Source organism: Zalophus californianus, chromosome X (assembly GCF_009762305.2).
Source record: "Zalophus californianus isolate mZalCal1 chromosome X, mZalCal1.pri.v2, whole genome shotgun sequence".
NCBI lineage: Eukaryota > Metazoa > Chordata > Mammalia > Carnivora > Otariidae > Zalophus > Zalophus californianus.
The window spans coordinates 6,350,118-6,494,296 of NC_045612.1; the positions used below are offsets into that span (position 1 = coordinate 6,350,118).

The following is a 144,179-nucleotide window of genomic DNA, read 5'->3' on the forward strand; positions in this document are numbered from 1 at the left end:
TTAACAGTTCACAATTGGTTACTACTTAGTCTTCACTGGAGACTAAGGTTTTGAAGAGTGAAAATTCTGCTAAATGAAATTAAGACTGAAGGAAATAAGCAACGCTACATGTAAGGAAGATCTAAGGAATGGGAATGCCTTTTTGTTAAATGTAAAAGAAAGTAATTTTGTCCTAAAGACTGGTTGTTTGGAAAAGAAATGGCTTGGGACAAAATCTTAATGTAAAGGAAAGTTGTAGAAGGTTTGTTGTAGGGAAATCAAGGAATTTTACATGCAGTCAGGACAAACTAAGATTAAAATGTAGGGATTTTAAAAGTATACGGGTATAAGATTGAACTTTCAGTCAAAAAGACAAAGTTTTCTTAAATTGTTGGTCTGTTTGGTCTGCTCTTGATAAGAAAATGTAAACACTTGTTTTCTCTTTGTCTGCCCAGAAAACCCAGTTTCTGTGTTTTGCCTTTATCAGGTCTTTAATGATCCCAATCCTATTTAGGCATGTACTTTAAAACTTTCTAAGGTTTTGAACAAACTTCCCAAGATTTAAATTGTAAATGAAGTCTCTTTGACTCATTAGGCCTTTTATTTGGTATGGTTATTTAAACAACTAGAAAAATGGGATTGATTCCCCAACAATTGTATAACTCAAGGAGCACCTTGACCAATTCTATGTGGCTGGAATGACAAAATCGTCCCTTTAAAGCCAGAGCATACCCCACTGCATGGGGTTGACTACAGACTTACGGAGATAATGGATGATCCCACTTCCTTTATGATTAGATTGGATGGTGCACTTGGGGATGCCCTTATCTCTTGAGACAAGTTTTCTCCCACTTGCCAGTGATTCCTTGTAATTAGGATATTGTTAAGGCTAGACCTCAAACAGAGAAGGCTTCTGGATGGTTTTATCCCTTAGTCATATTTATCCTAGAAGCCATTTCTACTGAGGTACAATTATAAACAAAGGCTTTAGCCAAGCATACAACAGCCCTCCTGGATAAAAAATAAAAAGGAGCCTCAAAACTCACTATGGGACTTCCAGGACCTACGATAGGACTGCAACATAAAATAAGCAAAACAGTATGCTTGCTCAGCAGGACTCTAAATGATACTTCCCAGGCACTAGATACACTCAGCCAAGAATTAAGTGAAGTCAAGGAACTTCTCAAGAACTGTGCCACTATTGACTATCTACTATTGCTACACCATTTGGGGTGTGAGGAGTTTCCTCACATGTGTTGTTTTAACATTACAGTTAACTCCTGCAAGGTGTCCCCATTAATATGGGACATTTGTGATTAATTACATAAGATCAAGATATCCACCAGTCTATTGGTAATTGGGGATGTTATCTGAGGGATATCATAATTTTGGGCCTAATACTTGTTTTATGTTTATCCCTTTGCATGTGCTGATGCATGCACCATTTGTTGTCCATCATGACCCCCTGAAGCCATACCACAGGCCCTTGGACTGACCCCTGGATAGATTCTAACTGCCACACAGCCCGCCACCCCATTTCAGCAGGAAGCAGCCAGAGCAGTCATCGTTCCATTCCCTAACAGCAGTTAGGGTTACTATTCCAGGGGGGAGGAATGAGTAAGGGACAGGTGGGGCTAGGTAGGGAGAGATGATAGGGCACTATGTGATCAGGCTCACAGAAATCCTTAAAATGCAGAAGTATAAGGAAACCAGAGACAAGGAAACACACCAGACCACCCTGCCCTAGGTGTCCGAGGTGGGGGGTCTTATTTATGACAGTATCCTGTGGTCAACAGAAAACAACCAGACCCTAAAAAAGAAGTAAGCCATTAAAAATGTTATCACTAGTCCTTAATCAATGGTGCTGCCAGTGGAGGAGTTAAAAAGATTTGGGTTCTCTGGTTAGCTTTCAATAAAAGACCAACCCTCAGTGGCAACCCTGTCAGGACCGCTCTCACTCCTGAGAGCTTTTTCTGTATCCTTGCTTAATAAAACTCTATTGCTTTACTCACTCCCTTTGGTCCGCGAGATTCATTCAACTCCATGGGACAAGAACCTAGCTCTCCCGCTTCAGCAGGGGCGAAGGTGGAGGAGGGATCCATATATGATAACTCAGTTTGCCATATATGACAACTATCCCTCAAGGCTGGTTTCATGGGCATGCAACTTATGCACTCATAAGCAGGCCCAGCTCTTAGAAGGGCCCTGTGCTTGGTTTAATGTTCTGCTGTCACCATCGTGAAATTCTTAGTAATTGTAAAAGTGGAAACCTGTATTTTCATTTTATATTAGGCCCCACACATTATATAGCTACTCTTGCTATTCCTAAATAATTTTCTATTTGAATTTCACCTCCTTCTGCTTTTTCTACCCTGAAGTTATAACCCACGTACAGCTACATTTTTTTGCCTGAGTTCTGGGACAGGGAGCAGCTAACCCACATATTACAGCTTGGTCTGAGGCTTTAAATACAGCCTGGCAATCCTATAGTAGGTATTATCAGTTTTCCTAGTCCTCCCAAGGGAAAGTTCTACATCACTTAGACCATAAATAGACAAGAAATATTTACAAAATGCCATAATGAATAAAATGTGTCTTCTTATACTAAAGAGAAGCCCTTATTTTATGGAACATTTCCATTGTCCATGATGCTGATCTCTAAGACAGATCTTGTCCTCATTTTCTAAACAACTGAAATTTACATCTATCCAGATTCTCTACCAATGTCTGGTTGGCCATGGCTTTGTTTTTGACCATTTGGTCATTCTTGGTTTATTTTTCTTTAAAGATTTTTATTTATTTGAGAGAGAGAGAGCACAGGTGGGGAGAAGAGGCAGAGGGAGAGGGAGAAGCAGACTCCTTGCTGAGCAGGGAGCCTGAAGTATGTGGGACTCAATCCCAGGACCCCGGGATCATGATCTTAGCCAAAGGCAGATGTTTAACTGACTGAGCCACCCAGGTGCCCTAGTCATTCTTGGTTTAAAGTCTCAATGTCTATGTAGTTGGGGAGAATGTTCATCACCTCTAGTTTTAAAGCAGTCACCCTAATCAGTTTAAGTTCAGGCTCTGTATCAGAGGTACTTCTTGTTTAGTGTATTTTTATTTGGAACAGATATAGTAATGGCTTGAGGGAAATGACTCTGACTGTTAAAGTTTGCATGTTTAGTGACCCATTCATGATCCACCAATTTATCTCTTGCAGGACTCGGTCAGCCATGTCAGACATGATTTGGTAGTGTATTAGGCACTGGTGTTGGGGACAGCTCTCTGAAAAACTTATTTCCTTCCCACTCTTGTGAGGGTCCCTTTGGCCTTTAATCTTTAATAATAACAACCCTCAATTGCTTCAACTTTTCATCTCTGGCCCAACATTTATTCTGCATCTCTAGTTGTTCAACTGCCACTCTAAACTCACATTCTTTCCCCTCACATTACCACTTAATGGTAATCTCTGTCAGTGTCCTCTGCAACTTAGTTTCTAATCTGTTAGAGAACCGATTGCAGATGTCCCTATGTATTGCTTTCAAAGTACTGCATCAGACTATGGTTATATCTGTAGATTGCCACTGCTTTTGCTAAAATTTCAATTTTATACTCTAAAGTATCTGTTTCCTTATGTAGTTGTTTTATTACTTATTTCTACCCAGAGAACTTTTTTGTTTGCTCTTTTTCATTTAGTTTTCCCTGAATGCAGCTCTTAAAATTTAGAGCAGCAGTATCAGATTCTTGGGGGATTAGCTTTGAAAGCAACCATTTGTTTACTAAACTCTGGTGATCATTTGTTGTACAGTTTGGCTTTTTTCTAAGAATTCAGTTTGCCTTGGCAGCACCCATTAATCATAGCAAAAGTGAAGAATACTACAAAATGTCTTTGTTTCCAATCCAATCATCCAATAGGTATTTTATTTGTTGAGCACCTACTGTGTGCCAGGCACTGTCCTAGGCACTTGGGATGTATCCCTGAACTGAACACATAAAACTCCCTCTGCCCTAGGAGAGCTTATATTCTGGCAGGAGAAGGCAAATAATAAACAATAAGCATAATATATAACTAAATTATATGGTATGTTCACAGGTGATAAATGCTATGGAATAAACAGAACAGGTTAAGTTGGGGATCAGTAGGGCAAGTTGAAACTTTCCCACACCTCCAGCCTTTACACTCAATGCTCCTTCTACTCCCTATCTTGAAAAAATTCTCCCCATCCTAAACTACCAATCAATAACCATACCACGGTTTCTCTGATTCCCTTCACAGCCAAACTTCTTCAATAAGCTGTCCACACTGCTTTCACTTTCTCACTTCCAAGTCACTCTGCAACTCAAGTTATCTAGTTTCTGCTCCCACCTCATCACTGAAACTGCTATTGCCAAAGTCACCAATGACTTCCATGTTTCCAAATCCAGTGGAAATGAATCAGAATTTTGATGCTGTTAATCATTCCCTCCTCTTTGAAACATGCCATCCTCTTGGATTTCGTTATACACTCTGTAGGGGAGCAAAATTTGCCACCTCAAAATGTGTCTCTTTGGCATGTGGATTATTTTAGGCTGATTCTTTTTAAGAAACAGAAAGCTCAAGAAGATTTGTTTTGTTTTGTTTTGTTTTTGCCTTCCTGCTAACTGCATAAAGAATTTAGATAGAGGACCTACTCCAGGAAGGGAGCTATTAGCATAGATAACTACAGTATAATATGGACTAGGTGTGGCAGACAGGGAGGAACCTAGCAAAGTTTGTTTGTTAAAATTTCTGTCTGTATCCCATTGTTTCTGTATGGCCCAGCAAACATTTGTTTACCAAAAATTTACTTTTTCATCTACCTGTGAATTTTCATCCTTTGAAGTCCCAGACCCCTATCCCCTTTCTCCTTAGCTCTGAATGGCATATAAGCCTCAATTGCCTGACTGCCTATAGGCCTTAAATTCTTTACGGAGCCTCTGTATGTACATAATTAAATTTGATTTTCTCCTGTTAGTTTGTCTTATGTCAATTTAATTCTTAGACCAGCCAAAAGAATCTTGAAAGGTATAGAAAAAATTTTCCTCCCCAACAACTCTCTCCTGCTTATCCTTATGCTTCTCAGTCTCCACTGACAGCTACACCATTTCCGACCATCCCTTAAATGCTTGTGTTCTTCTGGATTCTATTCCAGTCTCTTCTTCTTTTCTTATTCTTCCTGGTTGATATCAATCATTCACTAGGACTTCAATTATCATCTATATATTGATGATTCCTAAACTTTTATACCCAGCCAGACCTTTCTCCTGAGCTCCAAACCCATATATCTAACTGCCTACTAGTCATTTCTCCCTGGATGTTCCACAGGCACTTCAAACAGCCTATCCAAAAATGACTCCTCTTCACCTGCCACACCTGTCCTCCTTCTCATTGCCCCATCTCATTGAATAGGAATAGGACCACTATCTTTCCAGTTGGTTCATCATTTAGAAACCTGAAATTTATACTCTCCTTTCAACCTCCTCATTCCTTCCCCACACAAACTAATAACCAAGTCCTATTAATGCTACATGTCAAACAGCTCTTAGATCTATTTACTTTTATTAACAGCGCCACTACCCTTGCCCAGGACACCATGTTTTCACATCTATATTAATACAACAACCACATAACTGATTCTCTTGATCCCAGTGCTGCTCACTTCCAATTCTCCACACAATAGTTAGAGTGACCTCTAAGGATATAGATCTAACCATACCATTCTTGTGTTTAAAACCCTTCATTGGTTCCCTTCTGTCTACAAGATAAAACCCATTTTTAAAATGTGGGTCATAACCAAAAAAGGAAACCAACCAAAAACCAGACTCTTAATTATAGAGAACAAACTAGTGGTTATCAGAAGGGATGGGTGAAACAGGTGAAGGGGATTAAGTGTACACTTACCTTGTGGAGCACAGAGTAATATATAGAAATGTTGAATCACTATATTGTACACCTGAAACTAATTTAACACTGTATATTAACTATACTGGAATTAAAAATTTTTTAATGGCCTAAAAAATAAACAAATGTGGGTAATAAAGTTCTAATCAGGGGCACCTGTGTGGCTCAGTTGGTTAAGCGTCCTACTCTTGATTTTGGCTCAGGTCATGATCTCTGGCTCTGCACTCAGCACAGAGTCTGCTTGTCCCTCTCCCTCTGTTCCTCCCCCCACTTGTGTGTGCTCTCTCTCTCTCTCAAATAAAATAAATCTTAAAACAATTAAGTTCTTTTAATCTAACATCTAAGTTGAAGTTGCTGCCATCCTGAACTATTTGCCGTATTCCAAATATTCCATGTATTGGGCCTTCATATCTGAAACACTCCTCCCACCACACAGTGACTGCATGGGAAACACCTGTTGGTCCTACTTACCTTCAATTTTATGCCTCCTCCTGAAATCTGGGCTAAGTGCCCCTGCTAAATGCTCCCATAGAACTTGGTACTCCTTCTATCATAGCCTTGTCATTACTTCTTTACCTGACTTCCTCTCCAGCTGGACTGTGAGCTCCATGAGGGAAAGGCCAACTACATCTTGCTTGTGACTACATCCCCAGCACACAGAAACTGCATTGCCCATAACAGGGGCTTATTCAATGCTTGTTGAATGGATGAGCAAGAAGCCCAGGTAAGCTTGAGCCCCATACATTTCAAAAGAGGAAAGTGAATAATAAAGAAAAGACAACTTTTTAAAAATCAATTAATGTATGTTACAGAACACAATTGTTTTAAAAAAAGACATAAGCTAACAACAGTGTTCAGCTCTTGGTAGTAGGATTATGGATGATTTTTTTCTTTCTTCTACAGAACTTTACCAAATTTTCTATACTGAGTGTGCTTTTTATGGTAGAAAAAATAATGTTACAAATTATAAAATAAAAAGAAGAACCCTACTACAAAATATTGTTACCTCTTTTCTTCAAAATAAACACAGTATCATATATAGTGAAATATGATCACTGGGTTTCCCCCAACCAACCCCTTTGCTGGAAGGTGAGTAACAACATGAAATCTCTGCCTTATTTAAACCCAACAGAAGTATATGTTGGTAACATAACCGCAGTTGCAAAAGTCACATTACTACCTAGGACCTGAAATGCCACCAGTGCTTTTCATGTTTTTTTTTTTTAATTCTGTAGAAACTATTTTTAATAAGAAGAATTCAGATCCTGGTTTGATGCACAGAAACAGAACTATCAACTTTATTTTATATTTGGAAGTAAACATGACAAAAATGACAACTAATTTTTGTCCTAAAATGCTCCATCAGGCTTAGATGACTGGGACAGTCACCTCTGCTCTGAATGGTTTGTGTTCTTCTCAGTGGGAAAATAATGCTATAGGAGAAAAGTAAAGTCGAATTAAACAACTTGAAAGGACTAGTATACATACATTACACTTTGTTAGAAAAGAAAATGACTGCAACGAAGTTCTCAAACTCTGTATGTTCAATGCCATGTTTAACTTTATTTTCAGTTTGCCAGTGTACCATCTTATGTTACTGTGAGGCATAAAGACAAAATACACTGTGGCAAATACAATGACAATTTCTGAATAACAAGGTGAACATCCATGCCCCAGTAAATGGCCCACAGAAACTGTACTGTTAGTCTATTTATAATGTCACATATGTGTGTCTGTGTGTGCATACATATGCACATGTATGTATTGCATTAAACTTATACAAAGCAATAATATATAGGTATGTATATACATGTATGATTATATATATATATATACTTATGTATTACCTTATATAGACAGTTATATACATACATATATATATAATACCTTATATAAAGATTTTGTTTCTTCTGAAATAAGTCACATTTCCTGTTCATCTAGTCCAAACTTCTCATTTTGCAGCTTAGTGAACTGAAGCCCAGGAAAGTTAAGGGAATTGCCCAAGCTCCCACTGTACATAATGGCAGAACTGAGACTAAGGCCAGAGTCTCCTGACACCAAGATCAGTGGTCTGTTATTCCACTCCTCTGCTTCTCTGTAACTGGGGCTAGAAATTAACAATTTAAATTTGAGTATTACATTGCAATTTTCAAAGCATTTTCATATACATATTGTTTAAGCTACACAAAAAATTTCAGCTGATGGTATCAAGTTGCTGAAAGATTAACTTAACTTGTCCATGAAAATGCCACAAGTTAATGGCCTGAGTCTCCTGACTGCCCCCCAGTCCAATACTCTATTCCCTGATACCTCTTTTCTCACCAACCATTTTATTCTTAGTTGGCTCTTTGTAATTATTATGGGAGGAGGAAACTCAGGCCAAGGCTAGGAGATCTGTAAGCCTGAGGGCCAGGTAGTCCCTGCTGTATGATTCTGGGATCCCTCAACCACTTATCATACTGAATTATTTAAGTTTGGGGAACAGGTAGCTGAAACTAACAGCTAGGATCCAGGATTTGATTGCAGGTCTGTCAGATTCCTGAAGCTACTCTCCTTCCCCTGGATATTTGGCATGGTCGATACATATGGGGAACTATAGCCATTATTATTTAGCAAGGGTGTCTTTCATGGAGCTGCAGAGTCAGAGCAGGCAGATTCCACTCATTTCTTCTAAAGGGCTGAACTATGTATACCAAACAATGTGGTATCCAAACAACTTGGCACACTTCTTGTCCACCTTCCTAGATTCCAAATATCCCTAGTGATAATACTGTTTCAGAAGCTGAACTCCTGTGGTCCAAGCATTTGTGGGGTTAAAAAAAAAAATGAATTGAACCAAGATGGTGGTAACAAGAATCAAATATTAAATACTTCAATTTTATATCCTACTGCTAATTACCTTTGGTCTCTTGCTCTTTTTCATCACCTAAACCTTCCTCCTCTTCTACTGCTGTCCTTAACATTTCAGCATCCCTCTTTATTTTCTTTCTTTGTTTCTTCAAACCCTTTAAAATTCTGTTGAGTCTCCTTCGTAAAGGATTGGCCCATTTACTGTAATATTAAAAGTTCAAAGTGAAACCTTATTTCTCAACAGTGATACAACAATAACAATTATGGATTATAAAAAATGATGGGTTATAAGGAAAAGGCTATTTACCTACGTAACTCTTTACACATTCCCACCTGATTGTTTAACTCACCATATTTAACAAATCTGATAGAAAATATTGCACTTGGCTCATTCATATTTATCATTGTAACCATTACTATTACTCTACATATTGTCATTTTGATCACTTGATCCTCTTCTATGATAGGAATGCTGTCGTACTCCCCTCTGCTGACATCAATGTTACTCACACTTCAAAACCCAGCTTATATATTATTTGCCTAGGAAACCTTCCCTTTTACTCCTAGCCTATAGCGATTCTTCTCTCCTATTAATTTCAAAACTAAATGGTAATAGTTCACATTACATTATCAACTATAATTTTACAAGCTTGCACTTTCACTGTCTATTGCTATCATTTGGTATTCAATCTTGTACTTCCTGGCATTCATGTGGATAGTCAGGGTTAGGGGTGCCTGAGAGCCCATCACAGGCTAAGAACTTAGCCAGGTGCTTTACATACTTTATCTCACTTAATCCTCACAACAACCCTATATGGTGGATATTGTGTTTCCTGTTCTGCAAATAATTAAGCTGGGGTTTAGAGAAGTTAACTCACCCAAGGTCATACATAGATAGTAAATGGAGATGCTAGCATTTGAACCAAGGTCTGTTTGACTCTAAAATACAGCATCTTTCCCTTAGACCACACTGCAGCATTAGCAAATAATGACTAATAACAAGTATGACAGACTTCCCATGTGCCAAGGCCTGTACATAAGCACTTCATGTGCATGATCTTATTTAATTTTCATGATGACTTGATGAGGCAGGTTCTTTTCCTATCATTTCCATTTTTCAGATGGGGAAACTGAGGCACCGAGGAGGAAAGTAATTTGTCTGATGTCACCACACTACTCAGTAATGGTGCCAGGTTTCAAATCCAGACCTGCCTAAATCTAAAGAGCAATGTCTCACTCACTATGCAAACTTGTCCCCTTTTCCTCTCAGAGCTTGGAAATAACTTCAGGCTAGAGCCTTACCTTGTAACTTCATATATCCCACAGAGCCTTGTACCCAATGAGGGTTCAGGAAATGTTAGTTGGTATTTATTTTTATAAGAGCTTTCGCTTTCTTTTTTTTAAAGATTTTATTTTTAAGTAATCTCTACACCCACTATGGGGCTCGAACTTACAATCCCAAGATCAAGAGTTGAATGCTCCAACACCTGAGCCAGCCAGGTGCCCCAAGATCTTTCACTTTCTAAAGATCTAAGCACAAGCCAAGGAGAAAAACTAGAAATGCTCAAAGCAAAGGTAAGGACGGAAACCCAAAAGAGAAAGGAAGATTTCCATATGATATTATGAAGACATAATGACAGATAACATAGTCCTATCCTTAGCTCAAAGCTAGGTAGTATACAGAAGAGGACACCTGGCTCCTGACAGTGCTACTTAGCTATACCGAGCAACCAGGTTCTTAGCATGTGAGGCCCAGAGATTGATAAGCCTGCCTTTGAAATGATGACTTTGAAGGTAATACTCACTTTTCTCCCCTCTAACTGCATTACTGGGTTGTCACTGAGCTCCACTAGGTAAGACATATATGGAGCAAATAAATACTTTTTCCTCAATTAATCATAAAAAAAGTCTCCAGGCATAAATGAAATAGTGGGTGAAGGCCAAAAATATATTTATGATTTACCTATGGCCTCTTTATGTTTTAGTGTTATTAACTTCAGTCTCAAAAAAATAATAACTGAAATAACTACATAGTTCTCAGTCTCTTGGGGCCAGATGTGATTCAGAATGCAGAATGTTTTGGGTTTTAGAAAGGCAATATGACATGATATACTGAATATTACATGACACTCCCATAAGGTCTGGAGCAACATCTCATGATCAAATGCAATAATACTTCTACAACAAAATATATGATTATCCGTTCTAAGCATTAAATAATAACTAGAAAATGTCTCAGGTCAGGTCAGCTCAGGTTTTGCTGCCAAATGAGTTAGGAAAAAAGCTTTAGGTTTGTAGAACTTTTTGAACTTCAGAATTTTAGATAAGAAATTGGGGACTTATATTTTTTTCTGATGTTGTGACTTCAATATATTTTATTTCACATAACTAAAATAACTATGTTTTCTTTATCCATAGCTTCTACTCTAAATTTAATGGAGTACATTTCACCTTAATTGACAAAGAAGAATGTAACACGGCCTTATTTTGAAATGCACTGCACTAGTCTAGGTTGCAGAGAACTAGGTTTTAGGTTCAGACTTAACATTCATTACTGAGATCCAAAGTTAGATAATTCTACCCAATATCTAATGAGAATGCCCAAGAGGGAAAGTAGGGGTGAAATGATTTGTCCAGAGTCCCAGAGGTGATTTTCTTCTTTTTTCTTCTTTTTATGTAAAATCTCATATCGTGACCAGCATCCTCACACTTGAAATGTACAGATCAACATATCTCATATTCATTCACTCACTGACACATTTGCTCATTTATGAAATAAACACCATTCTAAATACTAGAGACATAAAGATGAATAATATACGTGTCCTATCCTCAAGAAGCTTAAAATTTAGAAGGGAAGACAGATCTATAAGCTGATAATTATATCACATTGAGATAATCCAAACAGAGGTAAGCAGAAATTGGTAGGAGACAAAAAGGAAGAAGCCTGACCCAGTCTGGGCCAGAGGTTTGGGGTAAGCTTCCTAGAGGAGGTAACATCTAAGCTGAGGCCTGCATCCAGAATGGGGTGAGCCAGATAAAGAAGAGTACATATGGGAGGATGTATAAGAGCATTTCAATCAGTGGGTGGTACATTGTGTGAAAAGATCAGAGTGGCAAAGAAGTATGTTGTTTGTAAACATCAAGTAGAGTGGTGTGGCTGGAAACACTAATTGGCTCACTAGGAATTTCTTGTGATACAGATCTATACAGTTGTGAGATTTTTTTTCTCTAAGAATTCCCAGGAACCTATAGATCTAGGAGCAGAGAAGTAGTGTGGATTCAATTTCAATGAAACAAAGGAGCTGGAAAGAATGGATTCATGTATCAGACAATAGGATCCAGGCTGGATAAAGAAATCAGATAATATTAAAAGACAGAAAACAGAAGATAGGGGAAAACAGAGTTAAAGAGCCTAGAGGTCCTAATAAGGACAGGTGCAGCAAGAGTAAAAGAAAGGAAAAACCTAGAGGACAAAGCACCTATGGTCAAAGAGTAGTCTGAGATTTGAAGTTTAAGATTTCAGAGATTCAGAGGTTCAATTTTTGATGAATGACAAGATTCAGGATATGGGCATGAAAGTGGGTGGCCAATACAGAATGCAGGAGAGATTCCTCAGAATTGAGTGCATCAGGGAACTCTGAAGCTATGGGCTTAGATGGCTCATAACACAGACAATGAGGCTGCCCAGGGAGATGACCAGATGGAGAAGAACACAACACCTAGCAAGTGCCCAGACCAAAGTAGGAGCTCAATAAATATTTGCAGAAAGAAGAAGAATGTATAAAGGATTGAACTGGAGAGTCTAGTCCAAATGTACTATGTACCAGATTCATTTGGGGTGCTTTAGAAAATACACATTTCAGGTCCAAATCCCAGACTTACTAAATCAGAATCTCTTGGGTACAGTCTGGGAATCTATATTATTAAATATTCCCAAGGTTACTTCCATAAAAGTCATCTACAGACTAGAGCATGATAATTACTGGTCTAGTAGGTTGATTTTTCCATGTTTCTTAACAAACTCTAATTCATTAATATAAATATAAATCCTTTATGATAGCTAAAGAATATAACATCAGTCTTAAAGATAAAAAACTTATTAATTCAACTTACCATTTGCAACATCAAAAAGATAGAGAATCCACCAAAATGACTGACTAGATTATTTCAATCATTATTTACTGAGTTGCCTACCACATGGTCTAGAGACCTGTGGTTCTCAAACCTGAGTATACATGAGAATGACTTGTTGGGCTTGTTAAAACACAAATTGTTGGGCTTTAACCCCAGAGTTCTGATTCAGTAGGTCTGGGGTAGGGCCTGAGAACATGTATTTCTGACGTGCTCCCAGGGATTGATGATGATACGAGTGCAGGGACCCCATTTGGGGAACCACAGCTCTACATTCAGAGAAGTACAAAGCTTGGCCCCTTGTCCTCACAGAAGTTACAATTTAGCCAGAGAAAGAAAACTAATAACAGGATAAAAAGGATAATTTGTGTTATACTATCTGGTTAAAAACACAAGAGCAGAGAGAGGCTCCAAGAAAAGAGAAAACACTGGGATCTAGAGCAGTTGCAGAACACTTTGTGGACGAATTGGGGCAGTTACAATATGAAGGTAAGAGAGAATTCAAATTTGTGAAGAGGATGAAGAAGAAAAATCCCAGAATTTGGGAGCAAAATGGGCAAAAGAACAGAGGCAAGAATAAAGCCTGGGGTATGCCAAGAAAAGTAAAGATAGTTCCCTGGATGGAACACAAGATACATGGAGAGTTATAAGAACTGTTATTGGAGCAACAGAATGAATCTAATATAGATAACTTTGAAAGCCACAGCCTTTTGAGTGGACTTGAAGTAACAAGATGCCATTGTGTTTTTGTCTACATTTCTTTTCTTCCTACTTTCTATAGTAGAAAAAGCAAGGAACTGAGAAAACAGATTGTAATCCTTGCTCTATTACTATGTAATCTTGAGCAAGAGACCAAACCCACCTCTGTTTTGAAGGGCCTATAAGACAATGTATGTGAAAACTTTACATAAATTGAAAAGGCCAAACATGCTAATTGTTTTTACCTGTACCTTCTTTGTGGAGTGTGACTTTTTACTTTGAGTATTTGTGTGTGTGTGTATATATAAATATATATCCCTTATTAGACTATTTATTTTGGGTATTTGTGTATATATATATATATATCCCTTATTAGACTATGGTGTCCCTTGAGAGCAGAGCATGATCTGAATCATGTTTTTGTCCTTCACACTACCTAACACACAGTCTGGAATTCAGATATTCTTGAATGCATTAGAAGTTCTTGAATAATATAATGAAATGAAATAATACTATCTTTGGAAGATTAATCTGGCAGGACACTACAGGAAGGATTATTAGGAGCATAGATTAGGAATCCAGGTATATGTCCAAACTGGCTTGGTAATGCATCCTTACTACTTCTTAAGGGCACAGGCATATATTCCTATCAAAGTGCCAGGAACCTTTTCCAGGACTCAACTCCTAGCCATCTTCCAAACCCCACTTGCCATCCCAACCTAGTTACAGTCTCTCTTGTATAAACTCTTTGGATTAAACACCTCATTCCAATGCCCTCTACAGTTCTCAATTCTTTCTTTGCCTTTGGATGCCAGCTAGCCTTGTGTTGTTACAGGACTGAATGCTTGTGACCTTAAAACTCATATATTTAAGCCCTAACTTCCAGTGTATTTATTTGCAGATTGGGGGCTCTAAGGAAATAGTTAAGTTTAAATGAGGTCATAAGGGTCGGGCCCCAATCAGTAAAATGAATGTCATTATAAAAACTAATTTTTCAGTTTTTTTTTAAGATTTTATTTTATTTATTTGAGAGAGTGAGAGAGAGAGAGAGAGCACAAGAGGGGGTAGGGTCAGAGGGAGAAGCAGACTCCCCACTGAGCAGGGAGCCTGATGCAGGACTCAATCCCAGGACTCTGGGATCATGACCTGAGCCAAAGGTAGTCGCTTAACCAACTGAGCCACCCAGGCGCCCTAATTTTTCAGTTATTTACTTATTTATTTATTTATTTTTAAAGAATTTTATTTATTTGAGAGAGAGAAAGAGAGAGCATACAAGCAGGGGGAGGGGCGGACAGTGAGGGAGAAGCAGGCTGCCCCCTGAGCAGGGAGCCTGACCAGGGCTTGATCCCAGGACCCTGAGATCATGACCTGAGCCACAGGCAGACGCTTAACCGACTGAGCCACCCAGGTGCCCCAATTTTTCAGTTTTTTAACTAAAACCCAGAGATTTTGCTCTTTCTCTCTCCCCCTTCTCTCATGCATCAAGGAAAGGCCAAGTGAATATGCAGTGAGAAGATGGCCATCTGCAGGAAGAGAGCCCTCACCAGAAACCAAATTAGCTGGCATCATCACAATGGACTACTAGCCTGCAGAAGTGAGAGAAAATAATGTCTGTTGTTTAAATCCCCTGGTCTCTGGTGTTTTGTTATGGCAGCCCTAGAAGACTAATACACCTTGGCTCCTTTTTGCTCCTCTCCTGAAATCACTTACCCAGGACAGAAGTTGACAGCATACAAGACTTGGACCAAGCGGTAACAATAAATAAATTGGAGAAGAGGCAAACCTCAGACTCATTCCAAAGGAAAGCAAAAAATGACAGTGGACTAAGAGAATAGATTACATACTGAAAATAAAGGAAAATAAATACTCACAGATGACTCCAAGGTTTCTAGTCTGGGAGACTAAAGAAATCACTGATAGAAATGGACAAGTGTCAAGGGGAGATGATTTGAGAGAAAAAAAGTTAAGTTCCGTTCTTCCACATGTTGCATTTAAGGTGCTAACAGAACGTCTAATTCATGAGGGCAATTGGTAATATGGAAGAGGTAGAGATAAGGATTTCAGGGTTCAGATTTAAAAAAAAAGATTTATTTATTTATTTATTTGAGAGAGAGAGAGAGAGAGAGCACACAAGCAGGGGGAGGGGTAGAGGGAGAGGGGGAAGCAGACTCCCTGCTGAGCAGGGAGCCGGATGCAGGGGGTGGGGCTATATCCCAGGACCCTGGGTTTAGGACCTGAGCCAAAGGTAGATGCTTAATTGACTGAACCACTCAGGCGCCCCCCAGGATTCAAATTTAAAAGAGAAACCCAGAATATTATGATCAGAAAGGACCTTAGAAATTATCTAACTCAATTCTCCACTCTAATTTTAAGAGAAAACCAGTACCAAAAGAAGTTAAGCTCACTATAAAACTGGTAGAAAGGCAGAACTAGAACACAGATCTTTTCAAATGTTCTTTCTGATACATACTTGTAATATTCTCTGGTAGATGAGAATAAGACTTTGGGAAACAACCACAGTTGGGAGAACAAAGAAAAGCAAACAGATGGATCAGAATGGTAAGGGGAACAATGAAATCCAAGGAAGGAAAGTTTTAAGAAAGGAGCAGTCAACAGTGTACTACTATGGAACTAAAAGGTCAAGTTGAATGGGAATTGAGAAAAGGCCACTGCATTTTGCAATGAGGTAATTAGTTACTTGGCAACAAAATGTTCTTTTTAATAGTACCTACTATTCCAGAATTCTCTAAAATGCTGCCCTTGGAGTCCTTGCAATGGGAACACCTCAGACATATAATCTGCATATAATGAGATTCTCTTATTATTTCAGTAACTAAATTACCTTGAACAGGGTCCAAGAAGAACTGGTTTTATGTGAGTTTCAAATCTACAGTGACTCATGTTAGAGCAGGGTTCCAGTTTGCTCATATTCTCATCTGATCATATTTTATCAAAGTTCTTAGAGACTAGCCACACTTTTAAAATTTATAGATTTTATTTCCTTTCTCTGAATTCGTATGTATATAATCCAGGAACTTCAAACCTTTCAGCAGTTGGCTAATTGCAGCATAAAGCTTTTCAAAATAACATTACTAATTATATTGTACAGTATAATGGAAACACAAACATGGGGATTTGAAAATGTAAATGCCTATTTTTAAAATTCAATGGGTGGTGATTTTTAGGCAATTTTTGACACATTTATTCCCAATTCTTTACCTCCCATTCTAAGAAACTAAGTGGTATTAAGACTATCTGCATAATGAAAACCACATTATAATACAGAGAATCACGCAGCAGGATTTGTCTAAATGTAGGAATTTTCAGTAACAGCCATCTGGCAAGTAGCTACATTGAAATTGTATGGGGGATGTGCTATTTACATCATCTGTGTATCAGATGATCTACAATCTTAAAAAAAATGCCTTTTTATTAGTTGAAAGAAAACATAGTTTTGTCATTTGCAGACTGAGTTCTGAATTTTTTCTTAATTCAAAGTTGCAAATTCAATCTGACAGGAGAAAAAAAAAACAAGAAAATGCACTCCATCTGAGTTTAATAGGCATGGCATTATAATGTTTGAATTTTCCGCCTTACCAAAGCTATGTACATACTCAAGTATCTTATCACTATATAATACACAGATGTTTAACTGGCCTATGCATAGAGATTAAACTTTATCTAAAAACAGATAAAGATTAGAAACTCAATTTGGCACTTGAGACTACTGTTATTGGCACTCTATTACTGTAACGGGAACAATTCAGCCACCACTCTTCTCCTCTCTTCACTAGAGCCCCCCCACCGCCCTGCTTCCTTTGTCTTCATCCACCTGATCTTTTCCTTCCTTCATCTCTCTATAAGTCTTAAGCCTGTCAGTGACACTTAAACCTAATGAGGCTCTGATCCCTATTAATGAGAATAAAAATAGATCTTATATAACCTTGAAGATGTAATGAATTTCAAAACTCATCTTATATGCAAGTTTAATAAGGCTATTAGTAGCAAATTCTTAGAAAGCTTTTCACTAATGCTCTCTGCTCCCTTTTGTATATGTGCAACCAGCTCAAGCTGTCTTGAGTTCTCTGTGTAACTGGTTCATACCACACATGAACTCAAGTCAAGTAGAAGTAAACTAGAGATTCCATTATAGATTACTTCAGGAGCAAAGTTCAGACACCTCTGCTTACAAATGATGAGCAGTTCAAGGGTTTATCGTGAGGAGACTCCATCTGGATGTAATGAATTCTGTGGGAGCCCCCTCCAACCTAAATCTTGTCCTCCCTTTAAAACTCAGCTCAAACAGCACCTCCACTGTAGAGCCCACTCTGCTCTCTCCCACTCATCCTGATCCCTGCTGCCTCAGAACTTTGACAAGTTACTGCCACCACTCTTTTAGTCCTTAATTGTACCCCATCTTTATACTGTTATCTAACATGTCATGCTTGGGACTTATTTTAAGGTAGATTTAAGCTCCTTGAAAATAGGGCCTATGTCTTGGACATTTCTGTGTCCTCCCTAGCACAAGCAGTGACTAAATATGGTCAACTATGGAAAGCATGAATTAGGCACCAAAAGAATGAAATACATTTGGCTCTGGAAAGTGATTATCCTCTTCCTCTAAACTGCTTTCATTTCTCCCACCTGCTCATATTACTTCTCATTTTTACTCCCTCCAGTTCTTGCCAGTCGTTAGCTCCTGAGGCAATCTGTAAATAAAACTCACTGTCCAAATTGCAGGAGCTGGGGAATGTCAAACATCACTTGTTTTGGCTTACAACAAAAGGCCAAGAGGGGAGAGGTACAACATCTGAAGGTATGTATATTTAATGTATAGGACAGGATCCAGCAGGAGGAGGAGCTTAAGAGTATCTTCCAATGCCTCAAGAGTTCTTCCAACAAATAGATCCAGATCATGTTACCGCAGATCTGCTTTTGGCTTTTAGCCCCTCTGATTTAGACAAACACCTGTGTTTGGCTACTTTCTTTTCTTTTAAAAACCACTACATATTGATTTTACTGCTGCATCTATTTCCCTTTTATGTGGTCATTTATTTTACCTACTGTAATATTTTATCTATCTCGTTATTCTTTGAAATGAAGAACAGGAAGTGAGTTAAGGAGATAGTTCTAAAGAGATATTTTGACCCCCAAAATGCAGAGGGGTGGTTAGCAGGCTTTGGCTTCCATTTAAGCTCCTTGTTTGGTATCAAGGATAGGCTCTTTATTCTAACACAATTATTCCCCTTGCCTCTAAAATCAGCTTACCAGGAAAAGCCTGACAGTGCCACAACCACCCTCAGACATCCATTGTTCCTGGAAATTAAGCTAAGCAGCCAGCTGCCAATAAGCACATACTCTGAGGTTGCAACAAACAACCCAGGATGTCTGAAGAAACATACCACTCTTACACAAAATCGTAAAATAAATTTAAAAAATAAACAAATAAATAAATAAATCATAGTAAACCAAAAGTTTTGGTGTCCAATAAGTATACTATTCACATTGTTCAAGTCTCTCAAGCAGTTTATACTATGTAGAAAGAAGAAAACATATTCTTATCAAGGAATAATTCTTTGAAATTCATTTTTTTTAATTTCATTTTAAAGAAAAATCCAGTGTACCTGAATAGCCCATTAAACTCCTTGGCAGAGACATAACAGAGGGGCCGTAATGAAATTATTATACCAGGCCTATTATACCAGACATTCTAAATTGCATGGCATAATCCTAGCCACCCTTTTCTAGCAAATAGTATTTCATTTTTATTCATGGGTTATTTTTTATCTGAAATCAAACTTTGAAGAAGGAAGGGTCAAAAATTCCACTCCTATTCCCAATCATCTGTGGAAAGAAAGAAAATGATAGAGGCCTAGGGATTACACACTCTGTATAGGAAACTAAATGAAAACTGAGAGAACTGACCAGCAGAAAACTGGAGGAGTTGAAAGGCTGTGACTCCACTGTGTCTTCAAAATAGTCTGAGAAAATGATGTAATGATGAGAAAGTCTAAATTACTGTAAGACTGCCTTCCAGGCTAGCCAATGCCATCTACTATATTTCTTTATTCATTCAACCATTCATCTGTTCAACAAAAATATATTAAGCACCTTAAAAATATATTAAACACCCTGCTATGGACTGAAAATACAGTGATGAATATGACACATTCATCAAACTCAAGGAAAAGATACAAAAAAGAAGAAAAAAGACTTAATGATCTTCATGGAAAATAAGGTAACTCGTGTATAGTGTCAATCTTTCAGTGAAATCTAAACCATTTTTTGGTACCTCAAATACCGCCTTCTCATTAACTCAAATAAAAACATCAAAGATGCTTAATTTTCAACAGGTGTCTTTTTTTTTTTAAGATTTATCCATTCATTTGAGAGAGAGCGTGCGTGAGCGTGCACGAGCAGGGGTGGGATGAGGCGGTGGTGAGGGACAGAGGGAGAGAAGCAGACCCCCCACTGAGCATGGAGCCCGACACGGGGCTCTATCTCAGGACCCTGAGATCATGACCTGAGCCGAAATCAAGAGTTGGACAACCGGCTGAGCCACCCAGGCACCCCAGGTACCTTTTCTTTCCCAGAGAACTGAAGTGCCGACCCTGCACTTGCACAAATCTGAGAGTGAGTGCTTCCTTAAATTTTGTGCTCCAACTGCCTCACTCCCCCTGGCCCTGCTCTCTATCTCCACATCCACTGTTCCAGTAGGTAGGGAGCCATTTTCTTTAAAACCTTAGAAGCATTGTGCCAATAGGCCACTGGAATTTTTTATAAGATGCTAAGAAGAAATCTGATACAAATTGGCTTGAAGACAGACCAAGGCTTTTAAGACCCAATAGTAGATGACTGGCTACTAGATGGAGACAACACTTCTGGGAACTCTTCTGACTTGCAGTTAATAACCACTTCCACTCATACACTCCCAGTTCACTGATGTATTTTTCCTTCCAATTCTCTGATGAGGGAATATACAGACTATGCAAGAGAATGTCTAAATTTATGGAAAAATAAAATAACATGCATTTAAGAATATTATGGTAACTCTATTTTAGGTTTTTCCTAAGCTACCTTCTTTTAAACAAAAGGGACCCAAACACAATCCCTGTGTTTCTAGTGCATATGAATAAATGTGTCTACACAGAAATATCCAAATACACTCAGCAATCAGCAAATAAAAGTTTATGTTTCCCTACCTCCTCCGGCAAAAAGAGCAGCAATAAATGGGCAGACATCCCAGGATGATCATGCTGATCACACCAAGCCCAAACATCCGGAACATCTGTGTAGGCTCTGTTGGTTTAATTATATCCTGTTACTTTTATGACAAGCAAGAGAAGCAAATCTGAGCTCTTTCATAAAGTTTTTATTAAAAAACTACCAGTGAATAAAGCAAAATAAGGAGGTATTCTTATATGTCAGGTAAATATCTTTGCTACTCTATCAGGAGCAGGAGTTTAAGAAATGTTCTTGAAATACAACTAAACACTACACTTGAATACATGCCTCCCAAAGGAAGCCTTAACAAAATGATTCTACTGTTTTTGTTAACAGACTATTATGACTCATACTATATATTTCTTCCTGTGGCCTAAGTGTTTTTTTTTCCCTTGGCCATATGTTATACATCCTCGAGCACTCAAGGAGTGAATTAATCTATGAATAGTTAACTTGTTAAAGGAATGGCTTCTTAAATGTTTACTTCCAAATTACAAAACATTAAACAAGAAATCAAGAATTTGCAGGTCAATAAGCATATTATTTATTTATTTATTTTAGAGAGAGAGAGAGAGAGAGAGTAGGGGGAGGGGCAGAGGGAGCGGGACAAGCAGACTCCACACTGAGTGCAGAGTTTGCAGCTGGGCTCAATCTCACAACCCTGAGATCAGGACCTGAGCCGAAACCAAGAGTTGGATGCTCAACCAACTGAGCCACCTAGGTGCCCCAAGCATATTTTATTCTTATATTCATTTGGAAATGCATTCTAATATGATTGGGAATTTTAAGTCACGGTTCAAGTTTTCCCTCTACAAAGACCAAATGTCTCTTCACACATAATAAAAAGACTAAACTGATGAATGAATTATAAACACCATGTGACAGTATTGAAATTGTAATACTATATTCATGATCAGGTTTCAGTTTCCATTATTAATACTAGATGTTCAACAAAGAGCTGTAAATTGAATAGGGACTATATTAACCTAAGACATTGTTTTGCATGCACGTATCCTTTTTGTAGTATTTGTTAGTGTTTAATCATAACTAATATGTCCATCATGGGACCAACTGGTAATATGTCTCCACTATCCAAATGCAGGAGCAAAAACAGATGTTCTAGTTCTTAAAACTTTGTAAAGAAAAAAAAAATCTTAAGAACCTGATTCAAAAAAAATAGAACAAAGAGAAACTAATAAACAAACCTTAACAAGGAACATTTGAGTCTACTGTTACGTACTGAGATGTTGAAGACAAGATAAATGGGAAGAATTCTACTCAAGTAGGAAGAGAAAGTGAGAAGAGAAAAATAAGCTAAGGCATGCCTGATTCGTATTTTCTCCCAGGCACTGAGGGTTACATATCATAGAGTCTGGAATCTTTGGAAGAAGACAGAGAGTGACTAAAGCAAAAGAAAAGATGAGACTAATTTTGAACTGCCAAAGTCACATCTAAGGGCTAAGCAGAAACTGTTCATGAATAGAGGCCTGACCACCTCAGGACTTTTACAGACAGTCTTGCTTTAGGGCTGGGAGCCCCCTTTAAGTGTTAAGCTGGAAGATCCAAATTTAAATTTATGCCATTGTGACCTATTTATTTGATTTTTAAAAATAGAAATATAATAAATGTAAGAGGATGAACTTACTATCTTTTAATGGGGCAAAGCAGCTGAAGTTATTGGTCCTGAATGATGAATAACAGCATTTGTATTCCAAACATTCAATCTTGTTATAATCTTGCAGCTTATTGCAAGCCTTCACAACCTGATTCTCCTTTGGAATGCATGCTTTTAGAAACAAAATCCAAGAAAAAGAATTCACTATGGTTAATAAGCACTTTCCCTAATTAAATAATGACTGCAAAACAAAATAAAATGCAAACTGGTACATTTAAATACTGAATGACATCTACAAATAGTGATGAATGCTAAAAAAATAAGAGTTAAGCTAAAAATTACCACAAAGTTACTAACATCACATTTTCAATTCTAGATGAACTGCAAAAAAATATAAATTATTAACAGGTCATTGGTAAGGTAGTTTTTTTTTTAATTGTTATGTTAATCACCATACATTACATCATTAGTTTTTGATGTAGGGTTCCATGATTCATTGTTTGTGCATAACACCCAGTGCTCCATGCAGAATGTGCCCTCTTTAATACCCATCACCAGGCTAACCCATCCACCCACCCTCTCCCCTCTAGAACCCTCAGTTTCTTTTTCAGAGTCCATCATCTCTCATGGTTCGTCTCCCCCTCTGATGTACTCCCCTTCATTCTTCCCCTCCTGCTATCTTCTTCTTCTTTTTTCTTAACATATGTTGCATTATTTGTTTCAGAAGTACAGATCTGTGATTCAACAGTCTTGCACAATTCACAGAGCTCACCATAGCACATACCCTACCCACTGTCTATCACCCAGCCACCCCATCCCTCCCACTGCCCACCACTCCAGCAACACTCAGTTTGTTTCCTCAGATTAAGAATTCCTCATGTCAGTGAGGTCATATGATACATGTCTTTCTCTGATTGACTCATTTCACTCAGCATAACACCCTCCAGTTCCACCCACGTCGTTGCAAATGGCAAGATCTCATTCCTTTTGATGGCTGCATAATATTCCATGGTGTATATATACCACCTCTTCTTTATCCATTCATCTGTCGATGGACATCTTGGCTCTTTCCACAGTTTGGCTATTGTGGACATTGCTGCTATAAACATTGGGGAGCACGTACTCCTTCGGATCCCTACATTTGTATCTTTGGGGTAAATACACAGTAGTGCAGTTGCTGGATCGTAGGGTAGCTCTACTTTCAACTGTTTGAGGAACCTCCATACTGTTTTCCAGAGGGGTTGCACCAGCTAGCATTCCCTCCAACAGTGTAGGAGGGTTCCCCTTTCTCCGCATCCCTGCCAACATCTGTCGTTTCCTGACTTGTTAATTTTAGCCATTCTGACTGGTGTCAGGTGGTATCTCATTGAGGTTTTGATTTGGATTTCCCTGATGCCGAGCGATGCTGAGCACTTTTTCATATATCTGTTGGCCATTTGGATGTCTTCTTTGGAAAAATGTCTGTTCATGTCTTCTGCCCATTTCTTGATTGGATTATTTGTTCTTTGGGTGTTGAGTTTGATAAGTTCTTTATAGATTTTGGATACTAGCCCTTTATCATTTGCAAATATTTTCTCCCATTCTGTCAGTTGTCTTTTCGTTTCGTGGACTGTTTCTTTTGCTGTGCAAAAGCTTTTTATCTTGATGAAATCCCAATAGTTCATTTTTGCCCTTGCTTCCCTTGCCTTTGGTGATGTTTCTAGAAGGAGTTGCTGCGGCTGAGGTCGAAGATGTTGCTACCTGTGTTCTCCTTTAGGATTTTGATGGACTCCTGTCTCACGTTTAGGTTTTTCAACCATTTGGAGTCCATTTTTGTGTGTGGTGTAAGGAAATGGTCCAGTTTCGTTCTTCTGCATGTGGCTGTCCAATTTTCCCAACACCATTTGTTGAAGAGACTGTCTTTTTTCCACTGGACATTCTTTCCTGCTTTGTCAAAGATTAGTTGACCATAGAGTTGAGGATCCATTTCTGGGCTCTCTATTCTGTTCCATTGATCGATGTGTCTGTTTTTGTGCCAGTAGATACTATCTTGATGATGACAGCTTTGTAATAGAGCTGGAAGTAGGGAATTGTGATGCCGCCAGCTTTGCTCTTCTTTTTCAACATTCCTTTGGCTATTTGGGGTCTCTTCTGTTTCCATACAAATTTTAGGATTATTTGTTCCATTTCTTTGAAAAAAGTGGATGGTATTTTGATGGGGATTGCATTGAATGTGTAGATTACTCTAGGTAGCACTGACATCTTCACAATGTTTGTTCTTCCAATCCATGACCATGGAACGTTTTTCCATTTATTTGTGTCTTCTTCAATTTCTTTCATGAGTATTTTATAGTTTTCTGAGTACAGATCCTTTGCCTCTTCGGTTAGATTTATTCCTAGGTATCTTATGGTTTTGGGTGCAGTTGTAAATGGGATTGACTCCTTGATTTGTCTCTCTTCTGTCTTGTTGGTGTATAGGAATGCCACTGATTTCTGTGCATTGATTTTATATCCTGCTACTTTACTGAATTCCTGTATGAGTTCTAGCAGTTTTGGGGTGGAGTCTTTTGGGTTTTCCACATACAGTATCATGTCATCTGCAAAGAGTGAGAGTTTGACTTCTTCTTTGCCGATTTGGATGCCTTTGATTTCTTTTTCATGTCTGATTGCTGTGGCTAGGACTTCTAATACTATGTTGAATAGCAGTGGTGACAGTGGTCATCCCTGCCGCGTTCCTGACCTTAGGGGAAAAGCTCTCAGCTTTTCCCCATTGAGAATGATATTCGCTGTAGGTTTTTCATAGAAGGCTTTTACGATATTGAGGTAGGTACCCTCTATCGCTATATTCTGAATAGTTTTGATCAAGAAAGGATGCTGTACTTTGTCAAATGCTTTTTCTGCATCTGTTGAGAGGATCATATGATTCTTGTTCTTTCTTTTGTTAATGTATTGTATCACGCTGATTGATTTGCGGATGTTGAACCAACCTTGCAGCCCAGGGATAAATCCCACTTGGTCATGGTGAATAATCCTTTTAATGTACTGTTGGATCCTATTGGCTAGTATTTTGGTGAGAATTTTGCATCCATGTTCATCAAGGATATTGGTCCATAATTCTTTTTGATGGGGTCTTTCTCTGGTTTTGGGATCAAGGTAATGGTGGCCTCATAAAATGAGTTTGGAAGTTTTCCTTCCATTTCTATTTTTTGGAACAGTTTCAGGAGAATAGGTATTAATTCTTCTTTAAATGTCTGATAGAATTCCCCTGGGAAGCCATCTGGCCCTGGGCTTTTGTTTGTTGGGAGATTTTTGATGACTGCTTCAATTTCCTTAGTGGTTCTAGGTCTGTTCAGGTTTTCTATTTCTTCCTGGTTCAATTTTGGTAGTTGATACATCTCTAGGAATGCACCCATTTCTTCCAGGTTATCTAATTTGCTGGCATAGAGTTGCTCATAATATGTTCTTATAATTGTTTGTATTTCTTTGGTGTTGGTTGTGATCGCTGCTCTTTCATTCATGATTTTGTTGAGTTGGGTCATTTCTCTTTTCTTTTTGATCAGTCTGGCCAGGGGTTTATCAATCTTGTTAATTCTTTCAAAGAACCAGCTCCTAGTTTCTTTGATCTATTCTACTGTTCTTTTCGTTTCTATTTCATTGACTTATGCTCTGATCTTTATGATTTCTCTTCTCCTGCTGGGTTTAGGCTTTATTGCCTGTTCTTTCTCCAGCTCCTTTAGGTGTAGGGTTAGGTTGTGTATTTGAGACCTTTCTTGTTTCTTGAGAAAGGCTTGTATTGCTATATACTTTCCTCTCAGGACTGCCTTTGCTGTATCCCAAAGATTTTGAACAGTTGTGTTTTCATTTTCATTGGTTTCCATGAATTTTTTTAATTCTTCTTTAATTTCCTGGTTGACCCATTCATTCTTTAGTAGGATGCTCTTTAGCCTCCATGTATTTGAGTTCTTTCTAACTTTCCTCTTGTGATTGAGTTCTAGCTTGAAAGCATTGTGGTCTGAAAATATGCAGGGAATAATCCCAATCTTTTGGTACCGGTTGAGACCTGATTTGTGACCTAGGATGTGATCAATTCTGGAGAATGTTCCATGGGCACTAGAGAAGAATGTGTATGCTGTTGCTTTGGGATGGAATGTTCTGAATATGTCTGTGAAGTCCATTTGGTCCAGTGTGTCATTTAAAGTCTTTATTTCCTTGTTGATCTTTTGCTTAGATGATCTGTCCATTTCAGTCAGGGGGCTGTTAAAGTCCCCCAGTATTATTGTATTGTTGGCAATGTGTTTCTTTGCTTTTGTTATCAATTGCCTTATAAAATTGGCTGCTCCCATGTTAGGGGCATAGATATTTACAATTGTTAGATCTTCTTGTTGGATAGACCCTTTAAGTAGGATATGGTGTCCTTCTTCATCTCTTATTACAGTCTTTGTTTTAAAATCTAATTTGTGTGATATAAGGATTGCCACCCCAGCTTTCTTTTGGTGTCCATTAGCATGGTAAAGTGTTTTCTACCCCCTCACTTTCAGTCTGGGGGTGTCTTTGGGTCTAAAATGAGTCTCTTGCAGACAGCATATTGATGGGTCTTGTTTTTTAATCCAATCTGATAGCCTGTGTCTTTTGATTGGGGCATTTAGCCCATTTACATTCAGGGTAACTATTGAAAGGTATGAATTTAGTGCCATTGTATTGCCTGTAAGGTGACTGTGACTGTATTTTGTCTGTGTTCCTTTCTGATCTATGTTGCTTTTAGGCTCTCTCTTTGCTTAGAGGACCCCTTTCAATATTTCTTGGAGGGCTGGTTTTGTGTTTGCAATTTCCTTTAGTTTTTGTTTGTTCTGGAAGCTTTTGATCTCTCCTTCAATTTTCAATGAGAGCCTAGCTGGATATAGTATTCTTGGCTGCATATTTTTCTCGTTTAGTGCTCTGAAGATCTCATGCCAGTCCTTTCTGGCCTGCCAGGTCTCTGTGGATAGGTCTGTTGCCAATCTAATGTTTCTACCATTGCAGGTTACATATCTCTTCTCCCAAGCTGATTTCAGGATTTTCTCTTTGTCTCTGAGACTCATAAGTTTTACTATTAGATGTCGGGGTGTTGACCTATTTTTATTGATTTTGAGAGGGGTTCTCTGTGCCTCCTGGATTTTGATGCCTGTTTCCTTCCTCACAGTAGGGAAGTTCTCTGCTATTATTTGCTCCAATATACCTTCTGCCCCTCTCTCCCTTTCTTCTTCTTCTGGGATCCCAATTATTCTAATGTTGTTTCATCTTATCGTATCGCTTATCTCTCGAATTCTGCCCTCATGATCCTGTACTTGTTTCTCTTTTTCTCAGCCTCTTTATTTTCCATCATTTGGTCTTCTATATCGCTGATTCTCTCTTCTGCCTCATTTATCCTAGCAGTTAGTGCCCCCATTTTTGATTGCACCTCATTAATAGCTTTTTTGATTTCGACTTGGTTAGATTTTAGTTCTTTTATTTCTCCAGAAAGGGTTTCTCTAATAACTTCCACGCTTTTTTCAAGCCTAGCTAGTATCTTTAAAGTCATGATTCTGAACTCTAGGTCCAACATCGTACTAATGTCCGTATTGAGTAGGTCCTTGGCTGACGGTACTACCTCTTGTTCTTTTTGGTAAGGTGATTTTTTTTCGTCTTGTCATTTTGTCCAGAGGAGAACAGATGAATGAGAGAACAAAATGCTAACAGGTTAACAACGTCCCCAGCAAATATACTCTATACAAATCAGAAAAGACCTGAAACCAGGGGAAAAGAAAGGAAAAGAAAGAAAAAAGAAAGAGAAAAAAAAACACAAAAAGAAAAAGATAAAAACAAATACAGAACAATACAAAAAAAACAGAATATGATCAAATATGATCAGGCTAGTGCATAGATCAGTGCCACACACTAGATTTTGGGCGTATTTTGGTCTGTTAGAAAAAAGTGCCTCCTAAAATTTTAAAGGAAGAAAGACATATATGTACAAAATAAGGGTTGATACAATGAAGGGATGGAAGATGACTGTAAAGATAAAAATTATAAAAGATTTTATAAAAGGAATTGATAAGTTAAGAAGTTGTTTGAATAAAGAAAGAAGATTTAAAAAAGAAAAAAGAAAAAAAAAGGGAGAGAATGTGATCAGGCAGGAGACTAGAACAAAGCCATACACTAGTGATTTAGGGTATATTTTGATCTGTTAGAAGAAACTGTATCTTAAAATTTTAAAGAGAGAACAACTTATATATATATATATGCCAAAAATAAGGGTAACTACTATGAAGGGATAAAACATGACTCTAAAAATGAAAAATAAAAAATGTTTTTTTAAAAAAGGGATTGATAAGATGTTGTTTGAAAAAGGGAAAAAGAAAAATTTAAAAAAAGTTAAAAAATTAACTTTGAAAAACTAATGAATCATAGTAAAAAAAGCCATGAATTCTATGTGCAGTACTCCCCTAGCGCTGGAGTTCTCCCGTTCTCCTTGATCGGTAAACTTGGTCTTGGCTCGCTGGCTGTTCTTGCTGATCTTCTGGGGGAGGGGCCTGTTGCCGTGGTTCCCAAATGTCTTTGCCGGAGGCGGAATTGCCCCACCCTTGTGAGTCCGGGCTAAGCAAGCTGCTCGGGTTTGCTCTCAGGAGCTTTTGTTCCCTGCAAGCTCTTGGTACAGCTTTGGAGGACCAGGGTGAAAATGGTGGCCTCCCAATCTCCACCCGGAGGAGCTGAGAACTCGGGGCCCCGCTCCTCAGTGCGCCCCCAGAGAAAAGCAGTCACTCCCGTCTCCCTGGTCTCCGGCCGCACTCCGTGCTCACCCGGCCTGTGACCTAGCGTTTCTATCTCTGGCACCCGACCCCGTGTGGAGTCTCCAAACCCAGCAGATCCCTGCGGTGCGCTCCCGCGCCGCTCCTCCCCGGGGAGGAAGGGGAGTCTCCCCAGCTCTGCCGCTTGTTGGGTCCCTGCTGGAGGAGCAGTGGCCCGATTGGGCCGCGGATCACAGTTTGTGGCCACCCCGAGCTGAGAGCCCACACCTCGGCTCCGTCTCTGCAGCCGGCTTCCCCGCTCCAATACCTGGGAGCTCTGCTGCACTCAGGCACCCCCGGTCTTTCTGTGACCCCGAGGGTCCTGAGACCCCACTGTCCCCGAGGGTTCCACCCCCCGCTTAGCCACTGGAGCGACGTCCCTAAGTGGAGCCGGCTTCTAAAAGTTCCGATTTTGTGCTCCGCGGCTCTAGCACTTGCCAGAAGCGGCTGACGGAGGCCCCCTCCCCCGCCGTCTATCCTCCCGAATACCGCCTCGGATTCACTTCTCCGCACGTCCTACCTTCCAGAAAGTGGTCGCTTCTCTGTTCAGAGAGTTGTTGCTACTCTCTTCTTTGGTCTCCTGTTGAGTTCGTAGGTGTTCAGAATGGTTTGATCCCTATCCAGCTGAATTCCTGAGACCAGACGAAGTCCAGGTCTCCCACTCCTCCGCCATCTTGCTCCGCCCCCCGGTAAGGTAGTTTTAAAAGGACTATAGATCATAAGCTGAGTAGTAGTGATACAAATATAACACAGAAGGAGCTAAATAACAAGAAATATCAAATATCCTTAAAACTAACACCTTGTTAAAATAACACCATAGATATCTTCTCACTCAATTTTTCTAACCTACAGAAACTCACTGAATATGTCAATGAAAATGAATGTAAGTAAAAGTCACAGTTTATTGCTAGACTGTAAGATAAGTGGATACTATTGATATTGATCTACTTTCTGTGAACACTTACCATATTGGCACTACAGTATGTTTTAAGATCCTTCCTTTTGGCCTTAAGTTATGACTCTATAACTTTGAATAGGCAATGATTTATAGCATCAACACCAAGGTTCATGCAACTGCAATAAATCCATACATATCTGAATCTGTAAGACTTGCAAGCTCACAAATAAATAAATAAATAAATAGAGACATGCAAGCTCAAATAGTTGATTTTTAAAAAAAAAAAACATTCTGCTTTACAACAGAAACAAATGACAACCAAAAAGGCAGATATATTTTTATTCAAAAAGAAAACTTCCACAGTATGGCTTAAGGCCACCATAGATTCAGTTCAACTTCCAATACTACCAACAACTCCAGACTTAGAAAAGTAATAACTGATGTTTCATGATCACTCCAAAGAACTTTAACGTCAGCAAAAAACAATATCATGGTTACAGGCATATTTTTTATCTCTTGGTATATTTTATTATATTCTCCTTTTTAAAGATTGGCAATTCCTAGGGGTGCCTGGGTGGCTCAGTCGTTGGGCGTCTGCCTTCGGGTCAGGTCATGATCCCAGGGTTCTGGGATCGAGCCCCACATCAGGCTCCCTGCTCAGCGGGAAGCCTGCTTCTCCTTCTCCCACTCCCCCTGCTTGTGTTCCCTCTCTTGCTGTGTCTCTCTCTGTCAAATAAATAATTAAAATCTTTAAAAGATTGTCAATTCCTAAAACTAAGGTAAAAGTAATAATAGCTACCATTCACGAGGCACCTATTTGGACCAGGTTCCTTGCTTTACACACATTATTCCTAATTTTCACAACAAACTCTCAAAATGAGTTTTAAAACTCCCATTCTAGAAATAAAGAAATGAAGGATCAAACGCCTGTGCAAGGCCACAAATTTAATGCATTTCCAGCTGGCCTGGAGATTCTTTTCCCAAACATTTCAGGCATGTGAGAGTTTGGTCTACTTTGTTGTTATATACACTGGGCAATCTATTCTCCATTTCTGCCAGGCTCACAGTGACTTTCCTCCCCAGGCTGGACTGCACTGGGAATACCATGTTCAGTCCTAGGCATCACACACTCAAAAAAGGGTGACTATAGTCAGGGCCTGGTCAGAGATGGTACGGACTTACTGCATGTTGAATTCTTCACTATTGGCATTGTTCAAAATCGTTCCAGGAATGGAAATCAAAGAAGAGATTATAAATCACAGAAAATACTGGACTGGATGATCTCTAAGATCCCATCTAATGCTGAGCTTCTGTTATTTTATACTGAAATTGCATCTGATGGACTTTATGCCAGATACTAAAATTAACTTTCAGACTTAAATTACTGAGACACCTGTATTTTGAAGAATAAAAAGGGTAGAATAATTTTTATCAGGTTTAAGTATATAATTTTGTCCAAAGAGAGAAGGATCGTGTGACCTCTCAAGCTTCCCTGCCAGTCTGTCTCAAGGTTACCACTTTAATGCGCAAGAGATAAATCTCTTATGAACAACAGCCTGATGACAAAACGGCGGGCTTTTTTTTAGTCCCTAAGTGGGAAGAGTGTTCCTTTTCAATTATACAGGGGAGGAAATAAATTGGTTAAAAGTATTTCACATTTTATGAACTTGTAGTTATTCTTTTCAAAGAGATAGCATATACATTTTGTAAATATTTAATCACTGTTTTTGAAAGATGTGAATCAACCTGGGTCCAATGTTTCTCTTAAAATGGAACAGTCTGATTTTGTTGGGCATCTCATACAATTGATTTTGACTCAACGTACTGTGCCAGGTTGAAGGAATATTTTGGAAATGCAGATATTCTTATTTAGACTATTTTTAAAGGTGACTTCAGTGTTTGTATAATGCTATTAGAGGTAATTATGGGACAGTTTATGTCTGTTATCTTCATAAGCTCTAAAGTTTAAATCATCATTTGTTGTTGTTTATGACCAACTTTGGCACTCACTAAACCCATTCTTTTAGTTTCACAACATACCACCTTCTCAAATTTCTTTCTTTTTTCTTAAAGATTTTATTATTTTTATTTTTATTATTTTTTTAAAGATTTATTTGTTTGTTTTAGAGAGTGTGTGTGTGTGTGTGTGTGTGTGTGTGTGTGAGCAAGGGTGGGGGGCAGAGGGAGAGGGAGAGAAACAAACTCCCCGCTGAGTGTAGAGCCCCATGCAAGGCTCGATCTCACAACCCTGAGATCATGACCTGAGCCAAAATGAAGAGTTGGACGCTTAACCGACTGAGCCACCCAGGCACCCCCATTTTTATTTTTATTTTTATTTTTTACAGTAAACTCTATGCCCAACATGGGGCTTGAACCTGCAACCCCAAGATCAAGAGTCATATGATCTACCAACTGAGCCAGCCAGGCAACCCCTCAAATTTCTCTTTCTTCACTCAACTTGACCATGACAGTTTTTAAAATTTATTTAAGGGCCTCATTTATTTTGCTCTTCTCATTAGTAGTAGGTGTTATAATGCCTGTTTCGTACTTGATGAAACCAATATAGAGAAATGTGGAGATTTATGCAAGATCACAGAAAAATTAAGTGGTAGAATCTGAAATTAAACAATGGATATAATTTTGTGCTTATATACGTACATCAAATTTTGTTAGAATAAATTCTCATGATTTTTAATAAAAGCTTCATCTTTGTAATTCACATGTCAATTTACTTGAAGATTCTCCTTGAAACGGTACCACATGCTATAGAAAATGAAACATTTATTTGTGGCTAATAATTCTCAGGGGTCCTCATGTGCTTGATAAACACATTATATACAGAATCACAAAAAGATGATGTGACTTGAAACCTGAACTTTTTATCATTAAAACAGGTGGGAAAACATCTGGTATATTCCATAACATCAGAGCCACATAGTTCCCTGATTAATGCTAAAGACATTGATTTCACAATACTGGGTCAGTGACTAAATTTCAGGCAATGCCATTAAGATAAATTGTGAAAGGTTTAGATATTTGTGAAGGAAAAGTATTTCCATAAAGAGTAACAAACGTTTATGAAGGTCTTAAAAGTACAGTCTCAGGTCATCCTCACAATTCTTCATGGTAAATATTTTCATTTTAAAGATGAGGACACTGAGGTTCAGAGATATTACCTTGCCTAAGGCAAAGGGCAGAGTCAGGATTAAAACTCAGGTCCGTCTCACCCCAATGCCAATAGACGACACTGCCTCCTAAACATTTAACTAATCTTTTCAAAATGAGGACATTGGGAGGAAAAAAATCAAATAACTTACTTGTTGGAAAGAAAAAATTTAACAGAGCTTCCCTAATGGACTTTTTTCCCAGAGATTGTCCATTAGCATTTTCACTGCTCCACAGAATACGTTCACTTGGAGATGCAGAATTCGAGAACCCTTAAGAGAAACTGAAATTATTAATCCCAACATATAAAGCATTGATCACTTTTTATGACCCTTTAATAGCAATTACCCTTTGCTTAATTTAATTAATTATGGAATGTCTAAGAGCTAACAGATATTATACTTACAACTCATAACAGCTTAGGTACTATTAATAATCAGAATGTGATTCTGCTGTGAAACTGAAAAACTAAGTATTAAATTTTTAAAAATTTTTAATTAAAAAAAATTTTTTTAAATGCTTAAGCCATAATAGGCTAACACATCTCATCGTTGTGCTGTAAACTGAATTACAATACTGAACTTGCCTCTGACAAACAGCATTAACATTCACAGGCCCAATCAATTAACAACTTGGAAACAGTATGTATCCCAACAAAATTGGACCCCATCACAGAAACTCTTGGCATACACTGATGGCTTATTTATTTACTGATAAAAATCAAGACCTTAGACATTGTAAAACTCTCCTTATCCTTCTTCCTCAATACTTCAAACAAACTGCTTTTAGTTTTATTTGCATCATTCCCTCTTATACAAGAGGAAATTATATCCATCTTTGTTCCTGTAGCATGATTTGTCCATATCATTCAATATTTTTCAACACTATCTTTAATAATTTCACAGTATTCCATTATAAGGCTCTTTTACAACTGAGTTAACCATTCACCCATAGAAAGACATTTAAGTTATTGACAAGATATTGGTATTATAAAGAACACTGCATAGAACTCATAGATACAAAAACCAAAACAAAACAAAACTCATAGACAAAGAAGAGATTGGTGGTTGCCAGAGGCAGGCAGTAGGGGTAGGTGAAATGGGTTAAAGGAATCAAAAGGTACAAACTTCCAGGTATAAAATAAATAAGTTCTGGGGATGTAATGTACAGCATGCGACTATAGTTAATAATACTGTATTGCATATTTAAAGTTGCTAAGAGAGTAAATCTTAAAAGTTTCCATCACAAGAAAAAACATTTTGTAACTATCTATGATGACAGATGTTAACTACAGTTACTGTGATCATTTTGCAATATATACAAAAATCTAGTCATTATGTTGTACACCTGCAACTAATATAATGTTATATGTCAATTATACCTCAATAAAAAAAGATATAAAGAAATAAAGAACACTGTAATGATTACCACTGGGACTATATATTTGCAAATAGCTATGAAAAATACCTTGGGATAAATTATTAAGGAATGGCTCTTGATTTTGGCCACATTACCCTCCAGCAAGGCTGCCCGAAAGTACACTTCTACCAGTAGTGCAGACAAATAGCAGTTTTCTTGCACCCTAGACTTTTTGTTGTTGTTTGCCAGTTTGATGACCAAAATAATGGTATTTCTTTTGTTTTAATTGCACCTTTAATCATCAGTGAGCTTACATATTTCATACATTTGTTGTATAGTAGAGAACTTAAGCTTTAGTCTGTCACATATGTTACAAATATTTTTCAAGGTAGTCAGCTAACTATATTTTTTATGATGTTTTGGGAAGTTCAAAAGTTTTAAGTGTTTTATGTAATCAAACGTATCAATCTCTTCCTTTACTATTTCTGCCTTTTGGGTCATGTTTAGAAAGACATTCTAAATTCCAATATTTCCTTCTAACACTTTTTTTAAAGATTTTATTTATTTATTTGAAAGAGAGTGAGTGAGAGAGAGCACAAGCTGGGGGAGGGGCAGAGGGAGAGGGAGGAGCAGACTCCCCACTGAGCAGGGAGCCAGATGTGGGACTCCATCCCAGGACCCTGGGATCATGACCTGAGTTGAAGGCAGACACTTAACCAGCTGAGCCACCCAGGCATCCTCCTTCTAACACTTTTATAATTTCACTTTTGGAATTTAAATCTTTAATTCACCTGGAGTATATTATGAAGTAGGGATGCTTTTTTTCTAGTTGTCCAAATACATTAAATCCATCCTTTCCTACTTATGATACCACCATCATATTCTAGGTCATTAAACAGTTATAAATCTGATTCTTGACTTTTCTACTCTGTTCCACAAATCTATGTGTTCATGCACCAATACCACCACTATCATAATTTATCTTACATTGTTATATGTTTTAATAACTGAGCTGGCAATCCTTTCATTAGTCTTCATTATAAAAAATTTATTCTTAACTCTGAAGAATTTTTTTAGATGAAGCTTAGAATCATTTTATCAAGTCAAAAAATCTAATAATATTTTTATTGTAATTATGTTCACTTATTTGACATTCGTTAAAAAACATTCATTGTGTGTCTCATGTGCTAGGCATGACTCCAGTTATATGTCAACTCATTTGGAGAGAAGTGATAACTGTACAAAATTTTCTCACCCAATAATAGGTTTGTTTTCTCCACTCATTCAACTCTCTTCTTCTTTCCCTGAGTAAGGTTTATAGTTTTAGTCATACAGGTCCCATACCTTTCTTACTACGGTTACTCCCTTATATCATATATATTTTGCTATGCAGATGTAATCTATTTCATCACATTTTCTAGCTGATTTACTGTTGGTATGTAAGAGAGCTACTGATTTTGGTTCATGTATATTCAGATTTACTACCTTATTTGACTCTCATTAGCTCTCCACTGTTCTTCAGTTTTCATTCCAGATCTATACAATCATATTATCACTAAATATAGGTGGTTTTGCCTCCTTTCTTTCTCATACTAAGAGCTCATTTCTTTTTCTTCTCTCACTGCATTGCTAGAACTTCTGAAGCTATGGTGAAAAACAGCTATGATAATGGGCATACTACAGTCGATCCTGACTTTAATGGGAATGCACTAGTGTTCCATCATTAAGTATAACTTTGGCTGCTAGCTTAGGATAGATACTTTTTATTTTAAATTAAGGATGCATTCCTCTAGTCCTGGTTTACTACAAATTTTCTGTTATTATTTTGTTTCATTTTTTTTGTGGTTAAAGGTCAAATTTATTAGATTAAGAGATGTATTATACATGGATTATAAATGCTGCACAGCTGACTTTATTCACCATCAAGCACAGAGATATATTTAGTGCCAAGGTATTTTGTGGATACTCCTGTTCTTTTGTTCCAAGAGAAATTTGCACCATAAGACTTGGACTTGGGTTTTGGAACCTTCCTCTCTTCAATGTCATAGCTCCACCCATTTTTTTTCTGCAAAGGCAGCTGCATCTTCTTTAGTACTGAAGGTTAGAACCATGTTGGACAAGGGATCAGCCGTTGATGCCCAACCCATCAAAGGATTTTCCCATCGCTCCCTGGTATCAAACTTCATCTTCCATTTCCTTGTGTTATTTACTCCAGACTGCACGTTATTGCGAGCAGGAACAAAGATCCTGACTTTTCTAGTTTTGATATGCTCTTCTGGAACACCAGTTAAAGTAGTGATATCCAATTTTTCATCAACTGTTATGAGTTGCGTGTCCCGAGCTTGGTCCTGTGCCAGCCTCCATGTGGAAGTGCTTAACGACCTGATAGGAACCCTGGAAACGGAAATGGCAGCTACAGCCACTGCTCTTTTCCCCCACAACATTTGCCTCAGCACCCTATTTTGTTTCATTTTTAGTCAAGAATGGAAGCGGGATTTTATCAAGTGCTTTTAATATTTACTGACACAAGCATACTTCCCTCTGCCTATTAACTGTTGAATATTAATATATTTTCTAATATTAAAATATTCCTGCAGTCCTGAAGCCCACAAGGGCTAACACTTTATGTAGGATTTGTGGATCAACATTCCTAAGTAAAGTGTGCCTGCATTTCCTTTTCTGCCATCTCTGTAGGGTTTGGTGTGGGGTTTATATTTGCTTCAAAAAATAATCTGGAAGCTTTCCATCTTTTTTTTTATACTGAAACAATTTAAACAGCATAGGAAATATTTGATCCATTAAAAGTTTGGGAAAATTCATAAATAGTCTGACTCTGTATTTTGTAGAGAGAATAATTCCTTAACAACATTTCACTTCTTCATGTTCATGAGCCAATTTTAATTTTAATTTTCCTAGAAAATCATCCACTTACAAAATAATTATTAGGATGGAGTCATAATAATATTCGCTTATAATTTTTAAATCTCCTTTATATCAATGAAAATATTGTTTCTTATTTTAATGAGACCAATTTCCATACACATACACTTGAATGTGTGTTGTCAGCCTGCAGGGTACTTTCTTATGATACGAAATTTATTATATGAATATTAACTTTATTATACATGTTAAATCAAGCTAAAGTATGTTATTCAAATGCTCAATATCTTTATATTATCTATCAAGGACTTAAAGATAGGTATTAGAGTCTTCCACAATGACTATGGTTTTGTCCATTTCTACTTGAATTTCTAAACCATCTGTTTTATGTATTTTAACACTATGCATGAACATTCATTCATTACAGTTTTCCCTTCACTGTATATTACATATCTTGACAATATTTAAAATAACCCATTTTGTTCTGTTTGTTTTTCCTAACTCTTATTCATTCAATAGATATGTATTTAATGCCTAGTATATTTTAGATTTGGGGGGATACATCACTGAACAAATCAGATAAGAACCCTGCCCTCATGGGGCTTAAAATATTGTGGATAAAACAGACAAAAATAAGTAAACTAACAAATTAAATAATTACAAATTGTAATGAGTGCTGTGAAGAAAGTGGATACCAATACAGTTTAAGGTTAGGGACCTACTTCAACTAGAAGATGGCCTATCTGAGATGATATTTAAGCCTAAAAAAAGGATTAGAAGAAGTTGGGCACACAAAGGGCTTGGAAGAGTGCTTCCAGGACAGGGTTCAAAAAATGAGATTATATTGCCAGGCACAGTTCATTAGAGTAGAGGGCTCACTGCTCTACACCATACAGGAAAGGAACTACAATTAGAAGTGGCTTTGACAGCACCAGAAACTGCCATTTGTTCACTTGGTGCCCCCCTTCCCAATTGACTGTCCTTGTCAGTGCACCATATGATGGAAGTATTGGCTGGCAGTAGCATACTGTGGCCTAAGTCTCCACTCTAGGTTATCTTCTACGGTGGTGTGCTTCCTGGAGTCCCTCCAGGACAGAGATTGATCCCCAACTCAAAGTACCCTAGCCTCCAGCCCCTGCCAGATAGGCTTGGCCTAAGCCTGAGGTAAAACACATGTTGCTGTAACTTTTCTCAGTAGTGTCTGGCCTGGCCTCCTCTCTATCTTTCAGAAATCCCTCCAAATTTCTGGCATGTTGATGGCAGATGGAACTCTTCCTGGTTCTCTTGGTTTTCAACCATTATAGATCTTTTAGTCGTTTCAATGGGCATTTGAAATAGAGGAGGCAATTAAACATTTTACTCAGATAGGCACCATGAGTGGCAGCCTCAATCAAAATTCTCCAGTATATTTAACCCGCACTCTACCACTGGTTTCTTCCCTACAATGAAAGACAATTCTTTACAAATTACCTTGAGCAGTATTTCCCAAAGTGTGATATGAGTACCAACAGCATTACATGAGTTGATTTTAGGAGGAACACAGTTGAATATTTATGGATTTATTTAGTTTTTGCTATTTATGTATTTACTTTAAAATTGTAGAAAGAAATATTTTTGATTGTTTATCTCTCTTTTCCTCTCTCTCTCCATATATATATATGTATATGTATATGTGTGTGTGTGTGTGTGTATATATATATATATATATATATATATATATATATGACTAGGTTATCAAAACTACCATGACACCAAACAAGGTTGACATAACTCACCATACGGCAAACCTTTATAAAATCCCCTTAACATCTCTGTTCTTTCATCACTGGGTGTAATTCAACTGTCCTTTCCTCTCTCCAAAATCTCCCATCAGCCCTCACCCAAGTCTTCTCAGTCTTCTTCACTCTATTAGGTTCCAGACTCTTTCCCCTCCCACATTGCCCTTTTCATAGGCAGAATAACTCCATTCTCTGCCTCTAATTTGCATCTGTACATTCATTAACATGCTCAGCAAACAAAAGATTAGGAGCCAGCTTCCTTAAAAGGCAGCAAGAAATGGTAAAGAACCAATTATGTTTCCCTGTCACAAAGAATTTTATTTTTTAATTTCCCTGTTACAAAAAAAGACTGAAAATCTAACTACATTTCAGGAAAAAAACAACAAGACTCAAAGCTACAGGCTCTATCGGTATGAGACCTGTGCAATCTACAGAGTCTGGCTCTTAGAAGGACCCTACTCTTGCTATCATCTTGAAATGTGTAATAAATTTTGAACAAGGGACCTTGCATTTTCATTATGTGAATTATGTTGCCAGCCCTGCTCTGCAGGGAGGTCTCTCAGATGAGGAACTGGATTAAAGGGTGAGGAGACAGAATGGGAGCAGTGGCTAATGGTAACATGTTGGAGAAGATTCTGCTGGGACTTTCATAGTTGAGGGTCAGTCCTTCTGGGCTTTGGCCTCAAATAGACCTGAATTTGCATTCTGGCTCTGCTACATAGTAGTTGGTGAACTTCAAGTCAGTAAACTTCTCTTTGCCTCAGTTTATTCAGCTGCAAAATGGGCATAATATTTATTTTGAAGGACTGTAAGGATTAAATGAAGCCATAAATTAAGTGCTTAGTACAATGTAAAATGAGTATTTTGTCATACGTCCTTCATTGTTTATTTTTATTGCTTATAACTTTAAATTTAATAACATTACTTTGTTTTCAGGATATTTATTTTTATAAATAATTCTCTTAATAGCAATTATGATGAGTTTTCAATTTATAATTGTGCTACAGTTCCCTTTTAAAATAAACACATTTATGTAAAAAAAGTGGGGCAGTTTAACAGAATATGAAGAACATTAAGATAATCAAGAACTGTGCAGGTGTTACAAATGACTGAGGCAGGCAAAACACTCATCTAGTGAAATCTCAATTTTTAGACAAGGTAACTGAAACCTAGAGGTAAAGTGACTTATCAGAGGTCACACAGCATGTCAGTGGCAGAATCAAGACAACTTGGGTCTCCTAACTCCTAATTCAGAGCTCTTCCAACCACCACATGCACAAATGGTTAAGGCAAGAGCAAGCCTGGTGCTTAATGAGGTACATGGCAGGTAGCCAGACCTTCTTTCAATACGCACTGCCTCATTCATTCCCCAAGGATAGCAGATAAGTGAAGTATTCTAATATAATAATACAGAAAATAGTCACATGGTTTTGTCCATGGAGCTAAAGTATTTTGAAAATATTACTGGTTAGTCAATCTTTATCTCTTGTTTTATTTTTTAAATCTCCCCTAAGAAAGATGTGCAATGAGGGCTGATTCAATAGGTTACAGAGAATTGGTGGAATAAGTGGGATCAAACTCCCAGTCCTCAATCTGCTAGCCTCCTCATCCTGTACACCGCTAGTCTTTATGTCTTCTACATAAATACAACCTGAAAAGTGGCTTGGGAGCCCAAATGAAAATACAAAACTAGAGATATCCCAGAGCTACCTCAAGTCCTTCTACTTCAAATGCCATGGGTGACATTAAGTCTAAGAGAACTCAGAAGGGTCTCTCTAGGAAGGAGAAGGGGAACTTTAGCTCTGGGACCATGTAACTTGCTTTCACCATAATACTTCAGGCCATGGCCACATTATTTTACTTTTCAGTGTGTATTAGTTTGCTAGGGTTGTTGAAACAAAGCACCATAAACTGGCTGACTTAAACAACAGAAACTTATTGTCTAACAGTTCTGGAGGCTAGAAGTCCAAAATCAGGATGTCAATAGGATTGGTTCCTTCTGAGGGCTGGGAGAAAAACTTCTCTCCTTGGCTTGTAGACAGCTGTCTTCTCGCTGTGTTTATTCATTTGGTCTTTCCTCTATGAATGTCTAACTCTGTATCCAAATTTCCCCTTTTTATAAGGACACCAGTAATATTGGATTAGTGTTCACTTCATTTTAACTCGATTACCTCTATAAAGACCTTTCCTCCCAATAAGGTCACATTCTGAGGTACTTTGATTTAAAATTCCAACTGTTTTTTCTGGAAGGGACACAATTCAACCCATAACACACTGCATTTAGTTAAATTAATTAAGTTAAATCATTTAAAATGCAAAATGATACTTAATCCATCCAGTCACATATCCCTCCTGGGAATCTGGGAAATCTGACAATATAAAGAATGAATCATGGATTATTTTAGGAGAAAACATGTTAAACCTATATTGGAAAAAGTCCCCATGAAAATAAAGAAATCACACTGAATAACAGTATTCTTTTTTTGTGAGAGTTCTACTCAAAATAGAAATAGAAAATGAAGAAATCATGGACTAAGAAAAAATGATGTACAATTTATAGTTTTTTTTTTAACTTACTTTTTCAGACAATGAAAAAGCTCTCAGTTTGTAAGGCTCTCAAATGTATTTGTAACTAACATTTACAAATACAGTAAAAGTAATTCAGAAATACTTTGGTATTTTAAATGAATAGAAGGAAAAATAAATATGAATAATGTGAAGTAATATGATTTGCAAGCAATCATTTAAAAAGTAAGATATTTGTGAAAGAGCAAAAATTGTATTTTCCCAACTTATGTAAAAGAGCTGATAAAAGAATGCATAAGCATATACTTTATTTAACTTTGAATTTCATCCCTCACCAAAAGTTACAAACCCACAAAGTTATGACATAGTGTATAGAGGTCTCTGCTCCATTTACTTACAATGCCTCTGACCAATTTTTGCCTCCTTCTTTGACTGTGGGAGGACCTTGGTTGGGGGGATGGAAGGCCCTGGAGCAGGCAGGGAAAGAGAAGTCACTGAGATTAGAGGTGGGGATGGTGGAAGGGCTTTGGGAGGCCCTGGAGCAGGCAAGAAAAGAGAAGTCATTGAGATCAGAGGTGGAGATGGTGGAAGGGCTTTGGGCTTGAGGCTGGAGCTTGAGGGAAGGAGAAAGACTGTGGGAAAGCCAAGGCCTTTGTGCAGATGAGGAGACAGAATACCACTGAGAGGGAGTTGGGAGGGAGGGCAGGCCAAGGGGGTAAGGTAGAGAAGGTGCTTTTGAGAAGGTCAAATTGAAGCTAAGGAGAGAAGGCTGTGGGAAAAGGAAAAGGATCTGAGTGAGGGACAGGAATTATTTGGAGAAGGAGGTGGGAAAGGCTTTGAGGGAGGAAAGTGAGGCAGCAAGACCATTGAGTAGGAGGAAAAGAAGACTCTAGGGCAGAAGGAGAGAGAATACCTTTGAGTGGTGAAGGAGGAGAAACCTGTGAATGGAGAGAAGGAGGGCCTTCGGAGGGCTGAAAGAGGCCTCTAAAAGGAGGGTGAGTGAAGAAGGCCTGGAGGAGGGTAAATAAGGGGGTAAGAGAAGGGTTTGGACCGAGGGAAGGAAGGGCTTTGTGAAAGTAAGTTAGAGAGAGGACAGTGTGAAGTTAGTGAATGAAGGCATTTTCAAAGGGAGGTGGAGGGAAGACCTCCAGTGAGGGGAATAAAGGGCTTTGTGAGATAAAGAAGAAAGGCTTTTGAGTGAGGGGAGAGGAGGCCTGTAAGGTGAGCAAAGGAAAGTCATTGTGGGGAGGTGAAGAATGAAAAGACCTTGACTGAAAGTTAAGAAGAACTTTTGAGTGGTGAGGGAGGGAATGCATCTGTGAAGTGAGGTGACAGAGAGAAGGCCTTTATGAGTACAAGTAAAAAAGAGCACATCTTTAAGAAAAGAGGTGAAAGTTTAGTATTATGTGAGGAGAGGGAAATTCCTACTTTGTGAGAGGGCTTGAGGGAAGGAGGCCTTTGAGGGAGGAGGTGAATGAGGGAAGTCAGTTGTGGGAGTAGAGGAGTCAGGGAAGGCAACCATAAAAGAAGGGAAGGCCTTGGTGTAGAGAAGTGAGCAAGGAAAGGTCTCTGTGAAGGGAGGTGATGGAGAAAGGCATTTGAGAGGTGAGGTAAAGGGGGATTAGTAAGATGAGGTTAGAGGTAGAAGAGCTTTAAGGGAGGGGGAGATGGAGACTAGTACTTTGATTTTTGCATGTTGATCTTGTACCCTGCAACTTTGCTGAATTTGCAATATTAACATGCAAAAATCAAATGTGCTTCTATACACCAGCAATGAAGAATCCAGAAAGGAAATTAAGAAAACATTTCCATTTACAATAGCATTCAAAAGAACAAAATGCCAGGAATAAAATTTAACCAAGGAGGTTAAAGGTTTGTATCCTGAAAACTACAACACATTGCTGAAATAAATTAAAGGAGACATAAATAAATGGAAAGACATCTCATATTCATGGATTGAAAGACTTAATATTGTTAAGATGGCAAGACGGCCCAAAGTGATCTACAGATTCATTGCAATCCCTATCAAAACTGCATTGGCTTTTTTGCATAAATGGAAAAGCTGATTCTCAAATTTATATGGAATTACAAGGGGGCCTTGAATGCTCAAAATGTTATGAATAAAGAACAGAACTGGAGAACTCAAACGTTCCAATTTCTCAACTTTCCACAAAACTACAGTAATCAAAAGAGAGATGGTAGTGGCATAGGGGCATAGATACACAAACCAGCAGAATAGAACTTAGGAGTCCAGAAATAAACCCATAAATCTATGGTCGACTACTTTTCAACAAGGGTGGCAAGACCATTCAATGGGGAATGAATAGTCTCTTCAACAAATGGTGCTGAGACAACTGGATATCCACATGTAGAAAGAATGAAGTTGGATCCCTAACACACACCATATACAAAAATTAATTCAAAATGCATCAACAACCTAAACAGAAGGGCTAAAACCATAAAATACTTTAGAGAAGTCATAGAAATAAATCTCTCTGACTTTAGATTTGGCAATGGATTCTTAGATATGACATCAAAAGCACAAGTGACAAAATAAAAAAATTAAAAAACCAGATAAATTGGACTTCCTCAAAATTAAAAACTTCTGTGCCTCAAAAAAAAAAAAACCATTATCAAGAAAGTAAAAAGACAACCTACAGAATGGGAGAAAATATGTACAAATCACATATCCAGGATATATAAAGAACTCTTACAACTCAATAACAAAACCACAAACAATCCAGTTAAAAATGGTCAAAGAACTTGAACAGACATTTCTCTAAAGATATACAAATGTCCAAAAGCACATGAAAAGATGCTCAATATCATTAGTCTTTACAGAAATACTAATGAAATCCACAATAAGATACCACTTATACCCACTAGGATGATGATAATCAAAAAGGGGGTGTAGGTAACAAATGTTGGTGAAATTGGGGGACCCTCGCACACTGTTAGTGGGAATGTAAAATGATTCGATCACTTTGTAAAATAGTTTGGGACTTCCTCAAAAAATTCAACATGGAATTCCCATATGACCCAGCAATTCTACTCTGAGGTATATGCCCAAGAGAACTGAAATCATGTGGACACAAAAACTTGTACATGAATATTCACAGCAATATTATTCATAGTAGCTAACAACTGGAAATAACCCAAATGCCCATCAAATGATAAATGGATTAAAAAAATGCAGCATATTCACGCAAGGGAATATTATTCAGCCCTTAAGATGAAATGAAGTACTGATGCGTGCAACAATAGGCATAAATCTCAAAAACGTCATGCTAAGTAAAATAAGCCGGCTACAAAAACACAGATACTCTATGTTGCCTCTATATGAAATGTCCACCAAAGGTAAATCCACAGGGACAAAAAGCAGGTTGGTGATTGTCGGGGGCTGGGAGATGAGGAGTAACTGTTTTACGAATGAGTGTGGGTTTTAACTTGGGCTGATGAAAACATTTTGGAACTAGGTAGAGGTGGTGGCTTTGCAACGTTGAAATATACTAAGTGCCACCGCCTTGCTCACTATAAAGCAGTCCATTTTGCATGAGGCGAAATTCACCTCCAGTTTTCGAAAAAAGGCAGGGCGGGTGAGGGGGGTTGGAATTTTGTGTGCGGGAAGTCGGGGAGGGCAGCTGGTGATGAAGGGGCCGGGGAGGCAGGGGCTCTCTGAGGGGCTCCGAGGGGCGCGTGAGGGGCCATGAGGCGGGCAGAAGTGAGACGCCAGGGGAAGCGCGCAGCGGCGGGCTGGCACGCGACCTCATGGCTCGGCAGAGGCCGGCCACGGCCACTCACCGGTGTTCAAGATCCAGATGGTGAGCAAGAGCAGCCTGAAGCGCCTGTGGACCCACATCTTCACCAGAGAATGGCGCGTTTCAGCCCTGAGGCCGTGCAGAGATGCCTGCCAGCCGGGCTGAGGCGTTGGCCTCCATGACAGCCCGGCGCCCAGGGAGGCTGCCCCCTGGGTGCGACCCGATCGCCGGGTTATCCGCACTGTACCCCTCCTCACAATCTAGGAGCCTGGAGCGGACCCCACGCAGGATCCTGGACTTCGACGGAGTCCTCCCCCGCATCAACCTCCTCTCAGAAGGTAGGGCTCTGGGTCGCCGCCTCGCTGTAGTGACGCCCCAGTGCCGCCGACCCGTGGCCCACAAGCCCCCGGGGCGGGGACGCTGACGTGGCCCCCCTCAGCCGCACGTGCCAGCCCTCATGCCCAGGCCCCGCCCCTTTCTAACGGCTGTCAGGGTGTCTCGTGCCCCCTGCCCCAGTCAAGGCCTGGCACTTCCACTGCTTGCGAAACGCCCTTGCATGAATGAGTGCGGCCTGAGGCCTGCACCTGTGGCGTGACTGCTTGTCACAGGTCCACCAAATAGCTCGTGGGCATTCAGACTCCAGCCTCGGCTACTCATCCTTCCTCAGATTCAGCCCTGTGACGCGCACCGTACTCTACGGTCACTACCGTTAGTCCCTGCAGTAGCCACTAGCTAAATGTGGCTGTTTAAATGTAAATTCTAATTAATTACATTAGGAATTAAGGAACCGGTTCCTCGGTCACTGTAGCCCTGTATCAAGTGCTCAGCAGGCAGACATCGCTCGTAGTGACCGTATTGCACAGGGCCAGTACGGAGCGTTTCCATCAGGGCAGAAAGCTGGATTGAGCAGCACTGGATGTGCATAGCGACTAGTGAATACGGTAGATAATTCAGTAGGTTGTTACCCTGTAGTAGGAGATTTTAAGTGGAATGAAATTATATTTGCCTTCAGAGATTTTAAGGTTTAGCTACAAATAAATGAAACAGGACCACGTGAAGACGAAGAATGTGTGAGGAACACTAAAGAGTGTCTCAGAGCACTCAGATTTTACTCCCATCATTTGCCACCAACGAATCGGGCAGCCCTAAGTGCCTTCCTACTGGGCCCCAGTGCTGCAATGTGTAAATAGAGAGTTAGCATCGTCTCTAAGTCCCCTTTTGACTCTAAAATCTGACCCTTGGGCAAAATCTCAGTAGCTTGCATGGTTTGGACACATCTGCAAAAGGACCATGTAGTTGATGCGGGCTTACCTGTAGCCTACCTCATTCCAGTTTTCAAAGGATGTGAAAACTGCCCCCTCAACTGCATTTCCATCCTTATTCTTACAATATTTTACTCTGGCTTTCCAAATGGTTTTCTCCTGATTTTATTCTATTGTTCTTATTGTTCTTTCCAATGTTAATAGGCATTCCATTGGGAGAAGGAGGGAGGAAGGTTTCTATGCAAATAATTCTTGACACTTAGCCCACAGGACCCTACCCCCACATGCAGGAGCAATTCACCTCACTTTTTTTTTTAAGATTTTATTTATTTATTTGACAGAGAGAGAGAGAGAGACAGCAGAGCAGGAACACAAGCAGGGGAGAGGGTCAGAGGGAGAAGCAGGCTTCCCACCGAGCAGGGAGCCCGATGTGGGACTCGATCCCAGGACCCTGGGATCATGACCTGAGCCGAAGGCAGATGCTTAACGACTGAGCCACCCAGGCGCCCCAATGCAGGAGCAATTCATAATGCTCTTTAGTTTCTTGAAGGATCTGACAAGAAAAGAACCTGCTTTTCTTTCTTTGTATTTTTTTTTTATGTTCTAACCATCTGTTTATTTATCTCCTCCCCCACACTGAGGAGTTTACTTGGTGTGGGTCACAACCTGGGGCCTAGAATCTGAAATCTGAGGTTCCCTCCTCCTCTCATTTTGTGGCTTAAGTGGGTACATAGTCCAGGCACAACAGGTGTCTCCTTTTGGGTACTGCAGAAGGAAGGGGGACAGAGGCACACCCATAAAGATGGCCACACCCAGGAGGGACTGACAGGTGGGAAGACAGATCCTCCCAATCAAAAGGCACTTGTACTTCAATAAGAGGCTGGGAGTTGGCTGGGAGAGTTGTAAGAGCAGGGAGGAGTTATTCCGAAGGAAGTGTTATTTGCAGGCTTCGGAGAGAAATGAAGGGAGTTCACCTACATCCGGGCGATCTGCAGGGTCAGTAGGGGTTGCTGTATGTCTTTGCTGCCTCGAGGGGAAGGTGATGTAGGCATCATAGCGCAAAGAGGCTTGTAGCAAGTAGGCCCAGTAACCCTGCGATGATTTTGGAGTGGTTTCCTCCCTCAACAAGGACAACAGTGGAGGTGATCAGGTAGAGGATGGCCACCATGAGGGTACGGAAGAAATCACTCCGAGGCCAGTTGATGATCTGTACGTTGGTGTGACAAAGAAGATAGCAGCAGGGATCATCTCGACCACCGACAGGGAGGCGTATCCTGGTGTGGAGGCACTGAAGCAGATCAGAATCACCAGGCACAATATAATCTCAGCAAACAGGAGAATTCCTTTTCGGGTGCGCGAAAAGTTGGTGCAGGCGGCCCAGCAGCCGAGGGCCAAGAGGCGCTCAGAATCCGCCATGGGGTGGGCCGGAGTCCCTAGGGGCGTGGAGTATCTACTCACTTGCTCGTGGATTCCGGAACGCTGCACACCCTGCCGTCTTGCCCGCCGTCTCTCTTTCTTTGTATTATATATATATATATATATATATATATATATATATATATATATATATATATTTTTTTTTTTTTTTGCCTCGGCTTTTCCCAAACTAATTTAACCAGAGGACACTTGCCCCACAAAACACTATTAACAGCTTCTGAAACTACTGCTGGCAACTCTGAGAAACTCAAGTACCTGAGATTTTACCCTACTTGCAAGTAACAAGGTAGGCTGCTGCAGTTTCATAGATGCTGGCAGAAGATGCAAGACAACTGGGTCAGAGACAGAAGACGAAAGCTCCCCTGAGACATGCAGAAACTTGAGACACCCATGAACAATTGCCTCCCAACAGCACCTTTGTTCATGTCATAGCACATGTGGAAAATGATCATGTGACCAAGCACCGCGCAACCACCCTGAGGGCTCAGGGGATTAAGCTAGAGCATACGGGTCAGGCACTCAGCTCTTGATCACTTCACAGGTTATGCTCTCTGAGACTTAGTTTCCCCTTCTGCAAATTATGGGCTACGGGCAGCCTGATTATGAAGATTCCTTCCAGCTCTGGCTTGCTGTGACTTGTCCTGGACGGTAGCATTTGGGGTTGCTGTAAACAGGCAAGGCATGGCAGTTCTGAAACAATGTAGTACTCCTAAGCAAGCCACATTATGCCATTAGAAACCCAAATTACTAACTGGAACTCAGAGGGACAAAATCCCTAAGACTATGCCTGAGCAATCCTTGGATTACATAACAGTAATTCAAGATTGGGGACACAAAAAGCCATGTGAAGCGTCCATTTTGAAGATTATCAGATGGCGATTTAAAATTCTGCACTGGCTTTCCTCTTTCATTCTATATTCTCGAGGGAGCTAAATTTGATACTAGTCAACCCAGACCTAATTAGGGAGGAAAATCTGTTGTATGGGCATGAATACAAGAACTGCTTCATGAGGTGGTACATACCACTGCTCAGAATGTGACTACTGTTCTTGTGGAAAATTCAGAATTGACACTATTTTTTTTAAATATTGCTATAGACAGACACGAAAAGATGCTCAACATCAGGTAATCAGGGAATGCAAATTAATCAACAATGAGATATCATTTTATGCTCATCAGATTGGCAAAAATTAATAAATATTCATAAGAATATGCAGAAATAGAAATTCAGTCATTGCTGGTGGAGATGTAAGTGGGTACAACCACGTTGGAGTGCAATTTGACAACACTTTGTAAAGTTAAATATCCACATAGTCTGTGATGCAGAAATTCCACTTTTCGGGATCTATCCTCTCATCCATGTGTAAAAGGAGACATGTACAATGACGTTCATTGTTTTAGTGAAAACAATGTAAAGGATGTCTCAGTAGGGAAATGGAAACACAGTGTGGTTCAATCCTATAATGTAGTATACTATTAGTATATAGTACTTAATGGTGATCGGGATCAATCACCCTAGCCAACATAGTAATTCTCTTTTTTTTGCTAGTTTGCCTAGCGGCATGAAGTGGCAGTACCAGCTTCTAGTTCAGTGGAACCATTGTTGTGTTCTCTGAAAGAAATAGTCCTCTCTTAGACAATAAGCTTCCAAAATAGCAGAAACCAGAGTTGTGGGAATGAGAAGCAAAGTGCAAAATTTTTGCAAGTGGGTCATTAGGTATTTCTCACCACCACCCATTAGTTCTCAGCCTCGTGTGTCTGGTTATGGAAGAAACCACGCTGTATGTTGATTGGCCCTAGTTCAGAGTGCATGACACACCCTGCAAGACAGCACCTCAAACTCACGGGGTGCTTTCTCCTACATGGTGTCATACTAGGTTTTCAAGAGGTGATTTCATTGTTCTAGTAGGGCAACCTCTTTTTTTTTTCAACTTTATTAAGGTATAATTGCTAAAAAAAAAAGTAAGATATTTGCACTGTACACATAGTGATTTGATACATATATACACTGTGAAAGGGTTCCCTCTAGTTAATTAAGACGTCCATTACCTCACATATTTAGTTCTATCTTTTGTTCTCTTTTCTTTTTTTTTTGATAAGATTTAAGTTCTTTTAAGTTTAAGTTTTTTTTAAGTTCTACTCTCTTAGCAAATTTCAATGATATATCATTGACTCGACCATATCAACTATGGTTGCCATGTGTCACATTAGATCCTCAGACTTATAGCTGAAAGTTTATACCCTTTTTACTAAACTCTCCCTATTTCCCCCACCTCCCAGCTCCTGGCAATCCCTTTTCTAATCTGTTTCTATTTCTATTAGTTTGACTTCTTTAAAAAGTTAAGATTCCACATATAAGTGATACCACAAAGTATTTGCGTTCTCCGCCTCGCTTATTTTCTGGAGAAAAAAATCATTTATTGGACTATGTTCTAAACAAATTGCTGTGACTACTGTTGACTTGTAATAATAGATGTGTAAGCTTCAATTCAGCACATTTGAATTACATATCCTTTAATCAACACTGTATTTAGGGACGCCTGGGTGGCTCAGTTGTTAGGCGTCTGCCTTCAGCTCAGGTCAAGATCCCAGGGTCCTGGGATCCACTCCCTCATCGGGCTCCCTGCTCAGTGGGGAGCCTGCTTCACCCTCTGCCTGCCACTCCCCCTGCTCGTGATCTCTCTCTCTCTCTCTGTCAAATAAATAAAATCTTTATGAAAAGCATTGTATTTACATAGAAGTTAAGTTGGAGAACTTCCAGTTTTAGAGATATCTGTTCATTTTTGAGAATAAACAAAAACAAGAGGAGCGCCTGGGTGACTCAGTCAGTTAAGCAACTGCCTTCGGCTCAGGTCATGATCCTGGGGTCCTGGGATCGAGTCCCGCTTCTCCCTCTGCCTCTCTCTCTTTCTCTCTCTCTGTCTCTCATGAATAAATAAATAAAATCTTAAAAAAAAATCCACTCCAGTGTATCTGGTGTGAGATATGCTTGCCATCCAGTGAAAGGAACTGCTGCTACCTTTGCTCTAGTTGAGAGACTGGGGCTCAGGAAGTCTTTTCTAGAACTGGTGGTTCTAGGAAAAGGCAACTTTAGCAGGGATCAGGGGATTGGAAACTTGCTGCCAGAACTCTTGACTCCAGACCCTCGCCAGCAAAATGAGTGCCCTGCACGTGACACTTCGCTCCCCATTTGGCTCAGTTTGGAATTCAAGCAAAGTATAATTTTGTCTAATTGGTCATACCGAAATTACATCCCAAACACTGTCTGCAAGGTAATCTGGGAAACGTAGTTTTTTTTAGCTTTCTAGTTTCTGTAGTATAGAAGGCAAACCCCCAAAGGTTGGATGTTGAGCAAGCCACTATCACGTTCAATAGCCTCACACCCAAGATCAGGGCTACTACCACCCAGGCACATTCTACTTCTGACTCATTCTACCAGCTCCTTCCCCTATGCCTCCTGTCATAGAGAATCCTACATATCCACCCTTTTTTAAAAAATATTTTATTTATTTATTATTTATTTATTTATTTGTCAGAGAGAGAGAGACAGAGAGAGAGCACAAGCAGGGGGAGTGGGAGAGGGAGAAGCAGGCTCCCCACTGAGCAGGGACCCCGACGTGGGGCTCCATCCCAGGACCCTGGGATCATGAACTGAGCTGAAGGCAGACGCTTAACCAACTGAGCCACCCAGGCGTCCCTACATCTCCATCCTAAAGTAGAGAAACTATTCTAAATCCTTACACTTTTCCTTTTCCCTGCTTTCCTTCCCCTTGAATGAGCTGAAGTTTAGCTTCCTACTGATTAACGCTTCCTGGGTTCATCACTGTCCTGAAAAGCCTCTGTGATGGATGCTGCTCCACCTTCCTCTTCCAGGTGAAGAGGAGGGGTCAGTAATCGCCTTAGATCCCTTTGCTACCCCAGATCATGGTTTCAATGCTTGTGGTCAATCTCCTCTGTTTTGGAGCTCATGTTTGCTGATTATACCATCTGTTTCATTTTCTGCATCTCAAGGGCCTACCTACTACATTCCAGAAAATTCTATTCTCTACTTCTCTGACTTCCTTTCCATCACAACTTTCGGCCATTTTCCTTGCAATGAAACTGACCACATGGCTCCTTCACCTTCCAATTTTCAAATCAGAAGGCCACTGAAGTATTTATCCTCCTCAGACATTTTGCAGCATTTGAAACTGTTAACTTTCCTCCTTTGCTGAGGTAAGCTATGTGTCCCTACAGTGCTGTAAGCTCTATGGGAGAAGAGATCTTGCTTATCTTATTTATTGATGTATTTTTAGTGCCTACACAGTGAGTGGCACATAGTAGCCACTGGATAAATATATTTTAATGGCAATTGCTAGGACAGAGCACAAATCTCACATCCTTCTAATCCCTAGCCCATTGGCTAAATGTGTAGGTATTCCCTGAGATTTAGCCACGGCTTCCTATTTGTGCTGTTTTTTTTTTTTTCCTGAGTGATATACTTATTTTCATTTCTTTGGTGGCCACTCCATGTCAGCAACGCTTTTATCTTTATATATCTAGCCTTACCCCTGTCCTCCACTCACTGTTGGAATTTTTTGCAGGACAGGATGACTTTTCTTTGTTTACGCTGAGTTTGAATTCCTCTGTGAAACACATGCTTCTAAGTCTTCCATCCATTTGTTATCACCCCATCAAGAAGGTGGGAGAGTGAAGAATGCCTATTTTCCCCTAGCTGGAATTGGCATGGGACACTGAAGGGTCTAGAAGAGTCTCTGATTCTTCAGGGCTTATAAGGGTGGCTAAAGATAATAAAATGCCAAAGTCTTAGTACCTTAAAACAACAAAGGTTTATCACTTGCTCACACTACATGCCTGACACAGGTGGGCAGGGACACTCTGCTCATCGTTGTCCCCGTTACCTGGACTGACAGAGGTGCCACTGTCTTAGGATGCCACCATCTCAACTTGAGCTTCCAAGTTGCCGTGTCAAGGGAAGAGAGTGTGGACAATCACAGTGTCCTGGCTCGTCGATGCGTCGGCCCAGAAAGGACATGCATCCTTTCTGCTTTCACCTCATCAGCCAGAGGAAGTTACAGGGCCAAGCTTCCTTCAAGGGAGGCATGTGCCTGGAAGGAAAGAAGAATCAGGAAACATGGTGAACCCTAGAAATGTCTAACACTAGCATTAAAACAAACAGCAGTCCTTTATGGGGGATGAGCCATGCACTGGGCGCTGTGCTAAGCACATTATATTAATCCTCCTAACAGGCCTGAGGGAAGTGTTAATATCTCCATATTTGGGGGAAACTGAGGTTCCGGGAGATTGTGTGATTTGTTTGAGGCTGTAGGTGATATTTAAGCCGGGATCTGAACCTGCGTCAGTTGACTGGCGGGCAATCCTGGCTCTCCCAACAACCGCTGCTCATTGCCGACGCTGTACTCTCGTACTTAATGCCCTTTCCAGAACTCTGTGCTTTTGCACCCATGATGCCCTGGGCCGGACCAAAGTGGGAAAAGTGACATTCTTGGCAAACTCCTGTTCACCCCTACTGATCCATTTCCAACCAGAAGCCCTCTGTGAAACTTCTCCTGACTTCCTCCTGCAGAACTCATTGCCTCAGGCTCAGCGGCACTCGGCTCAAATCCCTAGCAGAACACTCATCACATGGTTTTGTTATTATCTGTTAACCTTCTTATTTTTTCCACTAGACTGTGGCTCCTTGAACAAGGGAGCCATGTCCCATTTCTCTCTGTATTTCCAGGGCAGAGGCAGAAAAGCTGAAATCCAGCCAGCCCCAATTACAAAAACATGCCAGACACGCGTCTAAGCGCTTGACACATGGCAATGTCACTCTCACGCCATCTCGATGAGTTAGGTGCTATTATTACCATCACCCATTTTACCAGTGAGGAAACTTAAACTGGAGAATGTTTAAATAACTTGCCCAAAGCCTCATAGGTAGTAAATAACTGTGGGGGGATTAGAACTCCCGCAGTGTAACCCCAGAGCCTAAGCGTGCTTAGCCACTATGCTACTGCTTGAAACTTCTTCTAGCTCATATCTTAGCCCTTTGCTCCTAAAAACTTCATGTATTTCCTAAAATCAGGAATATTCTCTTATATAATCACAGTACAGTTATCAAAAATGGGAAATTATCATTGTCCTATTATGTAATCTACAGACCTTATTCATACCCAAGTTTCCCAATAATGTCTGCTGTAACAGAAGACAACAATATTTTCTGGTTCAGGATCCAGTGCAGGACCATATGTTGCGTTTAACTGTCATGTCTTTTTAGTATGCTTCGACTGGCAACAATTCCTCGGTGTTTCTTTGTCTTTTATGACTGCAGTAATTGTGATGAGTACAAGCCTTTTATTTTGTAAAATGTCCATCGAATTGAACTTGTCTGATGTTTCCACATTATTAGATTAAGCTTATTAATTTTTTTAACAGGAACACTGCTGAGTGAGTTGTGCCCTTCTCAGTGCATCCTACAAAGAGGCACGATTATCTCTTTGTCCCTGTAATTATCTATTGTCTTATGCTAATTTTTCTGTTTCCAAGTGTCATTTTCTTCTGCGTTTCCACATCAAATACACTGCTTAAGTCATGGTGTATGGATTTTTTTTTAAAGATTTTATTTATTTATTTGACAAGAGAGAGACACAGCGAGAGAGGGAACACAGGCAGGGGGAGCGGCAGAGGGAGAAGCAGACTCCCCGCTGAGCCTGGGGCCCGATGTGGGACTAGATCCCAAGACCCTGGGATCATGACCTGAGCTTAATGACTGAGCTACCCAGGCGCCCCATGGTGTATGCTTAATAAACATTAGTTGTATGACTAAATCTTCGTTCCTCTAAAAGAAAACTATTAATTAAGCCAAACTATGTGAATCATAACCCTAAGTTTCTTTCCTTTCTCTTTCCCCACACATAATAATCACCAAGTCCCACTGATTCTCTCTCCTAAATATCATAGCGATCCTACCATCTCCATTCTTGATGTCATTGCGCTGACTCGTTATTCCAACAACCTGGCTTCCCTGCGTCTAGTCTTGCTCCCTTTAATCTATCTTTGGAAGGTGAGCGAAAGAAAACGCCAGTCCTGTACAGTGGGCACAAGAATAGGTTTAATTGTTAAGTGTTAGTAAGATGAGGCACGTGGTCTCATGTTCACAGTGAGACCTGCCTTCCCACGGGGCCCAGAAATTAACTGCATTTGCCAGTGGGGTTTCTGGAAGTGGTGACAATGGCAAAGAAGACATTGTAAAATGAAAAGGGTCCTAAATAAGAATACAAAGTTAATCATGAAAACCGTAGGGCTTAGGTGAGGGGTGTTGAGAGCCGTGTGGCTAGCTCCTATAGTTGATGTTAGATAGCTTCACTTGCAATGAGGTATTCAGTCAGAAACAGCAGAAGCTGTTGGCCACAGTGTGTACTGCCTAGTCAGTAAATGACCCAAAGCTATGCAGGTATCCAACAAAAGCAGAGGTAGGGAATCAAGAATATCTTCGGTAGTGAGACTCCAGATAGGTAATCTCCTTGACTGAGCCTTAGAAACACCTCCAGGTGGAAGGAAAACCTATATAAAATGGTGATAAACTGTGTCCCTCATGCCCCCAGGTAGATCCTGCTAATGGCACCAGAATCTCATTGGGTCTTTGGTTACCGAAGAGTTGTATGGCTATTCTCAAGAAGTGGGTAACCCTGTCTCCAAGCATGAGGCAGGGGAGGCAAGGGAGGCTGTCTTACTACACAGAAAAAGTAGCCCTGGAAGTGGGTGAGAAGAACACAAATGCTGCTTTGAGTGGGATCCGAGGTGAATCTCCATACCCATTTAGCATGGACATCGCAGGCTATGGACACATGAGTGTAGAAGATCAAGGCAAAGAATGGCTGAGTCCCCTGCCTGGTAGAAGCAATATCAGAGGCGTTGTATGATGGTGCGGTGCCGATAAGATCCCCTGTAGCCAAATCAAATTAGGGGTGACATATATAGCTTTGTGATAGTTGGCAGTATGGTCACTGCCCCAGACGGATACAGTCTGTCCATATCTGGACTAGGAAAAGAGAGGGTATTTGCCCCTTGATCCTCTACGTGCTTCCCAGAGTTGGATCTGTCTATGCGCAACCAGATAGGGTCCACGAGCTCCCCTCAGGAATGAACCAGGCCTTCTTTTATACGCTGGAGTGAAAAGCTCCACAGACACCCAGGGCTAACCATTCCATTACCAAAGGGAGTCAGTCTCTTGACATCAAGGAAGATGGCTACAGTGTGAAGGTGACTTACTGCATGAGCATAAGAACCACAGGAGTGTCCTCCACTTGCAGAGGAGGGGTATGACAAACCCAGGGTCAGAGCTATCTGCCCGGTGGGGAAGGACACCAGACGCCATTTTACATTTGTGTTCAGGGGCGCCTGGGTGGCTCAGTCGTTGGGCGTCTGCCTTTGGCTCAGGTCATGATCCCAGGGTCCTGGGATTGAGCCCCGCATCGGGCTCCCTGCTCTGCGGGAAGCCTGCTTCTCCCTCTCCCACTCCCCCTGCTGGTGTTCCCTCTCTCGCTGTGTCTCTCTCTGTCAAATAAACAAAATCTTTAAAAAAAATAATAATAAATAAATAAATAAATAAATAAATAAATTTGTGTTCATCTACATTTCCATGATCTATGTAGTAAAAATTTTCCAGCTACTCACTATGGTCAATGCAGGTCCAGAGAAAGGGGGAAGTATGATAACGTAGTGTGGTGCCCATGCAACTGTGCCACTTCAATGTGTTGTGGCGAGCATAATCGCCTGACAGCCCCACCTGCTACCCTTCTGCAGCCAGGACTGTGTTTGTGCCAAGGTCATGTTTCCTGGAGACCACTTCCAGCCAATGATTGAGCAACAGTGGGGGTACGAGGGCAGATCCATTCTTAGAAGGAGGAGAACCCCTGTAACAGGTGGCTTTGGCTGAAGAACTCCCCATCAGCCTGGTTGAAAATTGCTTGGAACTGTACTATAGCCTAAGATCCTTCGTACCCTATCCTCCTTCCTTTTCTGGAGGCCTGTGAAGTATATTTGCCAGTATGAGTCAGTCCTGTCTTCCATAGTATGACCAAGTTCACCCTGAATTACAGGTTCATGAAGCTGCCTGTGAGTGCAGGCTCTGGGGGGCTTCGGTAGCTTCTTTGTATGTCAAATGACAGCCCTTCATGGTGTTTGTTACTGTGCTGGGTCTGGACAGAGATCTAGTAGGCCACACATGGATATGCATATGACTGATGTCTCACGGGCTCAGTTGACTTACTTCTTGCAGATGCTTTGCTTTTCTCAGGATGCCTGTATTCCTTCCGTGGCTTTAACGCAGGGGGCTCCGATCATATTTGGCCACCAGGCTGATGACTTAGGACAGGTTCTTAAATAACATTCCTAGGTGCAGGATGTGCTGCCTCTGATACCCAAAGAGGCCAAACAGATGAGAAGGGCTCCTTTTGTGTAGCTAATGTTTGCAAGGCCAATGGTTTTTCCTCATTAGGCTGTGGAATAGCTATTTGGGCAGCTGCTCATATAGCCCTGAAGCCAGGCACTCAAGAGGCCTGGTCCTGGTCTGTATCCTGATTCAAGGTCTTGGCACCTGTGCACAGCTGTGCTTAGAGAGCATGTATAGAGAGCTGTGAGGGCCACCAGAAAAATATCATCAAGAGAGGGGCACCTGGGTAGCTCAGTCAGTTAAGTATCCGACTCTTGATTTTGGCTCGGGTCTGGATCTCAGGGTCTTGAGTTCAAGCTCTGCATTGGGCTCCACGCTGGGCATGGAGCCTACTTAAAAACAAAATATCATCAATATAACATAATGGACTTGCCCAACTCATTACTGATATGTTGCAGTTATTAAGTATTGCTGGGGAAGTTCAAAATACCCGAGGCAGGACAATAAAGGTAAACTTCATGCTTTGCCAGGTGAAAACAAAATAATTTTTTTTCTTCCTTGAGAAATCTGGAGAAGACATTAGCAATGTCTAGGGCAATTCTGTCCAAGAATAATATAACGTGAGTCACATATGTAATTTGAAATTTTCTAGTAGACCTATTTAAAAAAAAAAAAAAAAACAGTAGGGGCGCCTGGGTGGCTCAGTCGTTAAGCGTCTGCCTTCGGCTTGGGTCACCCAGGGTCCTGGGATCGAGCCCCATGTCGGGCTTCTCCCTCTGCTCCTTCCTCCAACTCATGTGCTCTCTCTTTCTCTCAAAAACAAATAAATAAAATCTTTAGAAAAAAGAATTGGTGAAAATCCTAGTATGCTTTACTCTAACTATGCCTCCTCCACCTTCTTCTTCCACTTATATAAGGACCCTGTGGTTACACTTGGGCAATCGGGATAATCCTTCCATCTCAAGGTCAGCTGAGTAACAACTTTTAATTCCATATGTATCCTTAATTCCCCTTTGCCATATTCCAGGTTCCAGTGATTAGAACATAGATATCTTGGGGCTCCTGGGGGGTTCAGTTGGTTAAGCGTCTGCCTTCAGCTCGGGTCATGATCTCCAGGTCCTGGGATCAAGCCCCGAATCGGGCTCCCTGCTCCACGAGAAGCCTGCTTCTCCCTCCCCCGCTCCCCCTGCTTGTGTTCCCTCTCTCGCTGTGTCTCTCTCTGTCAAATAAATAAATAAAATCTTAAAAAAAAAAAACAGTAAAAAAGAGGCAGGTATAACTAATGGTAATGACACAGTTTATTTAACCCAACAGATCCAAAATATTAAAAATTCAGCATTTAAATATAAAAAATAATTAGTAAGATAATCTTCAAACTAAGTCTTCCAAATCCATTGTATACTCTGCACTTAACAGAATATCTCCGTTCTGACCAGCCACGTTTCAAGCGCTCAACAGCTGCCACATGTGACTAGGGGCAGAAGAACTGGACAGTGCCACTCTAAGGCCACATACCAGGTGCCAGGAATGGCTGCAATCAGTTCAGTTACCTGTTGATGTATCAGATGCTTTGAGTATCATGGTGGCCACTATTGAAACCACAATGATCTGCAATCAGGGGCCACAGACACTGGATTTACTCACTGGCTAAAGAGGGCTGGGAATTGGAAGATACTGTGGCCTACCACTCCCTCCCAGCAATGGGATAAGCCTTGTATGTATTATTTCTCACCTACTGATATGTGCTTGTTTCAACTGCACAATCCTGGCAGGCTTTGGAAATACAAGAGGCTCTGCATTCACAGGGTTGAGGGAGCCCAGCATGTCCATACCTATCATGAAGTCTGACAAAGGGACCAATGGCATTTGCAGTAATTGTGCTGAGTCTCTTGGCTGTAAGTGAAACCAGTCTGAAACCCTGCCAGGGAAATTCATTTACCATGCACTTACTGGTCCAAGAACAACAATGTCTTGGGCTCTAGGGTCTGGGAGGTCCAGGTCTGCTGAATCCTCCCCACACCCGTTCTAGGCTACAGGGACCAGGACAGAAAGTGAGCAATCCCCTTGACAAGGGCAGAGGACTGGGCCCTGGGCCAAGTTTGCTTCTGAATGAACTCAAATCTGAATTGAAGGGCCCGCTAGCCGTTGGGCTAGAAAATCAGTCTCCTGGGTGGCACAGAGGCCTGTTGGAGATGGGGAGTCTCTGAGAGTCTCTTTCAGCAGCATTAGGATGTGGCTAACCACTTGGCTTCCTCCTCTAGAGCCTTCTCCAAGGACACGGGAGGCTTTGCAGATTTGCTGGCCAGGCAGTAGGGAAAACGAGTGGCCTCCATCTCCAAAGGGAATCCCCCCACCCAGGACCTCCTGGCATCAACTCTTTATAGGGGTCTCCTTGATGTAAAATCAGTTATTGATGGGGTACTTGGGTGGCACAGTCGGTCGAGCGTCCGACTCTTGATTTTGGCTCAGGTCACGATCTCAGGGTCGTGGGATCGAGCCCTATGTTGGGCTGTGTTCAGTGGGGAGTCTGCTTAGGATTCTCTCTCCCTCCCCCTCTGCCTCCCACCCTCTGCTGGCTCACTCACCTTCTCTTTCTCTAAAATAAATAATCTTAAAAGAACAAGTTCTTGTTGTTTCCTGCACACCTCCCTATGTTCTCTCTGCAACCTCCTTAGAGTGATTTGGGTTACTGAGCCCACGGGCCTCTCTACTTTTCCCGTCTGTCTCCTTACTCAGGCATCCCTTCATTCAAGACCCAGAGCCATAACATGCTGCCTGATGGAGCCTCAGAAGAGGTCGGGAGTGGTGCTTTGATGCCTTTCCACTTTTGCGGAGACCTGGGGCACCTTACAGGGCCCCGTATCTCATCTTCCCCCTTTGGATGGGGCCTAAGTGAGCCCCCAGAGGATTATCCCATCCCTTACTCCCTGACAGGAGTAAAATTAGGGGTGTCTTCCTCATGTAAGACGCCATCAGCTTCACCAGCACTCTCTGAATTCAAGTCATTTGCTCACAAGTTATCCCCGACGCCCAGGGTTTTCCTACAAGCATGCTAATAGAGTCAGAGTGCCTCAAGGCTGCTGGGACCTCAGCAGGGATGTCTCACTCTGCATTCAGTGTCTCGGGAAAGTCTCCTCTTTGTGGCTGTGTGAATCTGACTTCCATGAGCATCCAGTTCAAGCCCAGGGCAGGCACATTTGCTCTCTCCCCATTGGTCAGACTAGGCAATTCATTGGGCAAAAGGGAATCCTGCCGTAAAACCCAAATGCTGGTCACTCAGTGTTACCCACCTCATGGGTGCAGCTTCTTCATCATGCAAGCGGTTCAAGCCTCAGGGGATTCCTGTGACTGTTAGTGTACCTCAACCCCACCCCTGACAAGCCCCGGGGTGGTACACTGCCCCATGAACAGTGTTCAAATCCAGGCACTTGGGACCAAGGGCTCTTTTCTCCTGATTTCTTTCATCTTAGGGCTCACAGGGCTGGCTGACTTGAGGGTGCTGAGGGATCAAATTGTTTCAATTGGTCTTCCATGGAGGCCTTTCCAGGGCCTTTGTGGCACCTGGACCGGCCATAAGCACCGCACTAACACGTTCACCAGTGATTTCAGCTCAGCCACGTTTCCCACTGCCCTCGGAGGGTTGCTGTCCATCCTGGTATGGCTTAGTTGATCCCTTTTGCAGTTTCCAAAGGGCCAGGGCTGGAATAAGTGGCATTTGCCTCACACTGGGCACCATCTGTGAAATAGTGGGTGAAGGCAAACAGCACACCACCATACAAGAAGACGTTTTAAGAAGGGAAAAGTACCAGCAAGAAGAGGCACATGGAGACCCATCTTCTCTTGCAGAGATGCAAAGGTCACGGCACGACGGGCTGCACCTTGGGGCTGTACTCCGGGGGAAGGTTATTCCTTCTCTGGGGGTCTACCCTTCCACAGGGCAAGCCTGACGGCAGCCTTGTACACAGATGATCACATCAGGGCTTACAACTCCCAGCTGTCGGGGAGCTGCCTGGGAACCCAGACCGCAGGCACCTGTGACCTTGTGGGAAGCTGGATTTGGGCTGTGGGGCAGAAGAGCCTCCTGAGAGTTGGATTTGGGCCCAGTCCCTCCTGCTAGCTGGTTACAAGGTAACTTGACCGGGGCTCCCAGAGTCATGGGACCATCCCGTCTGTCCCACCACACTTCAAGTGGAAACCTGATCATTTCAGACCCTTCTGAGGCTCCCTGAGGTCCAACCTCTAATGTGGCACCATAGGCCTCCCTGACAGTACCTCGTCTCATCTCTCTCTCCCTCAAATTCTGTGCGCTAGCCACACAGAACTCTTGGAAGCTTCCCAAACACGGATTTCCTCATGCCTAGATTATTGCCCGCAGCACCCTTACACCTGGCTAACTCCTCCAATCTTTTTAAGATTCACTTCACCTGAACAGCCCTGTACTGGCTCCACACCACCTCGCCCTGTGCATTCTAGCACTTACCGTACCGGATGCTGCAACTGCCCATTGACTCAAGCTCTTCCACTCGACAGTGAACTTCTTGAAGGTCTGAGATATCCCTGTATCCCCAAGAAGCTTGTGAAGTGCCTACTATATAGTAAATATTAACTAATGAGAGTCAAAGGAAGTCAGAGGGATGGTTCATTACCACTGACTCTCTGTAGCTTTCTCCATATAAAACATGAATCCTTATTAATGCATATACAACTTTGGAGTTGGGATACCTTAGCAACTATTTCTTTAACCCAAGAAAAAAACCAAAACATGGAGATGAAATGACTTACTCAGTTACCACAGAGCTAGTCTATGCCCTGGACAAGTGTGGAATCTACCCCATAATTCCCTTTTCCACAGCATAACTCCCTATGTCCCTTCCTGTCACGTAGTAGCTACACTGCATTTTCAACTTTTAATGATATATATTCCCTAAGCACCAGTAGTTTTTTGATGCAGTATCTTACAGGGTTTGATTTCTAGGGAAATCTGACAAAGATGCCCTAGTATTTACCAAAAGGAACTTTATACCTGAAGAGATAACACAAATTTTTTTCCTCCCCGCATAAGCTATCTGAATTTTGAATGATGCCGAATCATCATCATATACCCCAATTCCCAGGATTCTGTGTAACCGTCTCTTGTTGACAGTCTTACTTCCAATTTTCGACCTACCCCTGTAATCAAGTCTATGGTATACACAAATTGGTGGGAAAACCTTTAAGCACTCAATTTGGAAGTTTAATCATTTAGCAAGTGCAACTTGCAGAGTTTTAATGCCTCTCCCACTAACATAATATTCCTTAGCGTTAAAAAAAAAAATTGTTTCTTCATGGCAAGTTCTCAGAAAGAAATGGAAAGAAAATTTCTTTTTTAACAATGTTTATTCTTCCGATCCATGAGCATGGAATGATTTTCCATCTTTTTGTGTCTTCTTCAATTTCTTTCATGAGTGTTCTGTAGTTCCTAGAGTATAGATCCTTTACCTCTTTGGTTTATTCCGAGGTGTCTTATGGTTTTTGGTGCTATTGTAAATGGAATCGTTTCTCTAATTTCTCTTTCTACAGTTGCGTTGTTAGTGTATAAGAAAGCCACTGATTTCTGTGATTTTGTATCCTGCCACATTACTCAATTGCTGTATGAGTTCTAGTAATTTGGGGGTGGAGTCTTTTGGGTTTTCCACATAAAGTATCATGTCATCTGCTAAAAGAGAGAGTTCGACTGCTCCTTTGCCAATTTGAGTACCTTTTATTTTTCTTGTCTGACTGCTGTTGCTAGGACTTCTAGTACTATGTTGAAAAATAGTGGCGAGAGTGGGCATCCTTGATGTGTTCCTGATCTTAATGGAAAGGCTCTCAGCTTTTCCCCATTGAGGATGATATTCACTGTGGGTTTTTCGTAGATGGATTTTATGAACTTGAGGGATGTTCCCTCTATCCCTATACTCTGAAGAGTTTTAATCAGGAAAGGATGCTGTATTTTGCCAAAAGCTTTTTCTGCATCAATTGTTAAAATGTCTATGCTACCCAGAGCAATCTATACCTTCAATGCCATCCCGATCAAAATTCCAATGACATTTTTCAATGTCATTGAACAAACAATCCTAAAATTTGTATGGAATCAGAAAAGACCCTGAATCGTCAAGGAAATGTTGAAAAAGAAAAACAAAGCTGGGGGCTTCATGTTGCCCGATTTCAGGCCATATTACAAAGCTGTGATCACCAAGACAGCATGATACTGGCACAAAAACAGACATATAGACCAATGGAACAGAACAGAGAGCCCAGATATGGACCCTCAACTCTATGGTCAAATAATCTTAGACAAAGCAGGAAAAAATATGCAATGGAAAAAAGACAGTCTCTTCAATAAATGGTGCTGGGAAAACTGGACAGCCACATGCAGAAGAATGAAACTCGACCATTCTCTAACACCCTACACAAAGATAAACTCAAAATGGATGAAAGACCTCAATGTGAGACAGGAATCCATCAAAATCCTAGAGAAGAACATAGGCAGTAACCTCTTCGACATCGGCCACAGCAACTTCTTTCAAGATACATCTCCAAACGCTAGTGAAACAAAAGTAAAAGTGAACTTCTGGTACTTAATCAAGATAAAAAGCTTCTGCACAGCAAAGCAAACAGTCAACAAAACAAAGAGGCAACCCACAGAATGGGAGAAGATATTTGCAAATGACACTACAGATAAAGGACTGGTATCCAAGATCTATAAAGAACTTCTCAAACTCAACACCCAAAAAAACCAAATAATCAAGTCAAAAAATGGACAGAAGACATGAACAGACAATTCTCCAAAGAAGACATACAAATGGCTAACAGACACATGAAAAAATGTTCATCATCATTAGCCATCAGGGAAATTCAAATGAAAACCACATTGAGATACCACCTTACACCAGTCAGAATGGCAAAAATTGACAAGGCAAGAAACAACGAATGTTGGAGAGGTTGTGGAGAAAGGGGAACCCTCTTACACTGTTGGTGGGAATGCAAGGTGGTACAGCCACTTTGGAAAACATGTGGAGGTGCCTCAAAAAATTAAAAATAGAGCTACTCTATGACCCAGCAATTGCACTCCTGGGTATTGACCCCAAAGACACAGATGTAGTGAAAAGAAGGGCCATATGCACCCCAATGTTCATAGCAGCAATGTCCGCAATAGCCGAACTGGAAAGAGCCGAGATGCCCTTCAACAGATGAATGGGTAAAGACGTGGTCCATATCTACAATGGAATATGACTCAGCCATCAGAAAGGATGAATACCCAACTTGTACATCCACATGGATGGGACTGGAGGAGATGATGCTCAGTGAAGTAAGTCAAGCAGAGAAAGTCAATTATCATATGGTTTCACTTATTTGTGGAACATGAGGAACGGCACGGAGTACATTAGGAGAAGGAAGGGAAAAATAACGGGGGGAAATCAGAGGGGGGGAGACGAACCATGAGAGACTCTGGACTCTGAGAAACAATCTGAGGTTTTAGAGGGGCATGGGGTGGGGGGGTGGATTAGCCCGGTGGTGGGTATTAAGGAGGGCACGTACTACCTGGAGCACTGGGTGTCATACGAAAACAATGGATCGTGGATCACTACAACAAAAACTAATGATGTATTGTGTGGTGACTAACATTATATTAAAAGAAAATTTCTTTTTCAAAACAGATTTATTGAGAGAGAGAATGAGAGAAAGAGAATGAGCGGGAGGGGTGGAGAAAGAGAATCTCAAGCAGACTCTCACGCTGAGCATGGAGCCCGACACGGGGCTCAATCTCACAACCCTGAGATCACCACCTGAGCCAAAACCAAGAGTTAGATGCTTAACCGACTGTGTCCAGGCGCTCCAGAAAGAAAACTTCTAAATAGCCCCAAATAAAGTTTTTAAACAGTCCTAAATATACAGTGGAAAAGATGCTCAAGATTTAAATACTGGTACCCGTGGGGCACCTGGGTGGCTCAGTCGGTTAAGCGTATGCCTTCGGCTCAGGTCATGATCCTAGGGTCCTGGGATCGAGCCCCGTGTTGGGCTCCCTATTCAATGGGAAGCCTGCTTCTCCCTCTCCTTCCCACGCTTGTGGTATCTCTGTCTCTCTCAAATAAAATCTTTAAATAAATAAATACTGGTACCTGTTAAGCCTTCTGAGCAATCAAGACTAGCATCTGCTAATGGCTATTTCAGAATAACTGGTTATCAGAGGCTTCAGAAGGTCATGAAGGAAAGATGCTATTTATGGCCATGAGACAAATGGACTCAACAGGGATCAAATCAGTATATTGACTCTAAAAAGGAATTATAGTCCTAAGCACCAGGAGCTCTAAGATCATGCTCAGATGGGAGAAAGGCCTCTGAGTAAGCCAAGTTGAGTCTCAAGGTTGATACTGCCAACAGGTTATTTATTTGTAGGATTGAAGACCACTGTGAAACCAGGAAAGCCCAAACAAATTACTCGTAGATTGGTTTTACCTACCACATCTAATGGACCGTGCACTGCTCTTTTAGCCCTGGAAGAGTCCAGAACCAGGCAGAACAGATAGCAGAGAACCAGCTAAGTAGGAGGATGAAAACCCAGAAAGGCAGAAAACGAAGATGGAGTATTCAGAGGGGGAGCAGGGGAGGGGAGGGGCAGGCCATCAATGTAGAGGAGACTGTCCTGCACCCGTAAATCATTTGGACGCTAACATGAAGAACTTTGACTCAATCACCCCTCTACTTTTACCCTTTTTTTCTTGGCTGTGCCCGAGTTTCTTCAAGTGACCACAACAGCCATTTCAGGCACCTTCCACCTACAAAACCGTCATTTATTTTATTATGGAGATACTGACATCAAAAGTTTTTTAAAAAAGATTTTATTTATTTGAGAGGGAGCACAAGCAGGGGAAGCAGCAGGCAGAAGGAAAGGGAGAAGCAGGCTTCCCGCTGAGCAGAGAGCCTGACATGGGGCTCGAACCCAGGAACCTGGGATCATGACCTGAGCCGCAGACGCTTAACTGACTGAGCCACCCAGGCACCCTTGTTTTCTTTTTTAAACTACATAGACACATTTAGTATTTTCCAAATGGCAGGGTATATTTATGTGTGCACAGACAGGAGTATATGTTTAATATGGTTTGGTGGCACCCTGTGTAATTAATGTGTTGAAATCATAACTGGGAATACGGAGAATCATTTTCCAATAGGTATGTTTTTGCCTTTTAAGGGCACAGAAAACATTATTTTGCAAGGCATATACGCTTTGCATGATAAGTAACTCCCCCCTCCCCAGATACTGCTAATATTTGTTATATTTAGAAATTTAAGAACAGGAGCAAACATCTGTCAGACTAATTTTTTGCTTTTTCATAAGTGCAACTTTTTAATAAAAATTTACATCTAGATAAACAATCTTTAGATTTTTGAAACTTTAATAAGATTTTAAAAACATCATGACTTAGAACTGAAAAACATACACGTTTAGCACACAAATATTGTAATACGAATCAACTCCAACTCCATTTGAAAACATGTGAATCAAATTACAGTTTTAGAAGTTAGTAATTCACATTTAAGCAAGTTAGCGCCTTGCTGAATTCAGCCTTTGTAAAAAAAGATACTTAGTGCATATTGTAATGGCACAATGTGCTTTTGTACCATTTTGTTGATTTTTTTCCACCTTATTAAACAAGATCAAGTTCTTGAAAGTTGGTAGATAACAGCTAACTTCCTATGACATGTGAAACTTCCAGTGGTAACAGTTACATTTTGTAACAGAACACTTTCTATAGATTTCTTTTCCTATCTTAAAATTTTAAAAGCAATCATTTGTAAGGATTGCATCAACATCAATTTAGCAGAGGAAGATCAAACTTTATTGAAACTGCTTGCATACAAAATATATTGCACTATAACCAAACAAATGTCAACATAAAATCCAATCTGTTGTCGCTAATATGTACAGAGAATATTGCCCAAGAGCAGTTACATTACAAGGTCATTCTACCTTGGTTAATTATCTACAGTATTTTAAACCAAACAGCTTACAGATGATGTGTGCAAGGTACCAATTTCTGTTTTCAAATACTATACATTCCCAGAATAAATAACTAAAAATCAACATTAATGTTTGGCAATACTTTTAAAAGACTTTTTAATATTCTTGAAATCATGTGCAGTTTGTTGCCATTTTTATATGCTTATTTGTATGCAAGGAAAAGTAACTGTAAAATGAAAATTCAAAGAAACAAACTCACAAAATACATCAGAGGCAGAACTTCGGTTCGCACGGCTCTGTACAGACTCAGTGGTACCCCTACTTGGAGTTATTTTTTAAGAAAAATATAACATCTTAAGAGTGAAGGTCCTTCACATATTTTTCCTCAGTAAATTTCATTCATAAAAAAGACTCAAAAACAGAACCAAAACCCAACACATCAAAAAACAAAAGAAAAAAAAAACTAAAGAAAAGAAGTATTTGTTAACCAATTCTAGTCTGCTTTCCAATTCCGCTTATACATTAGACCTAATACTTCAAAGCTTACAAAACATTTAACCTGCTTCCAATGTTTCTTAGACAAAGTACCTGTACTTCACAGGATTATTATGCACACATGAAAATGACCTTTCTATCTCCCCCAAATACCCTTGAAATTAAAATATGAAAAACTTCACAAAACTTGGGGAGGAGAAAATAAAAAAGGCTCTAAGTTAAAATTGGTCATCAGGCCAAAGAGCAGGCATATCCTACTAACTTTCGACCAGGAAGATTTGTTCCTAGCTGAAAACATTTTAGCCTCTCTCAAATGAAAAGATAGTTATTTCTTCTCCTGTCTATACAGAAAAATTACACATCCCTCTCGATAACACTATTTGTCAAACTTCAGTGCAACAAAACAAAAACAAAAACAAGTTCTATTCTTTATACTGCCTAACCTGATGTTTCTGTAAGGAAAAAAATATGGAAAGCATGCATTCTTCTATAAAGTACTAATGTTTGACAGGGTTTGCTACATCTTTTAACATTTAGTGTTTCCAACTTATCTTCCCTGAACTCTGCATCCAAATATAATATTCCTACCTGCCAAGATATAAAAAAGGCACAGATCATACAACTTTTTTTTTTTTTTGCTAATGAAAATGACAAACGTCACATCACACACATCTCAGGGTCCACTAAAATACTGGAAAAGTGGACCAAACATAAACTGACACAGGACATGAAATGACAGTATTTCATGGACTTCTATAGGAGATTGAAAACGGAATTGTAATATAATTACCAAAAATGCTATTTATTCAGAAAAACTGAAATGTACCGGCGAGTTATCACCCGATGCAGGAAAATGGTCCAAATTAAGAAAAAATATCACTGCTCAGTACTTTAAAAAATAAACCAAACTAAAATCCTGCCCTGAAGTGCTAAAGTGTACTTAAATGCAATGTTTCAAAATTTTAACGTATCTTTTTGTGCAAATTTGAAAATTGTTGCTTATGGCCAATACCAAAAAAATAAAATTCTTAACAGAATTTGTATTCATTTCATGCCCTGTGCCATCTTGCCTACTATTTGTCTTTGGCCTAACAAAGTTTTCTAATATGGAATAAGACTTATGGAAATGGTTTAGGAAATATAACTTCAGAATTATGCAGTTTAGGGTACTCCGTTCACAAGTGGTTGCTGACCATCCACGTTGTCTGGCTTTTCCTTCTTCTGGTTACGATCTTTACCCGTGCGCAGCCGATTACCTTCACTGGAGGTATTCTGTAATGTTTTAGTGTGGACACTCCTTTCATTATTGCAGTCAACTCTGATCTAAAACAAGTTATAGTTGTTATATACACAGACCATATCCTATTGTAATCTGTAACTGGCCTGACAAGAAATTTTAAGCCTGAAGTGTAAGTTCCACATGTTAAAAGGGGAAATGGGAGTGAGAATAGAGGAAGTGCAAGAAATTAAGGTCCGGTAGGATTTTTTATTTAGTTTATGATTTTAAAACACTCTTCTTCTTTAACTGGAACACAATGGTCATCTCATTGCATTCAAAGTTGGATAAAAACTCACAGTCCTACCATGTCTTCTTCTAAGCAGAATAAAATAGCGAGAAACAAATAGTTAAAATGAATTACTATTACTAATCACAAGATAATATATACCCATAATACTAGGGTTCAAAAGAATGGGTTGTTCTTAAAGATTGTGAAACACACAAGGGACCCAGATTGATGCCTTCCTATTCTACCTTTACCAGGATAAGAACTCAACTCACTTGTTACATAACTAGCCTTTAGTTTACACCTGAATTATCTATCACGGGCAAGATTAACTCTCTATACTGAGGCTCCCACTGTCTTACAGCAGAAAAATTTGAGCGTTGCTTTCTTAAAGCTTGTATTTTCAGTAAGGCAAGTCAGATATACAACTTGAACTCTGTCTGAAGAATAATACTGATATAGGGAAATTCAACAGCACTCATATGTGGAAGGACTGGAATCCCAAGACATGTGTAAAGATGAATGCAATTCAGAAAATAATATCCTAAGATTCATACAATAGTTTAAGTGTCAACATGGAACACTTAAAACACTGCTAATAATTCCAGATGCTGTATAAAAGGAAGATAATATTGACCAATGGGCTTAAAACAACTACAAATACTGATCTGCTTGAAGTACAAAAGCTATATAGATCTCAAAATGGTTTGCTCTAATTTCAGAAAGTGCGTTCAAGCTCTGGGTCTCAGTGTGTGTTCTAAATGTTTGGCTATCAAGGGTTTAGTGCTTTGACTTGGATCTATTCTCCTACAGAAAGCACAACGTTTTTATGTGATGTCCCATTTTAATTATAAATATGACTATGCATCCTTTTAACCGATACGATCAGATTGCCAAATTCCTGGAACGTGTCACCTTAAGCAGGGAATTAAAAGGCCGGCAGATAAATGCCTTACGTCTCTGTAAAGCACATGTATGTACATCATTTCTTCATCTCTTTACCTAGATCTAAGGTCTTTTCTATTCCTTAAGAACCTGCCAATAGTTAACACCTACTTACAACTACTATGAATCCTACGAAATATTGTCATGAAGATTCTGCTCTTAAAAAGCATCTCACTAATCTTGGGTGTTGGTCCTAAACCAATCCATGGTCAATAAGGTACCCTAACTACTTGCATTAAGGATTAAAGAGTTAAAAGAAGCAGAGGAGAATATGGGCTCTGGGAATCATATACACCAGGGTTCAAACATCACTCCACCGTATGCTATGTGACTGCAGACAAAGGACTGAATCTTTCTAAAAGCTTCAGTTTACTCACCTAAAGAATAGAAAAATAAAACTACTTACCTCAGGGGGCTGCTGTAAGATTCAATGAGATAACACACACACAAAGCACTTAGCAACGGTGTCTCACATGCTCAGGAGTAATTTTAAAATTATTTAACAATGGGTTCAGCATAGGTGATGACCAACTGAAATGGGGTCTCAGAATAGAGGCTGGTTCCAAACAGCTGGCTGATTCAGCACATACTAGCTGAGAGCACCACTGGCCCAGTCTATCATGATTATTACCTATGAGATAGACATCTTCTTTTCCTTACGTTCCACTCAAAGAGATCACCCTATCCCTGCAACTCAGGGGAGGAGGGGTCCACAGGGTTTACTCAGGTCTCTCAATACATTCCAGGATGTCCCTTTTCTTGGGGGACTTGGGGGGGGGGACCACCAATGTGGTATGGAAATCCTAATGGACTGTCAAAGTCTTCACAAATGCTTAAGACTGCACAGTCTCTAGAGAAATTTTCTTTGTATATTTGTCATGAAGAACTAAGACTGCACACAATTATAATGCTGAAAGGAAAACATTTCTTTGCATGTACCAACTTTGCAACTTTCGAACATGCTTAAAAATCAAGTAAAATAAACTCGTAAGTCTCAAACTATAGTAATTCAAATAATTTAGATGTAAAGAGGCACACAGTTTACCTGGAGGGATCCATCTGCTGTTCTTCCTTTAGCCTCTCTTGGATTACGTGGGCGATTATCTGTTCGGGAGTGATCGTCGTTTCCTATAGGGTCATTTTCAAAAGGTTCAACAGTTAACGGATTCTGACGTGCTTACTGGAAGTTCTTTATTCCCACATTCTCAACTGATTTAGACCACAGAATCTAAAATATAATCAACAGTCTAGTGATTCCAGTTACCTAATACTTAGAAATGTAGCATGCTACCAAGAAGCAGAAAATATTTCAAAAGCATCATAATTCTGCAACTACGTTACAGGTCAACCCGAGCTAACGATCACATTATGTGTAGAATCCTCAAAGAAGCTGCATTAGTTATCAGTGTTTCTTCCTGTATTCTACACGGACCATGGGAAAGCTAATGTCCTGTTGACTACTGCTGAGCCTTTCCTCTGCTGACCAGTATAAAACAGGACAAATGGGGTTTCAGTAACACATCCCTGAATCACCAAGATGTTTCACAGAACTTCCGCGGTTAAAATTCACCTGTGATTATTAAGACATGAACACATCTGTGTACCTTTGAAGCCACCTCCACGTCCTCTTCCTCCCTGTCCTCTTCCTCCACCGCCACGTCGTCGTCCGTCTCCTCTGCGTAGAAAGTTCTCCCTCTCTTCCTCTGTTGGAGCTAATGACCAATCACTGAGTTCGTCTCTGTGGTCAGATTCTGTTTCAGAAGCATTTGATGCTTCAGAATTAGTTCCTATCGAGAGTTAAAAGTTATATACCGTTGTCCGACTTAAAAAAAAAAGTTAGGTTAACAGAAGCTTCCAGAGACGTTTCAGGGGTAATCCAATACTCTTCCCAATTTATAAGCCCAAAGAGTACTATCACCTTCCATTTTGTAAAACAAATTATCTTAAATTCAAAATGAAGGGTTTCACAATATTTGAGGTTATTTTGGTTTTAAACGTTTTTGGTTCTCATTAAAAAAAAATAAAAGGTATTTTATTAGCCATCTAAGTTCAAACCTGAGTATGCCACATCATTAAACAGCTGTGCTCCTTTAAACATCTGCGCTCTCTGGAGGAAAAGTTGTCTACAACAGTTAAATGCAATACCTTGATAAACAAACCTCTATAAAGAGAGTTCCTTTTAACAAGGTTTGGCCCAGGGACAGCGGGGAATGCATATATTTTGGTCACCTCTGAGAGGGTGGCAAAGGCCACCATGGCAACTGTCTCAGGGAAGGGTCTTTTGTGGGATCAGGGATTGAACTTAGCTGAAAGGGGATACGCTTGCCTGATGCTTGGTCCACAACCTTCCCTCCCATTCCCACTGAGATAATTTATCATTAATAAAGGAATTATTAAGATAAACTCATTATGCATGAGGGGGTGGGTTAATGATGTAGGGGGGATGGGAGTGGGGAAAAGAGCTCCATGGTGAGGTGGGACTTCAACAGCAAAAAGAACAGACTGCTGGGAGAGGGGTTAGGGGTTAGGTTCAAGGTTGGCCTTAGGAGTAGGTGTCTCTCTCCCCCACTCCAGAATATCAACTCTACTACCTCTCTCTCTTCCTCTGTTGGAGCTAATGACCAATTATAGCTTCACCATTATAGCTTCTTTCCTGTGGATCTTGAAGGCTTTTCCATCTTAAAGAGTTCCTTTTTGAAATGCAAATATTTGTGAGATGGATTATACCTTATACCATCATTAGCAAGTTACATAGTAGATACACAGTTGAGCAAGAAAGACAGTAGGCACTGGCAGGTGGGGACAGTGTTCAGTGGAAGGTACTGGGAGAGAAGAAAGAAGCACTGACAGAAGAGCTGGGAAGGCAAAGAGAAACTTTGCCTACTTCTTGACTGTGCCTAGGGCTGACTTTGGCCATGACACTCAAAATCACCTTATGAGCCATAGGATGCAGAGCCCTGATTTACACAGTCCATCCAGCAAGTATGACCAGCACATGCCTGACAAAAAATGAGCCACAGTACACAAATGAAAATAATTTTGGCTATACAGTAATAAAATCAGGAAAGGCCTTAAGAAAGTCATCAACACACAAGGGCTTAAGCAGATTTATCCCCAGTCAGAACGTGGACAGAACTCACACCTGCCCTGTAAACTCTGAGTGTTATCATCAGGTTTTAACTCTATATGTCTCTTGCAACACAATTTGACCCACTGTGAATCGGAAACCATGTAGTGAGAAACCGTTATAATGGGGTTCTAATGAATATTAGAGATTAGCAGCTATTAAGTCTAGGAACAGATAAAGTTACTGAGTAAAATGCTTAGTTTGTACCTGAAGTATATCCAGGACCGCGTCTGCCGTGCCCCCTATTTCTGTAAGGTCTACTACCTCGACCCATTCCTTGACCATCATCAGTCACATAGCCTTTTTCCTTATCTGTACGATTTGGTGGTGGTCTAGAACTAGCTCCAATCTGTCGCAACTGCTCATCAATTTGTAATCTCTCCAAACGCAACTGGTCTACTTCCTATTTAAAATATACAAGATAACAGTAAAAATAATTTGACATTTTACTTAATAATACCTTTCTCCTTTTCATCAGATAAAAAAATATACTGGAAATATTTCAATTTCAGTTCTAAACTTATAGTAAACACTGTTACACAGAATTATCAGGAAATTGAATGGTCTCCTTAAAAAGAAAAATTACTACAGATAACAGATTATTGATGTCCATAATTAGAGATATAACAAAAATACTCAGCATTAAAATTCTACTGAATAGAATTTAAAGTTGTTTGATTTGGCACTATTATCCAACAGAATCTGTTAAGGCACAGATATGCTAGTTGGGGGACTTCTTGATGATAGGATATTCAATAAAGCAACTTTAAAATGCAGGTAAATGACATTTAAGGTTTAACGAGCTAACCTTTAAAGAAATCACACACTGTAAATAATCTTAATTGAAATATATTTGCCAGTTAATATCTTAATTTACAAAGCACTGAGTTTGGGTCATCTTCTGCTTTCAAAGAACATATATTATGGTAGGTCTTTGGATGTGATTATACCATTAAGGAAAAATTATTTTCAGGGAACCGAAAATGCTCCTGTTCCTTATATGGCGGGGAAGGGGGGGGGGGAGCTATTTAAGAGCTAACCAAAAAAGTTAGATCTTAACATCATGCCTTGAAACCTCTTAAAGACTACAACTGTGCTAGAACAAGTACAACAAAGAGTATTCATGTTGATCAAAAATATACACCTGGGGTCCACTGACAGACCCTTACACACAGTGCTTCTGATACGTTGGGTTCTGTCAGATCCAGATGAAGCCTCAATTCTAACCCCCGTCCTTCCAATCTCCCCATAAAACATCTCCTTTAATGGCTAAGAGGGAACTGGATCCATAATTCTAATAGTACTGGGTGTCTTGAGTAAAGCAGCGGCCATCATAGGGACTGTCTACATGGACAGTCACTGGATAAGCCCTGTTAAGCTAAGTTCTTAAAATCTTGGTTGTGGAAGCTTCTGGCAAAGAAAGGGCAGATACATTTAATCTGTGCTCTGAACCAGAATTTCTGTTTTACAAAGGACTTGAGCAAAGGAGAGACTGAGTAGCTTACTCCAAGAGTACAGTTATAGCTCATGGGATGGGTGTTATCTTGCAAAACAGAATGGTAGTCCAGGTTATCCCACTGGGGCAAAGCAGTCACCTTTTGGTGAGAGATGCCAGGCCCAACCAAGGGAAGATCTGGTGATGGAAAGAATGGCAACAGGACAGCTGCTGATAACCAAAAAAGATATTCAATTGTGAAGAATAAATAAAAAGATCCAAAAAAAGAACATTAGTCAAAAGAACAAGGGATTGATCACAATGCAACCCTAACTCTCCAGGTCATCATAATTATTTAAGCTAAGAATATGAAGAAAAACACATACAACAGATTACAAATAAAACACACTTTAGAACAAAAATAAGTAAGCAAACCAACAGGGTATCCTAACCATGCAAACCTTGCTGGATGAAACCTTCCCATTTTCAATTTATTAACTGACCACTCTAAGAATGAAATGCCTAACTATTACACTTTCTTCCCCCTTATTTGCATCCAAGTAAAATTGTTTATTTCTTTCAAGAAATCAGCAAAAATATTCTTATTAAGATAGGATCATAAATAAAATAGAAAGCTGGATTATTTTTAAAATCCTATTTAATACTAGTCACTTGTAATTTTGATGCATATGGATATAAAGAAGAAATTTTAAAAGTGACATGGGTAAGATTTTATTTAATTGGATTATAGAATATTTTGGCTAAAAGAAATTTTAAAAGGCATCCAATATAGGGAGAAGTGACTTGCCTAAAGTCACATAAGCTAGTTCATGGTAGAAGAGAGACAAGAAGCAAGTCGCTGGACTGCCAATCCAGTGCTCTTTCCACCACTAGTTCCTGATTTCCAGTTTGCAATCTAGAGGAGGCATAACTGTACAAATTCTAACTAAAACGAGCATCTACAAGACACAAGTTGTTTATATTTTGGATAAGAAAGTATAGAGAAAAATACAAAGGGTAAACATTTAAACAGAGGACTTCAGGAAACACTGGGATTTCAAATGACAAAAAAGGACAAACAAAGGCAAGTGTAAACAGACACAAAATTTGGCCTGGAAAAAACTCACAGAGGCTAGAAAGGATCAACTGGATGAAAAAGCTATGTACAGGCATACCTACATTGAGTGTAAGGGTTTAACAGAAAAATAATGGGAAATAGGGGGATTTATTGAGAACTGGGATATTGGTCCTTAAATTTATAATGATAGAAAATGGACTTGTGTTTTCAGAAGGAATATAATAAGCAAAACAAAGTGAATATTTGCTCTATTGTCATTCATTGTAATGTACAGGCTAGAATGAACCTTCACTGCTAAAAGACTGACTGTGGAGTTTTTATATTTTAGTACAAAAGGATCAGAAGTTAAAGTTCTTCTTGTTCTTACCTTTAAATAGTTCAGGTGATAATCCAGAAGAACGGTGGCATTAGCAATGCTGTCCTTTGTTCCCACAAAAACAAATGGTACCATACCCTGAAAAATAAATGGCAACAATAATCCTATAAAATAATGGATTAATCTGACAAAAATGCAAATAATAACTAAATCCCTAGCACAGGGCCTGACAAACAGTAGGTACACAAATGTTTGTTGAAAATATAAATCAATACATTGAAACAAAAGTAGTTGGCATATTTTACACATCTACTGTGAATAACGACAGATCAATACAGCAACCCCGTGAGTGTACCGGATGATTATGTTTTAAATGCTACTATTAAATGTTGGCAAAATCACAAATTATGTAATTCAAAATTATACAAGCTCTGATATGAGATGCATATACAAAATGAACACTTTAAAGTACTCTTATGCATACACTACAGATTTTCTCTAGATCAAATTCTTTAAAGAGAAATTCAGAGTTAAATACTAGGGCACAGAAGTAAAAACTAAATCCGTTTTGCTAACCAAGAGAGTACAAACAAAACACAAAAAGAATTAGGATAAAATAAAATGCACTAATTATTCTGTGCGGGGGTTTGGGGGTTAGAGGCAGGTCCATGAGCACAAAATTTAGCATTTCAGTAAATTTCAATAATGCACTCTGAAACTTATAAAAGGCTGAATCAGAAGGAAAGTTTGATCTTTTCCCTATGGTACTATTTTAATATAAAGATAGATTTTTAGAAAGGAGTATACTAAAAGATTTATACTTCTAGCTCATCAGTACAAATGAGAAAAAAAATATTTCTTGTCACAAGTTCTAAGGAAGCCTAGGTGTCATGCAAACTAATAGCTGGCAATTAGGGCCTTCGAAGTCAAGAATACGTCAATATTTTGCTAATATAGAGAAATACACATGGTTACTGATATTCACATGTGACTATAGAAAACCATATGGTGGCTTTGATGAGGATATAATTTTCTAGGTGTGAAAAATCAAGAAACTGTCTCTTTAGCAAGTGTCACTCTTTTAAATAAAAAGAGCATTCATTTGATAGGTGTGGCTACTGATGGGCTGCTTTTGCTTGCCTGCATTCAGGAGACAGCATCTTAAATGTATGTGGGGCTGGAACAGGGTTTTTCTTTTCCCTTCTACATGAACATGGCTGTTGATGGGGAACAAAACTGAACAATTAGGAAATAATGCTTGTAAAATGTGCTTTATCTGGTAGGCAAGGCACTGCTTCCTAGTAGCAATGACCACCTGAAGAGTCAGGTGCCACTGAAAACCCATGGGCTTCATATGGATTTTTTTGCATTGAATAATATATGAACTATGGAAATAATCAGGCCTGTGAATCAGATCTCCTTTTCTCAAAAACATTTTTGACTGTTTTTTCCCCAACTGACATTGTTACAAAGCAGTTAAACCTTATTATTTCCCAAAATGTCATATGATGAAATGCTACACTCTTCCCTCTAGATCACGTATGTCCAAAATAGACTTTGAAACCCTATGCCATAGATTTAGTCTGACCACTTTGGAGCAAACAATTTTAAAACATTTTCTCTTTCCCCACATCCAAACTTTTGTTGTACCCAAGTGCCACTCTAATTTGAGCACATCACTAGGGGACCAGAATAGTAAAATGAAACAGGGCCAAGAGCACAACGGTGGCCTTCAAGATGGATGCTAGGAGAAAGGGATTCCTTGACCGGGGTAAGAACTGAGCTGCCCAGCAGAGAGGAATATCCAATCCACTTGTGGTTATATTTCTCTTTATAAAATGGCAGTTTTTGCTTTTAATCTCTGGTAAGCCACAACATTTTTCCCATAAATAGTTCTCGTGGGCCAGGTAGGGGGCCCTGAGCCTTCAAGGAACTCATGATGTGGCCAAAGAGATTAACAAGTGAATGTCTATGTAGAAAGTGCTACTGAGAGGGATGAGCACACTGGAACACAGAAGGGGAAAAGGGGAGGAGACCGTGGCAAGTACACAAGGCAAGCTGCACAAGGAGCAAGGTCAAAGCAAGGTGGGAAGTTGGAGGGTAAAGAGCACTCTGGTGTAGGAAACATATGCATACAGAGATAATAGTGTTCAGAGATCTCTAAGTACTTCAGTATGGTTCAAGCCACTCTGGAAGGCAAAGGGGGGGGGGAACGGTAAGATGTGACATTGGACAAGTGAGCATCAAAGAAAAGCCTGATAAGCAACAGGAAGGAACTTGAGCTTTTGCCCCAGGGCAATAGATGAACATACCCCAAAACACTCCTCCACCATCCCCCAACCCTGATGATCATTTGTAGTCTTTCTTAACAAGGGGAATAAACATTAAAATATAAAATTAAAATGTATTTTTCAAGGAATGTTTTCCTACCTGCCAAGCCTTGAGTTCAGGTTTCTGGGATTCCCCTGCTACAATTGATGAAACCACTAACACCTAAAGCAGTATAAGGAATGCAAGTGATGTCATTAACTATAACAAATGATACACAGAAGCCTGAACGCAGGACTTTCACTGTAGGACTTCTAAACCCATTTCTAAACAGTTAGGTTAGTTCAAATAGTGAAAACCAGTTTCTAAAATATGGTTCTAAGTAGAAACTAAATGTATCTAACAGAAGGTACATTTTGAGCTACCACAGCCTGCAAAATTTCAAGATACAGCATGAAAAAATGAAAGACCACCCTCAAACGAAAAAATGTGATCATTAATTGTAACCCCATATTTTATGTTTATACCATCATATTTGTCACTGTGAGTAAACTGAGAAGTAGGTATCACTTTGGTTTGTAATCTCTCATAAGATGGCAATCAGATTTCAAAAAAAAAAAAAAAAAAATACATGAGTAGACTATAAGCCTAACCAGAGAAAACACCCAAAACACCAACTGTGACATCTGGGTCAAAGAAATTCCTTTTAGTATAATTCAAAGTGACAAATATTTCTTACCCTCTGGACTTTTGTACTGTTAGGTTGAGAAAAATGAGTGCTGTTTTCCTTTATATCTATATGTTTTTTTTCTTCAGAGGGAGCAGGTCCAACCCTCGAGTTACTGGAAGGTAGGGAATTTGGTGGCATGATTTCCTTGTAAAAAACACAAAACACAAAAGAGAAAAAAGGACCAATTTAAAAGACTGTATTTAGCCCTGATTTTGTATCAATGATCGTATTTTACGAATATAAATTATTATAAACATTTTTGGCAGACAGAATTAGAGAATGCAAATATTATGCAATAAAACCCCCAAAAGGTCTAATATCAGCTAAAAGCAAAGAAGACTAGACAATGTGTGAAAATTATGGCAATTTGGGGGAATTTTATTTTAAACAGTATCGTACAGAAGAGTACACCCTTACCTCCCCCAACCCACACAAATACTTTAAAAGTTGCTACCAAAAAGCATATATTCATGAAAATAAAAGTGAGGGTTATAAAATTTAATGACTGGGAAGAGATATTATGCCCAGATAAAAATTTAAGCACACAAAATAAATATACATACACACAAACTAAAAAAAAACAAAGGATGAAAGCCAGAAAACCTAACTAGTGTCCCAACTGGGTCTCTGTCAGCAACATTAAGTAGTATTTGAAAAGTGCCTTATACTCTTTTTAAAATTTATGACCATCCATTTTAAAGACTGAGAAAGAAGATTTGAAGGCGTTCAAATGACTAGTCCCAAGTCACTCTCCAGCTACGACAATGACTGGCATGACTCATTGTCAGAATTTTTACATTCCCAGCATGTGCATAGTTCAGAGGCCTCTAAATTAACATGTTGAATAAAACAATAAGAAACTTTTATCAGACAAACCAGAAACCCATGCACTATAACATACCTCTTCTTGTGGAACACTTTTCTCATTTTCGGCTTCAATTCTCACCCTCACAACTCCGGACTTGTCTACAATTTCCTGAATCAGTTTTCCATTTTTTCCTATTACTTTGCCTAAGTCAAGAAATGAATAATTCATGTTTGGTTTTAAAAACATGTATCTCAAACCAGTAAGCACACCCCACTGTAAACTATCACATAAAACTGTAAGATTTCAAAACCAAAACAGAAACTCTTTTCAAAAAGAGTTAAACTGGCTTTCTGTTTTATTAGGTTGTCACTGTTTAAACTACTTTGGTCACGTATCAGAGGTATTTAAATCTCAATAACTGACGGGATAATTTTGAATTTTTAAGGAATCTCCAAGATAGGCTCTTATTTCGCATAAAAGGGTCTACGTGAAACTTGCTGGTACAGTGGTATGTATCACTCTTTATGCAAAGTTCTGTGAAAGGAATTAAGGGAAAGGACAGATAATAGAAAATACATTCGCTTATTCATTTGACCATTTTAGTTCTGTCTGTACCTGATTTAAACCTGCTTCTTTGCCCATGGTAAATACTTTTAGAATTTTATATGTCACATTTATAAAAGATAGATTCTAAGTTTAAAAGGGATTTAAGCAGCTGTACATACATCTAAAAGAAGTGCACATTTTTCAGGCTAATGTGTTAACATAATATTACTCCTGTGTATCACTCATAAATTGTACCAGTATATTAAAACGTGAAGTGTGACTTCTTAATCTTTATTAGTCACAGAATAAAAGATTAAGAAATCACACTTTAAGATAACTCAAAACCAAAATGAAAAAACTTAAAACCAGTTCAAGATTAACTACTATTCAATACCATCTTTTAAAACTCCAAAGACTTCAAATACCGGTAATAAACAGTCATGCTTTCCCTCATTTTATAAAACTCAATCATATCCTTTAACTGGGAAATGACTGCTTTCATAGCCATCATCATGCATTAGTGTAAAGCAAGACTCTGCAAATAAACAAACTATTGGCTCCGGAAGTCTACATGTGAATTACAACAGCTTCTAAGTGCCCTCCCAAGGTACCTAAAGCACCCTTATACCAGCCAAGACCATCATGTGCTTGTCCCACCATCCCATCTAAGGCAGGGATGGGGAAAAAACTGGAAGTCAAAATTTGCTTTGAGTCAATCCTACAGAAGAACCCAGGGAAAGCCTCACAACAGGAACTGGTGGTTCTTCTAATCAGCATAACCCTGGCACTCTTGCCATGTCTGGCAGCCTCACGCACCCCTGTAACCTCTTTTGACTGGTCAGTGGTCGGGGAACAGAACTGACACGAAATCAGGACTCCTGATATAGGTAGGTCCTTTTGTCAATTATTTCTGCTCCTCTTGTCTTCAAATGAAAAGAGGTGCGGGGAAGAGAGAAGTTACATGGAGTCATCCCACAGTTTGTTTTTAATCTATAACACCTGTATTTTCATGAATTAATGTGATTTTAACAAAGGTCTAAGCGAGTCAGGAAAAAGAAAAATGAGCTTGGCACATGTTGCTCTTAATATCTTAACTATCCTATGTATTACATGTTAACTATAATTAACTGAATAATTAAACCAATTCACTGTCAGAGTGGATGAAAAACAAGCAAATTTTTAGAAAAGAATGACACATCCATGTACATGCTAAAGAGAGTTTGTGAAAAATAAAGAGATCATAAATCATACTGTGAAACTCAAAGAAAACTCATGCAATACTAATTAGACATCTCCCCAAAGATCGGCCTTGCCAAATCTCTTATTATACAAAAATGCTTTCTGAAAACTCTCAACATTCCCAGTGTTGTAGTACACAATCTCTAAAACAGACTTGTTTTATTTTACTCACTAGAAACAAAACAAAACCCAGGCTGACTGTACTTCAGCAGGCTTTCTGGTGAAAGGTCACTGCTGGAGCCCTCTTCTCTTCAGGTATGACCAGAGGTAGAACCTATTTTTAACAGCAGATAATGCAATTCTACACTACACGGTTATTTCCAAATCCCAACGACAGCTTACTACAATTCTGCTCTACTAAACTAGATGGAATTGTTCTACATAAGGAGGAGAAAAGAGAAGTAACATTTACAGAGTCCCCTACTATGTCCAGAGCTTAGGTAATGTACATCTATCTAAACCTTTCTATCTATATCTTCCTGTTTAATTATCACGGCAACTCTGTGAGGTGGACACTATTACTCACATTTTTTAGAGGTAAGGAAAATAAGATTCAAGGGGGCAGTGTCAATTACAAGGTCAAACAGCTACCAAAAAGTGAGGTAGGGACTGACATCTAAATCCAGCTCCAACTCCAACACCCAAGAACTTTCCCCTAGAGACATCATGCCATCATCTCCCAAATGAACTTTAGTGAATCCGACACACAATATTGAAAACACTGTCTACTGGCTATATAAGAATTCCTAAATTTAAAATAACTTTTCTAACTATAAAATGTATGCAATTGCTTGACGAACTGTAAATAAAAGGAAAATAAGTATCATTCAAAACCCCACTTATCCTGAGGTAATGACAGTGCTACACACACAACTGTGTCCTAGTTACCTCAATAACATCACATTCTTTAGCTGTCTGTAGAATACAGCTGAATGAATAATTCTGCATTAATGTCACTGGTATTTATCCTTAAACTAATTTTATTCAAGAAAAAAATAGTATTCCAAGTGTTTTTAATGGCATAGGAAGATGTTTATTAATTCTAAGCCGACAAAAAATAAAAGCAGGCTAAGCAGGACTGAAACTATTGGAACAAAATGCACAGAAGTCCTTATTTTCTTGTCCTTTAAACTTTCCAAAGGGCATGCATTACTTTTTATAATCAGTTGTGATATCAAGTTCAGAAAATAAAAAATGTATAGGCAGCAGGTCCCAATTTTATGTATAAAGACACAGGTAGTGTTCTTGATGGAAAAAAAAAAAACCCAAAAACTGCAACTTGTTTTGATATGTTCTGCTAACAATATCTGCAGCAGTTGAGAATATTGGTAGAGAGTTTCTGGTATTTGCTGGTACTTGTGATGATGATAGTAATGAAACAATAGTACTCAAAGTCAAAATGAAGAATTACCATTGATGTTGCACAAAGCCCCACAGACATTCAGAGTTACTTTTAGCCTTACGACTTATTAGATTTAAGTAACCTACATTCAGGTCTTCAACTCAGAGATAATTCAGAATGCTATCATTTTATAGCCCCATCAGAAAGATCAAATACCAATATCCTCCAAATTATAAAGCCTTCAAATGTCATTCATTTTGAAAAAATGGTTTAAGACTGATTTTTTAAAAGAGTTATTTATTTATTGAGAGAGAGAGAGAATACACAGGGGGTAAGGGCAGAGGGAGAGAGTCCCAAGCAGACTCTGCAGAGCGCAGAGCCCGCTCAATCCCACAACTCTGAGGTCATCACCTGAGCTGAAACCAAGAGTCGGATACTTAACCGACTGCACCACTCAGGCGCCCCTAAAGATTTATTAGAGAGAGAGAGAGAGAGTGAGCAAGCGCACAAGTGTGAGTGGGGGAAAGGGCAAAGGGAGGGGGATAGAAGCAGACTCCCCGCTGAGCACAGAGCCCGATGTGGGGCCTCGATCTCACAACCCTGAGATCATGACCTGAGCTGAAATCAAGAGTTGGATGCTTAACTCACTGAGCCACTCAGGCATCCCTTGAAAAAAATGTTTAAGATATAGAAAATATACACTGAAGAGGCTGTACAAAATTTATCCTTCCAGGCACTAGTAGGTTTGAACTAGCAAAATAGTATCTTTTGTATACCTTTTAATTTTTGAGTATCATATTTATCAAATATTTTCTGTATACTGTAACAACAGACCGTATTTCAAAGATTAAGCTTCAGTTAAATGACTCCCCAAGTGAGTGAACATGGAATTCTATCGGTATAACTAAACTATTTCCCTAACTGGTGTTTTTGCAGTGTATGTCAACAGTAATTTCTGACTCACCAACTAAGTTCCTTGGAACCTGTATGACATCTTCAGCAAATTCAAGAAAGCTTCTAGCCTTTTTCACTGCATCCTGATCCTAACAACAAAGGGAAAAAGATTTAAGACAAAAGATGAGCCATATGAAATACTGTTACTTTAGAAAAAAAAACTACGTAGTAAAATATTTACCTCTCCGTAAATATGAAATGTGCAGGTATCTTCATCTAGATCAATAGCAGTGACCCCAGGTACTTTTCTAGCTTGCTGAATATTAGCACCATGAGTACCAATTGCTAGACCCATCAGATCTTCTCGTACGATAAACTGTTCATGAAACCTTGAGGCAAGTTGCCTTGAACTCTGAAGAGAAACACACATCTGATTAATATGCTTTATCAACTATTAAGACAACTGTATTTAGGTCAGCCATATAAATTATCTTGACCCTATATATCAGGGGACTATAAATTAGTTTCAATTGTAAACTAAAAGGTTTTAGAAAATACCTCCCACAGCCTAAGTACTTTTTAGGTTACTGAAGGTCTATACCATTTGATATATTTTTGTTAATAGAAAGGGATTCTTGTCAAGTTTCCAAGGTAACTTTTGAAAACCTATTTGCAAGGCTGCCTTAGGTAACCAAGGACATCAATAATGTAATAATTAAGAAGCAGATCAAAGGTTCCCAAATAAAAACCAGCTCACCGGATCTGACAGACTCAATGTTATTTAAGTAAAAAAAAAAAAAAAATTTAAATATCATCTTTACAGAAAATTGTATTCATTTTTATTAAAGGATATCAGTACACATACGTATATACTTTTTCAGTTTTTTTTTCCCCTGAAAACTGCACCATTTATGTAACTTATCATTAGATACTGTGGTCTAGATATCCATCTCTCTGATGAAGTGGTGATATTAAAATACTTTCCTTCCCCCACCTCCCCAACCTGAGGAATGAAATCATAAATATTGTTAGTGCAGTCATGAAATCAAATGATTACAGAATGCCAAAGATTTACAACTTATCTTGCATATGCACCTGTAACCTAGTATGAGAGTCTGCAAGACCTTGTGATCTGGATCCACAAGTATGATGAATTCTTTCAAATATTCAGTAATGACTGAACTACGTTACACTTGACACCCCAAACTTGTGGATAATTGCTCTCTCTTTAAACAGCATTATCAAAATTTAATGTTTAGTTCTAGCATGCCATTAATGAAAACCAAACATATTAGTGGCTCATGTTGAAAAATGGAAATTTCTTATCTGAATATGTGGATATCTTTAATATTAGTAGTGAGGAAAGATAGGCATGCACACTAGTATTCAACATACCTGCTAATTGGAATGAGTGTAACTAATGTAAACAATTTTAAAAAGTCTAACATCCATATTGTAGATTAGAGTAACAAAATGTACGAAATATTCCTAGGACTTTTCAAGAAGTCTTGTTTTTTGAATCCTGGTTCATTCACCTGGTCTATTCTTTTCACTGATAATTCACTGATAAATGGTAAGTCAAAGGTATAACAGATCATTTAAGAAGAATTAGATGTTTAAGAAGAGGCATGAGTATTTTTTCCATAATACTCAAAATGAAAATAAGGAGGCTGTTCTGGCCTAAAAGTTATGAGAGAATTGCTAAAGAAACCACAAATGTGTGAACATAGGGACATCAAGAAAGAACGAGAGTAAAAACCAATTAAACAGACCTCCATGACCATAAGGAAAACAAACTAGCAAAAGGAGATATGAGTGTTTCCTCTCCTGCTAAGAGTTCAGCAATCACGCACCAAGTGGGAAGGTGGCAAGTTTCACAGGGTTTTACGAGACTATAAGCCTTGACTACCTTCTCTCTTAATATGCAATGTGGAACTCTTTTTTTTCTTTATTATTTCAGCTGCATGGTGTTTTCCCTCTAATGAAATGAATAATGACAAGGAACTCTGGAATCTGACAGTAATACACTTGAGTTGGTACATTAAAATCCATTTAGTTTTTATGGTTATGGATGGAAGTACTAGATAGTTATCAATGAAAATAAATGTATGGTGATGGAAATTATTGGAAGATTAATAAAAGTAGATAAAATGCACCTGAAGAGACGAAATAGTAAGTTAGGGAAATAGCCTCTGGCAGGAATCTGAAGACAGGAGTTTTAAAGAGTGACAACCAATTAGAATGAAGAAGTTCTATACCCTTTTAAACAGAGATAAACATACATAATGAAAGGAATATGATTAGATATTTAAATACTCTCTAGTACTTAAATGATAACATGTTATATGGAAGAAGCATTGCCTCATTTTATTAATAGCTTTGATGAACTTCTAGAAAAAGTGAGTTGACCAGAAGTTCCTTAATATATATCAACTGCTGCTTAATTCTGAAACCTTAGGCATGAAAAACTTTAGTATGATTAGACGTTGTATAATTTTAATTTCTCAAAATATAAAATATAAGGAATTGCTAAGAAACAGCAAATAAAGGACAACCTGCCTGTACTCAAGTTTTGTAACGCCACAGTTATCATTTCTAGATAGCCTTGTAAGCAGCACTAGGGAAAGCCACATACCTCTAGCTGCTTACTGGCTTCTTCATTTCTCAGTATCAGAGATAGCTTAGTGCGCAGACTCCGAAAGTGCATGTCAATTAGCATGTGTGCTCGTTTCGAGGTGACTTCATTGATAGACTAAAGGATATTTAAATTAACACCATTATTATCAAAGCAAATACTCTGAATGAAGTACACCAAAATAGACGAGTCAAAAACACTCACCAAAATGACAAGCTGATAATTCTCAGGATCATAAGTTACAGAAAAGGCACCAACTGCCTTTTTAAAGTCCTTATGTGCCGATTCTTTGGCACACCTAGAAATAAAAAGAATATCCACTGTGAAGTTAAGATGAATGATTGCCAACTACTGGCATAAGTATATGCAGAGACTTGCACTTAGTAGAACTGTGAATTCATACTGGTTTAGTTCCTTTGCTGTACATCCCTGAAAATACTTTTAGCCCACTCAAGTATCTGAGATTACAGAGAAAGGTTCCTTTGCTGTCCACCTCCGTAATACTCAGCCCAATCAAACATCTGAGATTACAGAGAAAGGAAAAAAACTAGTTATGCTCTTAAAGGGATTGCTTGTGGTCCTAGATTACCAAAGGAGACATTACTTAGGAGAGTCACTCTCCTCTGACGCTTCCTTATTTCAGTTACATATGATTAGTAATTTTCTTAACTGTTGAAAACTTTTGGGGATATCTACATGGAACCCAGTTTTGTTCTGCTGCTTCTTTTCTATAGAAAAACTGCTGACCAATTTAAGGGAGAGAAGGAAATGTGTATGAATCAGAAAGCACAAAAATTTACACACATATGCAATCTCTTCAGTCAAAAAGCAGGATTTCTATGTACTTTGAATTGCAAGTTAATATTTATCTATAAAGTGTGACACATCTAAATCAAACTCATTATACCCCCTTGATGAAACCTTTAAAAAGGAATCTCTTACCTAAAAAGTCTTTAAGCATTACTCCAGACCAAGGATTATAAGATTGAGACAACCTTTGGAAGCTTCTTTAAATCTACTTATTACATATTTATCTGAAAATATTAACTTAAAGGAAAAAGACATGTAGAAATCTTGTCTAGAATTTGATTTGTGACTTATGACAGAAATCTATACGAATCGATTTTAAAATTTCAAAATTCTATGAACAAAGTTTATTTTAGAAAACAAATGTGCACTAGCTATGTATCTAGCCAATGAAGTTTAGACAAGTGCAGTGCCTATTTAACTGGAAAAGCTAAATTAGACATTTTTTCACTACTTTTGCAAACCATTTTTGCCAAAGTTCATTGAATTTAAAAACTGGTATCTATTGTTTTAAAATTTATATTCTTTTATATTAATTGCATATCACCTGTAAGTTCTCAGCATTTCTTGCATACTAACTTACATTTGTCGTAAGTCTTCTGGCACGTCCAGTTTGATTTTATGGAAAGTATCTTTCGTGGCAGGTTTGTTGGGATTAACCGATCGTAGACGTTCAATTGTGACAATTTCATTGTATGTAGCATCACATGCTGCATATTCTATCACATAAAACTGAAAGAAACAGATAAAAGTCATTCCTGGCCATAGTTTTTAAAGTAAGAACAATGAACTATACACCTATACAGTTATTTTTAAGTTCTCTAGAGGGAAGAAAAAACTCTATTTGATCAATTAACTAAAACATACAAAACATACTGAACATGTAGAGAAAACATTTTAATAAAATAACTCAAAAGTTAGATATTACTTTAAAATAGAAATCCACACTGAAATGTAATACCTGGGTTTAGAAAAGGCAAACAGTACAAAAAAGTTTTAAATATGCAGTTTCCTACCTCACCCTTTATCATCCTCACTTTAGCTAACCACCAACAGCAAGGCTCTTTTTCATTTGCTCTGGAATAAACCTACACAAAAATTACAACACAGATTTCATAATTAACATCATTCAGAAATCTACAGATTATCAGACATTGAAGAAAATTCTTAAAATGAGCCAGGTGTCTTTCAAACCCATATGTTGTATGCCTTAAAGCAGACTGCAACCCTATAGCTAGATATACATACATAATCAGAAACTACTTGATTACCTGGGAGAGCCCTATACAAAGCACCTTCCTATTTTCTTTGTTTCAGATCAGTAATAATCAGTCCTCTGTATATGAATGCTCAAGAAAAGCAGATTGCTCATAAACCTGGGCGAACTTGCCTTGGATACTCTGTCAACTACAAAAATAGATCTAAAAATGTATAAACTTGTTTTTGTTTTACTCTAATAAGTAAATAACTGATTGGAAGTTACTGACCCTGGCCTACTGCTTGGTCACTAAATGGGTGAGGCCTCTGACCACTCAAGCCCACTAAGGATACCACCCTGGCATTCATGTTTCCTGGTGCCTAAATGAACAGATCCTTGGTCACTCTCTGGTCTCCCATCCCCTTTCTCTCTCCACTAAAATGGACAACTCCATGCTGGCAATCCTCTGGATGGATACCACCTTCCTGCTCTCATATACTGGATCAGTTATTCTAACCGATCTCTCTGGTGACCACGTCAAAGTTCACTTACGATGTGCAGCATGGAACCTTTTGTAAAGATACTAGCAAATCAAGGTTAATGGGAAAAGAGCAGAGTGTACATGGAGATATAGACAGAAATATGCAGAAGCAGAAAGCAGGGAGGACAAGGGGGACAGGGAGAAGAGGAGAGAGAGCTCAGAGCCTAAGGCTGATGAGTAGTAACTCAAGGCTCCAATTCTTGTCTCCCTTTTACAACTGAAGTTAAAAGTCATACGACACAGTGACTAAATACAGCTTAACCTACCTTTCTCTCTTGCCCTCATCACTTCTTCTCAATTTTGCTCTAGCTAGAGAAATAACCTCAGTTAACTGTTATGTAATACAGTGAGGTCATCCTAGCAACAGCACCTCACTGGTCCCCTACCCATCATGTGACTAAGTTGGGAGAAAAGTTCCCTTAATCCATCACTATTATGAGCATTCCTGATACAGACAGACCAAAAGACCCGGTGTCTTGTGTCCCTTTCACAACCTAAGTTAATGGTTATACAATACAGTAACTAATACAACTTAACCTACCTTTCCCTCTTGCCACCATCAAGTCCTTTCAACTCTGTTCTAGCTAGAGCAATAACCTCAGTTATGTACCACTGTGAAGCAATACAGTGAGGCCACTCTAGCAACAGCATCTCATTGGTTACCACCTGTCATGTGACTCAGTTGAAAACGTCCTGCCTTCAGGAAGCTTGTAGTGTCCTGGCGTAGTGGACAAATAAAGGTTCTGTTTGGAATATTCCTCTAAACACAATAGTATCAACACAATGTTTGTGTTTCCTACTAGGATCCTTCACAACACCAAGCCCAGTCCCTTTGCCTAGTAGGTACTGAGTACATTTTTGGTAATTACATAGTACTTTATTCTACTCCACTTTAGAAAGAGAAAAGAACACAGGCCTGGACATCCAGAGACCTTCCCTGAGTATTCTCCAGAATAGTACTCCTGCCCCTGTATCACCTTCCGTCCTCTTACTTTTTTTCTTCCATATGCCATAATATTAGCTACCCCGACTAGAATGTGACCTCATCAAAGGCAGGGGACTCTTCTGTTTCACTGTACCATCTGTACCCTAGCACAGGAAATAAGAATTCAAGAACCTAGTACACTTTACCTTATCTGTATATAAATGTCTACTTAGCTGCTTCCTTCATATCACAAATATTCATGAAGTTGCGACTATTAACAAGACATTGTGGAGAAAGAAGAGAAGCAACTCAAAATGGTGTGAAAGGGGAGGAAGGAGAGGAAACTACACAGACCAATTACAACATAAAGCGGAATCCAAGTGCTTTAAGTCCCAAAACAGTTTTCAGTGGCTAGAGAAATTATAAACACAATGTTTTTGTTAATGTTTTATATCTCTATAGCACATTTTAGTCCAAGACATCAATGGCACATGAGCAGGTGGTTCACAGCATGGCCAGTGAAAAGATGTTTTCCTTATATGTGTTTATATTAAAACTCATGGATGGGTTTTTAATAACATACCACAAGGATTTACTGCTACTTAAAGAAATTCTAGAATGCTGCTCTATTACAAGGCATGATTTCTTCTCCTTTGTAAGACTAATTTTCCTAATCCATTTTGCTTAAAATGGAGACAAAGTTGTAAGCTAACAATACATTATTCAAATAATGATTCAGAGATTGAAGGAAAGGGCAAAAGGAATTTCCTAGCAGGCAAAGGAAATTAGTGACTTTCAACGATGCGCCCTCAGTGCTGCTCAGGCAAGCCTCATTTAAGCATCATGTAGTATTTTAGATCATTATTAAGATGGCTCAATCAAAAGCACATGTCCATCACAGCTGTAATTTTCAAGGTAGTTTAAGCAGTGTTCAAGACAAGAGGTACAAAAGGCACAGGCAAATTAAATGCTCTCACTCCTTCAGGGCTTAGTAACTTGAGGGCAGGGGCAACTTACCTCAACTTCATCACTTTCATTTATATCTTTATTATAACCTACAGGTGGTGGGAATCTCACATCATGGAATGGAATCTGCCTCTCTGGCTGCCAGCTGCAAATGAGCAAACACATAATTAACACGCTTTCCGGTTTGATGGAAACAATGACCACACTGCCATCAACTCTTGGTTAAGTGTGACCTTCTGTTTTTCTAGTTTAAAGAAGCAAATGCTTTTAAAACAGTCAGTGTTTTGCTGAGTGGGGCATAATGGCAATGTTGAAACATTTCAACAAAGTCTGCATGCAGCATAGCAGCCTTGTAGTTCTATTTGGAATATTCCTCTAAACACAATAGATCAACATTACAATTTTCCAAACAAGTTTTTCTTTCAGTAATTTCAACCTCTAAGAGTGCTAAATGCAAGGCCACAACAGCAATTTCCTCTGATGCTTAAATTAAATGTTAGTATCAGTAAGTGTTAGTAACATCATCACCATACTTCTACTTGCAAAGGAATTTTAACAACATTCTAAGGACCACAGAAACTGGTCTTAAGTGCCCTCTAATTCCCAAGCAAAATGGGGCAGCCAGCACATCAGGAATTCACAACTCACTTTTCCCCCTTTAAATTTAAGATCCCACGAGGTGGTCAATTCTTGCCATGGATAGCTGGCTGCTGATCAGCATGGCCTGGTGGGGTCTGCTAAACCACAGAAACCCGACGGAGACGGCCTACAGGAGTTTGGTAAGTTGCCTATGTTTTTAAATTTAAAATGATATGGAACAATTTTGAAAAACACCAAATTCTTTTATATCCAAAATTACATAAAATATTAAAAGACAAACTTTGCAAAAACACTGGAGGATTCAACTGCTGCAAGCAGTCATTTCTGGGTTTTTTCCTAAAGAGCTTTCTTTAGTAAAATCCTACTGAGAAAAGTGCTAATTTTTTAAAAAAGATTTTATTTATTTATTTGAGAGAGAGCAAGCATGCAGGGGTGGGGGGGAGGAGGGATGGATAGAGGGGGAGGGGGAGAGAGAGAATCTCAAGCAGATTCCCTGAGCCAAAACCAAGAGTCGGATGCTTAACCAACTGAGCCACATGGAAGCCCCTAATCTTTTTTTTTTTTTTAAAGAAGAGCCATATATAAGGTAGCAGGGTAGGTAATTAAATCAGAATTTGTGGAAATCCAATTAGGCCCATATTAGACTGAACCCTTTCTCTGAATTATACACATTTGAAAACTATGAAGCTTTAGAAAACACTCTTTACTTCAGAAAAGTCTTTTTATATTTACTGAAAATTAATGACTTTTAACATGTTACAAATTCACTGCTAAATGTGATTGGAAAAACATAATAATACATAATTTTCTGGGTTCCAAAGGAAGAATTATTTTAAGTCTTAAGTGTACAGAGATAAAAATTCAAATTCTTTATAAAAAATGTGAAATATGGAAGGTAAAAACATAGCATCTAAAATAAGCTGGTGTTATAGTAATAGGAATTGCTTTATGACTGAAAGAAAGGGTAAATACAGTCTGAAGTTCTATAAAACATTAGTTTTTTTTTTTTAACAGAAAAACAAAAAGGAAACACCCAAGGACCAAGGAAGGGCAGAGACTACTTTGGTAGAGACCTATCATACACTAGTGATGTGCTCAAACAAAGTGTTGAATCTTAAACATACTCCACGAACACAAGGAAAACAGTTCATTGTTTCAAATTCCCAGGATGACATCTTGAAGAGAAACTTTTATGTAGCTATAGAACAGAAGAGAATTAGGATGTCCGAAGGTAGAATAATTTTACGTTTATAGTAAAAATCTGATTGAAAACAAGAGAGAACTGATCTGTAAGTCAGTGTATTAACCAGACACATTCTTAAATGCATGGAGGAAATGAGTGTTTGCTTAACACTTTAGATTAAAGACTACAGGAGAAATTGAAAGAGTGGCAAATAAAGATAACTCTTCCTTTATGGGAAACTGTTTAGTGATGGGAGCAAGCAGATAAAATTACAAAAAAAAAAAAAAACACCTCTCAAGTCATCAAAGATACTTCTGTTAAAAGTGTGATGTTGCTGTCTAGTGTATAACCATGCAAACCCATGGATACTCAAACTGGCAGAGGCAAATTCTAGAACTTTTGGCTCTATGAATTCAGAAAAAGTTATTCTATTATTCATACTTGTATTCTGGACTGAGATTAGTCTAAGAGCTGAGAATAGGGTTGGATGTTCTAAATCCTTTTATCTCTGTCCCCTAAATGTATTGCAGGCATCCAAGAGTACTACTACTTTGTCCTCTTGGTAGCTAAAAGAATCTGCTAACAGTCAAATCACAGTATGTTTTGGTCAGATACTATATTTTAACAAATTTACTGATATAACTCACATACCATATAATCCATCCACTTGTATATGTACAATTCAATGGTTTTAAGTATATTAACAGATGGGTGCAACCATTACCAGTCAATTTTAGAACACTTTCATCACCTCAAAAGGAAATCCCATGCCCTTAGTTATGACTCCTCATCTCCCCCCCCCCCCCCCGCCCGCCCCCGTCTTAGCAGCTACTAAGCTATGTCTTTTCTCTATAGATTTGCAACCTGCTCTTGGGATACTATCAATTCTCTTGGTACACAAAATCCAAAATATAACTGTTGACCATTCTTCAGAGTTCAGGATAATCCTAAAGTCATGACATCGACACTCTGGCTAAGGAGTTTGTATGTACTTTAAAATCTTGAATGGCTACTCTGAAAATAGCCTTTATTAATAAGTATTCAAAAACCTTAGTCAAGAGATTTGTCTCTCCTGATAAAAGGCTACATCTATACCACTGATGTCTTCATATAGCTAACGTTCCTAGGCCTATAAGTATTTCTATTTACTCTTCTAGCAGAAAAGATGGGTTACCGCTATTACTGATTATAAATACATGAAACATATAAAATAAGCTAGTAAGTAAATATGATTATTCCCGATAAAATGTACCAGACAACTAAAACCATCAATTTTAGATTTAATGTTATAAAACCCACATTTTTACCAATACCCATGAATCCATTCATTTTCGTCTTGTAACAATTACAAACATTTCTATCCAAACTCTCAGTTACTAATACAGAAGAATCTGGTTTCTTTCTTTACATTCAAGGGGACTGGGATGTAGGGATCAAGGTTAAACGAAAGGGATCTCTAAGGGTCATTAGCAGGAATAGTCATTCCATTGGTGTTAATATTGAGTTGTTCAGGAACTTCCTGGTCAGTAACATGAAGATCCATTCCTGAAAAACACTCAAACTGGACTTCAATTTTTTTAAACGAGAAGTAAAAAGAATAATTAGTATTAAAATAGTATTGAACCCGAACATTAAAATTATATCAAGACACTTACTTGTTTTCAAATGCAACTGTTATTGAATCTTCATGAACATCTTTTACAAATGCCTGTAAGAAAAACACCAAGTTAAATTACCTTCTAAGCTTAAAGATCACGTTTTTATTTAATTTTTATAGAGATACCAAACATTTTCTGTTTAAGAAAAAAATGGAGCTTCAAATGAAAGTTTGTCAGTTTGTGAGGATGACTCATTCATGGATCACATCTCTATTTGGCCACCTACTATGTGCAAGGCCCTAGGGACATGGATTAGTTAAAACAAAACATGAAAAAGAAAGACGCTCCAGAGTTCAGTCCAGTGAAAGAGCTAAGTAATTGAAAATTACAATGCAGGTGTTGAGTACAAACCTAGAGGTGCACTTTAGGCTAGAATTACTGAAAACAAAGAAATTTGTTCCATGCGCCACATGCCAGCCAATATAGATCTGTTGTAACTTCTTAATAAAATTTTAGGAGAATACTACAATAAATGACTAAATATAATCTCAAATCTAGTATATACAAGCACACTAAATTTTCCTTAACAACAATACGCTGCTAATACCACTAAAATGTCCAATTACCAGAGTTTAATTAAATTCTCAATCTCATAGGCACTTGGAGGAAAAAACAGTAATACAAAGTAGAGGTTTAAATCTTTTAAATCTGATGACGCAATTGCTAGTAATCTGCAGAAAGACATAATAAAAGTAATAGCTAACTAATTATCAAGAATTCTTTAATCAGCATGCCATCCGTAATTCTATGAAATGACATAACTAAAGTAATAGCTAACTAATTATCAAGAATTCTTTAAGCAGCATGCTGTCCGTAATTCTATAAAATTAAGTTTTTAATAGGTGCAGGAAAGGAGGTTTTGTTTTTGTTTTGACAATTAGAGGAGTAGGATAAGACATAAAGAAACCCAAGGGGCTTTATACTGTAATTCATTTTAAAATGGCTTGAGAGATTTAAGCTTCTTACTCAATCTGTTCTGTACACGTTTCTCTCCTTCCTTGGTTTCTCTCTGCCTGTGAGATTATGGCCAAGATCCTTTTCTGGCTGTAAAAGGCCCTTCAAGACCTGGCCCTACCCCTCACCTCTCCAAGCTTCATCTTTCACATCCCTGGAGGCTGTGATCCAGCAGTGCTAAACTACTTGGGCCTCTCTCCCTAAATGCTGTTCCTTCTTTCCCATTGTCCTTCCCCTCTTTTCATCTAGCTACCTCCTATTAAGTCTTTTAGGTTTCAGTTCTGATGGCACCACCTATGGGAAAACTCAGACTAGGTTAAATTCCGTCCTCTGCATTCTTATAGCACATTCTGTGCTTATCCCTACTATAAACTTACCCCACTGTATTATTATTGCTCATTTCCCCACTAACAGTATGTTTCCTAAGGTCTTATTTTATTTACTGTTGGACTTCGGAGTGCCTACTAAGAACTCAATGAGTAGTTATTAATTGGATCATTGCCTAAGGGGTTCCTATCCCACCCTTAGAGGAAAGACCGCGCGCGCGCGCGCGTGTGTGTGTGTGTGTGTGTGTGTGTGTGTGTGTGGCGGGGGGGGTATTACGTTCATCAGGGAAGACGAAGTTGGGGGGGTATTACGTTCATCAGGGAAGACGAAGTGAGGAAGGTGAGTTTCCTTATCAAACTTTGAAGGCTGGGGAAGAATTAGCCACACAAAAAGGAGTGGAGGAAAGAGGAGGCCTGCCAGGCCTACGGGGTAGGGGGGTAAGGAACAAAGACTCTGACCTGGAGAAACAGCTTAGGGTATGGTAGAAATAAATCCTTTGTGAACAAAGACGCCAACACAATTCAATGGGGAAAAAGAATAGTGTTTTTAACAAGTGGTGCTGGGACAACTGCATATCCACATGCAAAAGAATAAATTTTTGACCCTTATCTCAGACCATATACAAAAATCAACTGAAAATGCATGCGACCAAAATTTAAGAGCTAAAAGTATAAACAAACAAGTGATCCAATGCAAATGTCTTGGTAAACATCTTGAAAGGCTTGAAGTGAAAGGATTTAAAAAAACCTCAAGGGGCGCCTGGGTGGCTCAGTCATTAAGAGTCTGCCTTCGTCTCAGGTCATGATCCCAGGGTCCTGGGATGGAGCCCAGCATGGGGCTCCCTGCTGAGCGGGAAGCCTGCTTCTCCCTCTCCCACTCCCCCTCTGCCTGTGTTCCCTCTCTCGCTGTCTCTCTGTCAAATAAATAAATAAAATCTTAAAAAATAAAAAAACCTTAAACTTCTTCAAATATAAAATTAAAACATATCAAATATTAATTAGTTGCTCTTAAGAAAAATAATCAGGTGAGGCAGGGCCCTGGAAAACATTTATATGGAAACTACATAAACAGACACACCAATTTTCTGCAATTATGCTTAAAAGAATAAAAGCGAAGCTATGCTAAAAGTTTCCTTATAAGATCAAGGTGGACTATAATGGAATCCAAGTGTTCTGCTATACCCAGCATGGCTAAATTATTATTTCTAAGTTAAGTATGTGTATATATTTCTATGGATGCTGGTTTGGGGGGGAATTCATATTTTCTTCCCATTACTTATCCTTAGCTATATTTAAATCATGAGTACTTTCTACAGCAGCTTTTGAAAAAACTGGTTTAATACCAACCATGATGTTTTAGAATATACTAGATTTCATAAGGGTGCATGCCCTGAATACTCTAAGGAGTTGTTTGCCTATTACTTCACCAACAGAAAGGCTTGATTTTGAGTTAAAGTTACAGGAATTGGTTACTCTTAATTTTATAAAGCCCCCAAATTATGAAGAATGGGAATAACAGGATCCCCCACCCCATTTCTCCCTTCTCTTTACCTGATACCAAATTAGCAATCTGCTTGTGGGGGAACGGAGTCCATCAAGGATGAAAATCAAGACTGCTATTAGGAGGTGATCCCTTATTTACCAAGAAGGGCCACTGCTTCTGTTTTCATTTTTGTCTGAAGTTTTATGTTTGTATGTCTTGGCAGTAATTAACATTAGTTCCTTACTGTATATTATGCTGAAAATGTTAAGTCCTTTAGTCAGTTAAGAGAACCTTGTTATAGGTGAGTGAGGAACTGTTCTCACTTAATCAGGCATCTTTCCAATACTATTGCCCTTGTCTAAAACTATTCTGTCTACCATAGCAGCCACTGGCCATATGTGACTATTTATATTTAAATTAATTACAGTGAAATAAAATTAAAAATCAGTCTCCCAGTTACACTCGCCACATTTCAAGTGCTCAATTGCCACACATGGCTTAGTGTCTACTGTAGTGAACAGCATGGGTAGAGACCATTTCCAACACTGCAGAAAAAGCCATTGGATGGAACTGATTTAAAACATTTACAGGGGCACCTGGGTGGCTCAGTCAGTTAAGTGTCTGACTCTTGGTTTCCGGTCAGATCATGATCTCAGGGTTGTGAGATCAAGCCCCGCCTCGGGCTCTGCACTGGGCATAGAGCCTGCTTAGGACTCTCTCTCTCTCTCTCTCCCCACCCCTCGTCCTTCTCTAAAAAAAAAAATAAATAAATAATAACATTTACAAATGTTGGGGACTGCTTTCAAACCCACCTTAAAAGCATTCCAGAAGTCAGTCTCATTATAGTGCTGTACTTTTATTTTTCTCTCTTTGCCACACAGTTATTGCACAGTTTAATCATACTCATTCGCCACATTTGCCTAGTTCCTAAAATCAAACATTCCCTCAAAGGAGGAAAGTCTGCAACTGTTGTGACTATTAACAAAAGCTTTCAAAGGCTTCCAAGGCAATTCCGGATGTAGAGTGTCAGAAACGGTTTGAATAATCATCACAGCCTACTAGCCCATGGCCTTCAAGTTAATGAGGCTTATCTGTATGTGGATGTTCGCATGACTGTTCCAAAATCAGTCATTTTTACTCATTGTTTGCATATTAAGTAAATACAGAAGGCAGGTAATACCTTCTTGCTGCTGTAACACACTGAATACAAGAAACTATTGGTTGCATCTGGCCTGTACTCACACCAAGGACAAACACCTCTTTTAACTTCTAAGGCCTTTTTACTAAACTGTCATTCACTTCCAACAAGGGTACCATCTTCCTGCTGCTCATCATATTTTCTCCAATAACCATTCTTTTGGCCACCCCTCCCTTACCCCAACACTCCTACCCTTGTGCCCTGGATAACCACAGAGCACCATCACCCCACCTGCTACCAACCTGGAAAACTATGTTTTGTTGTGATCCCTACCTATCTACACCAAGCAAAGTTGGTATTTGGGGAGAAGATAGGTTCAGGGGATTCCTGAGAGGTTACCAAAGACGGCACAGTGAATAACAAAGCACAAAGCGAGCTGCACCGCACTGAACGAGAGCGAGGGATCTTACAGGAGTCAGTAAACTTAAAATTAAGAGTTTTGCTGTGAATGAGACACAGCCTTAAAATTTTGGTTCTACCAGATAAGCTGTGAGACTCACTCTCCAAGTGGTCTCTGTGCCTCAGACTCTTCAAACGCAAGTAACAAATGGATAGAGCAGAACTGGACCTGCCTTCTAAGGGTGTTGTAATGAAACCACACGTGTCTATTGCCTACTACAACGCCCGCCGGGTGCATCAGTTGGCATTAAATAAATGAGAGGTAAAACAGAGAGGGGCGTATTTTATAAAAGATGCAGAACCATAAATACTCTTGCAGTTGAGAAAGTTACATCTTAACAAAAGCACACTAAAAAAAGATTTAAAAATTGGGATACAAAAAGAAAAGGCTGTTTCCTCAAAGATACAAAATACTGAAAGGTTATTTAGACTCTGAGAAGAGAAAAAATGTGATGAAAATCTTTGGGGTTTGAGAAAGGTGCTAAAGTGCAGTGCTCAAGACAGATACAGGCTCCTCATCGGGGAAATAAACAAGAAATCAAAAAGTCATTATGGGATCCCCAACTTACTGGCAAACAGATCAAAGAAGCAGTCACAAAATCATAGTTACCAAAGTGTGTGATGACTAGAGTTATCCAATTCAAACATTACATTACGAGGACTGATGAAACTAAGAAGTCCATCCTTATTTGGGTGAACTCTTACTCACCCTAACCCTCAATATCACACCCCTTAGCTTAGTAGACTCACAAAGGAGTCACTGGTCACAAGACTGCTTATTGTATAGACAAAATTTCAATGTAAGGCCCTGACCACCACTGAAAACAACTACTACATTATTACTGAAGACAACACATGTAATGCCATAATTCTCCTTAGAGAAAATGTAGAACACTGTGCAAAATGTCCCTCCTAAAGAAAACACATAGGACCGGGGGTAGGGGTATAGAAATCAAACCCAAGGCTTCACATATAAAGTGAGTTACCTTTGTATGTGGGCACTAACAACACAAAGGCGTGAACAATGGAAAGGGAAAAAGCACAATTAACCTCAACAACCCTTCCAACCACAGCACAGGTCCAGGAATACTTGACTTTACTTGGGCACTTACCACAAATTCTATGAAAAATGCATTCTTTCTGATTCATCCTGACCCAAAGATAACACAAAGGTAGAGAATAGTATGAACTTTCCTGTGTGTATGTAGTCTAACTTTTTAATACTTCAGTTCTTACGTGCTTCCAACCTAACGAAAGCAAATTTCAGAGCAAGGTCAGAGATTTCCAACTTTCTCTTTCCTTAGTGGGCATTCATATGAAGAATTACAGTGTAATAATATCAAGTTGCAAGAGCTTATAAAAAGGAAGTTGATACATAAGCTGAGTAGGTCATGACATCTTTGTATCAATAGTAAAAAGTGGTAACATTACCTTGCAACTGTACTTAAAGAACGCTAAGGAGGGGCGCCTGGGTGGCTCAGTTGGTTGAGCAACTGCCTTCGGCTCAGGTCATGATCCTGGAGTCCCGGGATCCAGTCCCTCATCGGGCTCCCTGCTCGGCAGGGAGTCGGCTTCTCCCTCTGACCCTATTCCCTCTCATGCTCTCTATCTCTCATTCTCTCTCTCTCAAATAAATAAATAAAATCTTAAAAAAAAAAAGAACGCTAAGAAGGTGTTACAGTAACAAAATAAAATCGAAGGTTACAATGAAATAAAAAAATGGGCAGGAAATGAAATCCAGTTCATTTCTTCAAGCTAACTTTCATCATTTCACGAAGTCAGACTATCTGATCTCAAATCCCAGATCTGAGGACCTTTACTAGCTCTGGCACTTAGTAGTAAGCCATTTACCTAATCTCTTTGTACATCTTCATTCTCATCTATAAAATGGGAATAACAACAGTACCTCAGGATTGTAGTAGAGGATTAAGTGAATCATTTACAGTTGTAAAAGTGTCTAGAATAGTGCCTGGCACCTAGAAAGCTCTCACTACCTCTTAACAGTTACCATGATCACGACTGTAGTCATCTCAGGAAGCACATTCCCACAGTGGACAGAAATCAGAAACCCAATTATTATACCAATGAATTTTGTATTTAATTAATAATTTGGAGGTTTTCAGGATGTGTGAACATGAAGTTGGAAAATGCACAGTTCAAAAGGGGAAAAATGATGCTTCCGCAAAGACACCGAACATTAAAGTTAGACTCGGGGAAGAAAAAAAAATGTGGTTGACCTGAATAATTCACTTCCTTGAAGTACATAATAACACCTGTATGCAAAGTTATATCTAGAGACTTCAGAGAAAACATGAATAACGCCTTATGCAAGTTTATTTGTGGTAAACACTGATTTCTAGCAGGCTATGTAGCTAACATGACATGCTAGGCCAACCAATGTCTTCCTTAAAAATATTTCTTCCCAATTAAAAAAAAATTTTTTCTTCCTGATTGTACATTTTGTCATAGGTAGCTGCTAGTTCCATAATATTACTCACCATGTTAAAGTCTGTCCTCAGATACCAAACTTAAAAACATAAGATATATTAAATGAAAATCTAAAAATAAGAAGACAATTTAGCATATTCACACCATACCACATTAATCAGATATCAGTCACTATGTTTTCAGAAAACAAAAAGGTGTTATATCTTATGTTTCTAACACATGATTTATCCATCTTTACTAATTTTCATACTGGTACCCAAAACCTAGGATCAGGATATATTAGTACATTCATATCAGAATGACATACATTCTATACTTAAAATGGAGTTAAATTCATTTTCATTCTCAATATATCAAAACTCAGTCCTCCCCAAAAGAAGAAACCCCCAACACACACACACACACACACACACACAAAAAACCCTCAAAACACTACACTATTTTAGGCAGATGCCCCTAGAAGAACTTATTTCAACATTATGTGTTTAGGAAATGTTTTGTAAAGATTTTGTGAAGTTTATCCAAGTGTCTTCATTTCTTAAAATAAGACTCTAAGCTGTACACAAGACTAACATTTTCTAAGTCAAAGAAATACCTAAGCATAAGAGTAGTCGCTCTGACAACTACTAAATCTAACTTTCAAGTTTTTAAGAATAAACACGAGAGGGAAAAATAGAAATGAGCTGTCCAATCTTAGGTTTAGGTTTCATGGTTCTGTAAATTCTGAATCCTGAGCTTTAGATATTTTGCAGAGAAAGAATCCAAATATGCCCAGCTATACTCTATCCAGTTTATATTGTAAACTTGGACCATGTGCTCAGAAGATGGAGAATCATCCCCTGCAATATGGTGGTTCTGTTAGGCAAATCAAAGTTGAATTCACTAATATTGAAGTCATTTGAGTTGTTCATTTTTTAAAAGGCTTTTCTACCAATTTGATGAACCAGGTTCCCATTTTTTTCCCATAAATGTAACATTTCTCCTAGTAGTTCATTTTTTATTGGTCTATTTTCCATATTTTCTGCCCATCTCACTGGACAAGCAACTGAAGTTTACTTTTTGCTTTACTTTATAACTCACAACGATACTATGAGTCCTAAAAAAAAACCTTTCATTATAGAAACAATTTTTCTACCAATAGACCATTTGAGGTTTTCTTAAAAATAAACTTTAATTAAGTAAATGTTACAGCAATTCCTCTACACATATTTGATCAATTTTCACATTTCTCCTCAAGGAACTAAGGGACAATCCATTCTTTTTATTAATCTTCAAATTAAGCAAAGTCATTTTAAAAAAACCAACTAAAACGGGGAATTAATAGCAAAAATAGAGGGCATTTCTTATTATATTCCAATCAGTTTGCAAGCAAAATCACCAGAGCAAATCACAGGTTGCTGGAAGAGAACAATAAATCCTTCAAGACCACGATGTGCTACTTGCCCTCTTATTAGCAGGCAAACTCCACTGAAAGACATTAAGAGTGGTGTCCAATCTAGGCAAATATCACAGACAAATTAGAATACTGCTCAATCATTAAGCCGTGCTTATATTTATTACAGTTAGCACCACAAATCTAGTGAGCAAAACTACCAATCTAGGAATCAGAATGATTCTACACTAACTAGCAGGAATTATTATGAATCACTGAAATAAATGCAACCAAAATTTTGCCTGCAGAGTCAACTGAAACAATTTTATATTGGTGAGACTTAAGAACATAAATGCTGGGTTTTTTTTCCTTTTACAGCTACAGGTTTTTTCTTTTGGCTAAAAGTATGAAACAGTTTACATACTTTACACACTTATGAAATATGTTGATCTCCAAATATCTCCATAGAATTGCTAAAACACACATGAAGCCAATTGTTATTTCCCTTTGCCAAATGAGTCTTGTTTGAAACGTTTAAGTTAGGCTATAATAAATTTAAGAATTGTGTTGGACAACAATAGCTAACTTCCACATGAACCTTCTATTGCCCAAATACTGTACTAACGTGGGATATTACTTACAGAAGTTACAGAGGAACATTCAAGAGAAAACGAGAATTTACAGATTACTAGATCTACAGTAAGTACCCACCAACAGACGCACGACCGATACATTAAAATCTTTTTTAAACCTCCTCTTGAAAATCTAAGACATTAATCCGCAATAATGTAACTTAAAAAAGAAAAATCCACCGTAATACTACGCATGTCTGTCTAAAACCTCAATACTGTCCACCGCAACATTACACATTCAGATAAGACAGTCAAGTACTTGGAGCACAAAACAATTATTTCCACTCACGATTTAAAATTCTCTAGTAATGATGTACTTTCAGTTAATTTCCTTAAGTTTCATGGCATATATTCAGGCCTTTGGAGGGTTAAAAATGTTTTCCTTAAGTAGCAGAGTTGCTATAATGCTTTTAGATGCTGAAGCATCTGTATTCTTGAATTTGGCCCCATTTATAACAAGGGAGGGGGACCGCGAATATTTAAGGTTACGAACTTCTCTAATGCATTGCTCGATTATGTCAGGGTCTTCCTGAAACTTTTGGATCTAAAAATCTCTTCTGAAATTCACAAAGAGAGGCCACTAAAAATCAGTTGCCATTGTGATTCGGAACTGACTACTGCTTCTTACTACTCTTTCTCCACACCCCTTGCCCAGAACAGTGGAGCTCTCCGAAGTCCCAATGCTGGACCGGAAAAGAGAAGCCAAAGGAGACCTCAAACCCTCTTTGCAAGGCAGGAGGCTGCTCGACGGAAGCGCCCCCCGCTACTCAGCAACTACCCACACGTCAGGCCCGGATCCCACTGGGAGAGGATATTTAGGAAAGGGAAATAAGCCGTCGCCGTCACTTCGCGCGGATACCGGCCCTTCCCGCCGGGATCTTGTACCTGCCGCCGGCCCTTGCCCATCCCCAGCTCTCCCTGGGCTCCCGAGAGGACACCTCCTTCTCCTTGCCCGCTCTCATTCCGATAGGCACCGGGGCCTCTCACAGGAGAGGCAGCGGGGCTCGAGGGGCTTCCTACAGGCCCCAAGTCCGGTCCTTCTCTCCCAAACAACATCCCAACGAGCGCACCCTGGTCCCCGGGCGCGGTGCTCGGGAAGAGGGCCCCAGGCCTGCCTCCCGCGGAGGCCGAGAAGAAAAGGGAGGGAAAGAAGGGCGAAGATGGGGCCTGCCCTGGAGCCAAGTACCTTGTAGAAAGCGCCATTGGAGCCCCGCACTTCCACCACCAGCTCCTCCATCTTCTCGAAAGCCCAGCTCGCGCCGGGAGCCCGCCCCCGAGAGGTGGGCTGCGGGCGCAAGAGGCCCAGCCGCCGCCTCCGCCGCCGCCGCCGCCGCGCTCCCGCACGCCCCCCGGCAGCGGCGCCGCCGTCACCGCCGCCACCCGCGCTCGCCGTCGGCTCACCGCCCGCTCGGAGGCGGCCCCTCACCGGAAGTGAAACCGAAACGGAGCCGAGCGCCTGACTGAGGCCGAAAGCTCCGGCCGCTCCGCGTGTAAACAGTGAAACCGCATCACGTGACCGACACCGCCCCTCCCCCCGCGGGCTTGGCCCCTCGGCCCCGCCCTCTTTCTCCCCGCGGGCCCAGGAGCGCGCGCATGCGCGCTACTGGGAAACAGGCTGGGGGCCGGGCCCAACGTAAGGCGCGCGGGCTTGGCGTGCGCGGGCTCGGTGGAGGGCGGGAAGGCGGGAAGGGCGGTGACAGGTCGCACCGCTGGCCGAGGTCGCGCCGCTTCGCATCGCCTGGCGAGGGCCAGAGCGCCCATTCCTGTAGAAGGTCAAGTACAGGCGTGGGAAAGGTCCTTCAAGTGTATTCACTTATCCGAGTCTGGGCTGGCTTGGGTTGGATGGTTTGTTTTTTTTTTAAGTGGGGCAGAGTCTAAGCTGGAGGTGGAGTAGGGGACAAGACTAAAGGTGAAGAATTAGATTGAAGACGACTTTGAACTAGTAACAGTGGCAACCACGGTGACCCAGGCTTGTGTGACCCTTAGAGGCAGAAGGTGAGAGTAACGCCGCCCCCTCCCCAGGAGATTTTGGGCTGTCCTATGGATACATCCTGTGCCCTCTGAGGGGCAGTGGATTGTGTCAGGACCTCTAGAAATGTTAGTCTTCCCTCAGACCCAGCACTGACCCATGTACTTCCCTTCCCTCGATTCAGTTTCATCCTTGACATTTAAAAAAAAAGTCTTAAACACTTGTTAATTTTTTTACCGTTTATTTTCCTACTATTTTGCCCCTACTGTGTGCCCACCCTGTACTGGAGGGTGGGGTGGGCATGTGTGCAGCAGTCAGGTGACTTATCTACAGGGGCCAGAGCTCCTGTTTTCCTTGCAGCTCTCCCCCTTTACCCTCCACAGTACAACAAACCCCAACTCTTTCTCATTCCTGTTGCTGCGATGTGCTTGTATCCACTTTGACCTAGGTTTCTGTTGGAAAGCTTGTATCCAACTGAAAAGTTTATTGAGCCTCTACCGTATGCCAGGCACTGTGCTAAGTGCTAGTGAGAAATTGGTGAAGAATAAAAAGAGAAAGATTGCCAGCATTTAACTTGGAACCTAGAGGCATAGATGGACAGAAATCAAATGATCAGAAAAGTAAACGTGGAGTTGCAACTGTGATAAGGGTGATGAAGAATTAGGTACACCTATGATAGTGGGACAGGACCCAGTCTGGGGTGGATGAGGGGCGGTCAGAGCTGGGAAATGACTCCAGCTGGACTGTGACCGGAGAGAGTTGGTGGAGGTGGGGTGAACTGCCTCAGGCTGGTGTCCCAGAATTAGAGGCGTGGTTGGGCCTCCAGTTCCCTTCCCACCCTACTCCTAGCCAGAACAGCAGTGTTACTGGGGTGGAGCTCCAGTTTTAAAGCAGTGGATCAAGGGCCACATTCCTTGAGGCCACAGTACACAAAAATGAGCCATTGGAATAGGGTTTCTGGGGGGGTAGTCACAAGATGTGAAGACTGCAGGATGGCTGAAAGAGAATCTCACCACAGACTAGATGGGAGCAGAGCCCGCTCTTTAACCCCAATGTAGTTAAAGGGGACAGATTGATTAGAATGGTTATACCATCCACATGTAGGGTGTTGTTCAGTTCACCCAGAGCTTTCAAACATTATCAGCTCTTCAGAACTTCTACAAGCCATGCTAAACCTAGTGCTGTTCCCTGATTCACTTTCATGCCTCCATGTCTCTACACAGACTTCTGGTTCCCCAGAACTACCCTTCTCCTTAGGGTTATCAGATGGATTCCTTTTTTTTTTTTAAGATTTATTTATTTTAGAGAGAGAGAGAGAGTGAGTGAGCAGGGGGAGAGGGGGAGGGAAAGAGAATCCCAAGCAGACTCCCTGCTGAGCATGGAGCCTGACTCGGGTCTCTATCCCAGGACCCTGAGATCATGACCTGAGCCGAAATTAAGAGTCGGATGCTTAACTGACTGAGCCACTCAGGTGTCCCTCAGATGGATTCCTATTAGCTAGTTATTTTACCTCAGGTGCAGAGAGTTGAGTTAAATTTGCTCCTCAATTCTCAGCACATTATCATCATCAGTCACTCCAGGCTCCTCTCTTATTTTCATTATTTTATATAATTATTTTTCATTGTCTTACTCAATGCCCACTTCCATTCTTCCTCTAGATACCAACTGCAATGTGTTGATATAGATTCTCGATAATTTAAGACATGCAATGTTTTGTGTATGCCTTTACATTTACAGAGATGGTATTGGACTGGAAATGTGTTTCTCACTGTTTTCACTCAACGTGGATATTCTTGAGTATATCCACGTTGCTGTGTGTACACCTAGTTTTGGCTTCTAACTGTTGCTGAGTATTCCACAGATTTTACTGATAAATTTCCCTGGTGATGGGTGTCTAGGTTACTGCCAACTCCCTGATGTCACACTGTGGTGAAAACCCTTGTGAATGTCTTTATGAACCTTTGCAAGAATTTTTGTGTGCTCTCATAGAACTTTGTACATACTTACTTCCTCACCACACTGCTTGGCATATGGCAGGGATTCAGTAAATGTTGGATACCTCTCCTATGATGCTTAATGTACCAAAATCACTTATTTATATTTCTGTTTCCCTCATTGGATTGTGAGTTCCTTCCAGGCAGGAAAGATGTCTTATTTTTCTCTGTATCCCTGGCACAAAGTGGTTGATTTTAGGAAATGTTTGATGAATGAATACCTGCCTGGCTTCACTTCCTGTACGTGCTCTGACTTAGTCTTTCTCACTTAACTGTGTCTTAGCCTTGTTCTGATCTCTAGCTCTTGCAGTGCCCCCTTTCAGAACAAGCTTAGTGAATTCAAACATGGGCTCAGCCCTGTTTGTGAGCCTGCTCCTCCCATATTCTCTCTCTCTCAGTCACTGGCAACCCTTTCAAGTGAGTTCCCCAGGCCTAAAACGGAGTCATTTTGACCCTTTCCATCACACACCTAATCCATCAGCCATCTTTTTCTGAGTCTATGATATTTTTCTCAACACTTGCAATGCTAAGGCCATGTTCCCAGCCCCCATCTTCTCTTACCTGGATGATTGCAAAAATTTCGCTGGTCTCCCTGCAGCCACTCTCACCCTCTTGTCTATTCTGGACACAGAAGAGACAGTGACCCTATTCAGGTGTCAGTCAAGCCACTCTGCCACTCAAAACCCCTCCAGTTGTTCCCTGATTTTCTCAGGGTCAAAGCCAAAGTGCTTATTTATTCTGGCCTCAGTGCCCTACATACTCTGGCCTCTATTATCTCACTTTCCACCTCCCCCTTCACTCCATTCCAGCCATACTGGCTTCTTTGCTGCTTTTTTTTTTTTTTTTTAAGATTTTATGTATGTATGTATGTATGTATTTATTTATTTGAGAGAGAGAGCATGCACACATGAGAGAGAGAGAGAGAGAGAGAGCAGGAGCAGGGGCAGAGGGAGAGGGAGAGGGAGAAGCAAACTCCCTGCTGAGCAGGGAGCCTGATGTGGAACTCGAGCCCAGGACCCTGGGATCATGACCTGAGCCGAAGGCAGATGCTTAACTGACTGAGCCACCCAGGCGCCCCCTTTGCTGCTTCTCGAAAACACCAGGCAGGTCCTGTCTGTCTCCTCTCACTAGAATGTAAGCTCATTGAGAACAGAGATTTCTTTTATTCACTGCTTGTCCCCAGTGCCTAGCACAGTGTTTGGAACATAGCAGGCGCTTACTAAATATTTACTGAGTGAATGAATGAATATGTGTTGAGGACCCAGCTCAGATCAAGTCTGCCCCCATGCCTATGTTTATCTGATAGTGGAATTGATGCTTCAGCACTTCTAGCCTTGCCTTGGCCCCTAGCGTCCATGAAATTGCTGCCTGTTGTCTTTGCATTGATCTATTCTGTGTTATTTCCTGCTCCTTCGCAATTTGAGCCCTCTGAGTCTTTTTCATTCCTCAATCCCAGCTGAAATGCCCTTTCTCCTTTCTAATTCTAGAAATCCTGTGTATCCTTTAGGACCCAGCTAAAGCTTCACTTCTTTCATGACACTTTCTCTGACAGTTTCACCTCACTTTGACCTGTCCTTTGAACTAGGTATTAAAAAAAAAAACTTTTAAAATTAACAATCTTTATGTTTTAGAAGAGTTTTAGATTTACAGGAAAAGTGAGGCAATAAGAGAGTTCCGATATAAGTTCCCTGATACTCCCCTCCCAGTTTCCTCTGTTATGAACATCTTGTATTATTGTGTTACGTTTGCTGTCCTTGATGAGCCAATATTGACACATAGTTATTAACTGAAGCCCATAAATTACAGTAAGTTTCACTCTTTGTGTTGTACAGTGTATGGGTTTTGCCAAATGCATAATGCCATGCAGCCACCATTACAGTATTATATAGAATAATTTCACCACCCTAAAAGTCCCTTGTGCTTCACTTGTATATTCATCAGCTCAACCCACTAACCTTTGGCAACCACTGATCTTACTGTCTCCATAGATTTGCCTTTTCCACAATGTCCTATGGTTGGAATCCTACAGTAAGTAGTCTTTTCAGATTGTCTTCTTTCACTTAGCAATAGGCATTTAAGATTTCTCCATGTCTTTTCTTGACTTTATAGCATATTTCTTTTTATTGAGGAATAATATTCTATCGTCTTATGTGCATGGTTTCTTTGTCTACCAACTGAAGGACATTTGGTTGCTTTCAGTTTTTGTCGATTATGAAAAAAGCTGCTGTAAACATTCGTGTGCAGGTTTGTGTGGACATAAGTGTTCAACTCATTAGGGTAAATACCTAGGAGTGCAGTAGCTGGGTTGTATGGTGACTATGTTTGGCTTTGTAAGAAACTGCTGTCTTCCGAAGTGGCTGTATCATTTTGCATTCCCACCAACAATGGGAATAAGACTTCCTATTGCTACACATACTCCCAAGCTTTTGGTATTGTCAGTGTTTTGAATTTTGGTTATTCTAATAAGTGTGTAGTGGAGTCTCATTGTTTTAATTTGCAGTTCCCTAATGACTTATGATGTTGAGCACCTTTTTATGTTTATTTGCCATCTGTATATCTTCATTGATAAGGTCTCTGTTCAGATCTTTTGCCCATTTTTTAATTGGGTGTTCTTATTGAAGAGTTTTAATAGTTCTTTGCATATTTTGGATACCAGCCCTTCATCAGATTGTGTTTTGCAAATATTTTATGCCAGTCTGTGGCTTCTCTTTTCATTCACTTAACAGTGTCTTTCACAGAGCAGAGGTTTTTAATTTTAAAAAGGTCTAATTTAGCAATTTTTTTCTTCATGGATCATGCTTTTGGCATTGTATCAAAATATTATCACCAAACCTAAGTTCACCTAGATTTTATCCCATTATCTTCTAGAAGTTTATAGTCTTGCACTTTCCATTTAGGTCTTTGATACATTTTGAATTAATTTTTGTGAAAGGTGTAAGATCTGTGTCTAGATTCTTTTTTTTTTTTTTTTGCATATGGATATGCAATCATTCCAGTACCATTTTTTTTTTTTTTTTTGAAAAGACTACTGTTTCTCCATTGAATTTGCTTCGCTCCTTTGGAAAAGATCAGTTGGCTGTATTTGTATGGGTCTAATTCTGGTCTCTCTCTTCCATTCATTGATTTGTGTATTCTTTCATTAATACCATATTCACTTGATTATTGTGGCTTTAACATAAATCTTAAAGTTGGGTAGTGTCAATCCTCTGACTTTCTTCTCCTCCTTCCGTATTGTGTTTGCAAATTCTGAGTCTCGCCTTTCTAAACTCTAGAATCAGTCTGTCAATATCTACAAAATAATTTGCTGGGATTTTAATTGCAATTACATTGAATCTTTAGATCAAGTTGGGAAGAAATGATAACAATATTGAGTCTTCCTACCCATGAACATGGAATATCCCTCCATTTAGATCTTCTTTGATTTCTTTCATCAAGGTTTTATAGTCTTCCTCATATAGGTACATATTTTGTGAGATTTATGCCTAAGTATCTCATTTTTTTGTGGTATTGTGTTTTCAATTTCTAATTGTTCATTGCTAACCACTGCTTTTGCTGCAATCCATAAATCTTTTTAAGATTTTCATTTATTTATTTGAGAGAGAGAAGAGAGCAGGCACGAGCAGGGGGGAGGGACAAAGGGAGAAGCAGACTCCCCACTGAGCAGGGACCCCGAAGAAGGACTCGATCCCAGGACCCTGGGATCATGACCTGAGCTAAAGGCAGATGCTCAACCAACTGAGCCACCCAGGTGCCTGTGCAACCCATATATCTATCTTGATAAGTTGTATTTTTTTCATTTAGTTCAAAGTAGTTTTAATTTTCTTTTGAAACTTCTTTTACCTATGTGTTATTTAGAAGTGTGTTGTTAAATCTCCAAATATTTGGGGATTTTCCAGTTATCTTTCTTTTATTGATTTCTAGTCTAATTCTGTTGTGATCTGAGAGCAGACATTGTATGATTTCTGTTCTTTCAAATTTGTTAAGGTATGTTTTGTAGACCAGAAGTTGGACTGTCATGGTGAATGTTCCATGTGAACTTGAGAAGAAATTATCCTGCTGCTGTTGGATGAAGTAGTCTGTCGATGTCAATTAGATCGAGTTGACTGATAGAGCTGTTTAGTTCAACTTTATATCCTTACAGATTTTCCGCTGCTCAAGCTATGAATTACTGACAGAATGGTATTGAAGTTTTCGAATATAACAATAGATTGGTATGTTTCTCCTTGTAGTTCTATCAGCTTTTGCCTCATGTATTTTGATACTCTCTTTTTGGCTGCATAGATCTTAAGAAATTTTATGTCTTCTGGAGAATTGACCTCTTTATCATTATGTAATATCCCTCTTTATCCTTGATAATGTTCCTTGCTCTGAAGTCTGCTTTATCTGAAGTTAATATAGCTACTCTCCCTTTCTTTTGATTAGTGTTAGCATGGTATATCTCTCTCCATCCCTTTACTTTTAATCTATTTGTGTTTATATTTAAAGTGGATATGTTGTAGACAACATGTAGTCATATCTTCTTTGACAGTCTCCATCTTTTAATTCATTTTTTGTAGACTATTCACATTTAAAGTGATTACTGATATAATTTGATTAATATAACATGTGTATAACTGTTTTCTATCCATTGCACTTGTTCTTTGTTTCCTTTTGTATCTTCCTCTTTTTCTACCTTCTCTGGTTTTAACTGAGCATTTTATGTGATTCTATGTTCTCTCCTTAGGATATCAATTATACTTAATTAAAATTTTTTTAGTGGTTTCCTTAAAATTTGCACTATATATAGCAAAGTTAGGTTTACTTTTTTATAATTAACATATAATGTATTATTTGTTTCAGAGGTACAGGTCTGGGATTCATCAGTCTTACACAATTCACAGCACTCACCATAGCACATACCCTCCCCAATGTCCATCATCTAGCCACCCCATCCCTCCCACCCTCCACCACTCCAGCAACCCTCAGTTTGTTTCCTGAGATTAAGAGTCTCTTAATGGTTTGTCTCCCTCTCTGGTTTCGTCTTGTTTCATTTTTCCCTCCCTGCCCCTATGATCCTCTGCCTTGTTTCTCAAATTCCACATATCAGTGAGATCACATGATAATTGTCTTTCTCTGACTAACTCATTTCACTCAGCATAATACCCTCTAGTTCCATCCACATCCCTGCAATTAGTTTACTTTTAAATGACACTATATGGCTTCATGGGTAGTATAGGTACCTTATAGAGTATTCTCAATTCCTCTCTCCTGTCTCCTCTGTCATTTAATTTCACTATTCATGCACAATAATCACGAGTACATTGTTGCTGTTATTGGTTTGAAAAGACAGTTATATGTATATCTATTAAATCAATTAAGATTAAGAGAAACAGAGGTGTTTTTTTTTACCTTCATTTATTCTTTCTCTTCCTGTCTTTTTATAGATTTGAGTTTCTAACCTGCATCACGTTCCTTTTCTCCAAAGAAGTTTTAACGTTTCTTGTAAGGTAGATCTACTAGTTAGAAATTCTGTCAGTCTTTAACTGAGAACATTTTTATTTCTTCTTCCCTTTTGAAGAATAATTTCACTGTATACAGATTTCTAGGTTTTTGTTTCCCTTTCAGCACTTTAAATATTTTACTGCACTCTCTTTTTGCTTGCATGGTTTCTGATGAGATGCCTGAGGTAATTGAGGTAATTCTCCTTATGCCTCTGTAGGTAGACCCCACCACCACTATCCCCTGACTTCTTCCAAGTTTTCTCTTTGTCTTCAGTTTTCTTCAGTTTGAATATGATATGCCTAGGTATGGATGTTTTGGTATATATTAAGCTTGATGTCCTCTGGGCTTTCTGGAGCTGTCGTTTGTTGTTTGTCATTAATTTTGGAAAATTCTCAGCCTGTATTAGTTCAAATATTTTTTCTCCTTTCTCTCCTTATCTGGTATTCCCATTATGCTAGTGTTAAACCTTTTGCAATTGTTCCCCTGTTCTTGGATATTCTCTTTTGTTTTTTTCTTCTTCCATAACTGTTGTTCTTTTTGCATTTCCATTTGGGAAATTTTCATGTACATATCTTCAAGCTCACTGATTCTTTCCTCAGCCATGCCCAGTCTACCAATGAGACTATCAGAGACATTCTTCATTTCTGTTACAGTGTGGTTTTATTAATTTCCATATAAGTTTTTTGATTCTGTCTCAGAGATTTCATCCATTTGCTTACACTACTGATTTATTCTTTCGTATGTTTTATACATATACATTTTTTGTTATTTCTATTATCAAACAGTATCAAACTTAGAGAAAAACTGTGAGTACAATACAGACTTTTTTCCCCTAAATTATCAGGAAGTAAATTGCTGACCTGATACCCATCACTTCCAAATACTTCACTGCATATTTCCTACAAACAAGGACATTCTGTGCATAATGACAATACCACCATCAAAATCAGGAATTAACATCAATAAAATACTACTATCCAATCCTGGTATTCTATTCAAATTTGGCCAATTATCCCAGTAAAGCCATTTATAGCAAATGGATCCAGTCTACCATAATATTCTTACATTTAATTGCCATATATCTACAATAGTTACTTGGTTTTAGCTTAATTTTCATGCCCTTGACACATTTCAAGATTATAAGATAGTTATTTTGCACAATGTCACTCTAACTGAGTTTATCATATCTTCTATTTTGTCAATACTAGATTCAGTTTGTACGTGCTCAGTAGTAATATTGGAGAAATGAGGCTGTGTTTTTCTTATTGCCTTTTGTTTCTGCTTTATTCCATTACTGCTGATGTTCCTGAAAATATTTTTCCTCAAATTTCCACTAAAACTACATTTAATCTGGACATTTTAAGGTTGTAAGGGCAGAAAAAATAAGATTAGAGACAATAGCAAAAATTGTAAGCTGGACACCAGTTGTGCGTGTGGTATCTGATTTTGACTACTGATTAGTTCTTGCATATTGTCTCCTTTTCCCATTAGAACTTTAATGCATGTAAGTCATAGTTATTTTAAATTCCCTATATGATACTTCTAAAACCAGTGTCATATTTAAGTCTCATTCCTATACTTGCTTTGACTGTTCAGACTGTGATTTTTTCCTTGCCTTCTCATGTGCCTTGCAATTTTTTGTTGAAATTAAGGCATGGTGTATTGGGTGATAGGAAGTGAGTAAATTAGGCTTTTAGTTTGAGGTTTTATGTTAATTTGGGTAGGAGCTGAGCTGTGTTTATTCGTTGCAGCTGGAGGTGGCAGATGCTTCAGTTTCCTTTAGTATCCTTGCTTTTTTTTTTTTTTTTTTTTTGTCTCCTTTGTTATCTTTGGGTTTCCCTGAGAACTCCTTCTTACATAGTCTGTCGCTTAGTTCTCTTTGGTTTATGACACTGGAGCCCTGTTGATGTGGTGGCAAGGTGTCAGGGAGGGGAAGCATTCTATCATCTTATGAGTAACTCTCAGAGTTTTAGTAGGTCTGAGTCCCTGGCCTCTGTTCCCAGAAGCACTTCTTAGCTTTTTCCCCCTCACTTCAGGTGATACAGGAAGGTTAGAGGGGACTAGCATTGGCAAGTAGCCCCTCTCCCAGGTCAGGACTGGCTCTGGTAAGTAAATTTCCCTTGGAGGGCAGGCCTTTGTTGTGGAGAACAGGGGGTGTATTTTAGAATATTTTCTTTTCCCCACCTTCTGCAGGAAACAGGAGGGACTTTTTCTCTAATCTTCACTGTGAGAACCTAATGGGTTCCTGGAGGCAAAACCCATGAAAATGTAGACCTCCCCCCAAGACTGATTCCCCGGGAGTTTTTAACTCTCAACCAAGTCTATCCCCAGCCTCATCAACGCCACCATTTAAGTATTCCTACCAATAAATGGCTCCATCAACTTCTGCCTTTGGTAATCTGATCTCTGCTGTGATTCTCTGTATACACCTGTCTCTCCACATTTTGGGCTGACAGTTTGCCCTGTGACCTCAGTTCTCTGGGTCTAAGAAAAGTCATTTCTTTTCTGTTTGCTCAGCATCTTTCTTGTTGTGAGGCTGGGAGTGACAACTTCCAAGCTCTCCACATGTCAGAGCTCCGTGTTAGACATTTGAGTTGGAATTTCTCTTGTACCTTGGGGTTGCGTGTCAGAACACCGATTCGTAGCCCAAACATCACCAATAAGCCTGCACAAGTAGAAGTATTAACTTTCAAGGTCAATTAAGTGTCTACTTCACTATGAGATAATTATATATATATTTTTTTAATCTATTAAGAACAAATACACATGCAATCTGTGGCAGGCACTGGGCTGGCTAACTCCACTTCTGTTCCCAGCCTCATTCTCCCTTGGCTGCCTCTACCCTAGAGGCCAGAAAACCTAAATATGCTTTTTTCCAGCTACCCAGAGGTGAAAATGACTACAGAATGTTTTTCTTTCTTTCTTTCTTTCTTTCTTTCTTTCTTTCTTTCTTTCTTTCTTTCTTTCTTTCTTTCTTTCTTTCTTTTTCTTTCTTTCTTTGTAAATAAGATGTAAATATGAGTTTGTTGACAAGTTTCTGAGAAAGTGCTATTTTGAGAAAAGCAGACAAATTTGGCTGGTGTTGCTATTTCCTCTGTAATGCCTGCCTTGATTGTAGATTTGATACCTAAAGCTAGGGAATGGCCAGGTAGCATCAGTGAACCATTGCCAGAAGCCACCCACCATCAGATTTCTTGAGTCAGGAAAATAAACCTCTATTTGATTAAGCTTTCTTAAGTTGGTTTTTCTATAACCTACAGACATATGCACTTCTAGCTCATGGAACACCTAACCCATATGGAATCTGAGCTATAAAACCAAGAAATGAGTCTAATAGATAAACACTAGCAAAAGCAGGAGTAAGTTTGACTACAGTAAAAGAGTAATGCTGACACCCACCCTTTCAAAGAACTAAAGCAGAGATTAGTCTTAATGTTGAAATACCAGGGACTAGAGTTTTGCTGATTGCCATTTATTCTACACATACGTTATGTGAGATGTGGAGGGAATGTTGATTCTGTGTAAGTTCAAAGTCTCAGGGACAAGTAGCATGACAAAAGGGCAATTTTTAAGGAGATGGGGCTATCGTAATATCCCAGGACTGCACAGATGAAATTAACCAAAAGATAGATTTCTCAAATTGTCTGACTAGGGGTAAGAGGTTCTTCCTTAACCAGTCTTTTTGGGCTTATTTGATCTCTGTGTGCTTCAGTTTCCCTATTCATAAAGTGAGGATAATAATAGCATGCACCTCACCGAGGCAGTCTGAGCCTTAAATGAGATAATCTATGTGAAAAGTTTAACTAGTGTCTGCACACCAGAAGTGTTGTATCAACAGTGTTAGAACTGGATTGTGGATGTAACCCTCTGCTTTGCATTGCCATTACCAGTCACAAACTCACACAGAACATTGCCTCACTCTGGGGAGCAGCACACATGACTGGCTTGTTCTTCACACATCAAGGAGCCCAAGAAGGGCTCCTAATAGCAGGGCAGAGAAATGTTTCCAAGTTGCAGTGGACCTTAATTTGATCATTTATTTGAGCTCGATGAGCTGCCAAAATTAAGTGAACTTTAACCTGGAGGGCAGTAAGTAAAGTCCTTTGGAAGCGTGAATTTGTTGAGTAACAATTGTGTTTAGAGTTCTTCCAGGAATTGACTAAGCTTGGAGGTCTGTCCATCCTCTTTGAAATGTGGAATATTGTCTGTCTTGAGTCTCCTGGCATTTTTCTCATCCCCTTGATTTCTCAGAGATTATTTACAGAGGTTACCAACTGTCACTGTCTACTGTAGTACTAGGCCAGTACATATCGCAAGCGGGGCTCTGTTTATCAGTATGATTACATTTGATTATGTATCACTCAAACCTGACAAATATTGACTTAATTAAAGGGTTTCTAAAATATTATTTTATTTATTATTATTCTCATGTGATGAGAAGCCTAGAGACAGGCAATATGGAGTTATTATGGGGGAATCCTTCTGCTTTCTACTTACTGTTCTTGATGTCCCCATGCTTGCAAGTTGACTGCTCTTTCTCCAGGCCTTGAGTTTATGTTTTATGCAGGAAAAAGAGAGAAGAATAGAATGTACAAGGCACATGCCAGCTGCTCCTTTTTACAAAAAATCAGGAAAATCCTAGCTTTTCAAATGCTCCATCCATTAGACTTCTGCTGACATCTCACTGGCCAGGATGTTTCATGGCCACACATAGCCATCTTTTAGCCAGGCACATTGCAGCTCTAAACAAAACTGGGTTTTTGTTTGTTTGTTTGTTTTGTTTTGTTTTTTTTTGGAAGAAGATGGGAATGGTATTGGGTATGCAGCTGGCTGTGAGTGCCACACTCTAATCCACAGTGTGGACTGTGGAACAATAATAGCTGAGGAGCTGACACTTGCAAGCTAGTCGACAGAGCAGAGGGTGTCAGTGAAATGTAGACATGTTTGCGCCTGGCCTCTCTGGAATGATTGCCTGTTTTGAAGGAGTAGAGGAAAGTCTAACCTCAGAAATATGTAATTGTTATATTGTAAAGCTATATTCTAGAGCTTTCTTGCTCCTCTCTTTATTGGCAAACCTGTCTTTTCAGAATTAATGGGAAAAATATTTTGTATAACTTTTAGAATCTAGGCAGAGCAGGGCTTAGACTCTTCCTGTAGAACTGACATAAAAATATTTCAACCATTTAAAAATTAAAGGGGCAAGAAAAGACTGAGGAATGGTAATAGACCAAAGGTGACTAAAAAGACCTGATGACAAAATGCAATGTGGTGTCCTAGTTTGGATCTCAGAAGAGATGAAAGAAGGTAGCAGAAAAACTAGTGAAATCCAAATAAAATCTGTAGTTTAGTTAATAGTAGTGTACAGAAGTTGGTTTCTTAGTTGTGACAAATATAACAAGGTGATGTGTATATTAATACTAGGGGAAACTGGGTGAGTGTTTATGGGAGCTCTGTATTATCCTTTGTAACTTTTCTATAAATTGAACATTATTCCAACATAAAAAGATCGTGAAAAAATTAGGGGAAAGTTCTAGGAAAAATTGTTACATGACAAATGAGGTGTTTCTATTTAATTAATAGCAACTGTAATTAGAGTGAATGGGATCCAAGTATACTAGTATGAGCATAAGATATTTTCATAGCTCAAATTTAGGCATGTCCAAAAAACTGATGGGAGGAAGGCCCACCATGAGTCTGTTTTTCATGAAGAATGAAAAGCCTATTATGACAGAACTTACGTTTGAGGTAGAGAGATCAAGCAAATGTGGTTCAAGGACTGAGGCCGCCATGGGACAGGAGGACCAATTCTAAGTATAGTGCAATATTAGTCATTCAGATTGTATCCCAGTTCTAGAATCCCTGGCATCATGCCAGAGTTCTAGATATAAGAAAAACATTAAAGAGCTCATAAAACTTGCTGACAAAGGTGTCAACTGCATTGGGCCCATGATTTTCTCCAAGCAATAGACATGACACGAGCCGTTTTAGCAGTGATGGGAGTATGCATCCTTAATTTTCTTATTGTAGGACTGTTGCAATGGGCCTGAGCATCAGTGGTCTGATTGGAGGGCAGTGGTAGCACAGTTTTAGTGATAGGATATGTCAGTATAGGAGAAGAGGGACAGAGAAAATGCCATGAGAACCAGAAGGCTGGCTCCAGGAGAACACATGAAGCAGAGCCAGGGGACTCACAAGAAGTATATTTGACATACTGAAGAGGCCAACATTTCCCCAGAACTGTATAGGAGCATGGGCAGGGAACTGCCATTGCCACTTTCCTTTTACATTGAGGTTGGTATGACCTGAGAATCACAGTTTATATGAGAATGCATTTTGCAAGGCCTCACTGTAGAACTGATTGCTACTTGCTGGGTTCTTTAGTACATGAAATCTGACTCATGGATGCTGACCAAAATACAGAATGATAAAAAAGGAAATGAAAATCACTTTGGCTTGAAAGATGTGTATTTGAAAATGCTACTTTCTTCAAGTAAATGGTGATCTTGTCTTGTAAGAAAGGAAATAAGCTACACTTTAAGCATTATTACTATTCGTGGAAACTAACCCCTTAATTATTCAGGAGAAATTAATTCTCTAGCATTAGGGTTTGGGGCTGGTGTCAATCTAATCACTGACAGTTAAGTCTTATGATAAGAAGACTATATGAAGAACACCAAAAAATGTTACAAATCTTGTAATTTTTAAAATCAGAAACTTCTTTACCATAATGAATTTCTGAAAATGCTTGCAATAAATCTAGAGGAAAATCAGGCAGAGTTTTAAAATTCAAAGTCAATTTATAGCTTGAAATTAAAAATTCCCTAATTTTAGTGGAGTTACAAACTCTTGGAAATGGAGAGGGAGAATTTGAACATATAGATTCCCAACTCCAATCCCTCTCCCTCTCTTGAGACAGATGCTGACACTTCCAGCTATTGAGTGCAGGTAAAGCTTAGGGCTCTGCTTGAGCTCCAGTGGAGACAACTGCTACAGGACTTTCTCCTACGCAGGCTACAGAAACACCTGGTGACCAGCATCCAAGAGTCCTGGGCTTAGGGGAAGAATCCCAGGAAAAGCTTGGTGGTCAGAGCAAAATGGAGTCATCTTCAGTGCCTGCTTGCCGGGGACTGGCAATCTATTTGCTTCCATATTCGTGACCTGTGGGGCTGAATCTTTTTCACCTGCCTCTAGCTGGAGGACTGCCTCAACTTAGGGCTCTCTAAAATCCAGAACTGAGCCCCAAAGAGGGAAGAGTAACAACAAAATACTCATCAGCTCAGGGGCTCAGCTGCCAGAGAGAAAGATCCATCACGACCCGTCCAGCTGAATGGCCTGCTAGAGGAAACAGGACAAATTGAACAGAAAACAACAAGAGCATTTGAGGATATTCAAGAGCACAGAGAAGAAGTCTAAAGCTCTACAACCGGATCTCCCAGCTAAACAATACAGTAGATGAATTGAAGGAGAGTCACTGTTGGGATCCAATTTTGTGGCCTGGAACATCAACCCAGAACATACACAAAAAATAGAGAGAAATGGAAATCACGAGAGAAAAGAAAGGACACTTGGAGGACAGACACATATTTAATGTGCGAATTAGTAGGAGACCTAAGAGGAGAAAAAGGAGCAGATGGGAGAGTGTCCACAGTAGAGACATGAGAAGAAAGACCAGGGTCTCTAGGATGAAGGAGGTCACCAGGTTTCCAACTGGGGTGATGGGAAGAGTCACTGAGGGGAGATGGGCTTTCCAGGACACCAGAAAGCCATGGGATGACGTATTCCACAGTGAGACAATGGCACCGACTCTGCTCCCTGCCCTGGCTGGGGCCAAGTCCCAGTCGAGAATCAGAGAGCTCAGTGTTCATAAACCTTGCCTTGAAGGAAAGCACCCAGATTATTCAAATTGTCCAGAATGTGATGTGAGTTTGAGACTAGAAGGGCAGTGGTGTAGCAGTAATTTGGCTACTTTCTGGGGTCTGGGGGGATCCTGCCTGCAGGGAAAGTGCCACTGGCAGCTGCACCCCTAGGTGGAACTTAGAAGCAAGGGAGAAGCCATGGAAAATTATGCTGCATCTACTCCCATACCAAGGTAGCCATTAGTGCTGTTTACCAAATATTTCTAGTTCTCCTCCATTCTGGGAAATTGGTACTATCTTAATGTTTCTGCAATCTTTTTTTTTTTTTCATTTCTCATGTATATTTTTTTAACAGCAAAAGGGAGTTGGAACCCTGAATGGAGGGGAAACCAGACATTCAAGCGGAGGCCTGAATAAGTATCTCAGATGGATGCCCCAGGTCCTGTTACTGCAGATGGTAGCATAGGAAATTAGGGATGTCTTGAGAACCACCTTGCGACCCCAAGAAATGAACAGTTGCTAACTTTTCAGGCAGGGATTTGATAATACCTAGCGCTTTTAGAATCAGGAAGTAAGTGGTGACAGCAGTGATGAAAAATTTGTAACTTTCATGGAGCTAACTCTCCTTGTAGAAATGGTCTCAAATATGGAGACTACAAAATCAGGGGATTTAAATGGATACCTAAAGTTTTAAATGTAGGAATGGATAATACCAGTAAAAGTTTGAAAAAAACTTTGTTTTTATTAACTTTCCTTGAAAAACTGGCTAAGGAGGAAATACACTTCAAGTTAAAAGTAACTCTTGTAAAATGTGTACTAAACCTTTCCCCTTTATTTTTTTATTTTTTTTAAGAGACTTTTTTTTTAACTTTTTATTTATTTATTCATGAGAGACAGAGAGAGAGAGAGAGGCAGAGGGAGAAGCAGGCTCCCAAGGAGCAGGGAGCCTGATGTGGGACTCGATCCCAGGACCCTGGGATCATGACCTGAGCCGAAGGCAGACGCTTAACCATCTGAGCCACCCAGGCGCCCCTAAACCTTTCCCCTTTAAAGGCAGCTGGAATCTTTGCGCTCTGTGATTTGTGTAGGTGAGTTCTTTTGCTTTTAAGTGATGGTCAGAGGACAAGGATTCAGAAATGATTTTCTCCATGGAATTTGACCCTTCCCCCCAAAATGTATATGTAAATATTACATGAAACTTCCCCTGGTTAATGGTCCAAAAAATTTCTGTCTGACATTTTGTTTAAAAGATGACTGAGTGTATGCATGCATTTTGGGCAGATAGATCAGACAATGTTGGGACTTTGAATGCGTCTGAGCAATTGATATCTAAGTTTTGGCATTTCCATAATAATCTATGCTCTCCAAGTGTACTGAACTGAAGTGACTTTGAGGTACTTTACCTGAAGGATTAAAATAAGTATAATTTTAACAAATTAGGTACCTTTTTTACTTCAGACATGATTTTATTTAAGAGAGAAGATGATCTTACTGGAGTGGGATGCTGCTGAGATGGGGGGCAAGGGAGTAGGTGTCAATAAATCCAGACTGTTGTTATTGAATAGTTCTTCTCCAAGTCTACAAGACTTGGGAAAAGAGTAGTTTGTTTGCTTTTCTTTTGTTTTCTGACCCTTAGAATGTCTTAAAATCTCAGCTTGAAGCTGAGGTATCTGAGCTGGCAAATAGAGAATTAGGACTATTCCTTTAATAAAAGCTGGAGAGATGTAGATTTTAAAAGATGACAGGAGTATTAAATGGACAGTATCAGGCAGGATAGAAATCTGTTGTGTTCACAGTGCAACAGTACTTCTGGCATTGAGCACACAAGAGAAGAGAGAGTAGGAGGAGATCCAGCAAGACACCAGGAGAATTCCAATCTCCCCACACTGCCAGGTAACAGGGGGCTTCTCTTGCAGGTACAGCCAGAGTTAGCCAAGATGAAAGATGTCAGAGTCTCATTTTAGACCTAAAGACACCTGCAGATTGAAAGTGAGGGGATGGAGAAACATCTATCAAGCAAATGGATGTCAAAAGAAAGCTGGGGGTAGCAATGCAATGCTTATATCGGACAAACTTTAAAACAAAGACTGTAACAGGAGAGGCACAGTATAATAGTAAAGGGGACAATCCAAGAATAAGACATAGCAATTGTAAATATTTATGCCCCCAACATAGGACCACCCAAATACATAAAACAGTTAATAACAAACATAAAAGACCTAATCAATAATAATACAATAGTAGGGAAATTTAACACCCCACTTACGTTGATGGACAAATCATCTAAACAGAAAATAAACAAGGAAATGATGGCTTTGAATGATACGCTGGAACAGATGGATTTTACAGATATATTCAGAACATTCCATCCTGAAACAGCAAAATACACATTCTTTTCAAGTGCACATGGAACATTCTCCAGAATAGATCACGTATTAGCCCATAAAACAAGCCTCAACAAATTCAAGAAGATCAAAGTCATACCATGCATCTTTTCTGACCACAAAGCTATAAAACTAGAAGTTAACCACAAGAAAAAATCTGGAAAGGCCACAGATACATGGAGGTTAAAGGACATGCTACTAAGCAATGCATGGGTCAACCAGGAAATGAAAGAAGAAATAAAAAAGTATATGGGAACAGATGAAAATGAAAACACAATGGTCCAAAACGCAGCAAAGTGGTTCTAGAGGGAAGTTTGTAGCAATACAGTCCTACCTCAAGAAGCAAGAAAAATCTCAAATAACCTAACCTTACACGTAAAGGAGTTAGAAAAAGAACAACAAATGAAGCCCATAGCCAGCGGAAGGAAGGAAATAATAAAGATTAGAGCAGAAATAAATGACATAGAAACTTAAAAAACAATAGACTAGGTCAATGAAACCAGGAGTTGATTCTTTGAAAAAAATCAATAAAATTGATAAACCTCTAGCCAGACTTATCAAGAAAAAGGGAAAGGACTCAAATAAATGAAATTACAAATGAGAGAGGAGAATAACAATACCACAGAAAAACAATTATGAGAGAATATTATGAAAAACTATATGCCAACAAATTGGACAACCTAGAAGGAATGGATAAATTCCTAGACACATATAAACTACCAAAACTGAAACAGGAAGAAATAGAAAATTTGAACAGACCGATAACCAGCAAAGAAATTGAATCAGAAATAAAAAAATCTGCCAACAAACAAAAGTTCTGGGACCAGATGGCTTCACAGGAGGAGTCTACCAAATATGTAAAGAAGAGTTAATACCTATTCTTCTCACACTATTCCAAAAAATAGAAAAGGAAGGAAAACTTCCAAATTCATTCTATGAGGCCAGCATTACCCTGATACCAAAACCAGATAAAGACACCACAAAAAAGAGAACTACAGGCCAATATCCCATATGAACATAGATGCAAAAATCCTCAACAAATCATTAGCAAACCGAATTCAACAATAGATTACAAAAATCATTCACCATGATCAAATGGGGTTTATTCTTGGATTGCCAAGATGGTTCAATATTCACAAATCAATCAACGTGATACATCACATCAATATGAGAAAGGATAAGAACCATATGCTCCTCTCAATAGATGCAGAAAAAGCATTTGACATAGTATAACATCCATTCATGATAAAAACCCTGAACAAAGTAGGTTTAGAGGGAACATACCTCAACAGTATGAGGCCATATGTGAAAAACCCACAGCTCACATCATCCTCAATGGGGAAAAACTGAGAGCTTTTCTGCTAAGGTCAGGAAAAAGACAAGGATTTCCACTCTCACCAGTCTTACTCAACACAGTACTGGAAGTCCTAGCCACAGCAATCAGACAGCAGAAAGAAATAAAAGACATCCAAATAGGTAAGGAAGAAATAAAACTTTCACTATATGCAGATGACATGATACTCTATGTAAAAAACCTGAAAGACTCTACCAAAAAATTGCCAGAATTCATAAACAAATTCAGTAAAGTCATAGGATACAAAATCATTGCCCAGAAATCTGTTGCATTTCTATACACCAATGATGAAGCAGCAGAAAGATAAATTAAGAAAACAATACCATTTACAATTACACCAAAAATAATAAGATGCCTAGGAATAAACCTAACCAAAGAGGTGAAAGACCTGTACTCTGAAAACTATAAAACGCTGATTTGTATGTAACCCAAAAAACCCCAAAATACCAAAGCAATCTTAGAAGAGCAAAGTTGGAGGCATCACAGTTCTGGACTACAAGTTATATTGGAAAGCTGTAGTAATCAAGACAGTATGGTACTGGCACAAAACAGACACATAGATCAATTAAACAGAATAGAAAATCCAGAAATGGACCCATGACTATATGGTCAATTAATCTTTGACAAAGCAGAAAAGAATAGCCAGTGGGGAAAAGACCATCTCTTCAATAAATGGTGTTCGGAAAACTGGACAGCAACATGCCAAAGAATGAAACTGGACCACTTTCTTCTACCATACACAAAAATAAATTCAAAATGAATGAAAGACCTAAATGTGAGACCTGAGACCATAAACACCTTAAAAGAGAACACAGGCAGTAATTTCTTTGACATTGGCCATAGCAGCTTCTTTCTAGATATATCTCCTGAGGCAAGGGAAACAAAACCAAAAATAAACTATTGGAACTACATCAAAATAAAAAGTTTCTGCACAGTGAAGGAAACAATAAAAACTAAAAGAACCTAGGGAATGGGAGAAGATACTTGCAAATGACATATCCAGTGAAGGGCTAGTATCCAAAATATATAAAGAACTTATAAAACTCAGCACCAAAAAACAAATATTCCGATTAAAAAATGGGCAGAAGACATGAACAGACATTTCTTCAAAGAAGGAATACAGATGGCTAACAGACACATGAAAAGATGCTCATCATCACTTATCATCAGGGATATGCAAATAAAAACTACAATGAGATATATCACCTATCAGAATGGCTAAAATCAAGAAAGACACAAGAAACAACAAGTGTTGGTGAGGATGTGGATAAAAGGAACCCTCATGCGTTGTTGGTGTAAATGCAAACTGGTGCAGCCACTGTGGAAAACAGTATGGAAATTCCTCAAAAAGTTCAAAATAGAACTACCTTACAATCCAGCAATCACACTACCGGGTACTTACCTAAAGAATAGAAGAACACTAATACAAAGAGATACATGCACCCTTATGTTAATAGCAGCATTATTTACAATAGCTAAGATATGGAAGCAGCCCAAGTGTCCCTCGATTGATGTAGTGGATGAAGAAGTGGTATATATATACAATGGAATATTATTCAGCCATAAACAATGAAATCTTGCCATTTGCAATGACATGGATGGAACTGGAGAGTATAATGCTAAGTGAAATAAGTCAATCAGAGAAAGACAAATACCACATGATTGAACTCTTATGGGGAATTTAAGAAACAAAACAAGCGAAGGGAAAAAATAAGAGAGAGAGAGAGAGAGAGGAATCATGAAACAGACTCTAGAGAGAACAAACTGCTGGTTACCAGAGGGGAAGTGGATGAGGGGATGGATGAAATAGGTAATGGGGATTAAGTGGTGCACTTGGGATGAGCACACGGTGATGTGTGGAAGTGTTGAATCACTATATTTTGTGCCTGAAACTAACAGTTTAAGCTAACTGGGATTAAAATTAAAACTTAAAAATAAAGAAAGATGTCAGAGTCAGACGTGCAAAGGAAGTCAGAAGGGACCTGGTGGAAGAGAAGCTGCAATTCTCACCTCCAGAGCTCAGAGAAGAGTCTGAGCACAGGCACAGGGAAGAGGTAGAATTAGAAAAACAAAAAACTGTTCAGAAAACTGAACTCTGGGGAGAGAAGCTTGACTGAGCCCTGCTCCCAAGCCAGATTGCTGCTGAACGCAGGTGCTAATTGGACATACAAAATGAGAACTGCTAGTATTACTGGCCCCTAGAAAAGGGTTAATCTAAAGCAGTTAAATTCCTGAAGAATACATTACTGGCCTTGGTCCCACCCAAGTTTGAGTAGGAATTTCAACCCCTAGTTAGCCTGTTATGGGTCTGGCAAACCCATATTCCATACTTGAGTCTCTTGTGGTTTGTATTCACTAGATTGCTTCGAAGGAATGGACTTTAAAGTTTATCACTATGTTGATCATGAGGTAACCACAGAGTGCAAGATTAGGCTATTTTGTTTCTTTGGGTTGTTTTATGATTGGAGAGTAATTTACATAAAGCACAATGTACTCTTTTCAATGTATGGTTCTATGAGTTTTGACAAACAGTTACAGTTGTGTAACTACAACCTTTCCCTCTCACATCCAGCTCCTGGCAACCACTCTAATCTATTTTCTTTCGCTACAGTTTTATCCTTTCTAGAATGTCATATTAATGTATTCATATGTAGCCTTTTGAGTCTGGATTTTTGCACTTAGCAAAATGCTTTGAAATTCATCCACATAGTTGTATGTATTAGTGTTTCATTACTTTGTATTGTTGAGTAATATCACGTTTTGTGTATATGTACATGTACCATAGTTTGTTCATCCATTTGCTATTTGGAAGCCATTTGTGTTGTTTCCTGTTTTGAGAGATTATGAATAAACCTGGTATAAACATTTATGTGGAGATATTTGTGTGAATACAAGTTTTTGTTTCTCTCAAGTAAATACCCAGGAGTGGAATCGCTGGGTCATATGGTAAGTGTGTACTTAACTTTATAAGAAATTGCCAACCTCTTTTCAAAAGTGGCTGTACTATTTTGCATTTTGACCAGCAGTGCATACATCTTGCTCAGAATTTTTGCCAGCACTTGGTATTGTTATTTTTAGGAAGAGCCATTCTAATAGGTGTCTAGTGATATCACAGTTGGTTTTTAATTTGTACTTCCCTGATGAATAATAGTCAAGCTGAGTTGATGTGCTTATTATCCATTCTTATATCTTTTTTTGGTAAATTACCCAAAAATCTTTTGTCCATTTAAAAAATGGGTGTGTTTCTTTTATTATTGGTTTTTAATTTGTACTTCCCTGATGAATAGCCAAGTTGAGTTGATGTGCTTATTATCCATTCTTATATCTTTTTTGGTAAATTACCTAAAAATCTCTTGTCCATTTATTTATTTTTTTTTAATTTTATTTATTTATTTGACAGAGAGAGACACAGCGAGAGAGGGAACACAAGCAGGGGGAGTGGGTGAGGGAGAAGCAGGCTTCCCGCCGAGCAGGGAGCCCGATGCGGGGCTCAATCCCAGAACCCTGGGATCATGACCTGAGCCGAAGGCAGATGCCTAACGACTGAGCCACCCAGGCACCCCTCTCTTGTCCATTTAAAAAATAGGTTTGTTTCTTTTATTCTTCTGGATCCATGTCCTTTGCTACATATGTGTTTTGCAAATAGTTTCTCCCAGTCTGTAGCTTTTCTTCTCATTATTTTAGTGTGTCTTTTGAAGAGCAGTTTTTAATTTTGATGAAGTTCAACTTATTTGTTTATTCTTTATAGACTGTGCTTTGTATGGTCTACCTAAAAAATCTTTTCTTAGTCCAGGGTGGTAAAGCTTCTTTCCTGTTATCTTCGAGAAGTTTTCTAGTTTCAGCTTTTAAGGTTTAGGTCTATCATCCACTTCAGTTTAACTTTTCTATAAAGTGGGAAGTATGGGTTGTGCTTCACTTTCTTTTCAAATGGATATCAAATTGTTTTAGCACCACGTGTAGGGTTTAGGCTGGAAGATGGGAAGTGAGTGGAAATAAAGGCCTTTTAAAAGATAGAGAGAGGTGGGTAGGGTAGAGTGAAAGTATTCTAAATGTTTCATCTTACTGGCATGGAGAAAAATGGGGGAGGAAATGGAACATTTTGATATTTTGTTCTATATTTTTAGAGAGAGAGAGAGCATGTGTAGGGAGGGGAAGCAGAGGGAGGGAGAGAGAGAGAATCTTAAGCAGGCTCCATGCCCAGTGCAGAGCCCAACACAGGGCTCAATCTCACGACCCAGAGATCGTGACCCAAGCCAAAATCGAGAGTCAGACTCTTAACTGACTGAGCCACCCAGGCACCCTTGATATCTTATTTTAAATAAATAGTAACAAAATATGTATATTAGAGGAAAGGGAAAATTAGCAAATGGCAATACAAGATAAATAGTAAATATAAAGCAAGATGTAAAACACAAAACCAAGCACATCAGACTTTACATTATATTTGAATAGACTGATTTCTTCCAGTAAAATACAGAGACTCTCAAGTAGATTAAAAATACACTTAGGGACACCTGGGTGGCTCTGTCGGTTAAGCATCTGACTCTTGATTTTGGCTTGGGTCATGATCTCAGGATCGTGAGATTGAGCCCTGTGTCCGGCTCCATGCTGGGTGTAGAGCCTGCTGAAGATTCCCTCTCTTCTGGGTGCCTGGGTGGCTCAGTTGGTTAAGCGACTGCCTTTAGCTCAGGTTATGATCCTGGAGTCCCAGGATCGAGTCCCGCATCGGGCTCCCTGCTCAGCAGGGAGTCTGCTTCTCCCTCTGACCTTCCTCCCTCTCATGCTCTCTCTCTACCATTCTCTCTCTCTCTCAATAAATAAATAAAAATCTTTAAAAAAAAAGTTTCCCTCTCTTCCTCTCCCTCTGCCCCTCCCCCCGCTCATGTGCATTTTCTCTCTAAAAAAATAAAAAATAAAAATACGTACACTTAAGTGATAATGTTTGACATTAGGGAATAGGCAAAAATTATCAGGCAAATACAAATAAAAAGGAATGCAGGAGGAATTTAATGTTAAAAGCACCAAAGAGGACAAAGAAGGAAATTATGTAGTTATAAAAGGCAAGGTTATAATAAACATAAACATAAACCTATATGCAGTAAATAATGTAGCTGCCAAGTACATAAAGTAGGAGCAGTCACTGATCTATGAACAGAAATCATTGGGTGGGGGTTCTAGGAAAGCTCTTTAAAGAGGGCTGCCTCAACTATAAGGTCTCTTTTACCCCTCCCCTTTCCTCTTCCTGTTTAGAATGTTCAATGTGATGGCTGAAACAGCAACAGCTATTGTTTGGTCATGAAGCAACTTTGAGGTTGGAAGGTAGCACTCAAAATTGCAAAGCAGAGAGATAAAAGGAACCCAGAGCATTTATGACAGAGAACTGCCATGTCAGTTCTGGGCTATCTATTGCCAAATTTCCTTGCGCGTGCGTGTGTGTGTGTGTGTGAGAGAGAGAGAGAAAATAAATCTCTATCTTGTATAAGCTACCATCATACTGGTTCTCTTTCTAGCAGCAGAACACAATTTCTGTCTGATACATAGAGGCTTTGAATAACATAATAAATAGACTTGAGTTAATAGCTGTGTGTGGTTTGGTAAGCATGCTATTTTGTGGGGAATAAGGAAGGAAGTAATGGAATATTTACACTATAAATCACGAGTTGGTCTAAAAAGAAAATCAAAACACAAATTTAAAAGTAGTTCCTTTACAGATTATATTCACTGATTCAATTTAAATAAAATTTAAGTATATAATATAAACTTATCAACAGATATTTATTTTAAATAATTTATTTGTTGAGAGAGAGAGATAGCATAAGAGAGCATGAGCAGGGAGGAAAGGAAGAAGCAGGCTCCATGCTGAGCAGGGAGCCCGATGTGGGGCTTGATCCCAGGACGCTGGGATCATGAACTGGGCTGAAAGCAGATGCTCAACCAACTGAGCCACCCAGGCACCCCTCAACTTAGATATTTAAAAATACATTTTAAAATAATCTCTGGATCAAAGAAAAAGAAAATTGAAAACTATTTAGAAAGGAATGGGAGTAATTAATATATATTTTGAGGGGAAAATTCATAGCCTTAAATATTTTCATGTTAAAAAAAGAATGGTGAAAAATAAAGAAACTAAGTGCTCATCTAAATTTTTTTTAGAAAAAGAACAATGAAAGAAACTAGGAGAAACTATGAAAAAGTGATTAAGAAAAACAAAAGGTAGAGTTAATAAATTAGAAAACAAAAATGGTAGTACATAGGATAAAAATACAAAAGCTTGTTCTTTGAAAATACCTATAAATCAGATAAACCCTTTTGCTAGACTGATTAAGGGAAAAAAGCAGAAAAAACAAAATCCAGTAAAATTTATAAGAGGAAGAAGACATAAACTCACATGTAACATAGCAATAGAATTATAAGTCAGTATTACATACAGGTCTTGACAGCAGATTTGAAAACATAGAGGGATTTTACTGATTTCTTTGTATTATGTGATGACCAAAATTGACCAAAGTAGAAGTAGAAAACTGGGAAAGATTAATTTCATAGAAGAGATTGGAAGAGTGATTTAAGGTGTACTGTGTCAAAATCCACCAGAGAAAGTTGGACAAACTTTTCCAAACATCCTTTGAAAAGCATATCTGAACTCAAAAGAAAGTAAGGGCAATTCCTGGGGAATAGATCAAATGGAGCTGAGAACCAGAGGGGTAACTGGAGATGGGGCTGAGTCTATCACTGTTACGCAGGCCAATCTCAGTAACAAAGGGTTTAGAATGCAGTGACTGAAGCAGGACAGGAGATAAGCCCATGGGACTGCATAACATGGAGAGTTGAACTGAGACCCCCACATAAAGCTGAGTGAGGCAGTCTAAATGAAAAGCGAACTAGAAAATTTCATCCTCTAGGAAATGGGGAGAACAAGAAACCTTCTCTTTCTCAGCCAGGGCTCTGGATGGTGCATCCACCTGTATACTCCTTTCCTCTTCCCATCTTCGCACCTTCCCCCAGAGGTAGCTATTACCCTGAATTTTGTGTTTATGTTTATATAAATCTCTGCTTATTTTTTTTTTAAGATTTTATTTATTTATTTGAGAGACAGAGAATGAGAGAGATAGAGAGCACGAGAGGGAAGAGGGTCAGAGGGAGAAGCAGACTCCCTGCTGAGCAGGGAGCCCGATGTGGGACTCGATCCGGGGACTCCAGGATCATGACCTGAGCCGTAGGCAGTCGCTTTAACCAACTGAGCCACCCAGGCGCCCAATCTCTGCTTATTTTTGAGCTTTATAAAAATGAAATGCTGAAGTAGTACTCACTTGCTTTTTTTACTCAATATTCCTAAAATTCATTCATGCTGTTGCATGTAGTTATAGTGAATTCATTTTCCCTGCTATATAATATTTCACTGTCTGAATTTACCACCAGTTGTCCGCATTCACTTGTTGCTGGACATATGATTTTTCCTCTTTTTATTTTTTGCTATTGTAAACTGTGTAGGTATAAGCTTGGCGTTCATATACAAGAACGTCTAGGCCTGGGGCACCTGGGTGGCTCAGTCGTTGAGTGTCTGCCTTCAACTCGGGTCGTGGTCCCGGGGTCCTGGGATCGAGCTCCACATCATGCTCCCTGCTCGGTAGGAAGCCTGCTTCTTCCTCTCCCACTCCCCCTGTTTGTGTTCCCTCTCTCGCTGTCTCTCTCTCTGTCAAGTAAATAAATTAAAAAAAAAAGAATGTCTAGGCCATATTCCTAGGAGTAGGATTGCTGTTTTCAGTTTTTGAATTTCAACTTTGTGACAGTGCCAAATTGTTTCCCCAAGTGTTTTTACCTGTTTCTATTTCCACCAGCAGTTCCTAGTGATCTTTATATCCTGACATTTGTTGTTATTAGATTTCTTAATTTTTGACAACCTAGTGGCTATGAAATGATATCCAATTGTATTATAATTTGCATTTCTCTGATTACTAATGAGTTGAAGTATCTTTTTACATGGTTATGTGCTATTCATTTTTTTCTATGAAGTGTTGGTTCATGTCTTTTGCCCAATTTTCTGCTTGGCTTTTTTTTTTTTCTTATTGATTTGTGAGGGTTTTTATGTATTTTAGATATTGATATTTTGTTAGGCATATTTGTGGCAAAGATCTCCTAGATTATCGCTTATCTTCTTTCTTTGTTGATGAACAAAAGTTAATAATTTTAAAGGAGTCAAATTTATCAATATTTTCTTTGTCATTGCTTTATGTGTCTTATTTAAGAAATACTTCTTTACTTTGAGTTTATAAAGATATCCCTCTATACTGTTTCAATTTTTTTTTAATTTTGTGTTCTCATATAGAGTTTTAATCCATCAGCAACTGATTTGTGAATGTGGCATATGGTAGCATATCCAGTTGTCTCAGCATCGTTTGTTGAATGATCTATCCTGTCTCTGTAACACTACTCCTGTCATTTATCATTTCTATATATTCATGGGTCTCTTTCTCCACTCTATTCTGTTTTATTTGTCAGTTCTTTATCCCTATACCAATATCACATTAACGTTGCTTTATAATAATTGCTGACATGTGTTATAGCTAAGGCAAACCTTGGATATTCTAAAGCATATAAATTTTAGAATGCACCTCTTGAGTACCTTTAAAAAATCTGTTGAGATTTTAGTTGAAATTATACCAAATTATAGATCACTTGACCATGAACAAGGCATACCTTTTCTGTTTTTAAGATTTTCATTAATAGGGCGCCTGGGTGGCTCAGTTGGTTAAGTGACTGCCTTCGGCTCAGGTCATGATCCTGGAGTCCCGGGATCGAGTCCCACATCAGGCTCCCTGCTCAGCGGGGAGTCTGCTTCTCCCTCTGACCCGCCCCCCTCTCATGCTCTCTATCTCGTTCTCTCTCTCAAATAAATAAATAAATTCTTTAAAAAAAGATTTTCATTAATAACTTAAGGATTTCAAGACAAATGACAGCAGACCATTAAACCAAGCACTTAGGGGCTCTGGCTCTTTGTGATTGCACAGGTCGCATACCTAGGAAGCCAGCCCTGTCCACATTCCACCTTCTGTACTGTCAATATTGCCTGTATTTACATTCTGTCCAAGAGATACAATCAAAAGTTGATGGAACTAGAAATAGAGCTTTAAGTACAGTATTTAAAGTTACCAAGGTAACCAGAGAGAGACTAAAAATAACAAAGATCAACAATCGGGGAGATGAGAAAGGGCCAGAGGGATCTTGTGAGTTAAGAGCTTCTTTCATTTCAGGGCTATCAGGGATTCAACAGATAACAAATCAAGAAATAGACATCTAAGCATATCACCCATACTTCCCGAGAGCTAAAAGCAGAAATAGGAAGAATGGATTGCTTTTGAGAAGTGGGTTTAGGGTTGGGGAAGGGTGTGGTAGGAGGGAATCTGCAGGCTTTTGTCCTAGGATTTTCTGTACCCTTTGGTTTGTTGCGATTTACAGTCATTACTTTGATAAAATAAAAACAAAGACAAGGAATGCTGCTTTTTGTTATGTGTTGTGATAAGCTAATATGCATGAATTACCATAATTCACTCTCAGCTGATTGTGGACAGTATATTTGATTGCTTTTTGAATATGAAAATGCAAAGTTTATAATGATTAATTAGACCCAGATGTTTTCTTATTCTCATGAATTGGATATTTATAACAATGAAATTTCCTTATGTTTTACATTCTTAAAAATGGTTAGATCTGAGTAGATGTTTGCAGAATAGGAGATTTTATTTCATTAGGTGGCTGGTATTTCAACTTCTATATTAAATGAGGCTTTCTGTCAGACAGGATGAAGTAAGATTTTTTTTTTTTTTTCTGACTCATCAGCTGTTTCCAGGGTACATTTTCCCAAACCAGTTCTGAGTTGTAGGCACTAGAGAGAAGTGGTTAAGATTATGAGACCGTAGTGCTGGAGGTTTTCAGATCCTGGTCATTCTATTTATTAGTTGTCAGACCTCTGGCAAGTTAATAACTCTATTCCTCTATTTCCTCCATTCTAAAATGCAGACAGTAATAGTACTCACTACATAGGATTTTGTGACAATTAAATGTGGTAAAATATGTAAAATACTTAAGCAGTGTCTAAGACAAAACAACTGTCTAGTTTTTATAGGTCATAGGGAAAATCTGCTTTCAAATATCTTCCTTTTTATCCAAGAAATGGTGACAGAACCAATAATTTCATGTATTTTACCTCTTTTTGAAAGTCAATTTCAAAGAATCATAGTTGGTGATTAGAATATTGTTTGGTTTTTAACTTTCCTGAAAATCCTAGTTGACTCTATATCCTCCATGGTGAATAGCAGATAGACAAAGGGGTGGCTCAGTTGGTTAAGCGACTGCCTTCAGCTCAGGTCATGATCCTGGAGTCCCGGGATCGAGTCCCGCATCGGGCTCCCTGCTCAGCAGGGAGTCTGCTTCTCCCTCTGACCCTCCCCCCTCTCATGCTCTCTCTCTCTCTCTATCTCATTCTCTCTCTCAAACAAATAAAATCTTTAAAATAAAAAAACCCCAATTATCTGGATCAAGTGTTTGGATGACTCTAAATCCACTTAAACTGACCTCACATATGTCTAGTAATACATAGTTTATTTGATTCTTCATTCTGGACACAGTATTACCTTAAACTGCAAAGGTAAAGCTAACTGGTTTTGAAAAATTTCTTTCCTCTGAGTTACCATAGTGGGGAAATGCATACCCTGAATTACCATTTGTTTTACCAAGCTTAGAACACATCTATTTGGAAACCTGGCTTGATAGAATTATAATTATGCAAAAATCTTCTGCCTTGTATTTTTATGCCCCCAAATTTGAAATTATGTTTATATTTAACAATTCAAGGTCTCTCTATTCTTTCCTTTTCCTTTCTCTCCTTCTCTTCCTTCCTCCTTTCTCTATCCTTCCTTCTTTCCCCTTTTCTATACCAAAGGAGAACCTCACACTACTCTGAGTTCCAGATAAGCTCATTGTTTACCAACAGTGTTTGAAAACATTTTTTTGCCTTTTATTTTTGAAAATATACCCTGAAGAGAATATATTTATGTATACATATGCATATATATGTGCATATATATGTATATATGCAGACTATGAACAGTAGTAAATTGTATTTTTTTATTAAGGATTTTATTTATTTGTCAGAGAGAGAGAGAGCATGCACGGGCACAAGCAGGGAGGAGGGCAGAGGCAGAGGGAGAAGCAGGCTCCCCACTGAGCAAGGAGCCCGATGCGGGACTCCATCCTAGGACCCTGGGATCATGACCTAAGTCGAAGGCAGATGCTTAACAGACTGAGCCACCCAGTTGTCTCTGAACAGTAGTAAATTTTAACAGTTACACATCATGTTTGGAAAATTTAAGAGATTCCAAAGGATTTGTGATACTTAGCAGATCAGAATTACAACCTCCTTTTTAACATGTCTTCATCTCTACCATATATCTTAGAGTTCACATTTAGGATTTATACCATTTCCGAAAATAATACTGCCTTTTAAAAATTAACTTATGTACACACGTCACTCATATTGATTTATAAATACAAGATTACTTGATAGACTAATAGGACCTCTCTCTATTCACTTAAAAGATCTCATTGAAACGTGAGTAAATCCTGGGGGCAAAAGCTTTTATAGTTGTTACTTGAATTTCTTGAGTGAGCTAGGAATGCTTGGTACTATTGGAATCTACCCTTGGGAAACAGACAAGTTTAGCATATTCTGGTGGTTACCCTCTCATATGGTTATTCTCCTCTGAAATACCGATGGAATGAGTTATTGAATTGGTCAGGACTCTTGGTTTTAAGCGACAGAAACTTATCTCAAATGAGCTTAAGCCAAAAAGGGGATTTGTTGGCTTACAAAACCTTGGATGGCCAAGAGTAGAGCAAGTTCTAGGCGTTCAAACAATATCATGTCAATTCTGTTTTTTCTTTCCATCTCTTGGCTCTACTTCCCTCTCTACTTCCCTCAGTGTTGGCTTCATTCTCAAGCAGGCCTCTTATACTTGGCTGCAAAGACAGCCCTTGGCAGCTCTAGGCTCACATTGTTTCTGGTGCTTACAATCTCAGAAGAGGCCCTTTCATAACCAATATATCAGTCCCTGAAAAAGAGCTGGACTTGGCATTATTTGTGAAATGTGTCCATCCTAAACCAACCAGCATGTTCAGGAATATGAGGGTTATTGACTGACCTGGGGCAAGTGCATTCTCCTGAGGTAGGGGAAGCAGAATTGTGTGCTGATGGATAATCTCCCTAGTGGGGTAGTGGAAGGTTACAAAGGAGAAAAGATATAGGGCAGTCAAAAAACTAACAGAAGCTTGTAGGGTCTTTTCTTTGACTTCAATGTTCTGAAATTTCTCAATGAGAGGACTTAGTGTGGTTCTATTTTCATCTATTGGATTGGGCACCTAATGGTGCCTTTCAAGTTGGAAAGTCATGCCTTTCAGTTCTGGAAAATTTTCTTGTATTTTGATATTTCTTTCAAGTTTTTCTCCTGTGGGGCAGATTGTATTTTCCAAAGATGGTGATGCCTCTATAGCTCCCATCCTATATACTCCATTAAACGGTGTGACCTTGACATTCCTCCAAGGAGTGGTAGGGTCTATATTCCCTCCCCTTAAGCATGAGTAAACCTTTGTAACTGCCTCAGACCAATAGATGTGTCAGAAGTAACACTGTGCAACTTCCAAGGCTAGATCATAAAAGGAAATATGATTTCTGCCTGGGTGTGTCCTCTCTCTCTCCCTCCCTCCCCCCTTCCTCCCTCTCTCCCTCTTCGTCCCTCTCTCCCTCCTTCTCCCTCTCATTCTCCTTTCCTCTCCCTTCTTTCCTCTTTCTTCTCTCTCTTTTATGTCCTCTCTCTCAGAACACTTATTCTTGGAATCCAGCCACCACATTGTGAGAGAAGCCCAGGCCACATGGGTGTGCCAGTTGACAGCCCAGCTAGAACTTCAGTCAACAGCCAGCATCAGCCACTAGACTTATGAATGAGCCTTCAGACGAGCCTCCAGCCTTGGAGCCTTCCAGCTGAGGCCCAGACACTGTGGAACACAGACAGACAGTCCCTGCTATGCCCTGTCTGAATTCCTGTCCCACAGAAACCACAAGAGATAGTAAGTGATGATTGTTCCTTAAGCCACCAAGTTTTGGGAGAATTTGTTATGCAGCAATAGATAACTAATACACTTCCCCTCTTTTCTCTCTATTGTCTCTATTGAACTGCCATTATAATTCTGGGCTGTATCTCTTGAACTGGTCCTCTAATTTTCTTAACTTTTTTTCCTGTTGTTTTGTTCTTTATCTTTTTGCTGTACTTTCTGGGAGATTTTCTCAATTTTCTATTCCTATTCTTATATTGAATAAAAAATTTAATGTAATTTAATTTCTAGGAGCTCTTTTTTTAGAAAGATTTATTTATTTGAGAGAGAGAGAGAGAGTGAGCACAAGTGGGAGGGGCAGAAGGAGAGAGAGGGAGGGGAAAGAATCTCAAGCAGACTCTCCACTGAATTCAGAGCCCATGCGGGCTGATGGGACCCTGCCACCAAGGCGCCCCTCCAGCTCTTTTTAGTTATTTTTTTAATGTTTCTTGCTTACAGCACCCTGTTTACATTACATGTACGTACTATCTTCATATATCTCTGAGGATATTATTGTATAATTTATCATCTATCTATCTATCATCTGTCTACATGACAATTATTGAGACATAATGTATGTACCAAAAATTCACCCTTTTAAAGTATACAATTCAGTGTTTTTTAGTATATTCATAGAGTTGTGTAATCATCATTATCTAATTCCAGAACATTTTCCGTGACTCCACCCCAAAACTCTATACCCATTGGCAGTCTCTCCTTGTTCCCTCCTCCCCCCATCTCCTGGCAACCACTGATCTACTTTCTGTGTCTATGAGTTTGCCCATTTTGGATATTTCATACAAACAAAAGCCTACACTATGTGGCCTTTTGTGTCACTTAGCATGATAGTCTCAGTTTATCCATGTTGTATTGATCAGTACCTTCGAAGTATTTTTTTCCCATTGATGAATATTTCCTGCTTTCTCTAAATCTTTTTGTTTCTTTCTTGTTTGTTTACTTTGGATTCTGCCTTTCATGTTGGAAGTGTTCCATGGATGTCTGATAATCCTTAGATGTCTGCTAATGTTTAAGAGTGGGGGACCAAAAGTTGATTGGAAGCTCTGAGGGTATGGGTTAGGCTTTGTCAACTTAGAGTTTCACTGCAAGGTGGTATGGCTGGGCCATTTTGGGAGGAATTCTGGGATTGTACTGTATTAGTTTGTTGCTGTCACAAAGTACCACAAACTGAGGGTGGCTTAAACAACAGAAATTTTTGACCCCCCAATCCTGAAGGCTCCAAGTTCAAGACAAGTTGTCAGCAGGGTTGGTTTCTTCTGAGGCCTCCCTCCTTAGCTTGTAGATGGCCACTTTCTCCCTGTGACTTCACAGAGTCTTCCCTCTGTGTGTGTCTGTGTCCAAATTTACTTATGAGGACATCAATCAGATTGGATTGGGGCCTACTCTAATGACCACATTTTAACTTAATGATCTCTTTAAGGCTGTTCTCCAAATACAGTCACATTCTGAGGTACTGGGGGTAGGACTTCACATAGGAACAGAATAGAAGAGAGCTGGAGACTTGGCATTCACTGAAGCCATCTGCTCTCAGTTATAGTACCCTCAGCCCACCACTGTGTCTGATGCCCCCTGTCTAGAGACCTGTTGTTCTGTCCTTTCCAGAAAATAAACCTTCAGTTCCAGCTGGGATTAGGGAAGGGACCTGGAGTTTTAACTGCATTCTCATTATACTTTCAAGTGACCTTCCCTTCCATTCTGCCAGAGCTACCTGCTTCCCCTAATTAGGCTATCATCAAGGGTAGGGGTTTGGCATTATAAATTGTGTTACTCTTTAGCTTTCCCTATTGTCAGTTCAGGATTTGGCTTTCTTGGTTCTACTAAGCCACCACTCAGATGCTTTCTAGCTTCCAAAATTGTGTTGCTGTTTTCCCTTCTCCCATTATTTTTTCCTTGTCAGTTTGGACCTTTTAAAAATCTTTTATTGTTGTTTTAGTGGCATTTTAGGAAGAAGTAAAAGCAAATGTGGGTGTTTAATCCATCATCTTTACTCAGAAGTCCCACACACTTATATTTTTAAATGAGCTCATGCTATACAGACTGTTCTATAATCTACTTTTATCATGAAAGAAATTCTAGTGAATATTTATGTTGTATCCATGTCAATAAATAGAAATCTACATCAGTGGTTCCTGAGCTTGGCTGCACAGTGGGATCTCAGGGAGGGGTCAGGGTTGCGGGGAAGCTTTAAACAGCACTGATGTCTAGGTCCCACCTCCAGAAGTCCTAATGGAATGGATATGAGTTAGTGTGGCCCTGAGAATTCTAAAATCTCCCCCAGGCAGCTCAAATATGCAGGGAAGTTTAAGAGCCACTGACCTACACTATTGTTCACCATGCCAGTACAGTATTCCATGGAAGGGTTGGAGAGCAATGTGTTTAAACAAACCCCTTTCTCAATGCATACGTTATTTCAAATCTTTTGATATTAAAAATACTATTATGAATATCTTTGGACTTAAAACATTTTATTTCTGATATTTTATTGGCTACGTTCCTGGAAGTTGAATCACTGTGCCAAAGGATATGAATATTTATAAAATTTGGGGGTACAATTTACCATAGTTCCTCTAAAGTGGTTTGGCCAATTCAGACTCCCAATAGTAGCATATGAGAATCCTTGTTTCCCCACACTCAGAAATACTGTGCACTATCATTAACAAAATTTAAAAAATGTAAATTTAGTCAGGTTTTTAAAATTGAAAAATTATATTGCATTGCTATTTTATTTTTTTCTGATTTTGTATTTTTTACTATTGTAAAATATGTATAACATAAAATTTACCATTTTAATCATTTTAAGTGTGTAGTTCAGTGGCATTAAGTACATTCATATTGTTGTGCAACCATCACCAACATCCAGTTCCAGAAATTTTTCCTCTTCACCACCTGAAACTGTTCTTTAAACACTAACTCCCCATTCTCCCCTCCCTCTCTCCCCAGCCCCAGAAACCACCATTTCACTTTTTGTCTCTGAATTTCATTATTCTAGGTATCTCATATAAATAGATTCATAAGATATGTGTCCTTTTGTGACTGATTTCACTTAGCATAATGTCTAAGGTTGCTATTTTATTTTTAATATATTATTTGTGAGGTGAAACGATGTTTTGGCTTATTGTCTATCTCACCTCTTCAGTATGACTTGCTTAATCATATGCGGAACATCCGTGAGGAATGTTTTTGGCTTAAAGTATCCAAAGCCCTCATTAACCGTGGCTTAAACTCATAAGGGTTCATTTTTTTCTTGACACAAACAGGAGTCTGGAAGTAACCAGCTGCTGGTGGTATTGGTTCAGTAGCTCAACGATATCATATTTGCAAGATGACTGCCCTAGCTTCAGCCATCACATCCTTGTCCAAAGCAGGAAGACTGAGGTAAGGAATATGGGTGACAGCTGTACTTTTAATCAAGAAAACATAAATTTTCCTAGAAATGCCCCTCTCTTTCAGCAGATACTTGTTTGCAAGATTGTGTCACATTACGACCCCTGATTACCAGTGGCACGGGCAGGAGAGGGGTGGTGGTGCTGGGAATGCTTGCTGAGCTAGACAATCAACAGTGCATGGCCCTTTGCCTATTTATCTATTAGAATGCTTGTCTCTTCTCATTGATTTATGAAAGTTCTTTGTAGATTAACAATATTAACCCTTTTTTGGGTATGTCACATTTGTTTAGCAAATACATTTTTCCAGCTTCTTGTTTGCAGTTTGATTTTGTTTCAACACACAGAAGGTTAATGCTTTCTAATTGTTTGGTCCATGTATCTTTTATGGTTTCTTCTTTTGTTCTTGTGCTTACAAAAGCCTAGTCCATTTGGAGAAAATATAATGTCCTTTCTTATTTTCTTCTTCATCTTTCATGGTTTCATTTTAATTTAAAAAAGCTGGAAAGGTATCCTGTGTGACTTCTTAGGAGGAAACATATTTAATCTACTACCACTGAACATGGGCAAAACAACCCAGTCCTGCCAACTGTACAAGAAAGTATCTCATGTTACAGTGTTTAGTGGTGGGCAGTCGTGGCATATTTAAAAGCAAGAAATGTGGGGCGCCTGGGTGTCTCAGTCAGTTGAGCATCCAACTCTTGATTTCAGCTCAGGTCATGATCTCAGGCTTGTGAGATTGAGCCCCACATCGGGCTCTGCACTGGGTGTGGACCCTGCTTAAGATTCTGTCTCTCCCTCTGCCCTGAAAACCCCCCTTCCCTCTCTAAAAAAATAAATAAAGGCAAGAAATATTTTGTGGTAAACAAACTTCAAGTGCTGATTGCAGAGAATATGAAAGAAAGACACTGGTTTAATTTCAGAAATAAGAGTCATGAATATACAAATGGAAAGACAGCACAGAGATCAATTTTGCAAGCAGTTGTGCCATGAAACATCCCATAAGCCTGATGTACAGTCTGAAGTTTGCTGAGAGAGAGGCACTAGGAAAGTGCAGCAGGAACTGCCTTAGCACAGTGGCCAAAAGTAGTTTTTATGAAGGGCAGAGAAAACCCAGCCTGCTTTATAAAGCTGTTTCCTATATTCTTCATTAACCTAGGGCTGGACACTCTCTGTGTCCCAGATGAAATTCCTTTAAGGTGACAGCCAAGTGACAACCCAGCCCTGTATAATAATGAGAAAATATACAAATATCCAAGACATTTTAGGCTTAGAAAAAAATATCTTCCCATATGTTTGCATCCAATCCCATCTGTCTTTGATATAGAAAGATGACAAACTGAAATTGACAACGAACTTCCAAATTATTTTTCTCTGCTCCAAATGGAAACTACAGAATGGCCTAAAGAATAACCTGTAAATTCTCACCCCTGGCATGAAGCACAGTGACGTCATGGTGTTTTCCAGTTATCTTGACACTGCAAGACTAGATTTGAGAAAAGGTATGAAATGATGATGCCATATTTTCCCATATTTATTTGTCTTTTCTGTGTTGGATAGAGTATTGGGTACTTGGACTCATGGCTGCTTTGATAGAAATTAGTACATTTGATGAATATTAGCCTCGGAAGGGACCTTTGAGTTCAGTTACTGGTTTACTGACCTCTAGACATTCTATGTTACATAGGAAGCCTGTTCTTTAGGACTTTTGTTCACTTCAGAAGTGCTTGTTGATCCATTAGTTAAACACCCATTTAACTAATTATTCCTCCTGAGCTGGTCTTTCAGTGACACTCAGTATTTCCTCAAGAGTTGAGTTGTGCTTCTTCCCATGTTTTAATCAAATATTTTCCTGTCTACTGCACCAGCTTCTTCAATTTCAGGTCATTTCAGAAAATTGCATGAGTTGAGAGCTTTGTTCATAACATTCAACCTTTGGATTTACGAGTACACACATTTTCACTTTGCTTTTCTTAGTACAATAGTCCCTGAAAAAATGGGTTAATTTGACATCATACTATGTACCCATCTTATTACATTTGGTTCTCCCACAGGATGCTATTAATGACTAATATTACAGGCTTTGCATAATTGGTTTCTTTCTGCTTTTGTCCTAACAGTTCTTTTGATCACAGCTAGATCCAAATAACAACTGGCTTAAGGTGACTTATTCCTTTAAAAAAAAATGCTATTTCTATCCGTATAAAAGAAAGGCTAAGGCACTTTAGTAATGAGCACATAATAGAGAAAATTGGGACTTATGATTCATAAGGGTATTAGCAACAGGTCTCTTTTTGTCTGGTGTCTACCAAAGACCTTAACAACTTCTTCAGGTTCTACCTTGTTGAATCATGGCTGCTGCCTTATTAAATCTTGCAGTGCCCATGTGGGTCTTACCTTCACAAAGCATTTTCAATTGTGGGGCTTTGGGCTTTGTTGGATCTAATTGCACTTCCTCCAACACAGTATATATGTACTGTAAGTGCACATTTCCCATGCACAGTCTTTATGAACCTTATATCTGCAAACTCTTGACTTACCTGTCTTTTGCTTGCTGGGGATTTCGGAATAGATGGAGCTTCTGTTTCCTGATGCCTTAGGCAGGCTCTCCACTGCTTATAGATACAGTTTGGGCCACTGGATTTTAAAATACAATGTTTGGCCTGGAATGATACTACACTGTTAATGATCATGCCCTAACAATGGAGAAGTGGCCTTCCATTTTCTGGAGAACAGTTCCCTGTGTCTGGTGTTCTACTAACAACATCAAAGAGGTCAGCTATCGAGGAGATGGCAACATCATGGCAGATCTCCTGTAAGCTGGTAAGGGGCTTAAATACTTGATTACGAGAGAGCTGAGTCTCCTTAGAGTCTCCATTTGTATTCTTGACCTCCTTTATAAAGATAAAATTGAACTGTT

At 39.2% G+C, this 144,179-nt stretch overlaps 3 protein-coding genes and 1 pseudogene across 12 annotated transcripts; all 4 read right to left on the reverse strand.

Moving 5' to 3' along the window:
* Nucleotides 1-7,233: 7,233 nt before the first annotated feature.
* FMR1NB (FMR1 neighbor) lies at nt 7,234-45,858 on the reverse strand. Of its 2 annotated transcripts, none has more exons than XM_035725665.1 (6): nt 45,593-45,858; nt 33,401-33,520; nt 22,434-22,574; nt 20,767-20,863; nt 8,781-8,932; nt 7,234-7,314 (listed from the first exon to the last, which is right to left on the reverse strand). In XM_035725665.1, exons 1-6 carry the CDS (start codon nt 45,648-45,650, stop codon nt 7,298-7,300), a joined length of 585 nt encoding a protein of 194 aa, XP_035581558.1. In that variant the 5' UTR covers nt 45,651-45,858; the 3' UTR covers nt 7,234-7,297. The 2 variants fall into 2 exon arrangements, with proteins under 2 accessions (XP_035581558.1, XP_035581557.1); XM_035725664.1 differs by lacking the exon at nt 7,234-7,314 and adding an exon at nt 7,870-7,988.
* Nucleotides 36,520-37,078, reverse strand: LOC113931189 (NADH dehydrogenase [ubiquinone] iron-sulfur protein 4, mitochondrial-like). Its single transcript, XM_035725715.1, is given in 2 exon segments — nt 36,520-36,669; nt 36,671-37,078. Coding segments are annotated over 2 exon segments (558 nt in total).
* A 1,889-nt stretch (nt 45,859-47,747) lies between the features above and the next one.
* Nucleotides 47,748-48,227, reverse strand: LOC113930541 (annotated as a pseudogene).
* An 18,403-nt stretch (nt 48,228-66,630) lies between these two features.
* FMR1 (FMRP translational regulator 1) lies at nt 66,631-105,117 on the reverse strand. Of its 9 annotated transcripts, none has more exons than XM_027608234.2 (17): nt 104,867-105,117; nt 94,866-94,918; nt 91,479-91,572; nt 88,814-88,885; nt 88,381-88,529; nt 87,195-87,288; nt 86,991-87,107; nt 84,597-84,767; nt 84,426-84,504; nt 80,428-80,537; nt 79,536-79,670; nt 78,959-79,021; nt 76,580-76,666; nt 73,907-74,102; nt 72,177-72,284; nt 71,618-71,700; nt 66,631-69,394 (listed from the first exon to the last, which is right to left on the reverse strand). In XM_027608234.2, exons 1-17 carry the CDS (start codon nt 104,915-104,917, stop codon nt 69,284-69,286), a joined length of 1,773 nt encoding a protein of 590 aa, XP_027464035.1. In that variant the 5' UTR covers nt 104,918-105,117; the 3' UTR covers nt 66,631-69,283. The 9 variants fall into 9 exon arrangements, with proteins under 9 accessions (XP_027464035.1, XP_027464034.1, XP_027464030.1 ...); XM_027608233.2 differs by having other exon boundaries at nt 72,177-72,323; XM_027608229.2 differs by having other exon boundaries at nt 72,177-72,359; nt 104,867-105,116.
* Between the last annotated feature and the right edge of the window lie 39,062 nt (nt 105,118-144,179).

Coding starts and splice junctions, on each gene's coding strand:
- FMR1NB (XM_035725664.1), bottom strand. CDS start 45,650: ATGTGGGTCCACAGGCGCTTCAGGCTGCTCTTGCTCACCATCTGGATC. Junction 20,864..22,433: donor CTTTGCCCCATTAAAAGATA/GTAAGTTCATCC, acceptor TTAAACCAACAG/AGCCTACACAGATGTTCCGG. Junction 7,989..8,780: donor AAAAGAGCAAGAGACCAAAG/GTAATTAGCAGT, acceptor GTTAATTTCTAG/CCCCAGTTACAGAGAAGCAG.
- FMR1 (XM_027608227.2), bottom strand. CDS start 104,917: ATGGAGGAGCTGGTGGTGGAAGTGCGGGGCTCCAATGGCGCTTTCTAC. Junction 79,671..80,427: donor AAAGTGTTCCACAAGAAGAG/GTATGTTATAGT, acceptor GTTTTTTACAAG/GAAATCATGCCACCAAATTC. Junction 74,103..76,579: donor ATCACCTGAACTATTTAAAG/GTAAGAACAAGA, acceptor TATTTTAAATAG/GAAGTAGACCAGTTGCGTTT.